Raw genomic sequence first — 121,896 nt, 5'->3', positions numbered from 1 at the left:
TCAGACTTTTTATTTCTTTTAATTTATTTATTTATTTAATACAAAAATCTTTTTCTTTATTTAGTTTTGACATTTTTGTTTGGACAGCTGATTTTGATACATAAATAATGGATACAAATTTGAGATGGCAGTCATTCGTTCGTAATTCATAAGGTAATTCAAACTGAATTACGTACGAACAAGGTAATTCGCACTTGAAGTTTTGTATGGCGAATAATGTAATTCAGTTCGTAATTGGGGGTTGAATGACGAATGAGAGCGTGAATGACGAATAATGCCGTCGTGTGAACATGGTATAATAGTTTCTTTATTTAATTATTTACACACAGCCTTAAAAGTTAGTTAACACCTGCGAATATTTTGATTTTTTTAAGATCATGAAAATCATTATAGTCCGACTTAAATCTTTTTTTTCACAACCGAATCTATTATTCAACCCAATCTCCAACAAACCCAAACTTAATAATTTTAATCGATGGATAAATTTTAGGATTTTCATTATCTTAAAAAAAACAAATAATTTTTGGTGTACACTCACTTTTGAGGCTCACTGCAGTTGTTAATTGTTGTAATACTTTTAAGTAAATCCTAACAACTCAATACAGAACAAGAGTAATAATGATCAACAATAAAAATAAAAAAAACTACAAAAATAAAAAAAATAATTAAAGATAGTCAACTATTGAACATAAAGTCCCGTTATTCTGCCGTCATTTTACGTCAAATTACGCGTGGTGACGGGGTTAAGAAATAATGGTGCCAGTGATTTATCAATCAATGCTCTTGGATTATCAAAAGCATGTGCTAATCCACATACAAATTTATCGGTACAGTTATGATTTGTATTAAAAAATACAATAGTAAGATGCATCGAATCTAGATTGGTGTAAAAGAGACGGACAAATCGCGTTCGAAGGCTTTTTTCTAAATTTGGCGTTGCCCAATTATTTGGTTTATAATGAACTATTTATTTCTATAGAATTATACGTAAATTAATCATAACTATTCCTGTTCTCACTTTCACGATTCACCCTATTTTTGAAAGCTTAATTACAACAATATAATATAAAATCAGATTTCGAAAATTATATAATTAAGGTTAAAAAATCACTTGTAAACATTTATAATTAGAAATGCTGAGAAAATTTCATACTATTGTTGTAATTATGCTTCCAAAAATTAGGTGAATGGTGAAAGTGAGAACAGGAATAACCCTGATTAATTCTTGAGGAATTTGTTTAATAATTATGTATATGGGGGATTTCATGTCATGTGAACTAACTTTTGAAATCGATTGCACCAAGATTATTAGTTCTATTGGGTAGTAATTCAGACACAATTTTTCAACAAGATCGGTGGAGAACTCTCATGCCGATCGGACGACATCGATTTCAAAAGTTGGTTTTCACTTCACATGAAATCCCCCATATATAAATTTATATACTACTACCACACACCTAAATATTGGTTGTGGTCCCTATTTAAAACTCAACTTCCATCTCTTGATTTTCATAATATATTTTTTGTTTAAATCTATTTAAAGGTTTTGGAAAGATAAAAGTGCAAATTTTATTCAATAAAATATAATTGTAGGAGTGTATATAAGAGGAAAAACCAGACAAATTTAGTTAAACGTGATGGTTTTTGAAAATTGGATTTTCAAAAACCACTAGTTTTCGTTTTAATGTAAAGTGCCTTTACATTACTTTGTAACCAATATTAAAATTGAATTATTTAACTTTTAAATTTGATTTTTTATGAATACACATATCTAAACATAGAGCAAATTTAATTAATATTTATTTTTGTCTATTTAATATGCCATGTCTGTGTTTAAATAGTAACGGTTCTTTGCATATGACATATCTTTTTCTTTTTTAAATATTATATTGACAACAATGGTCAATGTTGAAAAATAAAAATACGGCAACTACGTTTTTCTCTTTGTGCATTTTGTTTTACAAGATTTACAGTTTTATTGCAAATGTATGCGCTTTAACAAATTAATTTCAAAACTGTTTCCAAGTGAAGACTTGCAATTTTAAAATCTGTGAAATAATTCAATAGAACTTAGACAACATGTCTAAAGGACGCGGACAATTCTTAAATTTGTGTCTAGAGCAGACAATATCAACTGAATCGAATTCCAGTGAAGGAATTTCTACAAAAGATAGCGGCCTGGGTTCACGTAGTCCCGTATCAGGTGGTGAATTTAGACGCTTGGGACGTGGTAAAATAATCGAAGATTTGAGCTCATTCTCTAGTTTGTCAATTGGTGGGCGAGGACGATGTAATATAAGATTATCGGACGATGATGTATCTCAGAGTGCAATTCAAACTCCGGGCAGAGGCAGAGCGAGTTTATTTCAACGTTTTACTTCGGAGACTTCAACCACATCATTTTCTTCGGAAGAGCCACGGCGAGCATCATCGCCATTAAAGACACAGCCTGAAGTTCCTGCACAAGTAGAAAGTGTGGTAAGAGAAGAAGCGAGAGAGGAAAAATCCGATTTTTACAAATCATTGCAAAATACTCATGGTTCTAAGGGAGAACCAACAAAATTAGCCAGTAACTATATACGATTGGAGTCGGATCCCCAAAAAGGAGTATTCGTGTATGAGGTGAGATTTGTACCCAATGTAGATTCGACCAGTTTGCGCATGAAATACTTAAATGAGCATCGTGACAAATTTGGTGGAACAAAAACATTTGATGGCGTCACCTTGTACTTGCCCATTTTGCTAAAGGACAAATTAACTACATTTGTTTCACAAAACAAAGCAGACGGCTCGGACATAGAAATACGTATTTTGTATAAACGCAAAGAAAGCTTGAAAAATTGTATACATTTGTACAATGTTCTATTCGATCGCGTAATGAAGACTTTGAATTATGTGCGCTTTGATCGAAAACAATTTGATCCCACTTCTCCCAAGATTATACCACAACAGAAGCTTGAAGTTTGGCCCGGCTATGTTACAGCTGTCGATGAGTACGAGGGTGGTTTGATGTTATGTTGTGATGTCTCGCATCGCCTGTTGTGTCAGAAAACTGTGCTGGACATGTTGATTGACATACACAGAAGCAATTCTAGTTCATTTCAAGAGGCTGCTAAGAAATCTCTACTGGGAGCTGTCATTATAACACGCTACAATAACCGTACCTACCGTATAGATGATATATGTTTTGATAAAAATCCCATGTCGACTTTTCCCACCAAAGATGGCCCCATCTCGTATAATGATTACTACCTCAAAAGCCACAACATTGTTATTAAGGATAAATCCCAGCCTTTGCTTATAAGCATTAAGAAACAAAAATTGGCCAATAACGTAGAAACTGAGGATATAGTCTTTTGTTTGATACCTGAAACTTGTCACTTGACTGGCCTGCGCGATGACATGCGTTCCGATTTTAAGCTAATGCGTGAAATAGCCACCTTTACACGCATTTCTCCCAATCAACGCCTGCAGGCATTAGAGAAATTCTACACCAACATAAATAAGAGTCCAGAAGCTAAACAAATTTTAAATGATTGGGGTTTGACCTTGAAGCAGTCTTATGAGCATATAAATGGCCGCTGTTTTGAAGAGGAGAAAATCTACTTCAATCAAAAAGTCTTTTCGGCTGGACCTAATGCAGACTTTTCACGTTACGCTTGCAGTAATGAGTTAATTGAGGTTGTGCACATTCATGACTGGCTGTTGATACATGTGAAAAATGACTCGAAAACAGCCCAATCGTTTTGTGAGCACGTCGAAAGAAACACCCGAGCTTTTGGCATGAAAGTACAAAAACCAAAGATGATTGTGTTGCCAAACGATCGTGTAGACACTTATGTTAAAGCCATCAGGGAGAATATTACCAAAGAAACTCAAATAGTAGTGTGTATTTCGCCAACTGCCCGTGATGACAGATACTCGGCCATAAAGAAAATCTGCTGCGTTGAAATGCCAATACCTTCGCAGGTGATAAATTCTCGCACTCTCTCCAATGATTCCAAAAATCGTTCTATTGTTCAGAAGATACTGCTGCAAATGAACTGCAAGCTGGGTGGATCGCTGTGGTCGGTAAAGATTCCCTTCAAGAGTGTTATGATATGTGGCATCGACTCGTATCATGATGCGGCCCAAAAGGGTAACTCCGTGGCTGCCTTTGTGGCCTCCATTAATCAGACTTACACCAAATGGTACAGCAAGGCTGTCATCCAAACCAAACGCGAGGAAATTGTGGGCGGTTTATGCTCCAGTTTCATATCCGCCTTGTTGGCATTTCGCAAGGAAAATGGCAAATATCCTGATAGCGTTATAATCTATCGCGATGGTGTGGGCGATGGTCAACTTTCGCTATGTGAATCATATGAAATTCCACAATTTGAATCCGCTTGCAACCGAATGCTTAATCACACTCTGAAAATCACTTTCATTGTGGTACAAAAACGCATTAACACGCGATATTTTTCTGTAAGTGGAAACAATGCAAATAATCCTCAGCCCGGCACTGTGGTCGACAATAACATAACACGCTCCAACTACTATGATTTCTTTTTGGTATCGCAAAGTGTTCGCCAAGGTACGGTTAGTCCCAGCCATTATATTGTGCTGCGTGACGACTCTCTCTACAGTCCAGACATCATTCAAAGATTGACCTATAAGTTGTGCTTCCTGTACTACAATTGGCCTGGCACTATACGCATTCCTGCCTGCTGTCAATATGCTCATAAGATGGCCTACTTAGTGGGCCAGAATATACGCCGTTCACCTTCGGAGGAATTGTGCGACAAATTATTTTACCTTTAAAACTTTATATTTCACTATTTTCACTACAATATTTTTTTTTTACTCCATGATTACTTTTTTTTACCGCAAAGTACAATATATAATTAATTATATGCATAGATATACATATACCTATATAGGTCTTTTTAGATACTATAAACCATAGGTAAAACCTGGAATATTGGTACATAGTACACAATATGTATATGAAATTGAATTCTGATCAAAATATGTAATAAATAAAAAGACTGCTAAATATAAATAATTAGTTATGATGTGTTTTAATGTATCATAATCACACATATTGTAATATCAATATGGTTCTATAAAACTATTTAGGCCTGTCACACATTTTGTTCTGAATGGTTTCAATTCCGTAGTTTTTATTCCGATCGATTTCGTTTTAGGTTCTTCAGAATCCGTGTAATTTATTAATTCAAAAAATATTTAATAATTCTGTATTTCTGATATTAATTTGACAGCGTTTTTTATGTTAAAACATAATTGAAGTTTTTGGTACAGAAATTGATAAACATTTTAGAAAATCAAAGAATTACATTGAAATATCAATTCTACTTTGAAAACTGAAAGTGATTTTATTCAGAAAGAAATTTTCGTTTTACTTTTTCTGAAGAAGCGAAATACGGAATTAATTCCACTTTCGATCGGAATTGAATTCTGTGACAGACCTGATAATACTATTCCACAGAACGGGTTCCAGAATTAGTTGCTGAAATTAGTTGCTATATTGGTTCCGATTACACTGCGTTACAAAGGATAAAAAATTGAGTACCCGCTTTGAAATGTAATGTATTCCTATTTATACCTAGAGTTTATTAAACGTGCATATAAATATTCTTTTCATCACATCTTTTTCTTCCTTATATTAAAAATTAAAAGGCCAAAACTTATTTCAAAGAAATGTAATAAAATCAACTAGAATTGTTTACATTATTAATCGAGTTTAATTTTATCATTTAGGTAAAAAAAAATCATCTTATAAAATTTTAACTAGCGTAGTTGTGTCCCAATGGCCTTAAAATCGTTTTTCAAGCTTCTTTACATCATGGTGGAACCTCTCATCCTGCTCTTCACTGACCACACCAAGATTAGTTGGAAAGAAAGATAAATTATAATGAAGAAAGGAATTTTCAATGACATTCTGTAACCCAATTTTTCGTAAGCTTTTAACATGTCGTTAACTAGCTGTTCTGCGTTGTCGGATCTGTGGTTCCCTAAAACCCCTTTTATAACTGCGTTCAGTGATAACCAGTCATTAAGTTCCTTTTTGGTAAGCTTTTTATCTAAAATTGTGTCTTTCAGCAATGTGCGTTTTTTAGGACCCACAAATATTCCTTCTTTGAGTTTGCCATCACTTAACTTTGAAAATACTGTGTTTAAATATAAAAAGCCATCTCCCTCTTTATTCATAGCCTTGACAAACCAAGTTTTATGTGGAGTGGTAGTAAAATGAAATTTTTAGGATCTATCAATGGTATATGTGCAACATTAGATTTTCCGAAAACAAAATCTGATCCTTCTGGCCATAGTTTTGTAGTATAGTGCTTTTATGTGGCTCTGCTGTCCCACATACAAATAAACCAAGTGAGCTGAACGAAATTAAGGTTTTGGACGGCTGCCTGAATACCATACCATCCCTTTCAGCTGTTTCTTTTAACCCTAAAGTGAGAGTAGTAACAATAATAAATGACATGTACCTCGAAAACTAGACGTGATGGATACCTCATATGTTTGGAACATTTAATCTATGACTCATTACCTATTCATTCCAGCTAACAGTTAAGAGGGTACCAAATTCGTGTAACGCAGTGTTATAGTCGTTCTGAACTCCAAAATGGAAATTTTATAGTCATTATAGCCATGTCCTTATGTCTGTTGAAATCAACTTTCCAAATCCCCCAAATAACTCCTGGTTATTTTTGATATCAAAAAACCGCAACTACTACCTCATTTTTTGATCTACTTGTGATCTATATCTGGATTACTAAATCATTAACATAGACAATATTAAATCCGAATATTTTTTCAGCAACATTTTTTTTCGCCAACAAATAATTTTTCACCCAATTTTTTTTTTTTACCAAGAATTGTTTTCAATTTGTATCTTAAAGTATACTTTGGTGAAGGGTATATAAGATTCCGCTAGACATCGAAATTAGCTTTTATTAAGTGTATATTTTTTGAATTATTTATCTTCACATTTGTGTTGTTTTAGTCCATTAAAGATGAATTTTAAATAAAACAAAACTTGCCAAAACAATACACCGCTGAAGTCCGTCTAATAACTATGCTTAAGTTTTAGGGGAACTTATAAAGAATTTGTATCTAAAAAAATCGCAACCAACCTAGTTCATACTTATATTTTATATAAAATTTGAATTTCACTGTAGATAACAATATTTTGTAAACTAGCTTTGTAGTATAGTGCTTTATGTGGCTCTGCTGTCCCACATACAAATAAACCAAGTGAGCTGAACGAAATTAAGGTTTTGGACGGCTGCCTGAATACCATACCATCCCTTTCAGCTGTTTCTTTTAACCCTAAAGTGAGGGTAGTAACAATAATAAATGACATGTACCTCGAAAACTAGACGTGATGGATACCTCATATGTTTGGAACATTTAATCTATGACTCATTACCTATTCATTCCAGCTAACAGTTAAGAGGGTACCAAATTCGTGTAACGCAGTGTTATAGTCGTTCTGAACTCCAAAATGGAAATTTTATAGTCATTATAGCCATGTCCTTATGTCTGTTGAAATCAACTTTCCAAATCCCCCAAATAACTCCTGGTTATTTTTGATATAATCAAAAAACCGCAACTACTACCTCATTTTTTGATCTACTTGTGATCTATATCTGGATTACTAAATCATTAACATAGACAATATTAAATCCGAATATTTTTTCAGCAACATTTTTTTTCGCCAACAAATAATTTTTCACCCAATTTTTTTTTTACCAAGAATTGTTTTCAATTTGTATCTTAAAGTATACTTTGGTGAAGGGTATATAAGATTCCACTAGACATCGAAATTAGCTTTTATTAAGAGTATATGTATTTTTTGAATTATTTATCTTCACATTTGTGTTGTTTTAGTCCATTAAAGATGAATTTTAAATAAAACAAAACTTGCCAAAACAATACACCGCTGAAGTCCGTCTAATAACTATGCTTAAGTTTTAGGGGAACTTATAAAGAATTTGTATCTAAAAAAATCGCAACCATCCTAGTTCATACTTATATTTTATATAAAATTTGAATTTCAATGAATTTCACTGTAGATAACAATATTTTGTAAACTAGTTTTGTGTAAACTTTTAATTTCAATCTTGTGTTCCAAGATTTTGTGAGTAAAAAGCTATATTTGGTTTTATTCGAAACTCGAATAATTTCATCCAGTTATTATATGTGAATTTGGATCCACAGTGCTGCATTGGTCTGAGCTGATTAAAATTTACATCTAAAAGTAATTCCCAGATAATAAAAGTTCATGTTATAATTTTATTAAAATTTCAGATGCAAAAAATAGATTTCATCATTTGAAAATATTTTTGTAGCGAAAGTCGTAGAAATGATAGGATTCATATTACAACAGTTTTTCAAGTATTTATTGTAAATGTTCTGAATTTGATAATCCAATATTTATAACTTTACACACTTTTTGCATAAATGCTTATTTTAAGACATCTTAGTTTTTACAGTAGCGAAAATATATGTTTATACACTCTGTAGATGTAATGGACAGCATTTATAATGTATAATAAAAACGTCAAACATGTTTTAATTATTTCCACTAGTTCGATTTAATCCTAGCGGATCTTTAACCTAAATTCGAAAATCAAAATTTCTACCAAATAAGAACAAAAATATTTTCTGTTTAAAAAAAAAAAATTGTTTAATAGATGAAACATTTTTATATGCGTTTTTTTTCAAATAAACATTTACGAGAAAAGAAGGAAGAAAAAAATCATTAAAATTTCTTTTTCACAATGAAAGGAGAATGGCTATGGAATTATGCAAAACTTAATATGACAGCTCCTAAATAAACTAACGGTCTTAAACCACACGTTTAACTTCAAAGAAACGTTTCAAATAATACACTTGGCCAATGGTCATTAAAACCAAAACTAAAGCTTCGAAGGTAGACCATAAAACGACGCGGGAGTTGGTGCTTTCGTTAATAGAACGATGAATTTTATCACGAACCTAAAATGGAAAACGCTACATTAATAAAACTCACAGTTTCACATTTGTATGTAACTTACATGCATGTATTCCTGTTCATGTTTAACACTGGTCAAAGTTCCCGACAATTCACGTATCATATCTTCTAATTTTGTGTGACCAATATCCTCCTCACCCGGTGCACCAGGGGCACGATGTGGTGACTCACCCACATCAATCGAAAACATCACCATTTTGGGAGTCATACTGCTCTTTTGATTATCAAAACATACCGTATACACGCCAGTGGTAACAGCTGCAAAAGTCAATCGGCTCGATGATTCTTTTTCACTTTGATGCATGATACCCTGATCAGGTCCAGTCACTTTGATATCAATATCCAAGAAGCCACCCTCGATCACCTCAAATGTAACACCTATAATTATGAAGGCATTTAATAAGAATTTCATTGAAACTATAATTTACTTACTAAATTTCGTTCCAGCCTCAATTTTCTCGAAAAAGCATTCCTCATTGTGGGCATCTACGTTGACAATGAAAGCTTGTGCAGTTTGCAATAATTGCATCAAGGCAAGTGTTAATATCGTTACTACAAGATTTCTTTTCATTTTCGTTATATATTTTTCTATATTATATCAATTAAACAACTAAATTTTTAGCAAATTAAATGAGAATTAAGTTTTACTTTTCCGTATTTTTTTCCGACAGCCACGTATCTTGTCACTCAAAATGCCACAAAACAATGTTGCCAGATTCAATAAGTTTACCACAAATGTCAACGGCAAAAAACAATAAACAATTTTATTTTGGTGTTACCATTTGCTTTAAAATCATGTTTGCTTTAAAATCTGATTCAAGTTGGTGTTTCAATTTTCAATCAAGAAAACAGCTGATTACGTTTTTCTCCACAATTTGTACTAAAATTATTTTCAAGTTGCGTGCAGCCTACATCACAGCTTTCAATTTTTATAAATTTTGACAAACATTATATGTTTAGACGATGAAATTGTATAATGATACATAAGTTTTTGATAAATATTAATAATCAGTATTGTTGTCTGTAAATACCTTAAAAGGTTAACGCTAATTATTAATTAATTATTACAATAACGATAATTGCTGATTGGCGTATTTTCTTCATAAATTGAAAATAAGTCCAATTGTCGACTATTAAATTTTTTATAATTTTATTATATTTTAAATCATGTAGATTTCAATAAACTCAATTTTTGGAATGAAAAATTATTATAGTAGTTGAGCTGAAAACATATTTTAGTTGTAACGGTAGCTTAGCGGTAACGATTTTAAAGTCTTAAATAAACATTAAATAACAAATTGAAATTCTCTCGATTTCCAATATTTCAATTCCTTTTTGATGAAACCCCTAAACAAACCCATCTTACATATCAGGCTTTTCACAATATTGAGCTTTTGTATATGATGAATAAAAGAAAATGTCAAAAGAGAAAAAAAACGTTCTAATATTTTTGAAATGCAAAATTTGCAGATGTATAAAAATTTAAATTGTGATACCTAAATATATATTATACAAAATCAATAAAAGTGACAATTTTTAATTAAAAAATATAAATTGTTGTGTATACGGTGTATAATACGTCTTGAATGTGTACATAAATGTATGTCTTATTGGTTAGCAAAACCAAAATTGTTTTTGTGCCCTGCAAGAAATGCCAATAGTGATATTGCAGTGATTTACAAGTGACATTGTCAGTAGTACTACTGACCAGATGTACCCCAGCCAATGAAATATTCTATTGATATTTAACATTAGCTTGCCCTTGAAAGTCCACCAGTATACTGTAGCACTACTGACTAGGTTAAAGTCTCTACCTATGCTGTTGGAGTGAAAATTTCCTTTAAAAAGGTGATAAACTTTTAATTAACTATACCCTTTTTTGTACTGTATAGATGCGAACTAATGCGTCGGTGGAAAATAAATTATGGAAAACTGGAACTGGATTTTGTTGTTTCCGCCGTTCAAATTACGTTGGCGATTGATTCCAAGTATAATATCTTGACATTTTGAAGTATAGCAGCGTTCGGCACACTTTTTAAAAAAAATCTGGTCAGTTCTTTTCCAGTTGAATCTTTCTTGAATGATATCTTTCATGAATGGCAAATGAAAAAATGCGCCATATTGTTTCGTTACTGCTAATATAGCGGCCCATTTGAAATTGAGTTACTTTATCGTTGGAATTTTCCGCACTAATTCCAATCGCAGCCATGTTACTGCCGTTGGTCACATATTTACAAATGTATTTGATAAGTGAGTTCTGCGATTTTAGATATATCGAAAAAAAGTGGGCTTAAAAGTGGGCGTGGTAAATTTTTCTTAAAACTTAAATTGGATTACTACGTAAGTGCATTTAAAAAAAAAATAACCAAATCGGTGCAGCCGTTTTCCGGGCGTGGTAAACTTTTGGACTATGACGAACATTATAAAAACAAAATTTTCCAAATGTGTATCAGTTCCTAACTATTAGGGTATTCAATTAACCGGGTTTCTGGTTTAATCGCTATATCGAGCAAATAATTAATCGGGGTTTAGATTTAATCGGTTAATTTTAAATTATTCGATTAACCGAATAATTTATATTTAAATGTTAAACTGAAACTAAATCACGAATTTTGTGTACTTATTGAAGTATTTTATTAATAAAATAAAGAACAAACACATAAAAAATAAACAAAACATAACAATTCAACCAAAAAGTAAATAATTTTCTTTAGTTTTAATAAAACTCGACTTGGAGAAAACTCTCGCGCTGATTGTAGATGTTGGAGAAATCGAAAGTAAGACAAGATAAAGAATATCCAATTTGTCAGTTATTTTTTTAGTTTTTTCTAAGCATACCTATAAAATCCTCCATTATACCATTGGAGTCCTTTTTGAACTTTTTAGATTTTAAATACTTTTAATAATTTCGATAAGTTGTGATAAAAACTCGTTTCAGTAGTGTCTCCAGTTTCGTCTATTATCATGTTCTCATCCGACAATTACATGTAAATTAAATAGGTATATCAGTTATTATACTCACTAAACATATTTCTTGAATGTTCGAAAAATATGTAATTTTACTTTGACATTTGTATTTGAATTAAAATGGAAAATTAAAAACAAAAAAATTATGTTAAAGTGCAAAAAAAAAGAAATTTCGGTTAATCGGTTGACCGACACAAATTAATCGGTTTATTCGTTATTTGAAAATGGGCAATTTTTAATTATTCGAACAGTTAACCGACCAAAATTAATCGGTTAACCGTTAACCGATTGAATACCCTACTAACTATATTATTTTTTGAGTAATATTTTTCCTAGTTTCCGCTCTATGTTTATTTCTCAATGATAAGAGTAGTCAAAAGAAAGCCTACGGCTACCGTTTTTGCAAGCTTTATAAAATTAATAAAATGTTCAACTCTTTGTTTTCAGACCCATCTTTAGAGGACTAAAACAGAACAAAGGTGAGCGCCAATAAAGTATGTATATATTTAATACAATTTAATATATATAATATAAGCTTTAAATTATGGGTTTCTATGTGCGGAAATAAATAAAATATATAGAAGTTATTTAGTTAAGCATTATTTTTTTCAGAAATTTTTGAACATAAATATGAGAGAATTTTGTTAAACTTCTAGCGCTTTGTTTTTCACAAAAAATGTGTTTTTGTTATAACATTTTATTCACAAATAAATTATTTTTTTTTATATTACATTGGCTGGGATTGGTTAGTAGCATAGAGAAAACACATAGAGCGGAAACTCTTCTGTCTCTATGGTTAGTAGTACTACTGAAAATGTCACTAGTAAATCTCTACAATTTCACTATTGGCATTCCCTGCAGGGAACATTTCAACCGATCTATCTTCGGATACGAGAAAGACACTGTAACCCAAGTACATAAATAAGACAGTCAAGAAGTTTGGCAGTGTCAATTATATTCATGACAAACACATTTCTGAAAAAAAAATTTTCTTTTTTTTTTGTATTATTTTTAAATTATTCATCATTATCGATCAAACATTTTATTTTGTTATTTTTCAAAGTCCTTTTTTTACAAAAAATACTTCCACCAAACAAATTATCACATATACTACTCTTGTGCATTTTATAAATCAAAATTCAAGTCTTAAATCTTATATATAAAAAGAAATGTACATTTTGATGTCACCACTAACTGCGAAAACGGGTCGACCGATTTCAGGGTACGTTGGGGATGGTCTGTAGATGGTTTATGTGAAGTTTGCACGAAATCGGCATAGTGGTTCCGGAGATATGGCTGGATCGATTTTTATAAAATTTTCAGTGAATCTTCAGATTTTTGATTTTTGGTCTGTGGAAGGAGGGTCGTGGTAAAATCAAAATTTTAAAAATGACACTATACCGCTAATGATTTCAAGGTCAGTAATTGTGGGCAAACTTTTGCAAATAAAAAAAAGTAAAAAAAAAAATACAAAAAAAAAATTGTCAAAAAATTATTTTTATTTTTTCGTTCGAGAAGTAAACGCTTTTTTCATTCCCAGCGATCAAACAATGCTAATTTTAATTTCGTAGCTTAACATCATTCTAAAAATTTTAATTCACAGTGGTGTACTCTGAAGCGAATGATTTGGTGTAACATGTCCGGTACATACCAAATTTTCATATCGTTCGATAAAACAAGTAGGCCGCTGTTAACATTGTACTATAAAAGTGCTTTTATATTATCAACCGATGATAAACAAAATTTCCGAAAGTACAACTAATAAGTAAACAACGTCGACAAATCAGATTTCGTTCTCGCCGAACTTCTGCGAAATGCAAATGAATATTCAATCCGTTGTCGACAAGGTATTCACAAGTCTTACAACCAACTACAAAAATTCGGATTGGCTGTGGGAACGTGCAATTTTGGTACCAAAAAATTATGATGTCACAAGCTCAATGAGCGAAACAATGAATATCAGGTCGGGGAGTCCGTGCTTTTTTTTGTCCGACACTGTATATTCAAATCGATATGCAATATAAAACAGAATTATTGTAAGAGCCAGCAACGCGGACCGGGTTCAGCTAGTATTTTTTACGAATATAGCATGAATTCAAATTCGGAAGCGGTGCAAAATTTCGTTTCGTGATTTCTTTTAACATATAACTTATTTTTGCTGTATTTTGTCTGGATTCTGGGATGAAATTTGTATGGGTACTATCAAAATAACAATGTGTGCAAAACAAAAGGAAATAGCAAACAATTTTTGAAAAATATCCATATTTTTTGAGGTTATCTCACATCTTGGTCCATTACTCTGGGCCCAATTATCGCATTCAATATCGAGTAAATTTTATAATAATTTTCATATTTTCAACCAGAAATTTCTGGTTGCCCTCTGGCAACGCAACATAGGGTACAAAAAGTTGATATATTGTAATTAAAACACATTTTTTTTTTATTTTTTATTTTTTTTTTTACAGATTTTGTTTATTGCACAAAATACAATATACAATTAATTATTGTTGGATTTTATTTATGTGTATATATTTTTATTTTTATGTATAAACTATAAATATGATTTGAGTAAATTGTTTAATTGAGGGATAATTATTCAACATTAGAAAACATATTTTTGTTTTGTTTATTTTGTTTGTATGTGTATGAAACTAAGAAGGATCTTCTGAATGCCGAAGATCCTTATATGAACATTTTATGACAAAATACAATATTATGCTTTTATTTCTATAATTTTCATTTACGTATAATGTTAAATAATTGGTAATTAAACATAAAACTTACATTTTAAAAGTTAAATTACATACATATATAACAAAAAGTATATTTTATTTTGTTTGCAATTACATATTACATACATTTCTATTTTTAAGAAGATTAAAAACTAAAATAACAAATTTACAAAAAAAGTAAATAATAATAATAGATTTTTTGTATTAAAGGAAAATGATATTTAGAAAACGGTATATAAAATTGTTGGTAAAATGATATTTTTGCGATTTACATGAAACAAGAGGAAGGAGAATATAAATAATAATAAAAAAGTATTATGAAAGAATGGTTTTTTAATTGTTTTTTTTATATTTTATGTTGTATGTAGTTACGATATAAAGTGGAAGCTCATCAAAAACGCAAGCTTATTTTTATTACTTTTTGTTAAAAAAAAGATTTAAAAAATTTTGAAAACGTTCTAGTTTAAAATACATAGTTTACTATTTGGGTGAGTTTTGGATTTTTGTGGGGGTGGGGAGGCGGATAGGTTTATATACAAAAAGGATTTTCTTATAACTAAAGTTACTAATTTTTTAGTTTTAAATAAATTACATTCGTATAGTGTTTCATAAAGTCTTAGGAATACAGATTTATTTTCAGTTTATTATATATTTTTTGTTTTGTTTGTTTAGTATTGAGTAAAAAATATGCACAGTTGGGAATTTTTTTTTAGGGGATTTTGTTTTATGTTTTTTTGCTGTTTTGTTTAAATTATTGCTAGTTTTAAAAATTTACAAAATTTTTATTATTATTTTTGTGGTTGTCTTAAATCTAAATATTTTTAATATAAGGCACAATTTGTTTGTTTCTTCAGTTTGAAAAAAAATTAAAGAAAAGAAAATGTAACAACTTTTTATATAAACTTTTTAAGGCGAAATAAATTATAAAAAAATTATACATTATAAAATATTGTTTAAAGACATTAAAGGTCTCAGTTATTAGTTATTAAAACTATTAGGAAATCAATGATTTTTTAAACCAAATTTCCAAACATAATCTTTTAATAGTTCTATTTCAAATTTACTCAGACAAAAGTAGTACATCATTAAGATTCAATTAAATGTCAACTACTTATTTGGGCTGACAAAAAAAAAAATAAATTGTTTTGAGCCTAATTATTCAAAGTTTCTATACAAAGTTGTTACTTTATTTCCTATTAAATTATATGTATATGTGGATTTTTCTTATAATTTACAAAATAAATTATATATATATGTATATGTATAAGTGTTTTTTAGTTTAAATTTACAAGTTGTAGCTTTAAGCTTATATAATAATCTCTGGCTTTTTTGTTTGTTTAATAATTTTACATAATTGATTTCATTTGATTTATTCTATACACTATCTATCTTCTTGATCTCTCTCTAAAAATTGCAATTAAGAAAAAATTTCCAAATTTCCTTTCATAAAAACATTTTCTAGTTCTGTACAAAAAAAAAAGTAAAGAAAAACTCGCTCAGACAAATGAATGAAGAGGTTGATCATTTTCTAAACTTCAACACCATAAGTGCGATCGATAACATAATCAAAGCGTTCTTTCTGATCGTCATCATCATCATCGTCGTCATCATTATTAACTTGTTGTTCTTTGGTGTTTTCTAAAGTTTTGACAATTTCGGTTTCTTCTGTTGTAATAGTGGTTGTAGTTGTGGTTGAGGTTGCGATTTTAGTTTTATTGGTGGCATTCTGAGTAGCCTGTTGTCTACGGCTACTTGCACTGCCACCGCTATGATTCTCATTGAGATTCTTGTTACGTATGCTACTGGCTACAAGCGCAGTATTAATGGCAATTGCTGTTTCGGCGGCATCATCATCGTCTTCTTCTAAGTCCTCCTCTTCCTCTTCGATAGGATCAGCTTCTGATAGCATAAAATCAGTTGGTAGTTCCGGTACTGACAAACCTTTGCGGGTGAAGAAGGAAATTTTTTCTCTGCAAAAAGAAAAAACAAAAATTTTGTTAGATTGTAGAAACAGCCAAGATTTATTTTTGATAATAATAATTTCGTTGTCTTTTCTAGCAAAAAAGTAAAATTTTGAATGGGTTTTGAATAATTTATCTAAAATCTGTCCATTCCATTATCAACACAGACAATTCCGAAAGAGTTTTTAGTCATAGAATACATACAGACGGGAAGTAGGGAGACATGTCAATCAGAAGAATTTAAATTAAATTGCTCTATTTTACAATAACAAAATACGTGGCGATACATTCATATCAAGTTGATGTCCTCCACGTTTTTTTGATTGTATCATTGGTCGATTTTCCAATTTTTAATAATAAACTATATGAGTGTCTATAGGTTATCTTCGAAGGACCCAAGGACATACTAACATCGCTTAATCGTTTACACTATCTATATGATTTATAATATAGTTTATACTATATCATAAGGATATAAAAACCTCCACACAAAAATAAGATTTTGTAAAAATGACCTCAATAAAAAATTTTGTTCAAATAAAGAAAAAGCTTCTTAGTTTCACGACTCTCAACAATTTACGAGCAATTCTGAAAAAAACTTACTTGAAAGACACTAAATCGGGACATCCCTTGGGGACTTTTGTTTTGCGTAGTTTGTAAATTTTCTTGGTAGTTTTCATTAAAAGCTTTTGTAACTGTTTCTCTTCGGGGCATTTGGCGGGATCGGCACGTTCTACCAAACGTTGGAATTCCTCGTTTTCAATAGCCCAGGCAGCAATTAAAGGATCCTTGTCATCGCGAGCCTTTTCCAAACTAAAATAACAAAAATGGTGTTAATTAATAAAACAAATCTTTTTTGGGCATTCTTTTATTATCTACTTACACATCTTTTAAATTTTGTAATTTAGAAATTTGATCATTGAGGAAATCTAATTTGCTATGTTGAGCTTGTAAATCCAATTCCAGATCCAAGCTAGTACGTGGTATATGAGTATGATTTAATTCTGCAAATAATAAACAAGAATAAGTAAAAAAAAACCTATTCGTTTATGTATAAAACAAGAAACCTACTTGTGGCAGTTTTAGGAGCTTTGGTGTGGAATCTTAACGAACGCCTTTCAATGGCTCCACGATGGAAGGGATGTGGTGTTACACCAAAATGCATGGCCGAATCTGAATCACTACGATTCAGGCGGCAAATATAGCGACTTTTACCGACCGCCGCTGAGGGCGTAAATGTTTGTGAGCGCTTAACGGGTCTGTCATCGGTTGACTGTTGACCTTGTTGTGAACGCGATTTTTCGGGAGGGAATGCACATTCTGTATTGGTTTCCTTATCAACATATTCCTGTTTCATATTGTCCATGTAGGCATCCAACATTTTCTTGGTGAAATCTGTTATAAATAATAAAAAACAAAAATAAGTCGTCTGCCAGTTAAACTAAAATTCTAGCAATTCTTACCACTGCCTATAGCGCCCTCAAGTTCCTCATCGTCTACTTCTTCTTCATCTTCATCCTCATCTTCCTCGTTGTCATCGACATCCAAGCCAAGATTTTCTCTTAAATCTTCGGCTATCTGTGCTTGCATTTCGAATGGTGGCACTTGGTTTCGTGTCAACGTAGAAGTTTGTGATGAGGTTATGGTCGATTCATCAGAAGATTCTTCTTTGCAAACAATGTGAGTAACTGCAGCATTAGTGTTAACATGCCCAGCTACAGATGCAGCGGCGGCTGCACTAGTTGATGGCATATCTAAGGGTTCAAATGTGGGCATAAATTTCGAACTCAAGACATTGTACCATTTCAAGGTGGAATCCTCGGGATTAAATTCAGCCATACTAATTTGTACTGTTCCCTATAATTATACACATAATTAGTTATTAGTTTTATTTGTATTTTTTCGTATGAAGTGAAAAAAAAACTTACAATAATTTCCTCTTTTTGTCCGGTCATGCTGATCACGGTCACATGTAAGCTCTTGGTTAAAAGTTTACTGAGAGAAATGGGCACAGCAAATGTATCATTGAATACAGGCTTTTGGAAATCTGGCATGGCTTTCGTGCGTATGGATGTTAGGGAATTGGGTAATAATGCGGCACGGAGATATCTGTAAAATTCAAATTAAATTGTAGACAAAAATTGCTTATTATACCAAAGTATTTGACTTACACTTGCGAATTTTCCGTTGACGTTGTCACTAGGGCGGATAAATTGTTTGCACGTTCCAAAGACACTACCAACACACCTTCCTTCTTTAGGTATTTCAAACCTATTTGCACTTGCGCCAATTCCTTGCGTGGCAAGTGTGCCCGTGAAGCCTCAAATACGCCTGAATCTCCCGCAACTGACTCATTGCTTACGGCTGCCGATACAGAGCGTGTATTCGATGTAGATGATGAACGACTCAACATTTCTTGGGGTAAATCTAGCAGTGAAGGTTTTTCCGATATGGGCGATAAGGGAGCTCCCAAATTGATTGGCGCCGACATATTGAGTTTTTGCAATTTAGCCTCCAACATCATACAATCCAATACTGTGGAATCTAAGTCATAAGGATTTGGTGCAGCTGCTCTGTTGCCCGCCGAGGCAGGTAATTGGTTGGATTGTTCATACAGTGTTTGTAAGACTGCACCAGCATTGGCGTATGTAGGTTCATCCTTCAGTAACTGCTGGGTAGAAGCACTTAATGGATTTTGTTCAGAGGCGAGGTTATATTTCATAGGAGAGGCGGGTGGGGTTTCTATTGATAGACTACTACGTGGTGATAAAGAGATTTCGGAAGATGGTTGTTGCTGCAGTGGAGGATGACCCAGAACCTGTTCGCCAACTGGATTTTGTTGCAGAAGTTGAGCTTGTTGTTGCAATTGCTGTGTCTGGAAAAGTCTTTGTGAGCGGCGGTGCAAATCAACCACATCTATTTGTGGATCCACCGCGAGTGGGTCTATGTATATGTCGGTGAAACTTAAAGCACTTTTACTGCTCGCTGTCGACAGAGAGCCCAAACTGGAACCACTGCTAATGGAGAAGGTACTTTCTGAAGAGAAGGATTTCAAACGTTCTTCTAACATTTTCGTTGACTTCAAAGCTTCTTGCAGCTTATCCAACAGCAATTGTTTCTCCTCATGAAAACGTAGGCGATTGTTAATTTGTTGATTTGTCGCTTCATAGGCTTCATTTAGATCTTCTTGTAATTTTCTGCGGGTTTCTTGTATGACATGTATTTCCTCGGTCGTGCGGGATTTCAATGAAATACTATTTAATTCGTTTAGGAGTTTTTCTTTCTCCTGAATCAATAGTATTCTATCTTTATCCGATTCCAACTGGCCGGGCTCGATGCGTTCCACATGATCCGCCAATTGCTGTTGCAGCCGTTTAATATGTTTACGCCATTCGGTATACTGTAGTTTGGTTTTGGCCATTTCAGCAAATCGGGCGCCACTGTTCAAATTGTCACCCGGACCACACAGATCGGTTTGAGAAGCCACACACACCCGATCGAATGGAGATGAGGCATTCATTAGTTCGGCATTCTCTTCGTTGATTTGCTGGCGACTGAGTTCATTTTTAATTTGCACTAAACTGCGTATCAGCTCTTCGCGTACTTTTTCACCGGAAACCAGGGACTTGTGTACCTTGAGCATTTCTTCGCGAATAGCCTGGACTTCGGCAATGTCGTAGCAACCATTTTCGCGAGCATTGATTTTCTCACCCACTGAGTAGAGAGTATTCATACCACGTTGTGTATAGGAAATATCATTTGTAATATGCTTGAGTTCCTGTTTCAGTTGATGTACTCGTTCTTTGGCCAATTTCAAATCGGCTCGCAATAATTCAGGATCATGGCGACTCATTGAAGAGGAGGAAGAGCATACTGAAATAAAGAGAACATGGTAAAGATTTAGAAATTTGAATGCTTGTGGGTTTTGTGAGTGTTAGGCAATACTTACAACTGCTTCTACTGGCCGCCAATTTATTGAGATGATTGTATTCCTCTTGAGCTATTAGTAATCTCTGTTGCTTAACATCAAACATTTCCCGTTTGTTTTCTAATTGATCCTGGGCCGCTGACAAATAGTCTCTTAACATTTGTTCCTGCACACTCTTCCATTCTTGGCGGGGATCTTCCAATTGTGTCGTCTGTGCTATGTGATTTATATAATAACGTCCAATATTGGGGTCATAAGCCTCTTCCCATCCCATGGGCAGTTCATCGCCCACACAATCTTCAAACGATTGGGGTTTCGTGTATCTAGAGAAAGAGGGAGGGTTTAACAAGAAATTAATACGTTTATTTCAAACAGTTTATTGAACATTAGAAATTTAGAAATGCAAATTTATGGAATATTTTTGAATATGGGTTTACAAAAAAAAAGCCATTTCCGGTTTTAATTTTTTTTTCTGGCGATTCGACTGTACCATTAACCATTTATTTTTGGATGTTATTTTTTGTTTTATCTAAAAATATTTTGCTTAAATTAATTTTAAAGAAAATATAAACTAGTTTCGCCTCATGAATAAGTCTGGTTGTGTTTTGTTATTCCTAAATTCTTTAACACTATTCAGGCCGCAAAGGGTAAGGGTTAAAAAAGATGTTTCTTTATCTGGATGATCAATCATAAATCATAGACTAAATAAAATAGGCTTGGAAAGAGGAATTTTCAACTACTGCTTTTAGAAATTCTAAATTGTCTCTGTTGAAAGAATCATCCATAAACGTAAAAAATAAAGTTCAAATAGCTAACTTTTAAATCAATTGTAATAAAGAGTGGATAGAAAGAAAGAAAGTTTTGCAAACTTCCTGTTCATTCAATATTAAGACTTTTCAATTTTGCAGTTTTAAATCACTTGAAGATAAATGTGGGTCTCAATTGTATTGATAAACAATTTCGGTGTATTTAGTGTTAATTATATTGTATTATACGAATACAATTTTTTCCAAACAAAACAACGATAAGATTAACAATTCAAATTAATGTTAGTCTCATAAAAATTCCTGGCATTTCCTCTACTAATCATACCACATGTGTTTGAAGACCGTAAATGGTGTTTTTTTTTTTGCCATCAAAGGTAAATACACCCGTTTTTGTTCAACATCTACTCTCTGTCTGAATTTGTTTTTCATTAAAATAATCTAAATATTTGCATTAAAACTCGTTAACGTTTTTCTAAGAATTTTGTACTATAAAATTTTGTTTTCTTTACTTGGCAAAAACTTCAAATAAAAAACAATTATAATTATTGTATTTAACAAAAAAAACGCTTATCGATGATTTTTTTATTTTGAAATTCAAGTGGTCAGTTATTTTAATTCAATTTTAAGTTTTTTTGTTTTCATTTTTAATCCAATAAAAATATTTAAACAATTTTTTATGGTAAACACGAGCTATTAGAGGAGAGGCATTACTAATAACTAGTTTGGTTTTGTTTTTATTTTATTTTTTCCAACTAATACAATTTATCGATACTTTCGGAAGTGTGTTGTTTTTATTTTATTTAATTTTGTTTTTATCTAGAAATCATTGAAATATTTTCGAAAATAAATAAAATATATCTAGACATTTTTGGGGGTTTGTTTAACATACAGGGCTATAGATAAAACAAAAATTTCATGTCACGTCGTCTCTTAATTGACAAATTCAAGTTGAGGGGAATTTTTAAAATGCTTTAAATTTGTATACTTCGTAAGAAATCAAACTGAAACAGAAACAGATACGAAAACGAAAATATTTTTAAATGTACATATTTCTATCAATTAATCATTTTTTAATGATTTGTTGTACAAAAAAAAACGTTGGTGGTTTGGGTGTTTAAAATATAAACAAATGAAATAATAAAATTAAATAAAAAAAAAACAGAGACAGAAACAATAACAATGTAGCTTCTTATAAACATATTTTATTTTATATACAAGATATTGATTAAAATGATATGACGATTCAATGACGACAATTCAAAATTAGACCTCATGACTACGAACAAACGAAACAAACAACTAAATAAATTCCGTCCTTCTGTCAGGGTTATTTAAGTTTTCGTAGAAAATTAAACCATTAGAATATTAAGCGAAATATTTTAAAATTAAATGGAACATATTTTTATTTAATTTTATGCTAAAATAGAATATGTATTTGTTTGGTAACAAATTAAATAAGTAGCTTATAAAATTAAATTTAAATATTTAAAATGTTTCAATGAAACACAATTTTTTGATAATATAATAATCTCCTTTGAAATATTTTGCCATTCCCTTATAACCTCATTTGATAAAGCTTTCTTCGTGATGTAATTTAGAGTCTGCATTTAGCGATGTACAATTTCCCGCCAAACTTCACTATCTTATTTGTATACTTGGGGTCTAGTCTCTTTCCAGAAGAATTCTATTTCTGTCTCGAACAGTTTAAATGTTCTTAGGAAAATTGTATACGAGCAGTACGGTTTTTTAGAAATAAGAGTTCGAGAACTAATTACCAATTCTAGGTTATGATAATATCCTTCCGTGCAGTAATTTTTGGGATAATCTTATACTCTGTTGCTCAAATCTTAATTTTTCAAAAAAAAATTTTTATAATTTTTGGAATTGTTGAATTATGAATTGAATATTTATCACAGCAAGTTTTTTGTTTCACCCAGCACTAAAACCATAGGGTAACATAGAGAGCGGTTGTATTTGTCAAAAACCTAACTCTCACAACAATAAAATACATGTTAGTCAATGTATATTGTTGTTTTATCAGACATATTATTTGTGTTATTTTTGTTTGATAAAACGAAGTGTCTCGTCTCTGTGTAATTCTCTATGACTAAAATTATTTTGGGTTTTAAATTTTCAGAAATCTTGACTCTAGGCTAACTATTTAAGAAAATTATTGTGCCAAAAAAAATAACGAATATAATTGATCAAAATATAATCACCCCTATCAAGAATAACATGTGAAATTTTGTTCCCATTTCCCTCGAAGGGAAAATTGCTATCGTGATATTCCCATGAACTTTTCATTCACAATAGTTAATTTTGTTCTTAACAGCTGTTTATTGTTTACAAAATTCCAACTAAAAATTTCACAACAAGCGGAATTTTTTCAAGTGAACAAAGTTGATGAACGAAAAAAGGAAAAGGGAAAATATTTCATGTGAAATATTGATTCGCGATAGGGGTGAATATATGTTGAAATAACAGTAAAATCATCTTTTTCTTACACATTCCTTTGGTTTTTGTCTTAGAATTGCCAAGTTTCCATTGTTTTGCCAATGCTAAGCAGTTTAACGTTGAAATTTACTATATTTGAATAGAAAATCCAATATGTTAGAAATAAATATACATTTGGTAAATTAGGGAATATAGTATTAAAAGTTTCCATTGTATTGTCACTCACTGTAGTATGTTACTGTAAAAATATTTAATAAACAAAATTTTTATTAATTTTTCCCTCTTAACTTTTAAGTTATTATTCATAATGCAATTTTTATTTATAAATTGTGTTTATAAAACTTTCATATAAAAAACATTTTATTATAAATATCCATTTTATTATAATATGTAATTATTATTTTAGATTTAATAATTCATACTTGTTTTATTTTAACTATAATTGTTCTCAATTTGCGTTTATTCTTTACCGCCATTTTGTTTCCTATTACTTATGTTTACATTCCTGATTTGTTTTTGTTTTTCATTCAACAAAGCTGCCACCTTGTTAATAACAGAAGTAATGCGTTAGTTTTAAAGTTACCCACTTGTAATATCATACGAAAACTTTTGGCGTTGAACAAAATCGCCAGTAGGTAGTTTTAATTTTTATTGAGGCAAGAAATTTAAAAGTAATTTACAATGTGTTATAGGGGAAGCTTTGAAAATGTTTTCTTTTTAACTCATTACCCTGTAAAACAAAAATTTTAATTATTTATTATTAAAATAAATAATCTTGCACGAATGCCAACATGTTCAACATATGCTCTATAATTATTTGATTTATTTTTAAGAATTTCGTAAATTTTCTTGTTAACAAAAAAATAAATATATCTACTATATATGTATATATTCTTGGAATCTAACGTCAGCAAATAACACAGGTGGACATTATTTTGCTTTAATTTTTATTAAATTCTTTATACTACTTATTCTTATACTTTCAATACAAAATATTCAAATGTCTGTATGTGTTAAATAAACAAGTTTATTTTTTTTTTTTTTAAAAATATTTATTCAAATATATTTTTATTTCAATTTATTTCAAATATGTATGTTAACATACATTTAAGAATTTATGAATTTTTAAATGTTTTTATTATTTGCGAAGGCGTAGCAAAGAATGATTTTTTTTTGTATATTTATTGCCCACCTTCGTTATTTTGTATTTGAGCATACTTTTGTACAAATGTCGATTTAATAAGAAACAATTCTTAGTTATATATTATTTAATTTGTTTTTATTTATGACAACATATTTTCCACTTTATTTGTTATAAATACCATAAAATTGTGCAAAAACAAAAAAAAAAATATGTGAAATAAAATTATTTGTGTATAAATTTTAACGGTCGTGCCCTCTAATTAATATTTGTTATATTGTTTAGATTTGTTATAGGAATGTGTTATTTTTAAAATGTAAAGTAGTTTATTGCAGAGGTTAGCTAATATTTATACGTTATAGATAGCGGAGTTGATATTGTGATCGTGAATTTTCCAAAGCCTTCAAATGGCTTATAAACTAGATTGATACATAAATATATCAGGTATAGTCTGGATTCGGTAAAGACCTTTCCAACGCATATAACACCTTAGAAATTCTAATCGACAATGTACCAATTTCGGGCGAAATATATTTTAACCCAAATTTTTTACCAAGAAATAGAGCTTTCTAAAAATCTTTATCGCTAGCATTTATATGTAGTATTTTATAGAACTAATGATAGCATATTAGACAATATAGATCTGTGCTCGGCACTCATAGCCAGAAGAGGACGAACGTGATCGTTAACAACACGAATGTTTACGAAGTTTATGAAAACTATCAAATAAGCCACAACAATCACAGAACAACAAACAAATAAAGAGAGTAACATGTTATTACAATTCATATTCTATATTCTCTTTATGACGACCACTGATTTAGATTGATTCTGGTTCTCATGAAAAACAGTTGTTGTATAACAAAATGAAGGAGATTTGACAACATATTTTAGAATAATTCAAGAACGATTTGGTTAAATAAAATACCAATAAATTCTAACATTATTATTTAATTTGCACAATACATTTGGCAATATTCATAAAGTTGTAGCAAATTTAAACGAACATGTTTAGTTGTTTTCGATTCTCTATGAATTTTTACATCGATATTTATGAATTAACATGTTTCCATTGTTATATTTAAAGAAATTTTTAAATATTTTTTTTTATAAAATATAAATCTTCTTTAACCAAAGATTCATTAACAAATTATTGCTATAAAAATCTATTAAATTTTAAATATTTTTTTAAAGTCTTAACGTTTTTATTTTATTTCGGTAAAAAGCCGCACCTTTGTATAAATTTATTTAAAATTTTTGTATTATAATGATTTGTTGTTGTAAAAAAACGAGTTTAATTAAATGAAAAATAAACAAAAATATTTATTAAAAAAAAACAAGCAGAAATATGTGCTTATCTCTAAAGAATGAACAAAATTAGATTGAATGAATGAAAAAATAAAATATGTTCAAGCTTAATCAAATTATGCGATAAAGGTCGTTTTTGTGAAATTCATAAGATAGACTAGAAGAAAACGTAACAAAAATATATAATCTTATCTAAGGAAAGTATGAGAAATATAAAGAAAAGTATTAAAAATATTACAAAAATATATTCTTATTTTAAAAAATAACACACTAAATAATGGCATTTCCTGTCTGTATATTATGGTATTTCTTTTTTGGAGGAAACTTAAATATAAAACAGTCATACTCATACTACATATTTTCTAAATCACCAATTTTTTTGTAGTTGTGGATTTTAAGTTACTTCCTACGCTTTTACTGTTGCACTTTGTAGCTGTTGACCGCTTGTGTAATCTTTTCGAAATAACAAAAAAAAAAACGGAAATAAAGCCGTTTTATTATGACAAAATATTCAAAATAAAAATGTACTTTGTCTACGACTGCATTAAAAAAATATTTTCACATTTTTTGTTTTCGTTTTTTATATAAACATTTTTTTGTTTAAAAGTCATTGAACTATCCGTCTGCTATTGAATTGATATTTAATATAAAAAAAAAAATAAAAAAATAATTTTATCACCAAACTAATGAGTTTGACAAAAGAAATTTGTAAGTTTTTTTTTTGTTTCAAAAGATAACATGTTTTTTATAATACCTATAGCTGAAATTTACCAAAAATATTTCAAATATTTTTTAGATATAATATTTCTAGGCTTTTCTTTCCTAAACTTAAGTAGTAATTATCAAAAACTTTTTGTCATAAAAACAATATTGTAATCAAAAGACCACCTTATTTAGACCTACAAAAAAACACATAATACTTTTATTTCCATATAAAATCATTCCATGTTCAAAACAATTCAATAACTAAAACTTAACTTTGAGTGTAGGTGTCAAATTGATGGTCAAAAGCCATTTAAACATTTGTTTGTCAATCCATCTAACTATTAAAATTTATGTTAACGATGACAATTTTTATTTAAAATTTACTAAATTGCTTTTTGGTTTGTTTTTTACTTTACTTTTTGGCTGTTTTCGATCACGAAATATTTAATTTAGTGTAATAAAATTTATAAACAAATCTTTAGAAACTTTCCAACAAGAGTTTAAAAAGTCAGATTTTCAATATTCTGCTTGGATTTATCAATATTGATTGCTATTTCACATTGTTTCATTAAGTTAAGTGATTTTAACACTGAAATTCCAAGATTTTTAACTCGTTAGAAACATTTAAAGGGGTTTTAAACAAGAGTTTAAAAAGTCTGATTTCAGTATTCTGTTCCGATTTATCAATATTGCACTTTCACATTGTTTCATAACTCTTCCAATACTAAAATTCCAAGATTTGTAACTGTCTGAACAGTGTTTTTCCCAATCGGTCACATTGGGCCGATCCGATCCGATTTCTACCAAATTTGGACTATCAATAACGGAATATGTATTGAAGGCCCTGATTTAGAAACACAACCAGAAAACAATTTTAAAATTTTTTTATAAAAAACACTGAAAAATTATTTGAAAACTTTGTGATTTTCATAAAAAAATTTAAATTTCATTTCTGTAAGTGTTTCCTTTAATTACAGCCTATTTTCAATACAGGCCGATATTAGATTTTAATTTCATCCGAATTATAATTAATTTCAATGATTTAATTACTTTTTATACTCTTCAACATGAGTAGGTGCAGGCGCCAGCTACACAGATATATTTCCAATACAAAATCCATATTTTATTAAAGTCTATACCTAAATAAATGTTGGTGATCAATGTTTGAATTTGTAAAATGTACAAAATGTGTAAATATCTTACTTCTTGACAACTTGTAAATGTCATGTATTTCAAGTATTTTGAATATTTTTTTTTGTATTTCCTTTTATACTTATCAGTATCATAAAAAATCAATAGTGATTAGAAATTGTTGAAACCTTACAAATGTTTTAACTGACCTGTCACAAAATTACTCGCCCATAAAAGTAACTTGGTTTAAATGTTTAAGAAATCATAAAACAACAATAAATAAAAACACTTTTAAAAACAAAAGAACATTTTAAAGGAAAATAATTAAATTAACAGAACAATTAACAAAAAACACTGAGAAAAAGTAACAAAATTTGGAAACTATTTACATAAAATATGTGTTTTTATTTTTGTAATATTTTCTTTTATTTTAAAAGAATATCTATATTTAAAGATGTGTTCAAATTATGTATGAAATTTTGAAAATTCTATTAAATAATTCCAGAATTTCAATGGCTGCCATTTAAACATGTGTTTGAATATTTTTTTTTACTTTTTTCAATTCTTAAAGAAATTATAATGTAAACATTTCAAATCAATTGTTTATGTTTAATTTGAAAAGCTTTGTAATAAATAAGGCAACAGAAATTTTACTAGAAATGTTTTCAACACTAAACTAAACATTTAAAAGAAAATCGTTTAAAATATTTCAAGTTAAGTTTGATCATTTCAATGTATACAATACAATATAAATAAAATTCTTTTAAATGAAAACAAAATATTGTGAAAATAATTAAGTCATTTTATGTAGTACATTTCAAAGAAATAAATAATTAATTTTATAGAAAATTAAACTTAAAACATTCCTAAGATTAATTATATTGATCGTCAGTGCAAAAAAGGCAAAAACAACATGACTATATTCAAAGTTGTACACTGCGAGACTTGTTGACGTGATCTTTAACACGATTATTGCACATATTGCCACTTGAATTGTTAGGTGACGTCAAAGGCGGACGTTAAGGGGGGGGTTACCATTAGAACGGTTTTGTTTTTAATTTGTTACGAATTTGATAAGAATGTCGTTAATTATGACAACTCGTACAAAAATGAAAAGAATTTTTAAATATGTATAATTAACTTGTGTTTTTATTGTTTTGTTATTTATAATTTTAATTGTTATTTATTTAGATTAATAAACAATATTTTAAGCTTCAAACTAAACATTACCAGTAATTTAATTAAGTTGACAACAACTACATATCTGTTTTCTTCAAGTGTTTTACGTTATTTAATTTTTTTTTTGTCTTTTAACAATTGTTTTTGTGTATCAATTAAGTTTGTGAAATTGGTTTTTAATTTCATTAATTCGTATGTTCTTTTAAATTGGCTTAAATACTTAAGATACAATTTGTGGGTTGATTTATTTCATTTTATTTCTTCTTTGTTGATTTGTGTTCTACACAGAGGTCAATTATTTCAATAGCGAATGAAACATTTAAATTTTAATAGAATTAAATTGAAAGAAAAAGGGTGAATTTTTCATTTAAATTATTATGAAAGAGCAGGGGAAATTATTTAGCACTGTAATCTTAGAAAATTTAAGCCTAATTTTAACTCAAAACTCCAAATTCAAACTGTTTAAAATTTTGTAAAAGGAATGCTAAAATTTTTAGAAAAGTTCTTCAGGATCATGTCAAAGACCTAACTCAATTGTCAAAAAGCTAAGTGGTGAGAATGTATTAGTAAAAAAATGATTATATTACTGATTATATTGAGTAATTTTTTTGTTTAAGTTTTTTTCTAGTTTCCGCTCTATGTTTCTATATGCAACTAACGTTAAGCCTTTCAACACTGGGGTAAAATTTCAAAATTTTTAAATATTTGGGATTTATTATTATGTTATGAGAGGTATAGACATAATTCTTTTGGATTTTATTTTTTTATTTCTTTTAATTGAAATCCTAAAGAAAAATTATTAAATTTTTGGAATTCGTTAAACAAAATTTTTAAAAGATTTTCTTTTTTTTGGCTCATATGAAAATTGATAAATTTTATAAAGTTTTTCACGGATCTTTGATAAATTTTTGGAAGGTAATAACAGTTTTGCATTATACAATTTTCCAAAACTGGTAAATATTTTTTATATTTTCCATTACATTGAATTTTAGGGGAATTTTCTAACCCATTAATGTAAAAGAAAAAAAAAACCTAATTGACCCTCCAAGCAAGTTAAAGGGTTAAACATTTAAACAAATTACACAAATATTTTATTTAATTAATAAAATTGATTTCAAAAAAATTTCGGACATGGACATGTCCATTTAAAAACAAACCAAAATTTTTTGATTTTTTTAAATATTTTTAAACAACTTTATTATATTCTTTTTGAACTGTCAGTCAGTCATTGAGACTTTTTTTTGTTGGTTTTTATTATTTATTAAGTAAATATTGTATATTTTATGAGCATATGAATATGAGAATGTGTTTAAAGTTTGAGTACGAGTATTAAATAAAATAAAGCATACAATCCATACACTGTCATTAACAAAACAACTGTTGCGACCTTCACATACCAGAGCAAACGAATTGTAAGTTTATTTATTATTATTTTTTTTTTTTCTTTCATTATTTTCATATTTACTTAGTTTTTTTTTTTATTCTTCTCTGTATGTACTATAGTTTGAGCTTGAATTGAGAATATACACTCACTCTACTGACTGTCTTGTGTGCTATTATCATCAATTGTCCAACATTTAAGATGGCAATAATGGAAAAACGAATGATTTAATAGAGTAGATAATAAAAACAACACTGCAATAAATTAATATAGAAAGAGAAATATGTAAAGATGCAAATTTATGAGAGTAATGCCATTGTTATTAACATCATTACGGTAATAATAATAATGATACACACGTACAAGAAGAGAGTTTATTATTAAATATGAGTGAGTGTGTTTATAAAGCAAGCAAAATCAACAATATAACGAAAATAAAACACAACAATAATAATAAAAACAAAAATTTACATTGTTTATTTATTAATGTCAATTTGACTTGAACATTAACAACAACTACAACAATAACAAAATGTACATAAAGAAAAACTCATACGAGTAAATGCATGCAACAATAAAGAAATATTTATTCAGACGAGTATGAACCGAGTATTGAAAAACACACAACAACAACAACAAAAAAGGTTTTCTTTGTACATATTGCAGTTTTGTTGCTGTTGTTGTTGTATTGTGGAAACAAATTTAGATCAATTGCAATAAATGAATGAGTAATATAATGTTATTTTGTATGTACTCATACTTGTGTATGCACTTTTTTGCTTCTTCTAAATTTACAGGGTGCTCTAAAATAATTCAGACCTAAATACAACTAATAAATGCTTTGAATATTGTTAGACTTTATTAAATTTGTATACGTTACATTTCTAATTAGTTTAACATTATTTTATCTTTTAATTTGTTGTATAGTTGTGTAGTAACTTATTTTATTTATTTTGACATGACATGTCAATTTTGTTTTTTTTTTCAAGCTAAAATCTCATCATACACAACAGCAACAACATGATTATCAAGCAAAAACATAACACCATTATGTTTTCTAACATCTTTTAAACTTCTTATTCTTGTTCTAGTTGCATGGTTTGTTTATTGAAGTTGTTGCCATTGTTGCTGGTGCTGTTGCTGTATTTGCTTCAGCTCATGTTGTTGCTGCAATTCTTGTGCACTTTTTTTATTAAGCCGGTTTATACTAGATGGTTGGTTCAAGTACATACTCTCTGAAACCATACATACAACATATTTACTATTTGGTATCTAAGTATTGACTATTCAATGCTATTTTCGTATACATATTTGAAGTTGTACGAGTATTAAAAAGTTTCTTTGATGTCATCTATAAAATCTTGTCATTTTATTTAGTAGTTAGCAAAAAACAAAACAAAAAAAATAAACTACAACCAGAAAAATAAAAATAAAAAAAAACATAAAAAGTTGAAGATGCAACAGTCAGAGTCTTGCAAAAACTAGCATATCATGACGTTGCCATTTTATTTTATTATATAGTTACAACTAATATATATTTTGTTGTTTTTGTTGTCATTATGGCCAGCATTAAGTATGAAGATCAATACAAAAGGTTTTTTTTGATTAGTTGTAATGTGTGCAAGATTAAACATTTGAGAATTTTGATACTTTTTCCAAATAGAACATAAAAACAAAGTAGTAGAGAAAACAGGGTTAGTCATTTGAATTTTTTGTAATGGCTTTTCAACCATTTGAAAGGGTTTGATATAAGATCATAGAGAAATACACATAGAGCGGGAACTTGAAGAAAAACTCAAAGAACAAAATTACACATACGAGTGTAGTTTTTTTTTACTAATACATTCTCACCACTTAGGTTTTGGACAACTGAGTTAGGTCTTTGATAGAGAAACAAATTACTCTAAAAAATCACACACGAGTGTAGTTTTAGTTTCTATATAGATTTTTTACTTATACAATCTCACCACTAAGGTTTTGGACAACTGAGTTAGGTCTTTGACAGGAGAGTTTCCGTACTAATTCGATTTAGCAAAAGTAAATACAAATAATTCTTGAAACTTAGGCCCTAATTTTGTAAATCACGTCACCAAAGTGATATTTATGTGGAAAGCAAAAACAAAATTTCAAAAATTTGTTTTTGTTTTATATACAACCCAGTATGCAAAATGATTCGAAGTTATGTCGAAAATGAATCATTTTTTCGTAAAATTTTATCGATATCGACTTCGATATAATGTCGAGAATGTGCGTGTTTTCCTAAGTAGAGTGCAGAGCGATAAAGAGTCGAAAATTATTTATTATTCTGATTCTAATTTTTATCGATATACTATACCTTTTTCGGTATTAAAAATGTTCTAAATTGATTCGATTTCGATTAAATATATGAACAATTTCGTATACTTTATACCATCGAGCAATTTCTTCTTGAAATAATGCATATTCAATACCTTTATTACTATCCAATAATGTTGCGTTAGATGTGTTTTCATTTTCAAATGCAATAAACTCTGCACATATTTCTGATGTTGGCTGATTATGAGATTCGAATTGTCAAAAACAACATCAATAATTGCCTGCGTTTTTCTTTTAAGACGTCTTTAATCAATTTTTCGTGTTAAACTATATTTTTATGAATATGTTGTTGATAGGATAAGAAATAAAATTTTATTTTCTCACAAATTGACAAAAGAATAATATGTATGTATGTATATGAATTTGTCAGTTTGTGCAAAAATAAAATTTGACATTAAAAAAAAACTCGAACATTATTCGCCATTTCTATAAAATATTAAAATACGATATTCTAAAAAATGTAGATTGGATAGAGCATCATAATAAATTCATATTTTCGATTTTAATTCGAAATAAGTTCGATAAAAAGAACTGACTCGAAATGTTGCATACTGGGAACATTTTCAAATTATGAAAGGAAATCAATGTTTGAATTTTGGTGCGTTGGTTCTATTCAGAATTTGTATATAAAACAAAAAGAAATTTTTTAAATAAATGTTAACCCAAATTTGTCGATAAGCAATAAAATTGAATGAAACAAATTAGATACTTTCGGATGTAACGTATTCAATTTGAATAATGTTTCCATGAACATATTGTATTATAATTCTGAAATATATTGAAATTAAACCAACTGTGCGTATGAGTGTTTTTATTTTTAAGATCACACCACCTAGACGTATGAGTGTTCGAAATCCTGCATTAAATGAAAGCTTTCAAATGACAATAAAATTAACATAAATGAATTAATAAAAACCCATTGATATATAGATTTATATTGTCAAATCAGAATAGACTCAAATATTTTTTGTCCTCAAGGCCTTATGAGAGCGTATTATTATATTCCGGATAATTTATTTATTAAGTCCTGTCTGTATTTATTTTACAAATACCCTACACTCACGCACTGACAGTAAAAATATTGCATGCTTGGCAAGCCAACAACAACTACAACAATACTTAAATGAATGCAATAAGAAATAGCAAAATAACCAATAAGAACAAGAAAAATGGGGAAAAATTGTATTTTTTGGCTCCATGCCATAACAATCTAAACCATACACAGTGTCTACATACTCTCACATAATTACGAGCTTATTAGGGCGGCCCCTATTTTGTAATTTTTCAATATTCGATGCTACCAAGATCCAATAGATTGCAGATATGTTAAAAAATTGATTAGGGAACGATTTGAAATACAAGTTATAATGGGTAAAGGTGGCTTTACTTTTACTTTACAAAGAGAAAATAAAATGAAAATTCATTTAAATGTCAAAAAAAAAAAAATTATAAAAAAGAAGGATGAAAGTCGTTTGCCTGAAGCTTTTTTGCTTTAACACTATCAGTATGAAGAAAGCTGTAAGAGTTTTTTATAGTTTTAGACATGCAACCCTGATCTAATACGACTAAATTTGCAATTGTATTTTTTTTTCAATGTCAAATGGTGTCACTACATATTACGTTTAGACGATCCCATTCGTACTCTTTTGTGGGATAATGTAAACGGAGCTTAAATGATGTCAGAAAATTTGTATATTAAAACATTTATGGATAAATGAATACATATATAAACATATAATTTTTGGAATTTTTTTTGATCGGGTTTGAACCCGAAATTTTAAATTTTAAATATTTTCCGGTTTTGCTCAAATTTTCTGCACTTGATGTTTAGATGACAAGGAATAGATTCAAACCCTGGCAGCATCGAAAATGGAGAAAGTATTAGGATCACCCTAATATATACAAACAAATGTGTAAAAGGAGTGCAAGAGAAACATAGTTCGCACACACAAACATGTGTGAGCCGGAGATCAGTGATGCCAACTATTTACAATCAAACTGGCTTCAAAACTAACAGATAGCATAACATTTTGTAAACTAAATTTAAGTTATTTAATTAAAATTTGAATTTATTTGTGAACTAGTTGATCGCCCCGGCTTCGCCCGGTAGCATTTACTAATGTTAGTTCTTCAAGTTTATCCAACCCACGCACACCAGCCTGTTCTTATTTATTTGCAAATAAAATATTTAAATTTGTACTGCATACTTTAGGGAGCTTGTTTATTACAGTTGACTGGACTCACAAAAAAAAGAATTTCCGAGTTTTACCCGGAATTTTTGAGTTTTTTTTCTTTACAAACCATCTCCTGAAAATTTCGAAATTCTGCAGCGATCGATACAAATAGTAGTGGGACGGGGCAAGGTCTGGACTATAAGGCGGGTGAGGCAAAACTTCCTAAACCAGTTCATTGGTAAATTGGTTTTAACAGGTATTGCAACATGTGGCCTAGTCACACGCTCGCTTCAAACGAATCAGTTGAGTGGTTCTCTGTGATGTTCTGTCCAGATTTCAGCAGCTCATAATGGATAGGACCCGTTTGGTTACGGGCTTTACGTATGATCTCGTACGATTCGGGTTATCGTATATGGATCCATTGTTCATTGTTTCTCGGCTTCAATTTGTATGGTATACAATTTCCCTGCTGCTCGCAAACGTTTTGAAGTTGCTAATTGAGCAATTCGCAATGATTTTGCAAGCTTTTGTTGAGTTTTACAATCTCTTCATGGAGTAATGCCACTAAATCTGGGTCTTTAAACTTTTTTGACTGGCCTGGGTAATCTTTGTATTCCGTGTCAAAAACACCACTTTTGATGGTGCACGATGGAACACATTCACCCTAAGCTTTGGTGAGCAATCAGTGTTCTTCAGCGGTACTTTTTATTTCAAATTAAATAAGTAAAGCAAAACATCCCGCATATGAAGCTTTGTTGGCACAAAATTCGACATTTTCGAAACAAAAAAACTTTGTTGTTTACACTACAATGTTCAATAACTAAGTGAGAATAAATGTCAAATATGTACCCTTCAAAATGACATATAAGTTATTAAAAACAAAAACCGCATTTAAAAGATACCCCATCTATGGTAAATCCCGCATTTTTAAATCATACACCCAATAGTTTTATGAAAACTGAGTTAAAAACTAAATGTATTACTTTTTATTTTATATCAGCAAATTAGTCAGGGATTAAGAGTCAATTAGTAAAAAATACAACATTCTCAGCAATATTTGTTCGAGCAATATTTTCTTTAAAGTACTAAATATTTCTTGAAAGTACTACTGGTTTACTATTTTCATATTTAGAAAAACTACAATAGTTCATAAATATTTATTTTATCCCTGCAACAACTACAACTACAACAACAACGGCGGCCAATAAGTCAGCAGCCTTTGGCTTTATAATAAATATCTCTTCTATAATATCTGCAAGTTTTACTTGATGTTTGCAAAAGGCAAAAAAAATAAAAAAATTGTAGAAACAAATTCTTTAAAAAAAGAAAATACTAAAGCAAAATGTTTGTGTAGATTTGTACTTGTACATATTTTAAGTAGCTACGTAAGTTGTTTCAAGTATTATGATTCTTAGGTTTGTTGTTGTTGTTGCTGTTGCTTTTGCATTGCGCTACAAAAACACCAAACACAATCGTATGATCGTTTTTATACTAGTGCAAATATACAAACATACGTACATAGTATGAGTGTACGTACAAGATAAATGTAAAATATGTATAAAATACTTACATACTATTAAACAAACACACATGGATACATACCCAGATACTTCTATTAAACCCAACAAACAAACAGAATTTGAAATTATTAAAAATTACTTAAATATTTGAGAATATTTTACTAATGATTTAAAAATATAAATAGCATTTTTCTTAATTATATTTTAAAGATTTGAAAAAAATTAAATTAAATATTTCAGATTAAAAATGTTTGCTGGGTATGCATTACATACATACATACATACATATGTGCGCTTTTGTTTGTGTGTGTATGCTGCTGTTAATACTCATAGCAGAAATAGCAAAGTTGCTCTATACAATTTTAGAAGAACTTGTCAAAACCACATTCCACTCTTGCTGTCGACGCAAACGATGTTGCTTTAGTAACAACAGCAACAACTAACTACAACAGCACTATAGTAATAATAATAACAACAACAACAACAACTACAACATCAGCAAGCAGCAACATCGTTAAACGTAATTACGCGCGAGCTCATTGTAAAAAAATGTTGCTTGCTAGTTTGTTCGATCGTTGAATTCGTTTGTATGGATTGGTTTGTTGCCAGTCTGTTGACTGCCTGCTTGACTATACTTGCTAAATTGTTGTTGTTGTAGTTGTTGATGTGCTTATAATATTGAATTGACTTAGATCAGTTTTTAAAAGTCTTGATTCTTATTTTATACAAAAAATATAAAAACAAGAGTGCAATTTGCAAATTAATTTTACTGTAAACGTTATGGATTTCATAATTTAATATTTTAAATTTTAAAAATAGCTCCTAAAATTTTTAATTATTCATATACAGGAAATGTGTTGTAATTGTTATCAACTTCTTAAATATAAATATGGCTTTTAAATAATATTGTATTGTAAAAGTTCTAATTAAAAGGAATTTGGGACAATTAATTGTAAAATTGTAGCTATTTAAAACGATAACAATTCTAAAATCTTTATTTATTTTAAATGTAATCAGCACTTAAATCAATTGTAAAATGTCAAAGTTGTAGTACTTTCTTCGAGTAGGTAAATGGAAAATTTTGTAATATTTTATTGATGAACACTGGGTAATATTTCTTAATTTTATTTCATTTTAAGAAATTTTCTTATAAATATTAAAAGCCCAACGTTTGATTAATTTTAGGGCTAGGTTAAAAGAAAAATCTTATTTATTTATATTTAGCCACGCCCACTTTGTATAATTTTGAAAGTGGGCGTGTTTTAAATGTTTAATTCTTATTGATTTTGTAATAGAATTTAATTCTAAATACAGGGTTTTTCAACAAGAACTTTGTTTTTCAATTGTGGCAACACCAACAACATGATAGTTTTGACATTTAGTTTTTTGACGTATTCGTAGTAGATGCATTGGAAATTGTTACAATGCATTCAATTTCGCTCAAAAATTCCATTTAAATAATTAAAATCCACTATGAAACCGTTAAAGTTACATTTCGCTGGTCTTTCTGAAAAAATAATTTTTTTAAACGAAACCCATTTTCACTTGTCAGGGTTTGTCAACAAGCTAAATTGCCGCATTTGGGCTTCTGAAAATCCCAGAGCGATAATTGAGAAGCATTTGCAGGCTCTATGTGGTCTGGAGGCGTGATTGTGCCGTTTTTTTTTCGAAGATAAGGCTGGAAATGCGTTAACGGTCAATGGATCACGTTATCGCGAGATGTTAATAACTCAATTTTGGCCTATTACACAGGTCAACAACAGGCTTGAATAACCACTATATAGATTTGATGCACCAAGGGCACAAAAATGGTAAATTTTTTTTTAAAATTTTTAAGTAAAATTGTAAATTTTGTTAGACGTTGCTCCACATAATTAAGGATAACTTAAAAATGGTTGACCGATGATATTGAAGCAAACTTAGAAAAGTTGAGATATACATAACATTTAATCCGTTTATATATTACGTTTCAATCGACTCAGTAGTTTCGGAGTTATAATATCGAATTGAAGCAAAAAATATATATTTTTCGTGAAAATAGCAATTTCTTTTTGTTTTAAAAAAATCATGAAAAATCGAAAACGGTAGAAATTGTTTAGATTTATTGCTTTATCGCAAAAACCACATGGAATAAGAACACAATGAGATTTCGATCATAAAAATCGATGGATTTTTTTGTTGAATTTATTCACAATTAAGTGAATTCGCTCATTTTCACAAAAAAATACCTAATATTTCTTTTGAGCAAAAAAAAAAATCAAAAAAGTTTTTGATTTTTATTCACTTTTTCCGGAAATACTCCCATTAAAGATTTTATAGTTGTTTCCGTTTTGTTTTGGGACGATGTTTAGGACAGTTGTGTGGATTTGCCTCCCGTGGTACAAAATTCACATTATGTATTGTTTGAAAACCACTTAAGATCTTTTTGATCGAAATAACAGTTGTAAATTAATGATTTAAAAAAGATAATATCTGACATATTTTTTTAAATTTATTTCCAAGCCAAAATAATTCTTTTGCAATATGTTTTAAAAAATGTTAAATCGATTTAGAAATGACTCTATTAGGGTTTTTTAATCATGAAAGTGGGCGTGGCAAAATATTTTCAAAATCTAGTCTAAATATTTCTATATTAAAAAACACACTTTATTTTTAATTTTTTTTTTTAAACAAAAACAAATTCCTTTACACTACTGTTAATAGCTACAAAATAATTCAATTAAATCATTATGATCGTATGTACAAACACAAATAACTCAAAAAAAAAAGATTACTATTTAGTCAGGTAAAAGTGTTGAAAATATTTTATTTAAAATTAGAAAAAAAAAACAAATTGTTTTTATTAATACTTATAATAAATTTAATTTTTATTTATTGAAATAAATATTTTAACAAAAAAAAAAAAGAAGGTGAACAAAAAATGTGAATTTTTAAACACATTTTTAGTTATAATTTTATACAAATATTTGCTGTTTATATTTAAATTCTTTCTTTCTTTCATTTATAATATGTTTGTTATTGTTGTTGCTGTGGTTTTTTTTACATAATATATTTTTTAAAATATGTTAATTGGTTTTTTGCTGCCGCCGCTGTTTAGGAATGCGACATGTGGCATTTTAATTTCAATGAAGCATAAACATTTTTTATACAATATAAAATATTATATTTTTTTTTCTCTCATCTTTCTTTCGGTGGATGATGATTTAAAGAATTTTTGTGTGTGATTGTTATTTTGTTAATTTCTTTCAAATGAAACAAAGAAATTTTAAATGTTTTGAGAAGGGGAGGGGAGTAAAACAGAAATCAAAGGGAATGTTTTTGAAACAAATTAAAGAAAAAATTGGAATTAAAATCTTGGAAATTTTTGGTTTTTTTGGGGGGGGGGGAGGATGATAAATAATAAATTTAAGATATAAAGCTTGAGTTAGCAAAGCAGGGTGTTTGAAATTGAAAAGTAGTAGATCATTATTATATAAGTATTTGGTTTAAAGCTTTAAGCTAAGATTCCAAGCTTTAAAGCTGTCATTTAATAATTAATCTGTACTTAGCAAAAAATATTGGAAATTAAAAAGTTTTCAGCTTTGGTTCTTGAAATATTAAGCGACATTTTCAGAAAATCAGGCAAGAAATAACTTAAATACATTTTTAACAGCTTTTAGTATAGATTCCAGGGCTTAAAACTTTGAGTTAAAGCTTGCAGCAAGCTTTAGTAGCTAAATGATTTAAACTACTTTCAAAACATTAAAACATTTTTCAATTTCAATAATATTGATTTTTACTACAAAAATTTCAAGAATGCAGTTTAAATCAGTTACCAAAAAAAAAAGAGTGGGGGCTTAAGAGTGACAATAAACAACCTAAATTCCATATACTACCACATTATTAACAAAATAAAAAAGAGGCTTATCGCATTTTTCATTTGGCCATAAATTTAAGAAGACAACAGAAAAAAAGGCCCACAACTCTTTTTTTTTCTTCTTTCTTTAAATAACGTCAATTTTACGTATTAAACTTAATGTTTATGTTAAACTTTAAATATCTGTTGAAATTATCAAATGAAGTAGAAATAAACAAAGACAACAACAAGCAGCACAGAGAAGAAAAAAAAATTGTATTTCAAGTTAAGCCTTTGGCTTAAAGAATGTTGAAAACCAAGAAAATATAAATACATACAATCTACAATATAGAATTATAAGTAGCCATAAATATGGCAAAAACAACAAAGACAAAAAAAATATATTTAAAAAAAAACCAAACCAAACCAAAATTATGCTTAAAGCATAAATTTTTAAATTTTTAAGGCCACATAACACCCAAAGCTATGAAATTAAAACAACAGCAACAATAACAATAACATAATACACATAAAACTTAAGTAAATAAGCTCAGACCAAAAATACATTTTTTTTCTTAAATTAAAAAAAGAGGCTTAATGTGCTACTGAAAAAAAAGCCAACACACTTGGAACAATTTGGTTGTTGTGCCAGCCAAAAACATTGGTATGTGACGTAAATGTTTATTCATTCCTTATCTTAAGTTTTATTATACTAAATCCAAAGATGAAGTTGGTGTAGCAAAAAAAGGAAATTCTTTTGTATTTAACTCATACTCTCAGGCATAGTGGGACAAAAGCAAGATATGATAAAAAAATAACAAATCTTATTAGGTATTTCATTTCAAATATTTATTTTACTTAAGTTCCAATGAAATAATCATTGTGTTTCTAGCTGAAATCTTAAATATTTAATAGTTTGACCTTTGACCTTTGTCTGTGAATTTTTTTAACAATGTGCTCTATTTGTAGTGAAAATCAAAATTATTGAAAATAATGTTTAGAAAAATATTTTTATGTTTTGAAAGTAGTTTAAATCATTTACAGCTATTGAAAGCTTTAACTCGAAGCTCTATATCTGGAATCTAGACTAAAAACTGTTAAAAATGTATTTATGTTATTTCTTTCCTGATTTTCTGAAAAATTCGGTTAATATATAAAGAACCAAAGCTGAAAACTTTCTAATTTCCATTATTTTTTTTCACAATTTTAAAGCCTGGAATCAAAGTTTTTATAATGCTGTTCTACTACTTTTAAATTTTAATCACTCTGTTTTGCTAACTCAAGCTTTATTTCTCAAATTTATTATTTATTATTGAAAGAGTTTTAAGTAAAATATTTGTTGTATTAAAAAATGTAGCGATTGAAATCTGTTTAAATCATTTGATAACATTTTACAGCTACTAAAGTTGCCTGAAAGCTTTAATTCAAAGCTTCAAATTCTGGAATCTCAACCAAAAGCGATTAAAAACTAACTTAACTTAATCACTAATATAAACCTTTCTTAAACGTTTTAAAATTTTTACAAGAGTGTTGTATTCGGCTGTACCGAATCTTGTATACCCGCTATCAATATGTGATAATAAAATATTTTTCTGATATAGGGGTTATATGCTGGGTAGGGTCAATTATAGACCGATCCTCAAAAAAGTTGGTAGAAAGATTTGGGTTCATATAAAACTTGTTTATGTCCAATTTCATCACGATGTTAATAATTATTATTAGAAAATTTAATTGTTTATTTCAAAAACCAGTCAACAACAAATTATTGATTATGAGTTAATAAATGAAAATTTCCTAGCAACCTAAAAATTACTTTTACAAAATTTATATTTTTTTTCCTATGAAAGTTATCCATTTAAAATATAATATAAAGTTTGCACTTGTCTGGTTTCTGAAACAAACAAACAAACAAACAAACAAACAAACAAACAAACAAACAAACAAACAAACAAACAAACAAACAAACAAACAAACAAACAAACAAACAAACAAACAAACAAACAAACAAACAAACAAACAAACAAACAAACAAACAAACAAACAAACAAACAAACAAACAAACAAACAAACAAACAAACAAACAAACAAACAAACATCACTATTGTAAATTTCATATGAAATATTCTAATTTTATTAGGAACTTCAAAAGTAAAATGATATTTTTAAAGAGTTTAGCATCATATTCATATATAGTACTTATTTGTTCTGAAATAACTATTCGTCATTATACACTCGTTCTACATTTAATACATCTAATATTCCCATAAAACTCTTCATATCCAACCAATTAGGGTTTTAGAGCTTTTAAATCTTCTATTTTTCACATTTATTGAGACCTACAACATTTATAAAAAAAAGTCAAGTGACAGTCAAGTGCTGTCACTTGATGCACTAACCACCAATAAAACGATGCATTTATAACAAAACAGTTATCGCCCAATAAATAAATTTTGGATTTTTTGTTGCTTGACTGGTTTTTGAAATAAACGATTCAATTATGAATGTTCAAATAATTTTCTGAGAAGGACCATGTATAGGGACTAAGGACCGATTTTCATCATACCTTACAGTATAATTTCAGAGTACTTGAAACTAATTTGTGCAAAATTTGATCAGTATTGTCGCATAAACAACATATTAATGACTGCTGAAACAGTATTCGGATGGGAAACTTGTATGGAGGCTAGCTGAAATCATGGATTGATATTGCCCATTTTCAATACCAAACAAACTTTATTAACAGAGAGTATTTGTGGAAAATTTCAGCCAGCTGGCTGCTTTCCCATTAACCCTACCGTGTTTTCAACAGACATACGGACGGACATAGCTAGATCTCCACAAGAACCCAGAATATATATACTTTTGTGGGTCTGCGATGAATATTTTGATGTGTTACAAACGGAATGACAAAATAACCATCTTTTCAATTTAAAAATCAAAAGAAATTTTATCTCATAAACATTTCAATAATGAATTCATAGGTTTAATTCTTTAGTGCTTCAAACTCATTCAAACAATAAAATTTATTGAATGATTAAATTTTTCTTCAATTCAAATTCATTTTGTAAATGATTAAAAACAAAGCAATTTGGTATTTTCAAAAAACGGGGAGTTTATTTATTTCCTGAATAATTCTGAACCAAGTTCACTGATTTCAAATTTCAGTTCTCAAATAATAGAACCGTTTGCGAAATAAATGGAAGTATACATGATTACATCGAATTCTTTCTGAAAATTTGTCTGTTGGTAACTATACAACGTCAAAATTGAATACTACTGGAGAAAAAGTTTGAATTTTGAAAATAATTGAGTTAATTTTCATTTTGTAAATACATTTTTGAAAAAGTTTGATTTTATTTTTATATTAATTTCAATATTTTAGATTTAAATTCTATGTTGATGTCTTTCTCTTTTACTCTGTGTTTTGCCCACTGTACAAATATGTCTGAGAGAAATGATTAAACATCATTTACAAACAGTAACAAGCAACCACAACAATAACAAACGATATAATCTCAAAAATATGCTGCAGGTTTTAAGGTATTTCTTCTTTTTTTCCTCCTTTTGTTTCGTTAATTTCTGTTTTTCTTGCTCCGGTCGTCCTTACATCTGTCCGTGTATGAATGTCTTGCAGTCAGACTTCAGCAAGGAAAATAGTCATGATGCCATGAGTTAGTTTATGCAGTTGTTTTTAGTGTTGTTGTTGTTGTTGCTCTGATCATACAGTATAATCAAAATAAAGTGTACACGCAACATTTAAAAATGTCCGTACTACACTCAATAATTTTTTTTTTTTAGTTTTAGTTTTCGTATGCAGCAAAATAACTAAAACGAATGAAAATTATTGCACATCTGCGTGTTGTATCTTAAAGTAATTTATCAAACCACAACATAAGAAATAATACGAACAAAAAAAAATCGGAATAATAAACGCACTAAATGCCAAATAGTCAGCCAAAAGGTCTTTTAGTGCAGCAGCGAACAGAAAACACTGAATGACTCTGAACAGAATGCAAAAACTTGGACGGACGGGCATGTAGACGGGCAGATGGAGTTGCATTTGCCAGCCACTCAGCCAGCCTACCAGCAGTTAGTTATTCAAGGCAACACAGAACAGCAAGAACTGTAACTGCTAGGCATGCTATGAATTCATGTTCATAATACAAGGATGTGGAATTTTTATTTTTTATTTTTTGTTTTGAGTTTGATTTGGTTTCGTTTTTTTTGTTTGTGTTGTTTGATTTTTGTATAAAAGAAATATGGAAAATTGCTACCTTTTGTTGTTAAACCATAACATAACAGCATATATCACGATCAACAACAACAAATTTGCTGTTGTTGTTAAATATTTATTTGTAACTGATAAATAATTTACTCTCTTCAATTCTGCTTTTTGGCTAACAATGTGACTGGTTTGCAATCGGTTTTATGTGCAAATGTTATATGGATAAGCCCGAAATTCCGGATTTTGAGAATTGTGGGATCTAAAAACTCCTGATCCCACCATCAAAAACAATGAGTTTGTCATTCCGTTTGAAAAGTATATATATTCTGGGTCGTTATGAAATTCTAAGACGATCTAGCTATGTCCGTCCGTCTGTTTGTTGAAAACACGATAGGGCGCAAACGAGGAGCTACCTGTCTGAAATACACTCTGTTGATAAGTTTTGTTTGGTATTGAAAATGGGCAATATCGTTCCATGATTTCACCTAGCCTCCATACAAAATGTCCACTTGGAATACTGTTTGAGAAGTCATAAATATGTTGATTATGCGGCAATCGTTATAAAATTTTGCACAAATTAGTTCTAAGTACTCTAAAATTATACTGTAAAGTATGTGAGAATCGCAACTAGTTGGATTTGCCTGATAGTTGGTGTTATTCTTTTAAATAATCGTAATTTTAATCATAAATATGCCAACACACCGTTAGGAAAACAGTATGATTAGCTCAGTACTCGGACTATTTGGTACGAAAAGTTAAAGCAGGTTTAAAAACATACAAGGCTCAAAAAGTTCTTGACTGGAACCCTGCTAAAAATTTAGAGGACAAAAACACAGCACGAAAATTTATGTCAAATTTTATAAACAAATATATTTGCTGCATAATGGATGACGAAACGTTTGTTTTAAAAAAATTTTTTCTCGAAATTTTCCCAAAAAATTCTTGGTATGGCCGAATTTTTACACCAAGTAATGTTTACAAAAGAGGATGCTTCATAAGACTTCTTAATGCGTCCACTTATTTTCAGCCTGATTTGGCATCCTGGTACTATGGTAAGCAAGGTCTTGAGGTCTTGCCTGGTGCTAAGGCAAGTTGAGATATGTTGGGATCTTGTTAAAAGAGAATTGAAGAGCACAAAAAAGGTGTCCAAAAGTGTGGTAGGTTTTAAACGGAGATGGAAAAATAAAAACCTTATGGAAGGCTTTCCGGAAAAGGTTCATAAATTCATCACTCTTGATTAGAACTATATATTTGTAAGTTGTAATAATAATTTCAAACAAATAAAAATTAAAAACTGGATCTAAAACTCACTCTTTAATAAGGCATTGATTCAAAATTCATTCTTAATATCGATCAAAATTCATTACAGCATTTCAAATCACACGATTTGAATTCATTATTAAAGATATTACTTTACACATTCCAAATAATCTAGCGTAGATGAAATTGCCACTTTACTGTCCCGAAGTAATCTAGAGTGTAGTCTGTTTAATTGTTTACTTTTTTATATAACTTCAAGAAGTTATTATTTTACTAACCAGAAGTAGTCTGTTGCAGAGTAAAAGTCCACTAAATTTCTTATTGGTAATCCTCAATTTAATCTATATAAGGTAAATTTATTTCCTTCTAGGATGATCCTAAATGTTAGGTAAAATCACTAGTTCGGGGACAATTACCGGGACTTTACATTATTCACCTCTATTTTTGTTTTAAAATCTAAAACTATGTAATTGTTTGTTTGTATGTGTGATCATTGATCAGCATACAACAACAAAACATTGCATTACAACAAAAATTATTATAAAAATTCCTTAGTGTACACAATATGTATGTATGTATGTGTGATTGTATCTTCTGGCCATGATGAACGAGTAACGAAAAAGAAGACAAAAAAAACTTAATTTTCTACTCACGTTTACTAAACTTAAACAAAATATAAAAAACAACAACAAAAAACCGCAAAACAAAACTACAAAAATTCCTTAACTGCAACAACAACATGCAACTAACAACACCCTGCAGTTCTAGGAGACAGTCTCGAACTAAATTTTATCCATGATGCAAGGGCTATAATTTGGGTTATAGCCCTAATCAGTATACTTAAGCAAAAATAAAAATAAACTGTATGAGAATTATATCAAAAGAATTTGTATAAAACCAGTTTGTGCAAATTACTCATAAAACGTTTAAGGTGACTACACTCCAGATTACTTAGAGACACTTAAGTGACAATTATCTTCACGCTAGATTACCTGGGATGTATAAAATAATCAATTGACTTATATCTGCACTACAAAGACCACATACATGTCAAATGACCCAAAATATATAAATTGGAGTCAGCCAAGTGATAGGACATTAGCAATAAAGTTACTGTCTATAAGGGATACATTGACTAATTGCTTAACTGCTGGGCATTGCTGCTGCTACTACAACTACTATGATCATGAAGTGCTGTTGTTGTTCTTGATTTTATTATTGTTTTAGTTTTTTTTTTTCTTTGAAGAGAATGACAGCTGAATTATTACAAATCGATATTTGAATTATATTTATTTTGGACACATATTCATACATATATATTTACGGTTTAATGTTGTTATAAATATTTGTGTTTTATTTTATTTTTTACTCTTTTTTGAACTTCTATATTATTATTATTTTTAATATTGTGCGGTTGGTGTAGTTGTTTTTCTTTTCAAACCAATTACATACCATAGAAAGGCTTGTGCTGGCTGGCTGGCTGCATTGGAGTTGAGTTAATAAGCACCTTTTGTTATAAATATGACAATGAAAAATTGAGTTGTAAATTATGAAAAATATGCACTATGTGTGTGGAAAATATTTGGAAAAGGATTTGAAATTTGTAAAGGTATGGAAAGGCGCACCATTTCCCAGTTTTTTATTAAAAAACAACTTTGAACATAAATTTAAAGTTCAAATATTCCCTAGCAAAAACTTTCATTGCCAAGTAATGAGTTAAAATGCTAAATTGAACTCCATTACTTCTTACACAATAAAATATTTATTCATAATTTCAACACAGTGATGTCATTTTAGGCAAGTACTTACCCAGCAGTTAAGCAAGTAGTCAATATATCCCTTATAAACAGTAATTATATTTTGGGTATGTGCTCTTTTTATAGCAGAGAGAATTCAATTGGTTACTTTATACATCCCAGGTAATCTATATTGAATCCAATTGTCGCTTTAGTGTCTTTAAGTAATCTAGAGTGTAGTCACTTTCAACATTTATTTTGTATTGCACTCTAGATCAACAAAATTTGTATAAAACCAGTTTAATCGAATTACTCACAAAAGAGTGCATTACATAATAAACATTTAAAGTGACTACACTCTAGATTACTTAGAGACACTTAAGTGTTTATTGACTTCACACTAGATTACCTGGGATGTATAAAGTTTTTGTTAATTTGTTGTAGAACTTCTACTTTTACTATTAACATTTTTTTAATTTATGAAATGTATTTTTTTTATATCTTTGCAAAATATAAACTTTTTTGTTTATTTTCTCATTCCCTGATAAGTTGTGCATTTTTCTCTATGCATTTTTATATAATTTTTGTATGAGTTATACATACATTTTTGTATCTTATAGTTTGTAGTGGCTATTGTATAATTACGCGTTTATAAATTAAGACCGGGATTGTAAAATTCACACACATTATATATGTATAGATATGCATTTATCATTACAAAAAGGAAATACATAACACGAATAAGAATGAAACTGAAACACCACTTGCATTATATACAAATGCATATATTTACATCTATACTTACTTATATACTTATACAGACAAGCTAAATAAATAAACATATAAACACTTGCAATGCGAAATAAAAAGATTGTAATATTGCATTAACCCTTTAAATGCTAGGCGGACAATAAAGGATTGGACAAATTTTAGAAATTTTCATTGTTAAATTCATTATACAGATTACTGTTAATTTATTAACAAAATATTACAGTATTTTTAAATTTATTTGAAAATTTTAAACTAAATTTGTATGTCCTAGGCATATGGGTAATTCAATGTCATAGTACGTGACATTTGTACGCTTATAGAGTGGAATACATTTTGCGAATATAAGAGTATCTGAAAAATAAGTTGGTCTTTATGTTCCATTCAGAGGATACTATATTTTTAAAAAAATAATAAGTTCTTTTGAAACATTGTTGTCTAAAATATCGAGCGAAATAAGGGTATATCGTACGTGACAAAAAACGGAAGTAATTTTGCGAATCGAGAGAGAAGTTATGTTTTCTTTTAATTGCATACACTAAATCAAATATTTTTCCTTTCCATCCGTCATATTTAAATAAAAAAATCTTTGGATGATTTTATAATACATAAAATTTAATATAGTACGTGACAAAATGGAAATTAGAACTTTTGTGAAAATACATATGAAAGAATTAACTGAAACAAATCTTTTGCTAAAATTCTTATACCAAAGGGTTAATTCGTTTAAAAAATCCATAATAAATTTTTTTATGTTAATTTTCTAAATTTTTCCAATCAGATAATGTTTTTTAGCATAACAAAAATGTGGGCCTATTGTGTCATAGTGTGTCATGATAGTAAATTTATGGAAATATTATGAAAATGGACTGAAAAAAATCAATGGTTTGCATGATTTGTATACTAAACTCTTAAAGGGTTAATTTCCAATGTTCTTTTAAAAATCTATAATGAAACTTTTTTATGTTAATTTTGTAAGTTAGTAACCCAAAGAAACAATACGATAGTAAATACACTCAGGTCTCGTTTTATGCGATAGATACGTTCCAAAAAATATCGCTTTAATTGAATTCGCATAAACCGATACTCTAGCTTCATATAAAAACTAAACTAAAACTAAAGTTCCAAAATTCTGAAAAAACCGCATAAATTCAAATTTTAATTAAAAAATCAAAACAAAATCGCATAAAAAAATCAATAAAAATATATTTATTTCATTTATATAAAAAATAAAAACAAAACACGTCTAAATAAATAAACAAAAATATAATATTAATTCATTAATTTTTAGAGAAGACAGAAAATTATCTAAAAAATAAGCTAAAACTTTTTTTAAGGAAATTCTGTAAATATGTATGATTAATCTGAATCACTGAATAATTGTCAGCATCGTTCAACTTCAGTTTCATCACTAGATGATATAATCATATTGTCATCATATGGTAAAATATCATTTTCATCACTAGAATTTAGCTCGTGACTAGGGGAAGAGATCAAAGAATTTTTTTTACTTCAATTGTTTATTTTCTTGTAAAATAATTTGTCATCTAACTTTGCGATTGAACTCTTGATATCCGGAAAACAGATCAGTCAGTCCGCGATGCATCTTTAATGCTCTTTCCGTATATGGATCCACATTAAGAATTTGATTTTGTAAAAAACAAACTATAACGATTATTTATATCAGTTTTAATTAAAAACGCTAAAAAAGCTTTTAAAAAAACATCTAAAATTTCAAAATCGTTTAAAATTCTAAAAAAAATGAATTTAAAAATAGCATAAATTTAAATCCGCATAAAACGAGACTTGAGTGTAAGGAGTGAGATCGAAAAATTCTTAACACACGTTTTTCATTACATTTTTTAACCCAAGTATTATTTGAATTTTTTTTTGATCAAGTTACCTTTGAAAAACATGTCAGTTATTATGTGTAATGTCAATTATATTAATTTTTTTGTTAATCTGATTAAAATGAGTGACCAGAAAAAAGTGCGTACTGAAATTATTAAATATTTTCAACAAAACCCAACTTGGTCTTACAAAAAGTTGGCCAAGCATACAAAGGTCTGCCGTCAAACTGTTTCCAATGTTATTAAACAGTACCGGGAGAACTTGTCAGTTGATAGAAAACCTGGTTCAGGTAGAAGGAATGGTCCACATGATGTTTCTAAAGCCAAAAAAATAGAACGCATTTTCAAAAGAGCTCCCAACACATCCGGTAGGAAAGCAGCCCGGTTAGCTCAGTGCTCGGACTATTTGGTACGAAAAGTTAAAGCTAATGCAGGTTTAAAAACATACAAGGCTCAAAAAGTTCCTGACAGGAACGCTACTAAAAATTTAGAGGCCAAAAACAGAGCACGGAAATTGAAGTCAAGTTTTATAAAAAAATATTCTTGCTGCATAATGGATGACGAAACGTATGTTCTGGCAGATTTTTCGCAACTTCCAGGTCAAAAATTTTATGTTGCTGATGCTCGAGGGAATGTTGAAGAAAAGTTTAGGACCCAAAAGCAGACAAAATTTCCCAGAAAGTTCTTGGTATGGCAAGCAATATGCAGTTGCGGCAAAAGAAGCCACTCATTTGTTACAACGGGCTCTATAAATACCGAAATTTACATCAAGGAATGTTTACAAAAAAGGCTGCTTCCATTCATAAGACTTCATAATGTGTCCACTTATTTTTGGCCTGACTTGGCATCCTGTCACTATGGCAAACAAGCCCTTGAGTGGTACAAGAACAATAATGTGGTATTTGTACCAAGAGAGGCAAATCCTCCAAACTGCCCGGAGCTAAGGCCAGTGGAGAGATATTGGGCTCTTGTTAAAAGAGAATTGAAGAGTACAAAAAAGGTGTCCAAAAGTGTGGTAGATTTTAAACGGAGATGGACTACATGTTCGAGCAAAGTGACAGAAAGCACTATAAAAACGTTAATGGAAGGGTTTCCGAAAAAGGTTCAAAATTTCATCACTAGTGATTAAAACTATAAAAATAATTTTTTTTGTAAATTGTAATAATAATTTCAATCAAATAAAAAAAAATTAAAGCTGTAAGTTTAGTGGTTTCTTTTTTATAAACATATATGTATGTTAAGAATTTTTCGATCTCACTCCTTATTAGAAAATAGGCTACAAAATACAATTGGTCAATTCAAAAGGTCTCCTATCATGTCATATTGTCATAATGTCCTAATTTTTCACGACTCGGCGGCTCTGCTTAACCAACTCTGAGACGTTCGGCGCAGAGTAGTATTTTCTAAGGACATTTTTTGCTTGAAAGGCATTTTGACAATATGACAAATATATTTTTAACAAATTTGTAAACAAAAACGAAATTTCCTCGAAACCCGCCATTTTCAAATCGATCCCAAAGATTACCCATTAACATTTAATTGAAAACTGTATTGAAAATATTGCTAAATATTGACAAGGTTGGCTGCCGATTCGAAACGGTAACGTTAACGTTAACGCTAACGCTAATTAGGATTATTTCGGTAACAAATACCGGTAATGGTATTTTGATGACAACTGTAATATCATCATGAATTATATTATTAAATTTAAAAAAATTATAAAAATGTTTTATATATAAACTTAATATAACTTAATTATTGCAACACAAAATAGTATTTATACCCTACACCACCTTATACCGATTGCCTTAGAATCACTTTCTGAGTCGATTAAGCGATGTACGTCCGTACGTCTGGCTGGCTGACCATGTAAACATTGTGCGCAAAGTAAAGGTCGCAAAGATATTTCGATAAAATTTGGCACATGCAACTTTTTCGGCCCAAGGACGAAGCCTATTGAAACTGGCTGAAGTCGGTCCATTATTTCACCTAGACCCCATACAAATGTCCTCCCAAAATTGGACTTTATCCGTCATAAATGTTTAATTTATATAGGTATCTACACAAAATTCCTTTCCAAATAATTTTTATGTATACCAAATTCATGTCACCCAATTTTATGATGATCGGTCTATAATTAGTCATAGCTCCCATATAAGCCCTGCTTCCGAAAATCATTTTAACGAGCATAAATCTCTTTAAAATTTTGGTATACACATAAAATTCAACAGAAATAATTTTAATATATACATAAATCTCACGACCTAATTTCATGGCGATCGGTCCATAATTAGTCATAGCTTCCATATAAGGGCCTCTTCAGAAAATCATTCACGGAAATAAATTATTGAATTTTTCTTACTTGTTTTCTATTCAATTTAAATTATTTGTATTGTAGAATATCGGTAACGGTATTTTCGATTATATCGGAAACGGCAATTGTAGTTATTTCGGTAACGGTTGCTTAACGGTAACGGTAGCCAACCTTGCCAAAAACTCGAAACTTCAAATAAAATTTACAACCTTTAAACCGATTTTGCTAAAATTTTCAACATTTAGTTTTTAGATGACGGAGAACTATTTTAGACCATAAGAGGTTTTAAGGCGTTTTTATCATGAATTTGAAAATCCTTTTAAGATAATGATAATAAAACTGTAATTGTGTAACCAAAATTGTCTGCAAAAACTTCATTTCCTTAATATTTTCCCAGCAAAAAAAAAAAAAAAAGAAACTCAGCAAGTAGGTAGTTATCAAAACCTTATAAATTCACATTGCAACCATATTCAACTAACTGGGAGTGTGTGTGCCTGAGTATCTCTGTACGAACTACGTACATACATATATGTATATAGTTTATATATCACTTAATATAGACAAAACTATTCCTTTAATATATAATTTTTTTTTCTACTCGGGATTGATGATGATAGTATGTAGTTGTTTATATTTATTTAGTTTTTTTTGTTCGATTTTATTTTTTTTCGTTTGTTTGTATGTATAATAAAGTGGAAATACTTGTTGCAAACTGTTGCATTGCATGCTGCTTGCTGTTGTTGCAATAGCATACCATTTATGTATCCATAGCATTCCATTGTGGATGTCTGTATCTATGTATGCATAACCAACCATCCACATACTAAAGTATATGTACTGAACTCAAACATATATAAAATGTAAAAAAAAAAAATATTTACAATATTTTTTTTTTTCTTCTATATATACAAGAGTAGAGTTTTGCGAGTGAAAAAAAAGAAGGAATGCCGTTGTACTGCATTTCATTTTAACGCTTTTGTAAATATATGTATAAAATTGTATAGTTACTGTAAGTACTCGCTAGTCGTTGTTGTAGTTACATACATTTAGAAACCAAATTCATAGTTAATTGAAAATTTTGCAATATTGTAAATAAAGTTTAACTCAAAAGCTAAAAACATAAAACTTAATATTGGCCTGGGAACTTTTATCATTTGTTTTAGTTATACATACATATGTTGTGCATGTATTTGAAAAATCTGTTCTCTTTTTAATGAAAATTTTTGTTGGGTCATTTTAAACTAGTTCTGTAGAATATTATATATTGTTAGTTCTAATTGGTTTTCCAATAAACTACACTAGCTGGCAAGTATTACAGAACATAAAAACTGACAAATATTGTACTACACCATTTTCAAATACATATTACAGAAGTTTCAAATTGAATTTTAGAACAAAAGGTAATATTTCTTTCTAACGTTAAACCAATTAATATGTAAAATCTTTATAAAATAGTACTTTGTAAAGAGTGAGTCAGAAAAAACTTATGTAGACTATTCCAGACAAAACTTATGTTTGGTCGGACAAATTATTATTGTTTAATCATGTTAGCTTTTACAAATATATCACATATTATCTTTTCTAAGTTATCCAATATGGACTTTCAAAAGAATAGCAAAAGATCTGAAGATTCATCGTCACACTGTTTCAAAAGCCATTAAACAGTATAAGGAAGACTTGAACATTGAAAAAAAACCTGGATTAGGATGGAAAAAAGGTCTATCAAATATTGGTAAGGCAAAAGAAGTGGAACAACTCATTCGAAGAGCACAGAAAATCAGCTTGTAAAGTTAAATGCTTTGATTCTTTCGTGCGCAGAGCTGGGTTGAAGTCGTATCAAGTTCAGAAAGTTCCAGATCTCAATAAGGTAAAGAACTTGGAAGCAAAAGAAGGAGCGAAAAAAAATTTAGGTAAAATTTTATAAAAACAAGAGAGCTATATTCGGCTGTGGCGAATCTTATATACCCTTCACCAAATTATACTTCAAAATACAAATTTTAAATATTTTTAGGTACAAAATTTTGTCCAAAGTTTTTTTTAAATTTTTTGTAAAATAATTTTTTCGAATTTTTAAAATTTAATTTTTTTTAATTTTAAAAAAAATTTGTTGTTTTTTAAATGTAAAAAATTGTTTTATTTTTTTTTTAAATTTTTTGGAAAATTTCTTTTTCGAATTTTTAAAATTAATTTTTAATTTTAAAAAAAAATTTGTTGCAAATTTTTTTTTTTCTAATTTTTAAAATAATTTTTTTTTTAATTTAAAATAAATAATTTTATTTTTTAAAATTAAAAAAAAAAATTTTTTGTTTTTTTAAATTTTTTTTGGTGAAAAAAAAATTCGGGTTAAAAAATATTTTTTCTGATTTTGACCCATTGTAGGTCCAACTTACTATGTCTTATATACGTCGTTGCAAAGATCTTTGAAATATCTATCATTAGATATCCATATTGTCTATATTAATGACTTAGTAATCCAGATATAGGTCAAAAATCGAGGTTGTCCTGGTTTTTTCCTCATATCTCAGCCATTTGTGCACCGATTTGCTGATTTTAAATAGCGAACTTATCGAAAGCATGTCTGACAGAATTATTGAAGATTTGGATCCCGAAGATATCTGGGGTCTTCAGAAAATTGATTTCAATAGACGGACATGGCTTAATCGACTCCGCTATCTATAAGGATCCAGAATATATATACTTTATAGGGTCGGAAATGAAAAATGTAGAAATTACAAACGGAATGACAAACTTATATATACCCTGATGGATGATGGAACTTATGCACTGGCAGATTTTGGTCAACTTCCGGGTCAAAATTTGTATGTGACAGATGGACGTGGTAATGTTCAAGAACTACATATATCGGACATAAAAACAAACATAATTCCCCAAGAAGTTTCTTGTGTGGCAAGCCATTTGCAGTTGTGACAAAAGAAGCCAATTATTTGTGAAATCAGGTATGATAACCACAGAAATATATATTAAGGAGTGACTACAAAAACGATTTTTACCTTCCTTAAAACAGTACAGAGTGCCTTCATATTTCTGGTACAATTTGGCATAATGCCACTATGGAAAACAGACTCACCCAACTGTAAAGAACTTCGGCCTGTGGAAAAGTATTGGGATCTTGTACAAAAATAATTAAAAAACACAGGAAAGGTATCCCAGGACATGTTCGCTTTTAATCGTAAGTGGACCATCTCGTCCAAAAAGGTAACAGAACCAACTAAAAAATCTTTTAAGGGAGGATATCCGGAAAAAGTCGATAAATTTATAAATACCCAGTAATATGCCAATATTTTAATGTATAATGAAAGCCCCAAAAATTCAAGCTCTTGAACATTTTGTTGGAATTTGACTTGAATGCAAATGTAATTATGTTTTAAAAATTAAATATTTTTCAAACAAAAACCATATGGCTTGAATTTATGTTTCCTTGAATATAATTCAAGGCTTGAATTATATAATTCAAGGCTTGAATTACACTTGCTTTCAACTGGAATTCCAGTAAAAATGCTTAATGGGATATTTTTTAAGTTTTATTTAACTTAATCTCAATAAGCATTTTTACTGGAATTCAAGTGTAATTCAAGCCTTGAATTATAGTCAAGCAATTGGTGCTTAATGGGATAAAGGTATAATTTTTTTTCAAGTATAATTTCTTATTTGATAATTTTTACGAATTTCCTTGAGATTCATATTGTTAATCATGTTCGGCTGCTGGTGGCTATGAATGCCAACCACTGCTGAAGATATCAAATTAAACTAAGATATTCTAAATTTATGAAACTTAGTTCAGTTGAGCAAAACATTTAATTATTTTTAACTAAGATTAAATGTTGAATTTTGTCTTTTTGCTAAAGACTAAACACCCTGTATCTATGTTGAATCTCTTAACTATTATTGTACTTAGAGTTTTTCTATTTGTTGTTGCTACAAATTGCACCTGTTGCTCTTGTTACCAGGTTTTTTCTTGTGTAAGTATATGTGATCAGTGTTGAGTGTATTTATTATATATTTATGTATGTATTTATATATAAATATATTTTTTTTTATTTTCTAAGTTAAGCATACACACATGCATTTTATTACTAGTTTATATGATTCTACTCCTCATAAAATCGACTACTAAATACAATCAACTTTAAGTTGTATCTTGTATCTGGTAGTTAGTAATAAGACATAGTATTAGTTGTTTTTTGCTATTGCAGTTAACGCTATTATTTTACATTGTACTCTACATATTTTATTGACTACCATTTCTGTATTTTTCAGTTTGTAGTTATTTTTTTGTTTATTTATATTTTCCTACATCTATCTATACATAGTCTTAGCTGCATATGTATCTATGTATGTAAGTATGTTTGTATATTCTGCTATATTTATTCTATAATATTCTTTAGATTTTTTCTATGTTTTCTTTAGCTACTTTATGTTTTCTTTCTGTAATTTTTTTTGCTCTCTAAGATATATATATTTTTTTACTTTAGAATAAAATGGTTCAGGTTTCTAGTTTTGTTTCTTAAGTTAATTTTATATACATAGTATTTAGAGACAAGCTGCAGTCTAAGCTGTTATTATGGTTAGGAAAATGTATTAAAATAATGATGATAAAGAGGGAAAAAAGGTAACCTAATGTAGGTACAGAGACGCGCCCACACTTTTCTTAACAACAAAATGGGAATTGGTTATGTGTTCTTTTTTTTTTTTGTCTAAATAGCAATAAGCCCTGTTCATTGAGGTAAAAGTAGTGTGTGGAATTTGAAGTTTTTACATAATTCATAAAAAAAATTTACAGTGACAAGCAAATTGAAGGTAAATAAATTTAACAATATATTAATATATTGCTACTTTTCAAAATTCCTTTAACTTAGCCAACAACTTCACTTACCAATTAATCTAGAGCATAATGCTGGCTGGGAACCAGGAGGTGAAAACCCGAAAAGTTTTAATATAAACAAGTAAGAAAGTATAGTCGGTCAAGCCCGACCATATGATACCCTACACCAATATAATTATGGACCCAACGCAATAAAATTAGATGGTATGACTTCTGTGTTGAATTTTATTTGAATACCAACATTTTTAAGAAATCTACACTCATTAAAATGATTTTCGGAAGTGGGCATTATATGGGAGCTATGACTTATTATGGACCGATCGTTATAAAATTTAGTAACATGACTTTTGTATATATATATATTATTTGTGCTGAGTTTTATTAGGATACCAATATTTTTAAGAGATTTATGCTAGTTAAAGCGATTTTCGGAAGTGGGCCTATATAGTAGCTATGACTAATTGTGGGCCGATCATCACAAAATTTGGAATATAAAACTCATTTTTGCAGAATTTGGTTTGGATATCTATATAACTAAGGTATTTATGAGAGCTTAACTATTTCCAAATAGGCCAATTGTATGGGGGCTAGGAGAAATAATGGATCGATTCTAACCAAATTCAATAGGCTTCGTCCTTGAGACATCAAAGAAGCTTGTAGCAAATTTTATCGAATTATCTTTGAAATTGCGACCTGTAGTTTGATTACAAGGTTTATATGGACGGACAGACGGACATTGATATATAAATTGAACCTACTAGAATTTACCAGCTTAGTTTACATCCTTTTTGGTAACAAATTGTCTTATCTACAAAACAAGAGAAATGTCATTGAAATACCTAATTCCCAATAAGCATTTTTACAGGAATTCAAATTGAAAGAAAGTGTAAGTCAAGCCTTGTATTATAGTCAAGCAAAAAGGAAACATAAATTCAAGCCATATGTTTTTTGTTTGAAAAATATTTAATTTTTCAAATATATTTCATGTTTAAAACATAATTACATTTTCATTCAAGTCAAATTCCAACAAAATGTTCAAGTGCTTGAATTTTTGGGACTTGGTAGCCCTGAATTTTTACTTTTGGCTCCGCGGCAGTTGTTACACAGAATTACAAATCTAAGGATTATTAATCTACAATAAGTTCCCATGGACCGAACTTGATCGTTTTTATACCCTACACCACCATAGTGGGGACGGTATTATGCGTTTGTGCAGATGTTTGTAACGCCCAAAAATATTGGTCTAACACCCACCTTAAAGCATACCGATCGACTTAGAATCACTTTCTGAGTCGATTAAACGATGTCCGTCCGTCCGTCTGGTCGGCTGGCTGGCTGTCCATGTAAACCTTGTGCGCAGAGTACAGGTCGCAATTTTGAAGATATTTCGATCAAATTTGGTACATGTTATTTTTTCGGCCCAGGGACCAAGCCTATTGAAACTGCCTGAAATCGGTCCATTATTTCACCTAGCCCCTATACAAATGTCCTTCCGAAATTGGACTTTATCGGTCATAAATGTTTAATTTATAAATGTATCTCCACAAATTGCGCTCCAAATAAGTTTTATATATACAAAATTCATGTCATCAAATTTTGTTACGATCGGTCAATAATTAGTCATAGCTCCCATATAGACCCGCTTCCGAAAATCACTTTAACGTGCACAAATCGCTTAAAAATGTTGGTATACTCAAAAAATTCAACATAGTAAACTTTCATAGAGACATAAATCACACGACCTAATTTCATTGTGATCGGTCCATAATTGGTCATAGCCATCTTCCGAAAATCACTCAAAAATATAAATTATTGAAATTTTAAAAGAAAAATGTTTTTGCTCTTTTACTTAGTGTAGGGTATTATATGGTCGAGCTTGACCGACCATACTTTCTTACTTGTTTTTTTCTGTAGACTAAACGAATGTTAACGAACTTTATAATAATTATCTAAAATTAAATCCTCTATTACCTCTTTATATTAGGCTGGTATTTAACTAAATTTCTCAATTCATTTTATTGCTGGAAAGTACGTAGCATGTTATTATAACCCTTGTTTCAAGTTCTCTTTATGTCAACAACTGACTTATAAAAATAGAATTCAACTTGCTTTAAAAAATTCTGCTAAGATGTGAATATTATTAAGGTTTAAAGTCACATAATGATGGAAAATTGTAAATTTGAATACAAAAAAAACAAAACAAACTTTTTAACACCCTGTATATTTGTGTACACCATTCGTAATAATTGTTTACAAATACGATGTCTTAATTTAAAAGCCATTTTTCTAAGAATTATTTGCTTAAACAAATTGTTTTTCTTTAAAAATCTCCAGATGTTCTGAAAGAAATGTGCTGGTGTTATTTAAACAACAAAAAAAAAATACAAAAAAAAGAAAGAAAATCTTTTGAATAATATAAACATTCCCATAGAATTAAACATCATTAGAGATACATTAAATAGATCTGAAAGTAAAATCTCAAGAATTATTTTTCTATAATTAAACAAAATTGCTTCTAATACTTAACGAAGTAACAACATTATTTTATGTTTTTTCTTTCTCTATCACTCTCTCAATTAGGCTGGTATTCAACTAATTTTCTCAATTAATTGTATTATTTTTCCCCGGGTACTGAAATGTGTTCTTAGACATCATGTTACATTTAATTTTCTTAGGAGTTTTTCCATTCCTTTAAGCTGGCGATAACTATCAAATAATTACTTCCTTCCGTTTTTTAGTTTAAGTGGAAAAATGTATGGAAAGGCGTGGAAAATCTACATTTAATAGGAGTTAAGAAATGTCGAGATTGAGTTGTTGTCTTTGTTGTAGGAAATTATTTGTAATATTTAAAAAATATCTCATGTTACTATCTAACATAAAGTAGAGATTTTCTTATACATAAGTATGTACATATATTTGCAGGGTTTAGTTGAGTTAACCTATTTTGTTGCTAAATATAAAATCTTACACTTTGAATTTAAGATTTGCAAATGTAAATACATATATTTCATATTAAGTACAGTGAGAAAGAGAATGAAATTTCATTGGGAGAAAAAAATTTTATTTTCGGTTTCGAAATTGTTGTGTTACAACAACTTTTGCTCTCATTTTCATAAAAACTCAGACCTAATTAAGGGCTAGAATAGAGATTTTCATATATAATCGTATTTAGGGTAAAAGATTAGGTCAGGAAATTCCTCCGAAACCGAAAAATTTTAATATAAAACAGTAAAAAAGAATAATTTATAATAAATTTTACTTTATTTTTCCCCCAAATGATCCGAGTCTGCAGTCTATGTTGTGCCTATCACATATGTAGCCAATTGTATTTGAGGCTACAAATTATTATCTCATACTTTGAGTTTAATGGTTTATTTTAGGTACAGAGAGAGGTTGAAAAAGACATACGTTTTGTTGAATGAATCAATTGGATAATAAGTTTTCTCGAAATCAATAACTTTTCACTCATTACCCTGTATATTTTATGTATATGTTTATTACACACATACACCATTACAAATACATTAAAAAAAAAACAAAAAAAAAAAAATACTTGGTTAATTTTATACGAAACACATTTTGAATTTTTTCGTTAAATATTTTTCATAATTTTCACATTTACAAAGAGGCAACGAAAAACGTAACGCATACCAGCACGAGGCTAATGCTGACGTTAATTTAAAATAATTTTCATTTTTGTTGTTGTTGTTGCTGTTGAAATTAAATAAAATTCAAAATTGTGGCTATTTATTTATTAAATATTTTTTTATCTCAAAATTGTATTTTTTTTGCGATTTTTTTTTGTAAAGGCTCATTTAATTTCACTTATTTGGCTGGTGAATGCCAAAATTTTATTAATAAATTTAGTGTTTTTTTGTTGTTGTCGTTTTCTTCTTCATTTTTGTATTAATAAAAAGCCGGCTTTTCAACAAGAAAAATAACATGTGAAATATGAAATAAATTCACCTTAATTTAATAAAAATTTATGGCGTTTTATTTATATTTTTTTTTTCTCGCCTGTTAAATTAAATAATGTGCAGTTAAATTGAAAATCTTAACGTATGCTTAAATTAAACGTAGCTGTCATAATAGTTGAATTGATGTTTATTTTATTAATATTTGTGCAAAGAAAAAGAAAAAGAGAAATAAAATATAAAAATTCCTTAAGTTTAAACATTTATTTAAAATATTCATTATTATTTGTCTATTTCTGTGTATCTCCTCCATGCGGAAACTTGTTTTGTGGCATTTTTTCTGCAGCTACTTTTCCAAGTTGGTTTTATTAATAAAAATATCTTAAAGTTGGTATTTTTTTAGCCAAAACGCGCCACAAAAACAAGTTGTTTTGTTAACATAATTTGTTTTCTTTTTTTTTCTTATTGATAATATTTTTTGTTTTTAATATATTAATATTTATTATGCGGCCACCCAATAAACATTTCAGTTGCATTGATAAGTTTTAAGATTAGTCATGACATAATAAGTCCTTACAAAATCATTTAAATAAAAGGCTCAAGGCTTTCTAATGAATAAATTCATGCAAACAATGAAAGCATTTGAATTGTTGGTTTTAAAATTTATTATTTAAAAAGCTGTAGGTCAGTGTTCGGCACTTATAAAAAATCACAATCATTAGCTGTTCAGATTACAACAGATAAAGAAAATGCATAAAATGATATAATCCTAGTTCCTTGTTATCGTTATGCCGACCACTGAAAAACTGCCAATTAAAATTTCTAATTTATTTAAATTTGCAAAAATATCAGCATTTTTCAAAACCATATCATTTATTTAATTTGTAAAAAAAATCCCTTCATTTTTCTTAACCACATGTACGTTACAAAAACTGAGAAAAATTCAAAATAATTCCAATTTGTTTACTTTCAAAATTTGTATTTTTTTGTTGCTTACAATTCTGCACACATACAGCTACAATTATAATTTGTTGGTTGTTTTTTTTTTGTTGCACTCATACTTGTACTCTCTTGTAATTGTAAATTTTGTTAGTTCATTTTTGATTGCCAATGCAGCCCATAGGGGAAAGAGTTGAAGTTAAGAGGCCTTCTAGAAGGGCCTAGTTTGTAAATACAAGGCCTATGAATTTCAGTAATAATTGCATTAGATTTTTACACAACCTAGGCCTGCACTAATCGAAGAGATTCTAGACTGTATGGCTGAATGTCGTAATTCGTAAGGCCACTTTACCATTTTACATCTAAATTCATTACATTATTCCTATGGCCTTTGGTACTTGTTTCCTCTTGCAGGACTTCTAGAAGACCTGTAAGAGGTAAAAATTTGTGTATAACAGTATTTTCCATAGACAATTTTGTGTATACCAGTATTTTCTATAGAAATTTGTGTGTATAACAGAATTTTTTATAAAAGAAATTTGTGTATAACAGTATTTTCTATAGAAATTTGTGTGTATAACAGAATTTTTTATAAAAGAAATTTGTGTATAACAGTATTTTCTATAGAAATTTGTGTGTATAACAGAATTTTCTATAAAAACATTTCTGTATAACAGTATTTTCTACAAACAAAATTTGTATATAACTGTAATAGAAAAATTTGTGTATAACAGTTTTCCAAATGGAAAATTTTTTGTATACCAGTATTTTCTATAAAATTGTATGTGTATAATAGTATTTTCTATAAAAAATTTTATGTATAACAGTATTTTTCATAGTAAAATTTGTGTATAACATTATTTTTCATAGAAAATTGTGTGTATTTCTTTAGAAAATTTTGTGTATAACAGCATATTCTATAGTAAAAATGTTTATATAACTGTTGTAAATTTTGTGTATAACAATATTTTCTACAATAAAATTTTTTATATAACTGTTATAAATTTTGTGTATAACAGTCTTTTTAATAGAAAAATGTGTGTATAACAGTTTTCTCCATAGAAAATTTTATGTATACCAGTATTTTCTATAGAAAATGTTGTGTATAGCTGTCTTTTCTATAGAAATTTTTGTGTATAACAGTATTTTCTATAACAAATTGTGTGTATAACAGTATTATCTATAGAAAATCTTGCATATAACAGTATTTTTCATATAAAAATTTCTGTATAACAGTATTTGCCATAGAAAATTGTGTGTATACCAGTATTTTCTATAACAAATTTTGTGTATAACAGTATTTTATATAGAAATTTTTGTCTATTTTTAAAGAAATTTGTGTATAATGTATAATACAGTATTTTCTATAAAAGTTTGAATTTTGAGAGCTGTTTCTTGATCTCGAAATTTAGGGAAGAGTGTGATTTTAATGAAAAGAATTTCGTATGAAATTAATGCCCTTGATTACGAACCAAATTGGATTCGGACATATCGGCTTACAGAATAAGGGTAGAAATACAAGTTAAGAGGTTTTGAAAAGCAGTAGGAAATCAGAATTAAATATTTTAGAACTTAAAGCAAGGGCCTGCCGACAATAGGCCCTCGAATTTCCCCTGGTAGGATGTACTACTGTATGTACATTTGTTTTAAGTTTGAGAGTTTAATTTTTTTTTTGCAAGTTTTATTTAGTTTTTCGTTTTGTTTTTATGCTGTTTAATTTTAGCTCTATTTTAGTCTTAATCATCACATTGGAATGTTTTCGCTTTAAAGTTGTTTTATTTTATTTTATTTATTTTGTTTGTTTATTTTTTATTTCCATTTTCAGTTTTTTTTTGGTTGGTTGTTGTTTGTAGTTGTCTTCATACTTCGTCGATTGGTGTGCGAGTATTTGCTAAAATATTTATTTATTTATTTTTCGTTGTTTGTTTGTTGTTGTTGCTTAGTGCTCAATTATATGATTGTGTATGACAGTATTTGTGAGAGCTTGAAGCGAAAAAATTCCGCAATATGTACATGGTTTTGTTGTTGTTGTTGCAATTTTAACTGTCAGCCTATTTTGGCTGTTAGATTTGGACATGTTGCAAAAAAAATATTGAAAAAAAAATCGAAATTTTTAATTAAAATTTATTTTCATGATAAATAAATTGAAAAAAATGTATATTAGATGGGAAATATTTTCAAAGCGATTTAAATCACACAATAAATATTTTCTAGAGTGTGTTTATACTGGCAGTAAAATATTTTTTGTGGGTTTATGGAACATTTTTAAACAAAATAATTGCAATTTATAAGAAAGTTGTTTATTTGAACGGTTAATTGGAATGCTTAAAGTTTGTTTGTATTTATATTGCATAATCCAAACAATAGATGGTGTTTAAATGCAGCCCTAAATTGAAAATCATAAGTTTAATTCATAATCATGACAACCAAAAAGCGAAAGTTTAAACCACAGTTTAAATTTGAAAACAAATATCTATTAAAATATGCTAATACCCTACACCACCATAGTGGGTAGGGCATTAAGGGTTTGTAACGCCAATGAATAAATGACTCAACTCCTACTTTAAGCCGCTCGACTCACTTTCTTGATGTTAGTCCATCCGTCTGGCCATTTAAACCTTGTAATCAAGCTATAGGTCGCAACTTTGAGATAATTTTTAAATTTTTTATACAAAAAAATCGAGTATAACAGTATCTTCTATATAAAATTTATTGTATAACAGTATATTCTATAGAACATTTTGTGTATATCTTTATTTTCTACAGCAAATTTCTTGTATGACTGCATTCTGTAAAGAAATGTTCGTATATATGTATTTTTATGTATATTAACAGTATTTTCTATAGACAATTTTGTGTATAACTGTCTGTTCTATAGAAAAGTTCTTGTATAACTTTCTATAGAAAATTTCTTGTATAACAGTATTTTCTATAGAATATGTATTTTGTAGCAGTATTTTCTATAGAAAATCTCTTTTGTATTGCATAGCAGTATGGAAAATTTCGAGTATAACAGTATTCTATAAAGAAATGTTCATGTATTACAGTATTTTCTATAGAAATGTCCGTGTATAACAATAGTTTATATACAAAACTTCTTGTATATCTATGTTCTTATTTCATAGTCTGTTCTATAACAAATTCCTGTTTAACAGTCTGTTCTATAGAAAAGTTCTTGTATATCAGTCTGTTCTATAGAAAATTTCTTGTATAACAGTCTATTCTATTGAAAATTTCTTTTATAACTGTATTTTCTATAGAAAGTTTCGTGTAGAAGAGGTTTTTGTATAACAGTCAATTCTACAGCTAATTTTTTGTATAACAGTATTTTATATAGAAAATTTCGAGTATAACAGTATTCTCTGAAGAAATGTTCGAGCATAACAGTATTTTCTATAGAAATGTTGGTGTATAACAGTGTTTTATATAGAAATATTCCTGTATAAATGTACTTTCTATAGAAAATTTATTTTATAACTCTGTTCTATAGATATAATTTAATATTTAATTTAGTATATAACAGTCAGTTCTATAGAAAATTTCTTATATTAATTCAATTATTCTTTTTCCATAAATTTCTATTTCTCACATCAAATTATTTCATATGTTAATATGTACTTACTGGTCTCTGGGATCCAGCCATGTTGTCTTTTTCGTATTATGATCTATATAATAGATTTTACCATCGAAATCCTTGGCAATATCCCAGCCCTCGGGCAGCGGAAATTCACCATGATGCAAAAGTTGCGATTGATGTTGACTCTGTTGCTGATAGTTGTGTTGGTGATAATGTTGCGGTGGCTGTTGGTAGGGGTGCGGCGAAATGTGCTGTATTGATGAGGAGGATGTGGAGAGCAGGGTGTTGGGGGTTGTGGCAGATGTTGTGGGATTTGTAACGGCTACATTAGTTAAGGAGCTCTGATGATGCGGCTGGTTGTTGTGATGTTGTTGGTATTGTTGCTGCTGCTGATAATGTTGCTGGTAGTGATTTTGATTTTGTGGCTGATGTTGCTGGTGTGGTAGTTGTTGTTGTTGCTGTAATTTTGGCATAATTTCAATTTGAAATATTTGCACGTGTTGGTAATTAAATTGAGTGGTGGTTATTGCGTTAACAACAATATTATTGTTGTTATGATTGGTGTTTGAGGTGTTGTAGCTGTTGATAATAAACAAATGATAAATGAAATCATAAACCTCTTTCTGTGTTCATATGCAGGATTTCAATTTCTAATGTTGTGTTTTTGTTTTCCTTTAACAAACAAAAAAATTTGGCTAATAATGACGTTAATGACGGTATTTGGTGTTTTTTCTTTATTCTCCTCTCTTCTTCACCTTTTAACCAAATATCCAATGGTTGTTGTTGGTGGTGTTGTTGTTTTGGTTTTGAAAAAACGTGTTTAAAATTGTCAAAAAATCGTTAGTTTTTTGCTGTTGCTGTTTTTTTTTATTTACAACCACATTTTTGTCCACTTGTTGGTTATTTTATTTTGTTTTGTTGTTATTGTTATTGTTATTTTTTGGTGTTGGCAATTTTTTTTGTTTGTTGTTGTTTTAGACCGTTCAAAACGTTATTTGAATTTTGAAATATTTTTTTTTTGTTGTTATCTGCCGTTTTTTGGCCGTTTACATGTGTGGATGTGTGTGTATATATTGAGGTTATTTTTGTAAAATTTTTCATATATTTTTCGTTGTTTGTTTTTAGTTGTTGTTATATTAATTTCTCCATTTAAAGATTAATGGGTTTAAAAACATCATAATCTTACTTAATTTTTAAATATTTTAAATAATTTCTTTAAATATTTTATTTCACTTTAAAATTTTCACACATTTATTTTTTTTCAACACTCTTTTTCTTTAACTTTTTGTGTTGTTTTAAGATTTTTTCATTTTCTTATAAACATTTCTATTTTCTTGTTGTATTAAGCTTGTGGGTAGTTAGATTCTTTTAATTATATCTTTAAGATTCATTCTTTCATTTTGTATCTATTTCTTCGTACACTTGGAGAAATACACCACCAATCACTTGTTACACAAATGGATAAATATTAATTTTTTTCTATATATTATTTTTCATTTTCAGACACTGAAATCCATGTTTTGTTTTCTTTCAATTGGATTTTTTTTTGCATATTATGTTAAATTTTTAAACACTTCTTATTTCTTTGATAATCTCCCTAATATACACTATTTAGGCTGATTACGTAGAGTGTATCTCAACATTTACTTTAACGTACAAAAATTTTTTTTATAGAAAATATAAAAAAAAAACGGGCGACGACTTGTATGTTGTGTGCTCTTAATCAATGTGAGGAGATATTTTGTATAATAAAATTTCTATCTGCCTCTCTTTCTGGCATATGGCGTGTTAACACAATTAAAACGGCGGCGTTCAACGCTCGCTATCTCTTTTGCTGCATTCCATTCCATAAAAAATGTTTAATTTTTTTTTATTTCCACAAAGAGCTTGTTTGAATGATTTTTTATTCATATGGGTTGTATGTATAATTTTAACGTAAAAATGTGTATGCCATATACAATTTTTGCTTTTAAAATATTTTTTTTTTATATTTTTTTCAATTTAGCATTTTTTCACAAACATTTTTTAGCTTTTTCACTTTTTTTTCTGTTAAAACACTATTTTCAATTGCCTCAACAGCTTAATTCTTTTTTAGTTATTTATTTAAATGAATTTAAAATCTTATTTTTATAATATTTCCAATTTGGTTTTAATGAAAAAATTAATTTTATTTAATTATTTATTTTGCTGAAATTTACACGTTTTGTTGTTTTTACATTAATCCGTCGTCCATTACGTTTAGTCGTGTAGCCGTTTACTAAATGAACTGTTGAGTTAAGCGAGCAAACCCACAAAATGTTTCTGTTCAATTAACAAACTGTAGAAAAATGTATCTACAGATCTTGTTTTTTGTTTTTGCTTAGCTCTCTCGTTTAATTGCTCTCACTTTTAAATTATTTCTCTCACTCACCACAAATTACAATTTTCTTGTTCTCTCTCTTTTTAAAATAGTCATTGGTATGGGGTGTTGGTACAATCGTACTTTTGGTGCTGTTATTGAATGCAAATTGTACCAAAATATAAATATAAATTTATGGTTAAAAGTACGATGTTGCAAATAGGCATCAACAATTAATCGTTTGGTCAGCTGTATAGAATGTCATCCAATTATATTCATAATTACAACAAGTTATATCATTTCAAAAATTCTTGAGAGTTGTCTGAGCACTGAAATCACAATGTTGAAGCCAAGAGATCACCATTCAAGTCTGCAGAAGACCGATTGCGGAACTTCTGAAAGAACGAACCAACGCACTCTCGACCATTTTCTCAGTTTACAACATTTAAGTAGAAATTAGATGTTCATACAAATATAATTGGAAAACTGTACTATTACTGTCTTCATTTCGCTGACCGAACTTCGCAACGTTTCACAAATAGCTAAAAATTTTGCAACTTTTATCTAAGAAAAGGCTCTAGAAAGAAAAGGTTTGCTCTCGGAATTTTGGACAATAAAGTTAATGCCATGGTAAAATGGTTCGAGAAAATAATCATGCTGGGGCTACAAATAGCATTTTCGTACTACGAATTTTTCAATGTTTCACGAACAGCTGCGGAATGTATAACTTTTATCTGCGAAAAGGCTCCTTGGATTGAGGTCCATGATTTCTTTCGGCATTTGAAGTAAAGTCAATGGCATGGGAAAATGGATTTAAATCTTCGATTAAACCCAGGCGAAAATCTTGAATTAATCTGTCGTGCAAAAATACCATCAGATTGAAAGAGTATCCATTCAGAACTTGACATAATAATGTACTCAAAGAACCAAGGCACGCAAAATCTCTATGCGAGCAGCGTCATCATGCTAAAGTTCTTAATTTTGCCGCGGCATTCATTTGCTAAACGAGTTCTGCAGTGATCATCAAATTTTCACTGGTTCAGATCTTTATCAGCTCGTTAATTAGCTAACTTTTTCAGAAATGGAAGAAGGTTACTGTAACGCCAATTCTTTAAACAGTTAATGCCCAATTGCAACTGTGTCTACACTCTCTAAAGTTATGGAGTTATAGAGAGTATGTGAAACTACCACCTCATTAAATATTTGGAGTCTAACAATTTACTCAGATAGTGCCAATATGGCTTTCGTAGGGAACACTATAGCAGATTTGGTGACCTAAAGTGGTGCTTCTAAATATTTCCAAAGTAATTTTGATAGAGTGTCGCATGGTGCCTTTTTATCAAAACTAATTGCTCTTGGTGCTGGTAAAGACTTTTCTCCATTGCTTTTGGTGTCGGTAACGACTTCTCTCGATTTGTATCGAGCTTTCTCAGAGATCGTCGTACTATACGAGTTGTTGTAGATGGGATCTCATCAAATGAGTTCAAAATTAATTCAGGGATACCGCAAGGCTCCGTTCTTTCTCCTACTCTATTCCTTATTTTTCTAAATGACCTTCTAAGTCAAACTTCCAACCAGATGACAGTCACATTTACCATTCATATTCATTCAACTATAGGCCAAGCCTTTCGGAGATTGGGGCAATGATGCAAAACATGAATGACTTAACCAAGATCTTGTGACAATCTCAGAATGGGGTTATGCGAACGGAAGACTCAATGTTGTATGTTAACAACAAACGCATGACAGATCATGTTGCTTCATCTGTTTTTATGGGTGGTGTAAATATTAAGGAATCGGAAGCTCTCGATGTTCTAGACATGAGAATTCAGTGTGATGTTCGCTGGTCAAAACACATTTTTCAAGTGTCGAAAGAAGCATTCAAGTATTTACACCACTTATATCTGACCCAAATGGAATACAACTCTCATGTATGGGCCGGTGCTTCGAAGTCTATTTTGGAGTTACTCGATCACGTAAAGGAGAGAGCAAGGTGCTTATCGGCGACAGTAGGGTATCCAGCTATATGGATTCTCTGGAGCATCGTCGCAATGTGGGTTGTGTTTAACTGTTCTATCGATACTACAATGGAATGTGTTCTGATGAAATTAGGGAACTTGTTTCCGATACCCGTAGTTTCTTCGCACAACACACTACAGAGAAAATTCGTTTTTTAGCCGTACCGTCCGTATCTGGAATAAGCTTCCTGCCGAAGTATTTCCTGTCCCTTTTAATGTAGGAAAATTCAAATCAAATGTCCACAAACACTACTCCCTCTATCCTCCTTCCCATAACCTATTTTCCTAGTTCCAACACAATGCATTGCATGAGTAGGAATCATCCCCTGAGTGCTGGTCCAAGCAAAACAGTAATAGTTCCGAGAGGTATTTCCTGAATTAAATAAATTTTCTTTTGATTATTTGTGTCTGGATCAGTGGATGGTGCCGTTAGCTAAAGAAATAGTAACATCTAAGTCGATCTTAATCATAGGTCAATAGTGCACATGCGGTTCTAGAAACAATTCGTTCGTGGTAGCAGTTGAAGAAGCTGCACAACTCGGCTCCTAATTGTACAAGCGCCAGTCTTGGGTACCTGGGAAAAAACTTCTACTCTGCGATATCATCAGTATTCATGGGTGGTGCAAATATTAAGGAATCTAAAGCTCTTGATGTTTTGCGCTGGAGAATAAAGAGATATGCAAAACACATTTCTCAAGTGTCGAAAGAAGCATTCATTAATATTACACCATATAGGTGGTGACCAAAATGGAATAAATCTATCATGTATGATCCGGCGCTTCAAAGTATATTTTGGAGATTCTGGACCGCGTCAGCAGAAGGCGAAGGTGCATCTCGGTAACAGTTGGGTATCCAACTCTATTGATTTGCTGGATCACCAACGCAAGTGCAACACTACAATAGAATCTATTCTGCTGAATCAGGGGAACTTGTATCCGATACCAATAGATTTTTACGTAATAAGCTTCTTTAAACAAGGACTCATCCATTAGTGATCGATTGACTGAATCAACACACAATGAAGAAAATTCGTTCTTTACTCAAAAAATGTGTGGACAGCTTAAAAAGTATAACTGTGTCTAAAAGTAAAGACTTCCAACGATATACATTGGTATTTTGGACAACAGGTTTGTAATAATTTAGCTCTCTTAATTATAAGAACAGACAATTTTTGTCCGCTATCTCTTAGTTAAAATCATTATATAATTAATATATTATCTGAATAATATGGTCATTGCATACCTTTCTTCTCATATAAATCTATTATTATTTGTTTACAATCATAAACTGCGAAGAATTTTGCTTGTCTGCAGATACACTAAAACATACAGATACAGAATACTCTGGCGGGAATCAAATCCGCAACCGGAAAAGTATTCGATATTCCCCAGAGTAGAAATTCCCTGTGTCCGTCCGAAGGCCGTTATATGAATATTAACAGAAAGGCAATTTTGAAAATATAAAGTGTTACAGGAATCTTGATTTGATCCGTGTTGTAAATACAAACATAATAAATTGTTTTGGATGGAGTAGAAGTTTAAGTGAGTAAGATTATAGAGATTCATTTTCTCTTAAGAATATTTTTTTACTATAAAGCTACATAAAAATGAAGGGTCGTATGACATTAGTTCATGCCACTTCGGAATAGAAGTTCGTAAATTCATTTACATAAACAAAATTACATTTCTCAATTGAAAAAGTGGACTAAATTTGTATAAATCTTCGATGAATGTTAGGAAATATTTTATTAGTTCCATTATAATTAGTTCATATATAATACAAGGAACAATTTAAGGTATGTTTAAGTAAGAGTTTCCAAAAAACCGAAGAATTTCAAAACCTCGGTTTCGGTTTTAAAAACTTGAAAACCGATCGGTTTCGGTTTTGTGATAATTTGTTAAATATTAATGTTATAGAAACAAAATCAGTTAATAATATAGAAAATGCTATAAAAATATAAAATTCAAGACGATAAAGGAAAATTGGTACCCTTTATTTTAATGGTACTTTTTTAATATTAATTTTAAATTAGATAGCTTATATATATTTACGTTGGCTAATATGCTTCTCAGTAATGTAATAATCAAGAATTGGGGGCTCAATGATATTATGATACCAAAAAAGGAGAACTAAACCAAACTAAGGAGTACTTTTTCGTTTTAAAAGTGATACTTTTTGAATGTTCTATAACATTGAACCTAGAATCAGGAAATTATTAAGATTTCAAACTTGACGGGGATTCAAGTAAAATTGTTAGGCACACATGATTCTGAATGCGTTAAAATTCACCAAATGTGACTTTAGTGGTACCTTTCTTTAGCATTATCTATAATAGTGGACCCTGAATCTGATGCTGAGTGGGAATACAAAATGTTGGTATTTATGGTACTTTATTTATTCTAATAATACGTTTCAAATGAGATTGAATCAATTAACATGGAACGAGAGACATGTTTTCTTGAATTAGTATTAATTCACAAATTGGGGTAGCGAAGACCACTGGGCCAGCTAGTCTTCCATACTTGAAAATAACTAAGTTTTTGTAACAAAAATTTTGCATTATTGTTTTTAAATTAAATAATTAAATAGTCATTTGAAGTTTAATTGTCAGGAAATATTCGTATGATCAATATTTTTAAATGAGTTTGTGTCATTCTTTACTAACAGGTTTCCTTGCCTACGAAAGATAGAAAAGAAGCAATTATTGTAATACAATTTAAAAAATTTAATGAAATCTTAAGATATTTTAACTGATTTGTTTTTAGAGAAATTAGATGAATCATTGAATGAAAAAGTTTGTTTTTCATTTCTAAATTTTTAATTTTTTTACTGAAAATAAATTAAAAGTGAAAACCTAAGAATAATTGTCGGTTTCGGTTTCGGTTTTAGGTTAAAACCGTAAACGAAACTCTAATGTCAAGGTAGTTTCTCTTTCTGTTTAACTCTGCGGTTTAGTGGTCACTTTACTAACCACCTTTTCTATAGTCTTTAAAAAATAGTTTATTGACATCTATTGGTATTTTGTTAAACAATTGTATTTTTTGAAGTCATCTTTTATGTTTTTTTGCAAAACTTTACCTTCAGGATGCTCTGGTTTGATAAAAAAAATATTGTAAACCGCAGTTTTTTTAAGAGACTTTCACGCATTCATTAAAAAAAGCACAGCGAATTTAGTGTTACGAAATGGTTGGTTTGGTCAGAAAATTTAGTCCAAATTATTCGATTTCCAAAAAATGTATACGTTACGAACATTTTTATCATAATTATTTTTAATGCCAACCGCTACGGTGGTTAGTAATCTGGGTGTCCACAAAAAACGTTGGAATGGGGTGGGTTTTTTATGTTCTGATTTATTTTTTCTTAATTAAAGTAAAATATTTTTTTTTTGATTCTAAACTTATAGAAAAAAAGCGTGACTGAATGAGTTAATCAAGTCAGAGGTACATTATTCACAAAATTCACAACAGATTCATGGAGCTTGACCAGAAGTTTAATCAGCAAGCTTATGCAATTCGACTATAGTCACACATGGAAAATATTTGACGAAAAAGACGTAACCGCTAAATAAAATATATTTTAATTTGTTTATTTATTTATTTATTTATTTCAAAAATTGCATTTACTTTGGATAATTCAAAACAAATATTTTGTATTTTTATTTGATGCTGTTTGATCTTACAAATCACTTGTAAGAGTAAACAACGTCAAACAAATTTGTGCTAAAAACAAATGTGGTTACGCTTTTTTGAGTAAATATTTCCAAAAACTGAAGATGTCATTGTAAACAGCTTCCGAATCGATTGTATTTCTTATAATTTAATCCTTAAAGTAATAGTTAACAAACCATCAAAAATATTGTACAATTTTTATGGTACATTTACAATCAATTAAAGGTAAAATTGTACCTGTTCATTTAGTACAAAAGTCAAGTTTTCGTTGTGCCTCAACGATTGGAAATGTCTGTTTTTGTTTTAAACTAATTGTGTAAAAGATAAATATTTTTTTTTGTTTCTATGTACGTAAGAGTATTTTATCGTCATATTTATTTTGTGTTTTTTTCTTTTCTTCTTAAAGATACATTTTTTCGTAGTTGTTTTTAATTTTGTAACTAAATTGTGTGTTATATTTGCATTGAATACCTGTAGTATGTCTGTCTGTATGGGATGTACTACTAGTAAGTATAGTTAGTGTATTTTATGATTACCAAAGCATCTGCTGGGTATGTACGCACCATCAACACCATTTGTTGGTTGGGTTCATCCACAGGTATTTTATGAAAAACAACACAAACAAAAAAAAAATTAAATAAAATTAAAACACGAACTCACAACCAAAGGGGGAAAATTTGTTTATAAATGGTTTTAAATCTGATTGGAAATTTTATGGTGAGTGAGTGTATCATCAATACCAATCTGACATGCCAAATATTTTTCTTGAAAAAATAAAATATTTTTTCTTTTTTTTTTTTTGCGATTTTGTAATGTGCTCTTAGGGTATTTACGTACATGAATGGACTAATGATATATGTAGTTGTGTATAGTAGGTCAGGGACATGTTACCAAAGAATTTTTGGTCACTTTGTGTGTTTTTAGTTCTTTAATTATATCTGAAGCAAATCATTGATAAGATTCTTGAATAAAATTGTTAATATTAATTTGTATGGAATAAGACATCAATAACTCAAGGTGTAGGAAGACTACTAGAATTGTTAATAACATTCTTAGCGTTATCAACTATTAGTATAGTTAATACTGATATATAAAGGTCAAAAGGCAACTGTTCGGACAGGTAGTCCATCTTCGTTTAAAATCTACAATACTTTTGGACTTTTTCATACTTTTTCACTCCACTGGCCTTAGCTCCAGGCAGTTTGAAGTATTTGTACCTCTTGGTACAAATAACACATTATTGTTGTTGTACCACTCAAAACCTTGCTTACCAATAGTGACAGTATGCCAAATCAGACCAAAAATAAGTGGAAGCGTCCTCTTTTGTAAACATTTCTTGTAGTAAATTTCGATATTTATAGAGCCTTTTGTAACAAATGTTTGGTTTCTTTTGCCGCAACTGCATATTGCTTGCTATGCCAAGAACTTTTTGGGAAAACTTTCTGCTTTTGGGTCCTAAACTTTTCTACAACATTTCCTCGAGCATCAACAACATAAAAATATTGACCCGGAAGCTGCGAAAAATTTTCCATACGTACATTTCGTCATTCATTATACAGCAGGTATAAAATTTGACATCAATTTCCGTGCTCTGTCTTGTGCCTCTAAATTTTAGCAGAGTTCCTGTCAGGAACTTTTTGAGTCTTGTATGTTTTTAAATCTGCATTATCTTTAACTTTTTGTACCAAATAGTCCGAGTACTGAGCTAACCGGTCTGCTTTCCTACCAGATGTGTTGGGAGCTCTTTTGAAAATGCTTTCTATTTATTGGCTTTAGAAACATCATGTGGACCATTCCTTCTATCTGAATCAGGTTTTCTAGCAACGGACAAGTTCTCCCGATATTGTTTAATAACATTGGAATCAGTTTGACGGCAGACCTTTGATGGTTTGGCAAACTTTTTGTAGGATCAAGTTGGGTTTTGTTGAAAATATTTAATAATTTTAGTACGCACTTTTTTCTCGTCACTCATTTTAATCAGATTAACATCAAATAAACATAATTGACATTAAACATAATAACTGACATGCTTTACAAATGTAACTTGATCCAAAAAAAAAATCAAATAATACTTGGGTTAAAAGTTTTAAGGGAAAACGTGTGTTAAGGTTTTTTCGATCTTAGACCTTAAATAGGTATTTGAATTCCTTTCTAACGAGGCTTCCGGATATTTAGAGCGACTGGCCATTCATATGTATTAAACATAATTCTTTGAAAATCAGGCTGGTCAGGAAGTGATGGCGCGATGATAGTCATTCTTAGAGCGAATTTTCAGCAATAGGTATCATTAGACATTTCTTTGAAAACGAGGTTGATCATGGTGATCGGCTGTTACTGGTGATCGATAAACGACATAACAATAGGATTCTTTCTGGCTAAATTTCATTAATGTGGATGACATGTGATATCAACAAGACGATTACATACAGCCAGTGAAACAATTAAATTACTGCATGAGTTATGTACTGGTTGTATACTTGCTCTTGTTGGTGAATCGAAATTGAACATCTAGATCGTGTGATTAAACATCACTGGTTTTATTTTTATGGGATTGTTTGAAGTCAATGTTCTGTGCCAACAAGTCCACAATTCCTCGTGGCTTGAAGCGATATTGTTGAGTTCTCTAGGAAGAAATAGGATATGTTGAGTATTCACACTGTATTTCCGAAGGATGAAAGCACACTTGGTTTAAAATCCCACAATATACCTGAATAATTACTCGAAATACACAGCAATCTGTATACTTAACAGATCAGATTGTTTGGAAAGAGAACGAGAAGTAAAATTCAAAGCTCTACAAAGTTTTACACACCAGATGTGGTCAACTTTGACACCCTGTATCTCACATTGTATTTTAATCACAAATTTGATTTTCTGCTTATGTCCAGCAATACAATTCGTTCGTACATTATTTTGCTATCGGTCCAGTAGTTTAGAAGATAAAAATTTATTACCACTTGGCTATGAATCAACAGAAATTGAGATCCCAGTATATCCCTCTTTTCGATATTCATTCTCTAAACAATTTATAGAATGTTAATGTAAGTACATAATCACCCCTATCGTGAAAAACATGTGAAATTTATGTTCCCATGAAATATCCATTTCCCTCGAAGGGAAAATTGCTATCGTGATATTCCCCTGAACTTTTCATTCACAATAGTTGATTTTGTTCGTAACAGCTGTTTATTGTTTACAAAATTCCATCTAAAAATTTCCCATGTTGGGGATTTTTTTCACGTGAATAAAGTTTATGAACGAAAAATGGGAAAAGGGAACACATTTCATGTGAAATGTTGTTGCGCGATAGGGGTGAATATATAATCCGTTCGTGCGATCGTGCTTTAGTCGTACTGACTCTTTGAGTCTAAGAGACGATTTAGAAATATATTTGATGCTGAATATATACTCGAACTACTTCTAGTTCGAAAACAATGGATTTTTCGAAAAAAAATGGATTTAATAGCCACTTTCATTTTAAAAATTCGTCAAAATATTGGAAAAAATCAAAAAACATTTTATCGTAAAAATTCGACTTAATCAGTATATGAAATATTGTGAAAGGAGTTCAAGTTTAGACCAGGGCTACGACAATTTTAATAACAAATAAATACTGTTTTGAAGATAACATTTGTCAATCGTATTCAATCAGGCGCAGATCCCGACTTTAAGAGGATTGGGTCCTGATGGATAAGGCGAAACATTAATGATAATCCAAAATGCAATCTTGTTTATTTCAATGCTACGCGGCGAATTTAAAATCAGTTGAAAGGATGAATGAGATGAGGACTAAAAGTTCCATAGTTTTTATCACGACAAACACTTACAAAAATATGAAAATTGTGGCCAGTTTGTTCAACATCAGTCTTCTGGGTTGATTTATTGTTTGCCAAATCAAATTGAAATAAATTCAAAACAATTTCAAAAATTTAAGAAACATGTTTGTTCCTCAAATTTTTAATGATGATCTTCTCTTGGCAATGCCTTAAGTTTTTTCAATCTAACAAATACAGAAACACACTCATGTACATACTCATGTGCCTTGATAATTTCCAAATGATCTCTTTTAGCCTAGAGAGTTTAAATAACAAGATACATATTTGCAAAAATTCATAGTGTTTTATTATGAATTTTTGTATTATTTTTTCGTATTTGGTATTTTATTATTATGATGATGTATCAACACCTGCAAAATAATACATTTTTGCCATTAAAACAGCACGCGAAGAATATAAATGAGTAGTAGAGATATTGAGCGAATAATTCAATTCACCAGCAAAAAAAAAAAAATGTTGGAAAGAAATATGAAAAAAAAATAATAAAAACTAAAACTAAAAAATAACACATTCATAATAATATTAAGTTTTTGAATACCCATGTACGACGAGTAAGTATAAATATACTCGCATTCGTACGAAAAATAATAATAAAATATAAATAAAAAGCAATACCAAAAAATACGAGAACAACAAAAAAAAAAAAACTAAAAAATCATACAGTAGACAGACAAATAAGCACAAGATTCTTTTGTTTTGTCATGAATCTCTGGTACCCCTTTCAACACCCGCCTACTGACGTCTTGAGTCCACTGCGTAAATTGAAATACAAATAAACAGTCATAAAAAATATTATTATAACAAGCGCATTAACTCACTTCAGCATTCCGCTAATAATTCGCAATGTGGCCGTTATAAAATGAGGGCGCTGGTGCAGCCGATTTTGTTCACTGAAAATATAAACACACGCACACTCGTTTACAGCCACAAAAAGAGTGAAAGAGAGCATGTCACTTGGGAAGGGAGAGTAAACGAGAGCGAAATATAAAAATGGAAAAAATGTATCTAATAGATACAACAAGCAGGTCGTTTACTTGTTCGCCCACCAAAAATTCTCCCATTCTGAATATATTCCAAAAATTCTCTCATATCTTTACAAATTTGCTCTCATTTAGCAATTTCTCCCTCCTCTCTGTATCTGTTGGTGTGTGTCTATTGCTCAGTATCTTGTTTTAATATTTCACCGATACTTATTGTATTTAATTTATTTTAAATTCCTTTGGACAACAACAAAATATTCACTTTAATGAGTATAATGTTTGTTATGGCCGTATCTTATTTGTTTGCTTGTTTATTTGTATTTCAGTTTTGGAACTGTGAGCGCAGCATTGGTACATTTTTTGAAATTTTAAAAGTACTTTCTTATTCTTTTAATACTCTTTGCTAATACAATTGATCTGCAGAGTGAATTAAATGCGTTGATATTTACTAATTCACTAAAATCTTAATTCATAATTAAAAATGTTAGCAATTCATTTCATATAACCATTCCCAACATAACCAAATCATTAGCTCCATTCAAAGCCTTTTAAAGAGTGAGATCGAAAAAATCTTAATATACATAAATGTTAAACCACTAAACTTCCAGTTTTTATTTGTATAGTTCTAATCAATAGTGATGAATTTATGATTCTTTTCCGGAAACCCCTCCATACAATTTTTTAATCCATCTCCATTTAAAATCTTCTACAATTTTGGACACATTTTTGTGCTCTTCAATTCTCTTTTTAACAAGAGCACTGGCCTTAGCTCCAGGCAGTTTGGAGGATTTGCCTCTCTTGGTACAAATACCACATTACTGTTCTTGTACCGCTCAAGACCTAGTAACAGGATGCAAAATCAGGTCAAAAATAAGTGGACACATTAAGAAGCATCATTTTTTGTAAACATTCCTTGATGTAAATTTCGGTATTTATAGAGCCCTTTGTAACAAATGTTTGGCTTCTTTTATCACAGCTGCATATTGCATGCTTCTGGTTTTGGATCCTTTTCTCGAGCATCAGCAACATCAAAATATTGACCCGGAAGCTGCGGCAAAATTTGCCAGAACATACGTTTCGTCATTATGCAGTAGGTATATTTTTTTTGTTTTATATAACTTGTCTTCAATTTCCGTGGTCTGTCTTTGGCCTCTAAATTTTTAGCGGCGATCCTGTCAGGAAGTTTTTGAGCCTTGTATGTGTTTAAACCTGCATTGGCTTAAAATTTTCGTAGCAAATAGTCACCAAAAAAGTACTTGAATAAATAATTAAAACTTTTCAAAAAAATCAAATATGAACTTTTTAAAAAAATAGCAAAAGATTTGAAGTTTCATCGCCACACTGTTTCAAACATAGAGAATATACATAGAGCGGAAATTCTCCTGTCAAAGACCTAAATCAGTTGTCAAAAACCTAAGTGGCCAGAATGTATTAGTAAAAAAAACTATGGGAAAACAAAAACAACACTCGTATGTGTAACTTTTTTGAGTAATTTTTTTGTTTGAGTTTTTTTCTAGTTTCCGCTCTATGTTTCTCTCTGGTTTCAAAAGCCATTAAACAGTTTAAGGAAGATTTGAGCATTGAAAGAAAATCTGGATCAGGAAGAAAAAAAATTCAAAAAAATTTTGGTAAGGCAAAAGAAGTCGAACAACTATTTCGAATAGCACTGAACACTTCTATCAGAAACTCCGATCGTAAAGTTAAATATTTCAATTGTGTTGTGCGCAGAGCCTAAGGTAATGCTTGCTTGGTTGATGTCGTATAAAGTTCAGAGAGTTCAAGATCGCAAAGAACTTAGAAGAAAAAGAAGTCTACAAAAATGCCCCGATTTGGCATCATGCCACTATGTAAATTTTGTACCACGGGAGGCAAATCTACCCAACTGTCCAGAACGTCTACCTGTGTTTCTTAAGGCACTTATAAAACTTTATATTTTTTGAAAGTTGTTGTTGTTTAAAATATACAATATCTAAAATAATAATATATTACTCTCTCACATATACGGGTACGGTGTGAATTCAACACCCTTGTGAGAGAATTAAACACTTCAAAAAACTACAAATTTTAACTTTGATTTTCCGACTAAATATATACCGAACCACTTTATTAAACTTCTACACAATATTTGGCGAATTTTTTAATTACTTTGCAGGACACTTTTATTTCCGAAACACGCTAATTTTGCTCAAATGAAAAAAAATATTTTTTATTAATTTTTGACACACAATTTTATTTGTGGTAGAATTTAATTTATAGAACAGAGTTTCAATTTTTTGTATTGAAAATAGAACAAAATTTAAATAAATTAAAATTAAAAATTTGTTTATAGAACTCTGTGTGTCTGGTGAAAATTAAAAAGGCACCAACACATGTCCATTTTTGTTACTAACACATGTTTAGAGTTAGGTACTTTTTCACCTAACTCTAAACATAGTTAGGTACTGCTGTCAAAGAGTGGGATAACGTGGTATACTTTGCTAGATATCCTAATGAAATTCCAAGGAAAGGTCTAATCACTCATTGAAAGATCCTAATATTCAGACCCCTTTTTACACTTAGTACTACTCGGTTGATCATCTCTGTTGTCTTATTGTACTCATTTCTTTTGGTTTCATTTACTATTTCTCTGTACAAATCTAGCATGTCAATTACATTTTTTTTTTTGTATAATATGTGTGTGTAATATACAATTTGAAAAAAAGCCTCATAGAGAGAAATGTTATTACTAGCAAGTCAACACTGGCTAGTACGTCAGTCAGACCATAAACCGTACCGTACCGAAAACATTAAAACAAAAAGAAACAGAAGCGCAAAAAGTATCTTTTGTGTAAACAAACCAATCAACATTAACAACAGAAAGAACAAATGAATCGAATGAAGAATACTTACTGGGCAACAATAACAAAAATCTATCTGACATTTATGTGGCCCCGCATTCTTTAGATAAATTCTGATTGATTTTGCTTTGGTATTTGTAATTGTGTAATGAACACACTGAAATACAGCAACACAACACAATAAAACACTGTTTCCAAATGTGATAAGTTAAATTAAGATGTGTTTAAATTTTAATTGATGCATGTGGGTAATTCATATTCAAAATCGGAAGATCCAATTTTCTGACCGTTTTGGAATGGATGCTCTGTTAGTATATTAATACATTTTTTCCCAAATAACTTTTTGGAAAAACATATGGGTATTTTGGAGTGTATAAATTTTGTGTATCTTTTGAATATATACTATGCATTTTCTTAATTCATCTTGCATTAAACAATTTTTGTTTATTTCTTTGTGAACATCCAGTGTAAATTGTATTCACTCAATAAACCAAACGATATTATAACGACATCTCAACGATATCGTTATAATATGATATAAACTATCATAAATGCTATCGTTTGCGTATCACAAACGATAGTATTTACGGACTAATTTTTACCGTTCCTTATAATATCGTTTTTTAAAGGCAATTATGATATCGATTTCACTATCTCTTCGCTATGTCCGCGTTGCTGGCCCTTAGAAAACATCTGTTTTATATTTCATCTCGATTTCAATATACAGTGTAGGGAAAAACTAAAGAACGGACTTCCCCGACCTGTCTTCGCTACCGAAACACTTATTATCTGTAGCCAGATGACGGCGGATGAGATGGTGACATGCTATGCCCTTAAAAGAATGTATTTATGAATTCATAGTTTTATAACTATTTAGTGAAGCTTTCAAAATGTTAAGACGTTAGTTTTTGTTCGACGATAGTGAAGTCGCGGTTATAAAAATAAATTATAGAGACCGAATTAATTTTTCGGGACTACAACACTTTATTTTTAAAGTGTGCTTTCGTTTAAATCAAATACAAGTTGTAATTCCATCAGTTGAGAAATGCCGGATCGATTTAGAAATTATTTTTTTTTAAAGTTAGGTTTTTACGAAATGAAAAATTGAAAAGTGGGCGAAAAGTTGGCGTACGCCTACTTTTTTCGATTTATCTAAAATCGGAAAACGGCTACACCGATTTGGATAATTTTTTGTTTAAATGTTCGTAGTTATCCAATTTAAGTTTTTACTGAAGGAAACATTGACCACGCCCACTTTTTTCGATTTATCTAAAATCGGAAAACGGCTGCACCTATTTGGCTAATTTGTTTTTAAATTTTCGTATAAAATTGCAATTTTTAAATCGGTATAAAAATGTGTGAATTAGAGGTACTAAAGTACTACGACCTACCCTAAAACAATTTTGAGGGTGTTTCAAAATCTTATGTCGCTTTTCAAGCTCTGCCAAAAAGTGTTATTTTGTAGTGTTAGTGTTATTAATTAAAATTCGAAAATGATATCACTAGAAAATATCTATTGAAATAAAATTACATAACAAATAAAATTACTTATTCGTTGTCATACAAAAACATTAATTTAGAGGATGCAAACACATTTTTTATAGAAGGGCATTCCCTAAACTTTAAAAATCTATATAAAAACTCAATATATCTAAATTCGCTACTAACTTTGCCAATAAGCGTTTAATTAATAAAAGGAACTCGATCTGTGATCACTCGTATTTTTGACCAAAAATCGATTTTTTATAAAAAAACTCAAAATATCTAAATTCGCTAATAACTTGGCCAATAAGCGTTTCATGAAGAAAAGGAGTTCGATCTGTTATCACTCATATTTCTGGCTAAAAATCGATTTTTTATATAAAAACTCAAAATATCTAAATTCGCTAATAACTTGGCCAATATTCGTTTAATCAAGAAAAGGAGCTCGATCTGTGATCACTCGTATTTTTGACCAAAATCGATATTTTTATATAAAAACACAAAATATCTAAATTCGCTAATAACTTGGCCAATAAGCGTTTAATCAAGCAAAGGAGCTCGATCTGTGATCAATCGTATTTCTGACCAAAAATCGATTTTTTTTATAAAAACTCAAAATATCTGAATTTTCTAATAACATAAGCTTTTAATCAAGAAAAGGAGCTCGATCTGTGATCACTCATATTTCTGACCAAAAATCGATTTTATATATAAGAACTCAAAATATCTAAATTCGCTAATAACATGGCCAATAAGCGTTTAATCAAGAAAAGGAGCTCGATCGGTGATCACTCATATTTCTGACCAAAAATCGATTTTTTTTATAAAAACTCAAAATATCTAAATTCGCTAATAACTTGGCCAATATTCGTTTAATCAAGAAAAGGAGCTCGATCTGTGATCACTCGTATTTTTGACCAAAATCGATATTTTTATATAAAAACACAAAATATCTAAATTCGCTAATAACTTGGCCAATAAGCGTTTAATCAAGCAAAGGAGCTCGATCTGTGATCAATCGTATTTCTGACCAAAAATCGATTTTTTTTATAAAAACTCAAAATATCTGAATTTTCTAATAACATAAGCTTTTAATCAAGAAAAGGAGCTCGATCTGTGATCACTCATATTTCTGACCAAAAATCGATTTTATATATAAGAACTCAAAATATCTAAATTCGCTAATAACATGGCCAATAAGCGTTTAATCAAGAAAAGGAGCTCGATCGGTGATCACTCATATTTCTGACCAAAAATCGATTTTTTTTATAAAAACTCAAAATATATAAATTCGCTAATAACTTGGCCACTAAGCGTGTAATCAAGAAAAGGAGCTCGATCTGTGATCACTCATATTCCTGGCGAAAAATCGATTTTTTATATAAAAACTCAAAATATATAAATTCGTTAATAACTTGGGCAATAAGCGTTTAATTAAGAAAAGGAGCTCGATCACTCATATTTTTGATCAAAATCGATATTTTTATATAAAAACACAAAATATCTAAATTCGCTAATAACTTTGCCAATAAGCGTTTAATCAAGACAAGGAGCACGAGCTGTGATCACTCATATTTTTATTTATAAAAACTCACAATAATAACTTGGCCAATAAGCGTTTAATCCAGAAAAGGAGCTCGATCTGTGATCACTCATATTTCTGACCAAAAATCGATTTTATATCTAAATTCGCTAATAACTTGGCCAATAAGCGTTTAATCAAGACAAGGAGCTCGAGCTGTGATCACTCATATTTTTATTTATAAAAACTCACAATAATAACTTGGCCAATAAGCGTTTAATCAAGAAAAGGAGTTCGATCTGTTATCACTCATATTTCTGACCAAAAATCGATTTTATATCTAAATTCGCTAATAACTTGGCCAATAAGCGTTTAATCAAGAAAAGGAGTTCGATCTGTGATCACTCATATTTCTGACCAAAAATCGATTTTATATCTAAATTCGCTAATAACTTGGCCAATAAGCGTTTAATCAAGGCAAGGAGCTCGAGCTGTGATCACTCATATTTTTATTTATAAAAACTCACAATAATAACTTGGCCAATAAGCATTTAATCAAGAAAAGGAGCTCGATCTGTGATCACTCATATTCCTGACTAAAAATCGATTTTTTATATAAAAACTCAAAATATCGAAATTCGTTAATAACTTGGCCAATAAGCGTTTAATCAAGAAAAGGAGCTCGATCTGTGATCACTCATATTTCTGACCAAAAATCGATTTTTTATATAAACACTCAAAATATCTAAATTCGCTAATAACTTGGCCAATAAGCATTTAATCAAGAAAAGGAGCTCGATCTGTGATCACTCATATTCCTGGCTAAAAATCGATTTTTATATAAAAACTCAAAATATCTAAATTCGTTAATAACTTGGCCAATAAGAGTTTAATCAAGAAAAGGAGCTCGATCTGTGATCACTCATATTTCTGACCAAAAATCGATTTTTTATATAAAAACTCAAAATATCTAAATTCGCTGATAACTTGGCCAATAAGCGTTTAATCAAGAAAATGAGCTCGATCTGTGATCACTGGTATTTTTTGACCAAAATCGATATTTTTATATAAAAACACAAAATATCTAAATTCGCTACTAACTTTACCAATAAGCTTTTAATCAAGAAAAGGAGCTGGATCTGTGATCACTCGTATTTTTGACCAAAATCGATATTTTTATATAAAAACACAAAATATCTAAATTCGTTGCAACTAATTTTACCAATAAGCTTTTAATCAAGAAAAGGAGCTCGATCTGTGGTCACTCATATTTGTTATCAAAAATCGATTTTTTATATAAAAACCCAAAATATCTAAATTCGCTAATAACTTGGCCAATAAGCGTTAAATCAAGAAAAGGAGCTCGATCTGTGATCACTCTTATTTCTAACCAAAAATCGAATTTTTTTTATAAAAACTCAAAATATCTAAATTCGCTAATAACTTGGCCAATAAGCGTTTAATCAAGAAATGGAGCTCGATCTGTGATCACTCGTATTTTTGACCAAAATCGATATTTTTATATAAAAACACAAAATATCTAAATTCGTTGCAACTAACTTTACCAATAAGCTTTTAATCAAGAAAAGGAGCTCGATCTGTGGTCACTCATATTTGTTATCAAAAATCGATTTTTTATATAAAAACCCAAAATATCTAAATTCGCTAATAACTTGGCCAATATGCGATTAATCAAGAAAAGGGGCTCGATCTGTGATTAGTCATATTTCTGACCAAAAATCGATTTTTTTATATAAAAACCCAAAATATCTAAATTCGCTAATACTTGGCGTTTAATCAAGAAATGAGCTCGATCTGTGATCACTCATATTTCTAACCAAAAATCGATTTTTTTTTATAAAAACCCAAAATATCTAAATTCGCTAATAACTTGGCCAATAAGCGTTTAATCAAGAAAAGGAGATCGATCTGTGATCACTCATATTTCTGACCAAAAATATATTTTTTATATAAAAACTCAAAATATCTAAATTCGCTGATAACTTGGCCAATAAGCGTTTAATCAAGAAAAGGAGCTCGATCTGTGATCACTGGAATTTTTTGACCAAAATCTATATTTTTATATAAAAACACAAAATATCTAAATTCACTGCTACTTACTTTACCAATAAGCTTTTAATCAAGAAAAGGAGCTGGATCTGTGATCACTCATATTTCTTATCAAAAATCTATTTTTTATATATAGAAACCCAAAATATCTAAATTCGCCAATAACTTGGCCAATAAGCGATTAATCAAGAAAAGGGGCTCGATCTGTGATCACTCATATTTCTGACCAAAAATCGATTTTTTTATAAAAATTCAAAATATCTCACAAATTCACAAATCGAGCACAAGCATTTTTTAATTTGAACAGGACAACGTCTGTCGGGTCAGCTAGTTTTAAATAAAATTAGAGCATAATAAACAGAGCAGTAATGTATTGGCTCGGAAATGGTTGCCATTACCATGGAGTCCAAACAAACTGTCTCTAGCATAGGTCCATGTTTTTTGGGCCAACGCCATTTGCAAGGATTGGGTTTTTTTCAAAACATCCTCCTAATTTATTAACCTTCAAAATGAAATGTAAACTAAATAAGGACTGAGATCGAAAAATTCTTAACACATGGTTTCCATGAAAACTTTTAATCTTTGTAGAGCATGTCATGACATGTCAGTTATTATGTTTAATGCCAATTATATTTATTTGTTGTTAATCTGATTAAAATTAGTGACGAGAAAAAAGTGCATACTAAAATTATTAAATATTTTCAACAAAACCCATCTTGGTCCTACAAAAAGTTGGCCAAACAATCAAAGGTCTGCCGTCAAACTGATTCCAATGTTATTAAACAGTATGGGGAGAACTTGTCTGTTGATAGAAAACCTGGTTCAGGTAGAAGGAATGGTCCACATGATGTTTCTAAAGCAAATAAATAGAAAGCATTTTCAAAAGAGCTCCCAACACTTCAACAATATTTTACGAGAACGGGTCAATACATAATATATTTTCAATCTTTGAATGAAACACAGGTTTTTGGATAAAAATTTTTTTTTTTTTTTCAACATAGTCTCCTTTGAGCTCTTTGTACTTTGTCCAATGTTTCTCCAATTATTTTATCCCTTCCAAAAATTAAGATTTGTCGAGTTCATAAAAATAGGTATTTGGGGCTAAATCCGGTGATTAGGGCGGACAAGGGAGCTATTCGTACCTAATTCATGGATTTTTGCCATGGAAACTGCACATGTGTTCACCATTTTTTGCACTATATAGTTAGTGAATTCTTTCAATTCTTTCGTGTGCAGAGTCCTCAACTGAGCGTACTTGTCACATAGCGTACAATAACAGATGACTGTTGACAGTAGCAGTAGCCCTAAGAGGCGTGAAATTCATTAAACGGAAATTTCAGCATACATAAAATATTTTCAATCTTTATCTTAAAGTATACTTTGGTGAAGGGTATATAAGATTCGGTATTTGTTGTTTTATGAATTATTTTTACAAATACGAAACCCAATTGTTTATAAAATCAAAGTTTAAAACCAACTAAAGCTTTATTTGTTGAAAAAAAAGTAATAAGTTTGAAAACGATGCATAGAGAAAGAGTATTTATTGAACCAATGTTGGTTTGTTTATGATGCATGGTGCAAATTACAGATGTCTGACTGTCTGACAGACTGAGTGACTGACTGATGTACATTCAATACGTAAAAACAAAGTGCGCTGTTTGAATATTAAAATGATTCTGAAACAACTGAGAAAAAGAATGCAGAAGGGGGTGTCTACTGTCTACTTAGTTATAAACAAATGACCATATTCTAGTTACCATTCATTGATTTAGTCAGTCATTGAGTCCGGCAGGCAGGCTGGCAGTCAATCAGTCATTCCCTCATACGCATGCAATGAATCCACATGAGTTTGAAAATGTTTGTAATAATTTTATATGTAGCGTTAGTATGTGTTCAGTCAGTTCAGTTTCATTTTTTTTTTTGTTTTTGATTTGGTAATTTTTACTTTAGTTTATTTAAATTAAAATTAAGAACGTTGTTTTAATGAAGAAATATGTGGCATTTTGTTTTTTTTCTTTCTTTTTCATAAACAAATGTTTGTTTAAAGTACCGAAAGTGAAGGAATTTTTATGTTTGAATAATTTTAAGATTTTTTTTTTGTTCTTCAGTTTTTATTTTTTGCTGTGTTCATGGTCAAATTAATCATTTCGAAATCAAAAGACGGAATGAGATGATAATTATGTAAATGGGCATTAAAGTTTTTCAGCTACCCATTTAAGATTATAGAATTTGTTTGTAGTCATCATTAGAATATGTCTCAGAAAATAAATAAGATGTTTTGTTTTTCTTTTTTTTGTTTTATTATTATTAAGTGGCGATTAGGAATGTCGAAAGTAAAGATTGCACATTGACAAATAAATTAAGTTGTTATTCTTATATAGATGTCGTGATATTCCATTATTAGTAAATTTTTTAGAGAGGAATTTTTTTTAGGAATAGAGATTTGACAGCAAGTAACTCGGCGGCTTTGCTTTAATATAATAAAGAATTTTTACAGCTAAATTAAATATTTTGTTTAAGTCAATTCATTATGAAAAAAAGAATTTTTTATATGTCGCATATTCGAAATTCTTTTAGTCACAATAGGTTAATTATAGTTCTGCTCTATGGTGAATGTGCTAGAATATAAATTATACTCCTGAAAACCACTTTAATGTTAATAAAATTCTTACAAATATTGCCAACGAGATAAAATATATTATTTACAAAAATATGCTTAAGAAATTTGTATTTTTTTAGTATTTCAATTATTTAATTATATTATCAATAAACAAGACTGATTCGATTGTGCCGAATCTTATTATATAGAGATATATAAATCGTTGGAAAGGTCTATCATTATATATTCATATTGTCGATGCTAATGACTTAGTAATCCAGATATACATATTGTTACGAAATTGTACTTTAATTCAAATACAACGATTTTAAGGGCTGATTTAAAAGTAGCATAATGAGTTCAAATAACAGTGCTGTAATAGCAAACTGTAACATATCTGTGGGCATTATTAAATAAAAGCTTTCAGTTGACCATTGATCGTAAGTTGGCAACGCTGTATATTCGAATTCGAATATTCAGTTAAAGAACATTGTAGAAAGTACACTACAGATGGCGTATGTATTAGTAAGATCTAGAATATTCGAACTTTGACAGTTAAAGAGCAATCTAGAGTGCAGATGACAGTGTTATAAATAGTGGCAGAGGTTGTAGTCGTGAGTGAGTTTATCAGAGACGCTATTCGAACAAACATCAACTGAGTGCCTTAAAGAGTGTTGTGCTTTTCAAGTAAATTCGTGTACATTATAAATTGTGTCTGTATTTCTGCGAATTTACAAACGTGTATAAAAAACATTGAGTGACTATTTAATTCTGTTGTTGTTGTACATTTGAATAAATAAATAGTTGTTACCTTTTTCAAACTACCGGTTTATTTAAAGGAAATAAACCAAACGTTTTGAAAAGGTTAAAACGTAACAATATTTTTAGCTTTAGCTTATATCTCAGCCTCTAGTGGGCCGATTTTCCTGAATTGATGATGTAAGTCATTTTGGGCGCTTCGGAAAGTGAATTTTAACAGAGAGACGGAAATGGCTATATCGAATCCGCTATCATTTATTACCACTTATGGTGAAGAGTATAATAACAACATAATTAATTAGATTCTGCAAATAGAAAACAAAGTAAAAAGTATTTATTTACAAAAATTGTCTAGTCCTGGTTGTTTATTACTGCTTCACAGTGACGATGTGTTGAACCAATAACAGATTCAATCGTCTCTTTAGAAATATTTTGTTATTCCCCTTACTCAAAATTATACCCACTTACTCAAAATTATACCTCGTGGTATAATTTTGAGTAAGTTTTTTGCGATCTACATGTATCTCATTGGATTGTAACTACACGGCTGCAACCCTAGAGGTTGGGTACATTGTCGTGCTAGAATCTCCTAACTAGGGGTATATTTTTCTCAGCTTATGGTGTGAAAAACAAAAGTACATAGAGAATTATACATAGAGACGAGACACTCCGATTTGACAAATAAAAATACAACAAAAACAAAATACATTGACTAGCATGTATTTTGTTGTTGCAAGAGTTAGGTTTTTGACAACAGATTTAGGTTTTTGACAATTACGTCTCGTCTCTATGTTACCCTATGCAAAAGTATGTAATTTGTTTTCATTTCAAATTAACTGTAATTGTAATTCTTTGTAAGTTAAACATATTCTGTCAAGTTAATAACATTTTTATATTAAATACACCTCATTTTGGTGAGTAATTAACAGTGATATGGTGAATTTATGAAATTCACCTACTTAACGAAAGTAATAACATTGTGGTGCTAATTCTTACTCAACGAGACCATGGTGAATTAAATCCAATGCTTCTTAAACTATTGTTATCTGATCCCAACACCATATATACTTAACGAATTCACAATAACAACTTGACGAATAAATTGCTACCATTATTGTGAATAAGGTTTGAGAAATGGCTAATGATTTAAGGCGACATCTGTTGATCATATTAAGCAAATAATACACTGTTAAAAAAGTTGAAGTTTATATTTTTTTGTATGCTATAAATGTTTTAACGAAGACTAATTTAACATTGTTTTCCAAAAAATACCGTTTATTTAGCATACAAATAAATGTACATGCTGTAAACCCACAAGTTTTGTAACAGTACATATAAAGAATTATGCTAAACGAGGATACTACATGTTGTTACAAATAAAATGCTTGTTTTTACACAATCTGCAAAATAAAAGTTTAAAGAAATTAATAACACATTTAATGCCATTATTACAACTTGCCGTTATAGTTAAAGGTAACTTTAAGCAATAGAAAAAGATACCCTTAAAGGTAACTTTAACTATAACGGCAAGTTGTAATAATGGCCCTTAGAGTGGTTAAATGTATATGAACATTTTCACAGAAAAGTCCAGCGAGAATTAAAATGTTAGTAAGCAAATAAACAAACAAATGAGGGAAACAACAATGCGGTACTTGGGAATAATTAAAACAGATCAACTAAAATATAAATAATATTTCTATAAAGCAGTTGATAAGACGCCGTAAAGCTTAATCGATATTGCCAAAAACAAAGCTGCAAGCTGCTGAATGGAAAAATATTGTATGTGGGGATTTACACGATGACTTTTCAATCACATATTCACAATTATCTTATGAATTAGATTTTTACTCCACCCTACAAACCATAAAGACATTACTTAAAATCACGAAAAAACTCAACGAGAAAATACCGAGAAAAACGATTTTTAATATCTTTCAAATTGTCTTTGTTAGATAATTTTTTAGCATTAATGTTTAATGACTTGCGGTATGTTGCCGCCGCGTAGACCTGGTACTTACACACAGATAAAATAATAATAATAAAACTAATGACATCAAATCACATGAACGAGGTGGCCAATTACCAGGTCCATTTCTTGAAATTCTTCGTTCGCAAATGTTTCTGTCATTAAATTGATTGTATCGCGCGCTTTGTGACATGTGTCACCGTCCATCTGAAAGCACATTTCAACAATACTAATGCCTTCCAACTGAGGCACGAAAAAGTTAGTAAGCATATCTCTATAACGCTCACCCTTGACTGTAATGTCCTGAACATCGTTATTTGTGAAGACATACGCCTATATGGCTTGAGGATTATAATCGCTCCAGATGAGGCAATTCTATATATAGCCATTGTGTGCTTCATAAATGAACAAAATTTGAAAATGAATTAATGCCAGAATCATAACGGAATCAGATGTTTTAGGGAGATTTAAAATTATTTTAATATGTACGAGGGTAGTCAATAAGTTCGCGACTTTTTTCAATTTCCCGGCTTTATACTGAAAGGGCAATACTGCTCCTGTCAATAGGCATCTATAAGTTGACTCCTGTCAAAATTTGAACAAGCTGCGTCATTTAGTTTGTGTTTAACAGCCATACATATATAGCAGACCACCTCGTGACTTGAGGAGAAATTTTCGTCTGCTCATTAATAGGGAGGTCAGACGGCATGTATTGCTTGTGTATTGGGACATGTATTCGATACATATGGAATTCCATGTGTATGTCAAAATTCACGTTATACATACGATTCATAATTTCACGTTCAAACGTACATATGTAATTGCATGTGACATAACCTCTATTAGTTTATATGTTTGTTATTTTTAACAATATAACATTTTCGAACATGCTCTAATTTCAAAAATGTCACGAGTAATACACATGTATTTTACATACACAAAGTTTCATATGGATCACACGGTATGTATATGTTTACATGTGGAAAAATGTCCCAATACGTGGCACAAAACAGAAGCAATACATGCCGTCTGACCCCCCTTTAAGCATTATTTTTTGCGCGGAAAAAACAATCACTCGAATTAAGGCTAAGCTTGATTGGATCTCTGTTTATTGAATTTCATTGTAGCCGTACAAGCACGGAAGATGCCGAACGTTCAGGACGCCCAGTTGAGGTCTCTACACCAGAAACAATTAAAAATAAATAAGAGAGCTATATTCGGCAGTGCAGAATCTTATATACCATTCACCAAATTATACTTTAAAATACATTTTTTTTTAATATTTTTAGGTAAACAAAATTTCAAATTTTTTTTCTAAATTGTTTTTTACTTTTTTTTTAAGTTTTTTCAAATTTTTTTTTTTTTTTTTTTTATTAATTTTTTTTGGAAAAAGAATTTATGACAAAAAATTTCTTTGATGAAAAAAAAAAAAAATCGGGTTAAAAAATATTTTTCCCGATTTTGACCCATTATAGGTCCAACTTAATATAGCCTTATATACATACATCTTTGCAATGGACTTTGAAATATCTATCAATATATATCCATATTGTCTATATTAATGACTTAGTAATCCAGATATAGTTCAAAAATAGGCCAAAAATCGAGGATGTCCCTGTTTTTTCGATTTTGTCGATTTTATATAGCAACCGAACCGGTAGAATTCACGATATATTGATTTATGAATCATACAAAAATTGATACAAAAAAGCGCAAAGAGCGCAAAGGAGACTATGTTGAAAAATAATATAATTTTTTATCTAAAAACCTGTGCTACATTCAAAAAGGCACGGACTTGTTGACTCACCCTCGTTCAATCCTGTTGATACATGCATATGTCTGTTTTTCACGGTCTGACTTTGTTATGAAAATACGATTTCCATTTGACGATTCCCTATATAGTACATATTTCAAAAATGCGACTTTGGAGATATTATCGATTATAAAGATTGCTTATTTTTAAAAATTCTCTAATATTCACATTTCAAGATATTATCGGGAATTATTCATTAATATTTACATTTATATTTAATACACGTAATATAATTTACATGTCTGCTCTTCATCAGCAATTATTTTTTAACTTGTCACATTGACAAGTTGCAATTAAAACTATTCGTATAAGTTTGTTAACAACAAGGATTAATCAACAAAACCACCTCTTTGTCATCCATTTAAATGATGTTGTTGATCGCTAGAATGCTAAAAATATACTTTTATTTTTATTAACAACTCTTCCTTGTTCATAATTGTTAGTACAAGTCTATTAAATAAAAAAAGCAATAACAACAATGGCGTTGAAACAAAAGTTAATGTAACTCATACATACTGCAGTTCGCTGTTCAGTTAAAAGAGAAATTAAAAAGTTTGTTCCGTTTAAAAATGTAGATATTTTTACAACCTACACCATCACAGGTGGGGAAGAGTGTTATGTGTTTGTGCTAATGTTTGCAACATTGAAAACGATGATCGCACAGTCACTTCTAAAACAACTTAGGAGTCGTTTAAACCAATCAATGGTTCTCAAGTGTAATAACGTAATAACATTTTTGAAAGAATTTAAAAGACCTTTAAGAATTTTTTAACGCTGCACAATGGTATGAGAATAAAAAAAGAGGAAAATAAATCTGTTACTTCTAAACCCTTACGCCGATCGGAACACAAACGAAGAAATACGATCATTTTAAAAATTGAACATACCCGAGGTGTCCTACTTTGGGAACCTCTGGTCCCGCTCCTGGTTTGGTCATGAGGTCCAAATTCAAAACTTAAACTCAACTATACTTCCTCTTTGCGCATGTGAAATTTCATTCAAATCGGCGTAAGGGTTTATTGTTTTGCGTTGAAAAATTTGGAAAGAAATGTGGTAAAAATATAAAAATTATAGGTAGAGTTGGAAATTGTCCATTCAGAATGACATGGAAATTTATTTATTGCTTTCAATTAAACAGTGAACTGAAAAATATGCAGCACACAGAGAAAAAATATATTTGTGCATATTTACTGTAACCATTTCAACATTGTTATAAGTTTTTTAACAATATTATAGACACAGAAACTATTTACATGATTGTGGTAACCATAACACGATTGTATCAACCATATATATGATTACAGTACACAAGTAAATGTTTGTGACAAACAAGTGCAGAGTTCTCATGTAGCAATTGTAGTCCATAGATTATAGAAATACTTATATTTTTTCTCGATCACTTCGATTTAGTAATATAATGGTATTGTTAAAGTTACAACTTCAAATCATCATAAATACGTACTTTTGAAACTAATTTTCAAATTGTTTCTTTTGTTTTAAAGACATAAGTTTTAACCCTTAAAGAGAAAAATATTTGTAAAAATCGGTAAGAAATTGGCAGAGTTATGGTAGTCTAATGTCAGCTATTTTGTTTTTTAAAGAACACACAAGCACTTGTATGAAAAACCTTACGTGTTTTGAAATGCTACTTTAGTATGTTTTTTCACTAAAATAAGAACAAAATATTAATACTGCCTGTCGATCTACTAGTGACTTTTTTAATGAAACGCACGTTTTTTGGATAAACAATTATTTTATTTTAATTTTTAACTTTGTTTCCTTTGAGCTCTATACATATTGTCCAACGTTTCTCCAATTTGTTTGTCACTTCCAAAATAAAAGATTTGTGTTGTTTTGTGAGATGATTTCATCGTTGGAGTCCGGGTCATTTCTTCAGGTTTGGAAACAAGAAATAGTCACTCGGGGCTAAATCTAGAGAATAATGCGGATTAGTGAATAATTCGTTGCTAATTCATGGATTTTAGCCATGGAAACTGCAGATGTGTGCACGAAAGAGTTCATTCAAAATTGAAACCATTCAGTCATGTAAAATCCCTATGGTTTACACAATCTCTCGCATTTTCAATCACCGATCGGCCGATACCATATTGTGAATTTGTTCAATTGTCGAGTGTAGATACCTCAACTGAGCGCCAGAACGTTCAGAATCTTCCGTGCTTGTACAACAAAATTAAACCACTTTTTTTACCATTGAAATTGACAGTGCAGAGTTCCTATAGTATTTACCAAGCGTAGTCTCGGTTTGAGTGATGGTTTTTTTTCTGCAAAAAATAATGCTTACTGAGAACACGAAATTCCCTTTTTTCCATTTTCTCCACAAATCACGCGGAAATCTACTAACAATGGCTGTCAAACACAAACTAAATGACAAAGCTTGATCAAATTTTGACAGGAGTCAACTGGCAGATGCCTGTTGCCGGGAGAAGAGGTGGGAAATTCAAAAAGGCATGGATTTATTGACACGCCCTCGTGAAGAGCAGTCGTGAAGAAATTTTAAATTTGTTGAAAAAATTTTGTTTTTTTGGAACTTACACTAACACGGCAATATTCCAAAAGCCTCATCCGTTTGAAATTTAGAACTTGTATCTTTTAAATAAAAGGAACAATTCTAAAATCAAATTTAAAACAACATACTTATTATTTCACTATTTTTGATAATCAAAAAAGTACTTAACGAAATTATCGAGAAAAAAAGTATTTCCGAACTCTATGGACACTAATAAAATTGAATGGCTATATTAGACACTGCATATTTTTGGAGTATCAGGATAAAATGGAAAAAATTACTCTCTTTTCACAAAATACAATAAAAAAATACATGCAACTCATTCTCATGAATTTTGGTTGTCAAAACTGTTAGAAAATTATTGAGAATTTTTGAAAAATATGAATGTTCACAATATCGAATAATTCTCGATAATTGTTCGAAAGGTTTTGTCGAGAATGTTTAAAATAACATATTTCTGCAATATTATCAAAAAATTATGATTGATATTGCTAATGATTCGTTATTGATATCGTTCTCGAACCTTCGATAATGCTGGCATTTTTCGAATCGTTTGTGATAGTTGTTTGTAAGAGAAACGTTTGCATAAAGTGTAATGGTAATAAAATTGTTAAATGATCTGGTCACCCACAATTGAAAATTTATGAATGTTCTCAAAATCGAATAACTCTCGATAATTGTAGAAATTTTTTTAAATAACTAAACTTTTTAGTAGTAAACATATCTTGATCGATATTGATAATGATTTGTTACTGATATTGTTCTTAAACATTCGAGAACGATGGTTTTGCTGCCACAAACTTTGCGAGAGAAACGTTCTGGAATGTTTGTAAGAGAAACGTTATATGGTGATAACATTTCCGAATGTCATATATATTAATATATGAGATTACCACTTACAACAACTCTCACAGTGTTTTATGTTTTTTATTTATCTCGAAATAGCGATTTTTTGGGATAACTTTATAAACATATAGTCACTGAAGAATATCATAAACTAGTACATAACTCTTTAAGCCGTATATTGCCCATGTTTTTATATATAATAATAACTATTTACATATGTATGTCTAAGGATGTATATGTACCAAATCATCTCATTTGTTTTTGGCGGATGTTACTTACTACATTTTACGGTTATTGTTCTATACTACAATAACAATGTTTCATTCTTTAGTACTTTTGCTATAAATTTTTAATTAGTTTCTGCAAGTTTTCTCTATCTTTCTCTTTCCCTTATGCTTTAAATAAAATATGAAGGTAAGAGTATGAATGTATGAACATTAGGGAGGCTTTATTTTGCACTTTTTTCGATTTTAGAATGACCAAAGGTCTAACATTGATCTTCATAATCTAAAAACCAAATTCTGAACATTTGAGCGAAAGCGCACAACTTTCTGAAGTTTCGAGTATTGGGTCAAAGTAGTAATATTTTCAAAAAAAAAAAATTAAAACTTTACCCCCTAATTGAGAAATACAAACGGAAAACAATTTTAAACATTTTCTATGAAATTCACTCAAAATTTATTTGAAAACTGAGTGAGTTTTAAATAAATTTTTAAAATAAATTAACTGATATAGGGGTGTTATGGAACGATGCTCACAAAAGTTGGTAGAACGATTTCGGTTCCTATTAAACTTGTTTATGTCCAATTTCATAACGATATTAATTATTATAAGACAATTATGAATGTTCAAGTCATTTTCTGAGGGGAACCTTGTCGCTGAAGCACACCAATTGCTCACCAAAGCTTACGGTGAATGTGTTTCAGTATGCGGGAGATGGTTTGTGCAGTTCAGAAGTGGTGATATTGACACGGAAGACAAATATATTGACACGGAAGACAAAGATTGCGATTCATCTTAAACAGTGGTGCTCAAAAACATACCATTAAAGCTTTGGTTGTGTTGGTAAAACAGCGGAGAATAAAAACAACAACAACACCGCAACTGATTTGATTTTGTTCTCTGAGATGAAAACAAAGCAACAGACACATGATCATTATAAGACAACACACAAGTAAGCTTATAGTGTATGTGTATCAAAGTAACGTCAGCAGAATTTGCTTGCCCTATCACGCGTGCTAGGGAATTGTGATATTGAGTGACACTGATCTAAAAGCAGGGAAATTGAAGCCGAAAGACGTTGAAATACGATTTTGCATATCCGAAATGATCCTTGAACGCTATAAAAGATAATAACTTTTACACCGAATCTTGGAATGAAAAATCGTATGAGAAGTCCGGCCAACCAGCCGAATCGACACCAAAACCATGGCACTAAGGTAATTCTCTGTATTTGGTGGTAGCAAAAGTGTCCTATCTATTGTGAGCTGCTGAAATCTGACCTGACCATCATAAGGAGATGAAGAGAGCATTGACCGAAAAACACCTAGAATATACGGCCAGACATAAAACCGAAATATTCCATCATGTGGCCGAGCACATTATGCAATACCTGTTAAAAACTATTTAGAATGAAGTGGTTGGGAAGTTTTTCCTCACTATTAGCTTCGATCGATGTTAAAAACTATTTAGAATGAAGTGGTTGGGAAGTTTTGCCTCACTATTTGCGATGCAGAATGCATTATAATGCAAGCTAAACATTTGAAAATATCTCGCATTTTTAAACCATAGACAAATGCAAAGGAAAATATCAAGATATTAATGGATAAACGTTTCAAGAAATTTCAAGGAAAATTGAATTTCATTTGCAAATTTAAAGCACTTTTAAAGCAAAAAACACGAGATGAATAACTGAAAATGGGGTATGAAGTGAATAGCTTCAAATGTTCATGGTCTGTAGGATATTAAAAAATATGTCAACTTTATAATTCTCATTTAGTGTTTATTAAAATCGAAAACAAATCACTTAATTTTTTGAAAATTTGGTATTTGAGATATACAAGAAAAGTGTTATCAGACAAATTTTATATAAGATCAAAATTCTATGGGTAAATAAAATACAAAAACTATTTTTTATTAAATTTTTTGATTATATTGCTACATTCAATAAAATGTGCAACCTCTAAACGCTATCCGATTTAGCTGATTTTAGAAGACTTTGGGAGATTCAAAAATTGAAAAAGTGAAAATAAGGACCAGCCTAGTGTGCATCTCGTACTTCCTCCTATTATTAGGAACACTGCAGTACATAAAACTGATTTCGTTTGGAAAAATATGTGAAGAACTACAACGAATTTAATATGGAGATGTCATATTCTGCACTACCATTCCCTAGTTACTTAGCTAGAATTTACTGTCAAACGGCTTTTTGGTAACTGGAATCATGTAATAGTTACGCCAATCTAATGTTCTGTTTGAAATTGCCATATTTTAAGTTGCAGGGTACTTGTGTGTACTTACTATTGTAGTACTATTGTAAGCATATGATTACAAACATCCGGCAAAACTAACAAACCGCCCTCACCAACAAAACTATACAAAGTAGGTAAGATTAAAAAGAAGTGATAAAATTTTTTCCATACTTTTTTTTTTTGAAATACTATATTCAATGTTTATACCCTACACCACCATAGTGGGGAGAGTATTATGCGTTTATGCAGATGTTTGTAACGCCCAAAAATATTAGTCTAGCATCCACCTTAAAGTATACCGATCGTTTTAGAATCTCTTTCTGAGTCCATTAAACGATGTCCGTCCCCCTGGCTGGCTGGCTGTCCATGTAAATCTTGTGCGCAGAGTACAGGTCGCAATTTTGAAGATACATATAAGTTTTTCGGCCCAAGCACGGAGCCAATTGAAATCGGTCCATTATTTCACCTAGCCCCCATACAAATGTCCTCTCGAAGTTGAACTTTATCGGTCATAAATATTTAAATTATACATGTAAATTTTATATATGCAAAATTCATGTCACCAAATTTTATTGCGATCGGTCCATAATTAGTCATAGCTCCCATATAAGACCCGCTTCCGAAAATCACTTTAACGTGCATAAATCTCTAAAAAATCTTTTGTTTATATAATCAAAAGTTGTGGACAGATTTTAATTATTAAGAGCTGGTTTTGTTTGGAACGCTTAGAAAAAATTGGCAGCGCACAGTGGTATGAGAAAAAAAGAGGGAAATAAATCTGTAACTTCTAAACCCTTAGTTTCACATGCGCAAAGGGGTAGTGTTGTTGAGTTTAAGTTTTGAATCTGGACCTCAGGAGCCCACCAGGAACTTCTTCTCATCGAGCCTATATAAAACCTCGTCGTAGCTATTAATTATTTCTTATAGCTTAGGAGATATCCGTATTTTAAAATTAAATTTTCAACATTTTTACCCACCCTACTCCAGTTTTTTGATGACCACGTTTCCAAATATTTCCCGATTTTCTGAATTTTTCTTTTATAGGATTAACAACATATGTATTATCAAATAAAGGGAGAAAAAAGTACTTTTATTCTTTTTAACTCATTAATTACCGGAAATTTAAACGTTGGAATTTTTTGATGAAAATTTCAGGAACGTTTTATGATATCATTTTTAATATTTTTGAAAAAAAAACATTTTTTTTGACGCTTAGTTTTTCTGAAAATTGCCGTGTGTTTGACCACACCTTGGTACTGTTAAGTGTTTGGAAATCTTTTGTTCGGTACATTTTTTTTTAGTTATTTATATTGTTTATGGTATGTATTTTGGAAAGTATATTAGCAATTACTGTTAAATTAACGTAAACCAAGGTTATCATTAGATCGATTGTGTCGTAATTACAAAAATTTTCAATTCAATTTCATCAAAATCGGACTAAGGGTTTAGAAGTTACAGATTTATTTCCATCTTTTTTTTTTTTTCTTATACCACTGTGCAGCGTATCTTCATTTTCCAATTTTCCATGCCGTTTTAAAAAACAAAAATTTCGAAATTTTGCTAAAAAATAATTTTTTGTTTGCCAAAGAAAAAAATTATATTTCTAAAATGACTGCAAATATTAAAAACTTGTTAAACCTTTCTTAAAGGTAATTTTATTGCGGAATTTTGTTTTTTCAGTTAAGAAACTAAACCGTTTTTGAGTTACGCGAATATATGTTGTGCAACCTCCTCCATTTTTGAAATAACGGTATATATCGAAAATACGATCTAACCTAAAAAAACGGTTAGCACCACTGAATTCAACGTACCCGAATTAGTTTAACCAACCGGGTGACCCGCTTGGTTAAACTAATGGTCATAACTCCCATATAAGGCCCATTTCGAAAATCACTCATGACTATAAATAATTGAAATTTTAAAAGAAATTTTTTTTGCTATCTTACTTAGTGTAGGGTATTATATGGTTGGGCTTGACCGACCATAATTTCTTACTTGTTTAATGTTGAAATCTACCATAAAACTCCCAATTGTCTAACTACTGTAGCTAACAAAAGTAGAACTTGTACTCGTTTTATATGCAAGCATGAAGTTAAAACTAGGGGAATAGTACTTGTAGTTTTGAAGAGTCCGTACATACATACATATTGTAAGTTGTACGTATTATCTATTTATATTGCATTACATTTGTTGCTGTTGTTCATCGCTCTCATAAAGCTGTCATCATAGTTTTAAAACAATGCATTCAAAGTTTTTTGCTGCTAATATATGTATATATTTTTTTCTGTTTGTATGTTCGTTCTCCAACACACAATTGGGATTAACAAAGTTTTCCATGGCATTTAAGTGAAATAATAATAAATTTTATAATAATACAAATATTTAATGTATTTTCACACTTTTCTATCTGTGACATTTATTGTATGAGTGAATGAATGAAGTTTATTATTATGATTCGTATGATGAAGAAATACTTATGAGTTGTTTACACATTTTAATGTAAATTATGGAATTCCAGAAGCATTACAACTTCATTATAATTATTCATAAATTATATTCAAAGGGGTAAAGAAAGTACTTAGTAAAATAATACGGAAATAAGTAAGATTATTTAATTTCCTTATGTTTTATTGATTAGATTGAAACGGAGGCTTAATAATTGGAAATTAGATGAGTGTATGTGTAAATCGAGAAAATAAGGTTCACCTCTGATCTCATTACAGACCAAAGGACTGAGAATGTTGAATCTTTTAACAGGGTGACAAGTGTAAACCAAACCAAAATCGTAGCAACTTTTCATAGTCTATCATTGCTTGGTTAATTTACACGTATCATAAACATATCGCACACCCAGTTCAAAAGTGACACAACTCAAAATTAATTTTTTCGGTTTATATGCTTAAATTATGCACAATACACTTGTTTATCTATAAAAAAATATCAGTGAATTTCGTTGTTGTTAACTGTTGCTGAAAAAAAAGTTATGTCTAATTTTTGGCGATTTCTGAAAAATTCAAATTTTGAGTTGTGTCACTTTTGAACTGGTTGTGCGATATGATCTGTAACATGATTTCATATAATTTGTATTACGTGCAGGAAATCGTAAAGTTTATATCATGCAGCTGATCATGAATATTTTGTGTTTAATTAGTTGTGAAAAATAATATACAAATGTATACAGATTAATGTAGATAAATTATTTAATTAAATCAAATTTTATTAAATAGAAATTTAAATCACTTAAATAAATATTTCGTTAATTCACAAGGTCTCCTATCATGTCATATTGTCCTAATATTTCACAATTGTTTTAAATGCATTTCAATCAAAAAATGTCCTAAAATAATACAACTCTGTGTTCTATGTTTATTGTGTTTTCGTAACCAGCAGAGACCTGCGCCGAACGCCTAAGAGTCGGTTAAGCCGAGCCGCCGAGTCGTGAAATATTAGGACATTATGACAATTGTGTGGCGGCATGCTGTAGTGGTTAAAGTGCTTGCCTACAAAAGCAAGCACCCCAGGTTCAATCCCTGGCAGAGAACAAACTAATTAAAATCATGGTTTTCGATTTTTTAAAATTAACCTCCCTCTAAACAATCCATCCAAGAAGCCCCCTGACCACTCCTCCACTTGGAAAAGAGGATAACATCATGGAAAAGGTCCTGGGAGAAGAAACAGGTAGGAATCAAAGATCAGCAAGGTTCCTCACCACTACGACAGATGGCAGCCCCATTATCCTAGACCACTTACAGCAGACCAATCATCTACTTAGCTTGAATAATAACCGATTAACGAAACTGACACAAGACAATAATAACAATAGATTGGATCCTTATGGCAACATCATACATGTATCCGACGACCCGCTACAGCAGACCGATCATCTACTTAGCTGGAACAGTTTAAACTCATACAAAAAAAAATAACAATGAATCTAATGGCAACATCGTATATGGAGACGCACGATACTCCAATAACTAGGACAGTGCAATCTACATGCGAAATACGCGAAAAACAACTGCAACAATCCGTATAAGATGGAGATGCTTTGTGGAAGCCAAATGCCCCCAAGTGGGGTAATGGAGAAAAAAAATGACAATATAACTGATAGGAGACCTTGTGAATTGACCAATTGTATGTAGAGTCCAGGCGCGGATCCTGGAGTTTTGTATACGATGTCTTCCCAAACCAAGGTATGACATCCATAGGATTGAAGATCACAGGGTTCCGAATGAGCTAGGGCATAATCTACTAACTTTTAAGGATTAAACTATTCAGGGCCCACTTCAGACTCTTCCCACAATTGGGAACATTTACGTCATAGTGTATTTGCATGTCAGCCCTCTTTGTGTGAAGTACCTGAGAAATGTATAAATGTTGCCCAATAGACACAAGGTTTTTATATGTAATTTTGTACAGTTGGTTTAATTGATACGCGTTTTAGTTAAATACTGATTTCAGCAGAACCTTCCACGCCGCTACAGAAGAGTATCTAAGACCGGGGTTGTGCCTTTCTTATCAAATTCTTAAGAAGTTCGCCATAATAACAAGAAAAATAAGAAAACTTTAAAATTCGCCAATCGCTACTATTTATTAAGATATATCGATAAAAATAAGTTGATTTATATGCAAAACATTTCTATTTATTCATATCCGTGCCAATTATGTATGTATGATACTTTAACCCACTTTTTTGGATGACAAATTCCACTTAGTTCTGAACTCTTCTTTAGTTGACACTGTTATTTATATTTTTATATCCTACACCACCATATTGCGTTTGTGCAATCAACTCAGAATCACTTTATTAGTCGATTTAAGGATGTCCCTCCCTTTGTCTGGCTGAATGTACGCAAGGTAAAAATTGCAATTTTGAAGATATTTCGATAAAATTTCGATGCATACATTTTTTTTGGCCAAAGGACGAAGCCAATTGAAACTGGTTGAAATCGGTCCATTATTTCACCTAGCCCCCATACAATTCTTCCGAAATTGAACTCTTTTGCCATAAATGTCTGATTTATATATATATCTACACAAATCATTCATCATCATGTCATTCCGATAATCACTTTAAAGAGCATAAATATGTTAAAAAATTTGGTAACTATATAAAATTCAAGAGAAATAAGTTTTATATAGAAATAAGTCTTGCGACCTAATATCATGGCGATCGGTCCATAATTGGTCATAGCTCCCTTATAAGACTCATTTCCACTCTATCAGCCACAATTTTATGTGTATAAGTTTATAATCAAAATAAATGCATTTTTACTATAATTAGGGTGGCACCACATGAGATTGTCAAAAAACAAATGCATCGATAACGTGTCACTACTGTTTGGAGAGAATTTTGGGTTGGAGACACCATACTTCCTAAAAATGAGACTGCTAGAGCAATGACTGCTATTGGTGATTGATATGATAATAGAGTTGTTTCTGCCTAAACACAGCCATCAAGGTGAAAATGTGATTTGTAGCTTAGGATACTTACTATAAATATTTTTCAATTCTTCTTCGACAATGAAAACGTTGTTTACTTACTTCTGTTTATATACTTCTGATTTGACTGTGTGAAATTCCCTGCCTCTCAAACCAACTTGAATAAAATTAAAGATTTACTTCCAAAATATTTTGACTTCACCACATTGTTTTAGAAAAATATCTACAGTTATTAAATTAATTATACACTACTGTTTATTTAATTTTCTTTTATGATTTCTAATCTCATTTTACTCCAATAAACTTCAACATAAATGTCAATAAAAAAATCAATAAACAAAAGAAACATATAAAAGTACTTTTTAATCTACATTTCACACCAAGTTTATTATAGTACGATTTCTTTGTTGTTGCTACTATAACAACGCCTCACTTATAAAAAAGTACAAATGTAATTTAACGTTACACATAAAATCTTCTATGCAGTTTTTTTTTTATTTCTCATTTGAAAATCTATAGGTGTGTTAAACTAATAAATTTTAAATCTTTTGTAAATAAACACATTCTTTTTTTATTCTAGATACTTGTTTATGTACTTTATAGGAGGTAATGGTAGCTATGTACGTGTGTATAAATGTATAGTATTACAGGGGAAGGTTCATTGTAAGCACTTGTGAATGTATGTAAGTTTTTGGGTACTATACTGTATCTAGTATATGCAGGAAATAAAAGTTAGGGCTTGTTTACTTTACAAACTTAAAAAATGTATACATATATACTAGGCTGGCACTTATTTTGCAATATTTAGAATTTCGTTGATTCCGAGACAACGTACACAGAGGGATGGCTTCAAAAGCACGCATGCTAAGTTTTATTAAAATCAGCCATGCCCACCGCATACCGCCCATGCAATCCAAATGCAATACATTTTTGTGCAAAAATTATAAGGAGTGGTCGTAGATCATTGAAATTTGGCACGGAGAATTATATGAATTAAATTAAGAAAAAAATAAAATTTCATCAAAATCGTCCACGCCCAACTGCTCATACAATCCAAATCGATTTTTTCGCATAAAATGTTCCGAAAACTTCCGAGAACTATTTTTTTTTAAATCGAAACAAGACACTCCCACCTTTCATTTTATTAATACAACAGCTTGGGGAAAGTGGGGCTACATTATTTTTTTCCATGAGAAATCAAAAATAAAATAATTTTTAGATGCTTATAGATATGACCGACTTGCGTGAAAATACACTGGTGGCCAAAACTAAAGCAACCTGCTAAAGCAACTTGCTCAGTTTTAGCGCTTAAAAATTTACATTTTTGAAGAAACCAGTATTTTCTTCTTCATAATATGATAGATAGAGTAATTTATACATTAATTATAAAAATGGCTAGAAACAAGTATTCTACTTATCTTAAAGAACAAATTATAAACGATTATCAAAAGGGTTTTTCACAAATGTCAAGGAATGGTTGTGTGAATCAAAAGTAAGAGTCCTGGGTGGCCAGCTCAATCGCCTGACCTTAACCCTATTGAAAATCTTTGGAGCATCGTAGATCGCAAGATAAAAAGGGATTCTAAGACGAACAAACACACCATTTTTATTCGTATCCAGGACGCATGGGACAACATTTCAATAGACCAACTTGAGCAACTTACGCTTTGTAATGTAAGTTGCTTTAGTTTTGGCCACCAGTGTATAACTAAATTTTTGCTTAACACCCTTGCATGGACTTTACTTCAATTTTATAAAAATAAAATACAATTTTTCTTAAAACTATAAATGCACATTTCATCTTTAAACATTTCTCTACAAAACTGCATCAATTGTTTTTTGAAATTGGGTGGTCTAAAAATAGGGGTTTTGACACAAAAATCCCTCTGTGCAACGCTCGGCCACAAGTTGCAATACGTGTTAAAAAGTATTTAAAATGCGGTTGGGTGGTTACTTTACTAACCACATTTTCTATAGTCTTTAAAACAGTTTATAATTTTTTGCAAAACTTTGCCGTCAGGGTGCTCTGTTAGATAAATATATTAATTTGAAAATATTGTAAAAATCTGTTTTTTAAGAGACTTTCACGCATTCAATAAAAAAAAGCACAGAGTGTTTATTGTTCATCGAATTCAGTGTTACTTTGCTATTTTGGATGTTTGGTCAGAAAATTTAGTCAAAAATATTCGATTTCAAAAAAATGTATACGAAACAAAAATTGTTATTATAGTTATTTTAATGCCAACCGTCACGGTGGTTAGTAAACTAACCACTTCACACCACAAAAATCCTCGGAATGCACTATAGGTTAAATGACTACTTTTTCTGTGCTAAATTAATAACGACTACAAAATCATGGTATTCAAACCAAAACCTTAAAGAATTTCGAAATTAAGAATAATTCTATTAAAAAAATGGAATTTAACCAGGGTTTACAATTGCTACTATATTAGCCGTCAATTGCAGTAAATATACATTTTTATCAATCTGCATACTAAAAATATAGTTACTATTATAATTTTGTATAACTCTGCAAATATAAATTTGCTGTTACTATTCATATATTACTATACAAATTGCAATGTTAGTTTGCAATTTCTAGTAGCAGATACAACCAGTTGTCAACTCGTTATTGTAGCACAACAACCAAAATATATATTCGTGCTATAGCAGCATACACACTTTTTTGCCGAACTAATATTGCGCGTCAGAATTCGTTTTTGTTTTGTTGTGCTAGCAATTTTCTCTGGCAGCAATTTACATTTATTTGGTTGCTCTGCTATGGTTGCTTGATATTTCTTGTTTTTTGGCTATTTGGATGCTGCTAGTTATTTTATTGTCAAGTATGTAATACGAAATAACGATTATTCATTAGTGTAAATATTTTTGAATCTAATTGAGATATTGACTTGCATTTTGTTTGTAAGACCAAAAATTAAAATATCTAAACAAGAAAAAAAATGTTCGAAATAAATGTGGATCAAATTGTTCCTAATATGTATTTGCAATCCTATTAAAATTTTGATAAAAATTTTAGTTTTAGAAACTCAATAAATATGTAATATGTAATAAAATCTTTATTTATTAGCAAAACTCAATGAAATTTTCAACGTTTTTTAAATTTGTCATTCCAAATTACAAAGTGTAAAAAAACTTTTCAAAAGGTCAAAAGGAATCCCACAATTCCTAAAAATTTAAGCGAAAATCCCGAAAATGGTATTTTTTACAATTTTAACCATAGGGTCTACATTTCCTTCGGGGCTGGAAAAATACTTTGGGGATAAATAGGGAACACATCAAGGTTTCTAAAGCTGCTTTCCGTTTTTTTATCCCAACTTTGGGATTTTAGAACATGTGGCCCAAAGTTGAAATTTTAATCAAAAAATAGGTCAAATTCCGCAGGACGAAAGGGCAACATGTTCAAAAAATAGGACATGTTTTTTATACCAAAATGTTCTCTGTAAAGCTACCTTACAGAAAAACATAAAATTGTTATATGTTCTTAAAGAAAGTTTTTTTTTAATAAAAAAGAGTTAAGTCACATTTTCATCCAAAAAAACAGCAAAAATCTACTATTTTTTGAATTCTTAAATTGAAAATCGTTTATTTTTGGATCTATAATCGATATTACTCTGAAATATTTTGTATATTACTGATAATTTAGTTGTCTAACTAACAAAAAAAATCGAGCCCGTTCGGTACAAAAGTACGACCTATATTTTTAAAAAAGCGGACCAAGGTATGGCAAAATTTTAAAATTTCAATTTTGAAATGCCTATAACTCGAAAAGTATAAGAGATAAATAGCACACGCAAGCATATTTTTTCAAGACATAGGCGAGCGCTTTCTAAACATATAAAACTCTTTGAAATCGAATGGGAAACAAAAAAATAGGACGTGTTTAAAAATTTTGCATGTCGAAGGTACCCTATTCTGAGCCCCCATAGCGCCGCCCCTGGGGCATTTGTAGGGCCCATTTCAATAATTTAAACTCGAATACTCCTTGGCTACGCCCGCGTCAAATTTTATCCTGATCAGATCAGCCGTTTAGAAATGCCAGATTTATTTCAAAAAAATTTTGATTCTGCCCAACTGTACATTGGGTGTGTTTACTGATATGTTGTTACGCACTTATCAAGAACAGCAACTGATAGCATCAATTGCAGAAATGTCAATTGTGCTATAGCACAACTACAGAAGTGTGTATTTTTGCTAGAAAAGTTTGCCAGCACAACAAAATAAAACGAATGGAGTGCAATATTAGCACGACAAAAAAACTGTGTGTGCTACTAAAGCACGAACATATATTTTGGTGGATATGCAATGGATTGTGTTTGCTACTAAAAATTACAGACTAGCATTGCAATTTTAATAGTAATACGAACGAACAGTATGAATATTTATATTAGCTGATTGTGATGAAATGAGATAATTTCATATTTATTGCATAGTCAAATTTAAGAAATATGTTGCTAGAGCTGAATATCGAAACCCTGAATTTAACCCACTAACGACCAAAAATTAACCCATTTACAATCATTAATGCAAACTTAATACATTAATTTATTTTAATTATACTAAAACTTTTAGTAATTGCTTAAATCTAATTCATTTTGTAAATTTTAATCAAAAAGGTCCTCTTCGCTTTCATTAATTTCATTGTCTATCTAAAACAGGGAAAGGCAACCTATACTATTGCATTTTACGATTGTATTAGTTATACACTCTCTCCACTCTCACCACGAAACGGTGTTGCCAGTAAACTTTCGTCGCTTTTCCCCAATTAAAAATGTAAAATCTCATATTGTTCATCATACATCTTTAAATGTTGGGACATATTTTTTTTCACTGGCAACGCTGATTCTTAAATTGTGCGATAAAAAACGATACACAACCTGCTTGTTTGAGTTCTCAAGCTAGACTGATTAAAAGTTGTTTATTTCTCTACAATGCGTGTGCACACGTACGTAAGAGAAGAGTAAATGAAAAACGCGGCGCCCATGTTTTGCCTTTCCCTGATCTAAAAATAAATTGGAAATTAATGGATCTGAGGTAGAGCTTAATATTAATTCGGAGCTTAAAAAACATATCTTCTCCGCTTCCATTACAGTCTTTTTGAATCTCAACAAATTTTCAGGAATATGAAGTAAAATAGATTGCAATGAAACTTTGGCAAGAGTCTCATTTGCTTTTAAAATTTAAATAATTTATATTCGTGAGTGATTTTCGGAAGTGTGTTATATGGTTGCTATGACCAATTATGGACCGATCGTCATGAAATTAGGTCGTGTTGAATTTTATGTGTATACCAAAATTTTTAAGAAATTTATGCACTTTAAAGTTATATTCGGAAGCGGGTATTATATGGGAGCTATGACTAATTTAGGACCGATCATCATAAAATTAGCTGACATGAATTCCGTATATATAAAATTTATTTGGAGCAAAATTTGTGTAGATACCTGTATAAATTAAACATTTATGACCGATAAAGTCCAATTACGGGCGGAAATTTGTACGGGGACTAGGTGGTATAATGGACCGATTTCACCCAATTTAAATAGGCTTCGTAATTGGGCCGAACAAATTATATGTACCATATTAAGGTGGGTGTTAGACTAATATTCTTGGACATTACAAACAACTGCACAAACGCATTATACCCTCCCCACTATGATGGTGTAGGGTAGAACAAATTTATTGTTTTCGTTATATGCTTCTCCACTTCATCTGAAAATATGTTTACTTAAATTTTGTCAACTACATGTTTGAAAACGGCATAAAATTTTTCTTTTTTTGAATTTTCGTTAAGCCAAATTTCAAACAATAATCTAAAAAGATAGTATTATTCGAAAACGGCTAAAAATGGCTATTATATGTAAATGAAAATTGGTTTATAACATTTCAATATATTCATTTCTGATTGCATTTAATCTACCGAACTTTGCCGAAATTTTAATATCTTCCACGAAGTTACATTTTGAAAACAGTCGCATCACTTTTAAGGTTATGCTAAAAAAGTGGCTTTATTTCAAGCAAGTTAAACAATTTTATCACATTGTTTAACAAAAAACTTTACTTACTTACTTACTTAATTTATTGTTCCCTGTTAACTCGCGAAATTATTTAAACATGCAATTGAAAGTTTGAAAGCAATACAGGCTTTTCAACAAAATTTATTAAGTGATTACAATGAAATGTCTTTGACTGCGTGTTGTCAAATGGAATTTAATATTTACCAAAAACAAAAAACTGACTTAGTTAATTTGGAGTATTGGTTACAAAATGGCATTAAAAAAAGTGCAATATTTGCATTTGAAAAATTGGACTTTAGCACAGTTTTGGTAGCCGTTTAACCTATAGTGGAATGGCTTGGTTTTTATATGTTTTGATTAGTATTTTTCTTACTTTTTATAATAAACTAACCTTGATTAAAGTAAAAATGCGATTGTTTTGATTTTAAACTTGCACACAAAAAAGCGTGGCTGAAAGAGTTAATCATCATTCAGCATTTATTTTTTTTTTTTTTAATTATTTTGGAAAATTGGTTTAAACTAATTTTTAAAAATTAAAATATGGGATTTGAAATTTACTTATTTGAAATTAGATGATTTTTTTGGTATCATGTTATAATGTGTTATCGATGTCAGACAATATTTATATTTGATATGAAAATGGTATCCGATTTGCTGAAATTTTTATTAATTTACTTGGATAACGATTTTAGGCCTTGGGTGCATCGAAAATCCAAAAGAACTAAATAAGTGTCACCCTAATATATACATATAAACACATGCATATATCCATCTATCAAACAAGTATTTGTTGGTATGTATTGTATCTATCTGTACACAAAAGAGATACAAACACATGTATGTAAAACTTATAAGGTCTTCTTCATACATAAATTGTACAATTTACCCTACATGTGTAAATAAACAGATATTACGGTTTACATCATACATTCATTTCTACGTATGTATTTGTATATTGCATAGTGGAATAAAACACATAAATAATCGAGATGAGTGGACAAAATGGAATTTCCTAGTATCAAAATTATATTTATATGTATATGCATAATTTTGTTAAAATTTTCCTTTTTTTGGGATAAATTTTGTTAAAAGCTTACTATTGCATTCAGTTTTGAAAACTTTCACGAAGGATCTTGGATGTGCCTCAGCAAAATGTGTTGGGATAAAATTATGTATCTCGTTTTCGGCTTACAAAAATTTATTTAAATCATTTTTAAACTCTATCACTTCAGTAAGGTGCCATAACTCTTCCACCTTTTTTTTGCTAATAAAAATTGGTGGGACAAAAGTTGTAAATTTTGAGAAATTTTCAATTGGTCGTTAAGATTTTTGCATTTCTCTGTCAATACAATTTGATGGATAAAAGCCTGTGGATGTACCTCGAAATAAACCTGGGGCCGAATTACAGCATTCGATATCGAGTAAATTCGATCGTATTTTCTTATTTGAGATAACGGCATTCGATATCGAGCATGAAATTTAGTACATTTGATCACGAATGCGGTAATTTGGCCCCTGTATTAAAAAACAGACTAATTCTTTTAGCTTTTAAAGCGATTATACTCTATTGTTAACGAGATCACATCATTTACATAACTATTAATCGAAGCATAATTATATACATTAGGATCGCCTGGTGGCAGAAATTCGACCACTTTTAAAATGCTTTTTCCCACTCTAATGGAAAGAAATTGGAAATATGTTTTATGTTGTGCATATCTAGAGAAAATAAAATTTTAAACCATATATGTTTCATCAATATTGGCGGACAATAACATACTTAAAAGTGTACCACAAAAAAAGGTGTGGCCTATTTATATATAAGACTAGGATCGCCTGGTGGTCAAAATTCGACCACTAATAACGATGTTATACAGTTACTTTTGAGTACATATATGCAAAAATATTTTTCACGTGTGTGTACAAATGCACGTGTATGTATTTAGATGTGCATAAACATTTTGTTGTTTTTCAAGCTAATTTATCTAGAGAAAATAACCTTTTAAACCATATAAGTTTCATCAGAATTGGTGGACAATAACATACTTAAAAGTGTACCACAAAAAAACGTGTGGCCTATTTATATATAAGATTTATAACAGTTGGTTTTGCATCTAACATTGTTAAGGGGCCCACATACACTGGTCAAAAAACTAAATAAATATTGAAAATCTCCAAAATGTTGGCTTCAAAATTTAGCATATTATATTTTTGTACTGGATGGTGATTGATATAACCCCAGCAAAAATGTTTTGAATTTTGGTAAGTTACCAAAAAGTGGCGACTTGAAAGATTTCAACAACTGGAGAAGAATTACTCTGCTTAACACCATACAATATACTAGCAGTCATAATACAGGGAAGGCTTCAAATTAAAATGGAGAACATTCTACGTGATGAACAGGCAGGTTTCTGGTCAAACAGTTCAGGCCAACACACTACGCATTATAATAGAACAATCTCTAGAATGGCGTACTCCCCCGTACCTACAGTTCGTAGATTTCAAGAAAGCCTGTTTCAGCGCCGCCATCAATAAAGCCAGAGCGGCATTAGGAAGACTACAACCAGTATGGAGAAACTCACAAATATCCAGACGAACCAAGCTTAGAATATTCAACGCATGTGAAAAGTTACTATGTTGTATGGAAGTGAAACTTTGTTTGTTCAAAATATTAAGGCCTAACAACACCAGCAACACGGATCTCTGGAATCTTACTAGAATGGAACCCTCAAGAAACCCTGGTCGACAAAATAATACATGGAGACGCACTATACTCCAAGATCTAGGACAGTGCAATCCTACATGGGAAGACGCGAAAATAACTGCAACAAATCGTGTAAGATAGAGATGCTTTGTGGAAGCCATATGCTCCCATTGAATATACATTATTTTGTAATGAGTGGTCGTTATCCAGCACGTTATTTTGCATTCCGCACATCTTTGTGTGTTTGACTGAAAAACGAGACGAAAGTCGAAGCCATTAATTTGTATGTTCATATTACATGGCCGGTGAGTAAACAGCTAGACTTTCAAACACAAAAAAACAATCAGCATGTTGGTTCGATTCCCACACAAGGCAAATTTGTTTTGTTTTTTTTAGCTACATATTCTTTTGGTGAATGTAAGTACATTTGTAAGCGAGACGCATGATTTTTTTCAAATTGCGAACAAAAATAACTAGTGTTTCAGTGAAAAATGTAGTAGTAGTTTTTGCTGGGAAAATATTGCTTCTACATATCTGATGAATAGTACGTTTATACAATTCTAAATCCAAATGTTAAAATTTTTGGTAAAAAAAAATAAAAATATTCAGCCTAACTACAAAAGCCAAATGAAAAAAAAATGTTTAATTAATTTTTGACTCCTAATTTTATTTGTGGTAGAATTTCAATTATAGAACAGAGTTTTAATTTTTGGTATTGAAAATCAAACAAATTTAATTAAAACGGCACCAACTCATATACATTTTTGTTACTAATACTTGGGTACTTTTTCACTAACACATGTTTAGAGTTAGGTACTGCTGTCAAAGAGTCGGACTACTTGTTATACTTTGTTTCGTACCATAAAACAAATTTCAAATATACATAATTTAAAATGTTGTTTTATTTACATTCATTGACAAATATTTTCATTTATTTGAATGTACTATGTGTTGGTAAAAGTTTTGAAAGCTTTTTTTTATAATAAATAAATTTATTGCACTTATAATAGAAGGTGACACTTATCACCCTAACACAAATATCATTGCTCCACTGTTTATCGGTAGTTCTATAAAGAGTTTAATTTTTTTTAATAGCTCCTTGTTTACTTATGTTATCTTTTTACCACTACTATTATCTACTAGTTTCTTTACCCGTTTTCCCCCTCTTCAATTTTCTCTATGAATACAGATTGTTGTAGTAAAGAATAATTTATATTTAACGAGTTAAAAATAGTTAAGACTTGTTAGTTCTGTTTTATACTTTCGTTTTGGGGAAAATGTGCTTTATAAAACAGTAGTTAAGTTTATAAAAATATTTATTATGCAAATGGCCTAACACTTTCAGTATATACTCTCTTTATACCATGTACCAACAACGGTGTATATAAAATTTTGAAATTTTTTTTTTGGAAAAATATGAGAACACTTAAAAGTTTGTTAATTTGTTTAGATATAAACGAACATTATTATTATTTAAATATTATCATAACTAAAATGTGTACATAACAACATTTTCTTTTTATAAAAGTTTGTTGGGGCTAAATTAGTTGTTGAATGGATTAGAGAATGAGAGATAATAGGGGATAGGAAATTTAAAAAAAAGAACAAAAAACAAACATATTAGTTTACAATTATGTTTTATTGATGCTGATATATGGATATGTCAGAAGCTAAAAGGCCTAACTCCACAAAATAAAAATTAGAGTAAATTAATGATGTATGAAATATTGATTTCCAGAATTTATGAAAATGATAAAATGAAAGGAATGGTTGTAAATCATAGGAGGAAAGCCAGTGATCACTCTGATTTTATACCAAAAATCGATTAAATCTAAGATCGCTCTTATTTCATATCAAAATTATTTTTATACCCTTCACGACCAAAATCGGTGAATGTGGGTATACAAGTTTGTAACACTGATAAACATCCAATACCCAACACAATATATATTTTCCTGATTCTTCGTCCGTCTGTGTATCGGTGTAAAACAATGTTACGTTCACAATAGACAAACAAGGATTTCAATCCGTGCTTCACATACGATCTCTTACGTTTCGGGTTATTGTAATGGATCCATTTTTCATCGCAAATAATGATTCGGTGCAAAAATGATTTTCTTTTATAACGTTCAAGCATCATTTCTGACATGCAAAATCGTACTTCAATTCGTATGGTACCCGATTTCTCAGCTGTTGGATGAATACTGCTGCTCGCAAACGTTTCGAAATTGCTGCTTAAGGGGCTCCCAATGATTTTGCAAGCTCTTGTTGAGTTTATCATTAATATTCATGGAGTAATGCCTCCAGTTCTTGGTCTTCCGGCGATCTGTGTCTTCCGTGTCAAAATCACTCACTATTCTAGTTTATTATACCGTTCATCATAAGTGGCAGGGTATATATAAGTACCATTTGTTATTTCCTCATTATACCCTACACCACTATAGTGGAGGGTATTATGCGTTTGTACACCCACCTTAGAGTATACCGATCGACTTAGAATCACTTTCTGAGTCGATCAAATTTGGTACATATTATTTTTTTTGGCCCAAGGACCAAGCCTATTGAAACTGGCTGAAATCGGTCCATTATTTCACCTAGCCCCCATACAAATGTCCTTCCGAAATTGGACATTGTCGGTCATAAATGTATCTCCACAAATTGCGCTCCAAATACAAAATTCATGTCACCACATTTTGTTACGATTGGTCCATAATTAGTCATAGCTCCCATATAGACCCGCTTCCGAAAATCACTTTAACGTGCATAAATCGGTATACTCACAAAATTCAACATAGTAAACTTTAATATAGACATAAAGCACACAACCTAATTTAATGGTGATCGGTCCATAATTGGTCATAGCCCCCATATAAGGCCCACTTCCGAAAATCACTCAAAAATATAAATTACTAGCTGAACCCGGTCCGCGTTGCTGGCCTTTAGAAAACATCTGTTTTATATTGCATATCGATCTCAATTTTAATATACAGTGTCGGACAAAGTCGGTGAATCAACCTTCAATATTAATACATGTAGTGGCATTTCGGCTGGTTCCAATGAATTCAAAAATTCAGTATGGAAATATCTTATTCATGACCCTATAAGCATACCAAATTGTTTATTATAGTCAGAAAATTAAAATCTGACTTTACACTGTTACCTAAAAGGCTGTTCTGAAGACACCGTGAAAATATCATCAAAATAGGTCCAGCCATTTTTGAGTCCATACGGAACATATATACACACATCCATTTTTATGAAATATAGGGCACAGCCTCTCCGCCCACACACCTAATATCAAAAATCTGTCTGTACAGTGTTAACCGCTGGGCTTTTCTGAAGATTCCCTGAAAATTGCATCAAAATCGGTCCAGCCGTTCTTTATATATATAGATGGCATTAGCGGTAAAATGTCCGCCCACAGACCGAAAATCAAAAATCTGACCTTACAGTGTTACCCGCTAGACTATTCTGAAGATTCCCTGAAAATTTCATCAAAATCGGTCCAGCCGTTTTTGAGTTCATTCGGAACATACATACATACATACATACCCACATACAAACATCCATTTTTATTTTATTTATATACATATATAGATTGAAATTTTAAAAGAAAAATGTTTTTTTGCTCTTTTACTTAGTGTAGGGTATTATCGGTCAAGCCCGACCATACTTTCTTACTTGTTTTTCATTTGCGACTCTATAAATAGCCATTTCCGCCCACATAGTCATGTCCGTCTGTATGTTGAAATTTACTTTCCGAAGCCACAAAATAACTTACATACATTATTTATTAGACCAACATAGATTGCTGTTTAAAATCGATAAAATCGCCCAAAAATGGCTGGGATATAAGCAAAAAAACGCGACTACCGCAATTTTTTTCACCCAATTTTTTTTTTTACAAAAATGTTTTTTCACCAAATTTTTTTTAAAAATTTTCCAACAAAATTTTTGCTTTGCCAATTTTTTTTCACCAAAAATTAGTTTTAATGCTTTTCTTAAAGTATATTTCGGCACAGTCGAATATAGCACTCTTACTTGTCTGAATATAGTTTCGTTCCCCATCTGTTTTTAATATTTTATTTCTTTTTTCTATTCTCATCTTAGTTGTACTTAAAATTATGAAAGTAATCAATAATTTGTAGATTACTGAAAGTCTTTAGTGTTTCCACTTCTAAGTTCATACCTTTTGTTGCATTATTTTCTTGCTCAGTTAAGCATTTCATTCTCTTAGTTACAAGTTACATCTTTTATGATTTTAAAAGTATTTAACTTAATTTTCTATTAAAAATGCAAAATTCACCTTAGTCACTTCCACCCAAAACGGTAAAATGTGTAAAAGAAAAATTATAATCATTACTAGCAGCGCTAAATACTTTTAGGTTTCAATAATCAATCAAATACTACACCTTCCCTAAGTAGGAGATGATGATGATGTTAAAGCCCTTCTGTTAAACGACGACAAACCAAAACCAATTTCCACGCCAATGACGAAGAAGTGCTGAAAGAAAATGAACAAAATTATAAGGAAAATTTGTCAACATCGTTGGCTGCCACATGCAACAAAGACCATTAAATGTAGCATAAAGTAGACGGAGTAATCAAAATTGAAAGTAAACGCCTGGGAGATTATTATATTATGAAGAGGAAGTTAAAAAGGAAAAATGCACACAATAATGGTGATGATGGAGGTGGTGGTCTAAATTAGAGTTTGTGTAAATGGGTTTTAGTTGCATTTTTTTTTTGTTTAGAAGTATAGTGTTTGAACTATTTGGTATGAAATAAGTGTAATCACATATTTACTAAGCTATTAAAGATTTATGATTCTTTGATTTTTCATATTAAAATTGCGTTTGGCCACGAAATACAAATATGATCACAGATTGACCTTATTTTTCCGAAAAACCGATTACTTACAAAGCTATTACCGAATTAAAATTTTTTTGAGTTCTCATACTTTAAATTACACAAGTTAATTACACAAGGTAGCCATGTACCTAAGTACAAAAATGTTAAAATTCTATGGATAGATTTTTTTTTAAAAAAATTGTTAATTAAAATTATAAATTTTGTTAGACGTTTCTCCACATAATTAATGATATCTCAAAAAGGGTCAGTCCGATATTATTAAAATAAACTTAGAAAAGTTGAGATTTACATAATCTTTAATTCAATCAATCGAAAGAAGAACACTAACTACTCAATTTTATGTATATCAAACAAAAAACTAAAATTTTATGAAATTGAGCGAATTCACTTAATTATGAATAAATCTCATATTAATGCGGCTTTGCGATAAAGCCATAAATCTGAACAAATTCTGCCGTTTTCGTTTTTTCATGATTTTATGTATTTTCACGTAAAAAATATATTTTTTGCTTCAATTTGTTATTATAACTCGGAAACTTTTGAGCCGATTGACACGCAATATATATGTATGTACAAATTTGTACACAGCATTCGGAAAATGTTTTCAAAATCCAATCTATCGAAAGAAGAACATTAACTACTCAATTTTATGTATATCAAACAAAAATGTAAAATTTTGTGAAATTGAGCGAATTCATTTAATTGTGAATAAATTCGAAAACAATCCATCAATATTTATGATCGATATCTCATTTTGTTGCTATTATATGTGGCTTTGCGATAAAGGAATAAACCTGAACAATTTCTGCCGTTTTAGATTTTTCATGAGTTTTTTAAAACCAAAAAATTAGCTATTTCCACGTCAAAAATATATTTTTTGCTTCAATTTGTTATTATAACTCCGAATCTACCGAGCCGATTGAAACGCAATATATATGTAAAAATTTGTATATAGCATTGGGAAAATGTTTTCAAAATCCAATCTATCGAAAGAAGAACATTAACTACTCAATTTTATGTATATCAAACAAAAATGTAAAATTTTGTGAAATTGAGCGAATTAATTTAATTGTGAATAAATTCGAAAACAATCCATCGATATCTCATTTTGTTGCTATTATATGTGGCTTTGCGATAAAGGAATAAACCTGAACAATTTCTGCCGTTTTAGATTTTTCATGAGTTTTTTAAAACAAAAAAAATTTGCTATTTTCACGTAAAAAATATATTTTTTGCTTCAATTTGTTATTATAACTCCGAAACTACTGAGCCGATTACATAAACGGATTAAAGGTTATGCAAATTTTACTATGTTTATATTAATAATGTCAGACTAACCGTTTTTAAGTTATCAATAATGTGTATTGTCACCGAGACCCCAAATCTTTGGGGGTCCAGGTGACATTTTTGCAAAAAAGTGATCATTTTCTCAGGCTCATATCTTGCAAACAGTTCGAAATTTTGTTTTACTCTCTGAGGCAAAGTTGTGACCCTTGTCATAATGAACAAAAATTGAGAACATATAAAATCAAAAAAACTTAAATTTTAAAGTTTTTATCTTTTTTCCCCTGTTCAGGGTCATACCGTTCAAAATTCAGGTCTTTTATCACGTAGTGGTGTCCGTATATGGTTATTTTTTTCGTGTTGCTCTGTGCTATGTGGAGAAACGTCTATAAAAATTCACAATTTTACTTGAAAATTTTTTTAAAAAAACCTCTCTACAGAATTTATAATTTGGACCATATCTGTACTACTGGAATCACAATATATAAAAATTGTGTAGTGGTTTAAAAAGCATCTAAAATTATTTCGATTTTGTTATTTGAGTTTTCATACAAAAAATAGACTTTGGTAAGAAATAATAGTAATCAAATATTGAGCATATTTTCTGGAAAAATGTAGTAATTACTCAGTTGTTAACTATTTATGATTTTTTTTATAAAATAAAAGTAATTACAGATTAAGCTTATTTTGTCGCAAAAAGGGAATATCTATGAGGCTCTTTACGACTTTTTCATATTAGAATTAAATTTTTGAGAGAGAGACTGTCATATATGAACAAAAATGTATATATCTGTTAAACTTATTAAATTCAAAAATATTTCAATCATAATTTTGTTGCACAAGCAATTATCTTTTAAACCTCTTTTTGTAACACTATCGGTAGCACTTCAAACATGCGTTCCAACTCAACCACGCACTCATACATTATCACGCAGTAATGACCATAAACCATTACACTGAATGCAGAAAATTCTGAAAACTTATTTAGAGTGAGTGGGTGGTAGGTAGTATGCTGGACAACAACTTATAATTTGATGTGAAATTAACTGAAAACTTTAGTTTTTGTTCTAACCATTGCACTATCTCTCACAAAAGTTTTGCATTTTTAACATCCGTTTTGCTCTAATGGATTTGGAGCAATACACATGACTTCATGAGTTCACAGCATCATCATCATTATCACCATCAGCAGCGACTAAAGTGCAATACTAACATCATCATAAAGTTCATTAGTAGCAACATCTAAGTTGTCTGCATATTTAGTGGGAATAAGAATTGCAATTTGAGAGGCTATTTTAACCTTTCAGGGAATGGTATTTAATGGGAAATTTCATTTCAAGTGTTATATTGTGATTTTAGGGATAATTAACAACATTTATTACTGAGATATAAGGAGTTACTCCTTTTGGTCTGTTTTTATAACTTTTTTTTATTTTCATATAATTTTTACTTTTAAAAATGTGCTAACGAAATAAAAAACGTTTTTTTAGCAAAAACTTTCCATAGCGTTGATAAAGAAAAGCACTACAGAAATTATATTAAATGAACAATATTATTAAGACGCATGTTCACGAATTTCCGTTTAAAATTTAATTAACACAATTTTATTCAATTTATGTACCAAAAAAAAAAAATAACTTTTTTTACAACAAATTTTAATTTTTTTTAACGTCTCCCTAACTGCCCTGTTAATATGGCCAATCCCTTTAAAATTGTAAAAATAACTGTCTTCTAGTAGTAGTTTTTGTAAATGAAGACGATATTTTTCCAGCACAGCATTGCTTAGCAAATTTTGTATTTTAAGCACATCATCAACGCAGTTAAAGGATTCTGTT

The 121,896-nt window shown here is 30.0% G+C and overlaps 3 protein-coding genes across 3 annotated transcripts; 1 reads left to right on the top strand and 2 right to left on the bottom strand.

Annotated features, from left to right (window-relative positions):
* The first annotated feature begins 1,984 nt into the window (after positions 1–1,984).
* On the top strand, positions 1,985–5,044 carry AGO3 (Argonaute 3). Its single transcript, XM_065516004.1, has one exon. The coding sequence runs from the start codon at positions 2,080–2,082 to the stop codon at positions 4,798–4,800; it is 2,721 nt and encodes a 906-aa protein (XP_065372076.1). The 5' UTR covers positions 1,985–2,079; the 3' UTR covers positions 4,801–5,044.
* Positions 5,045–8,392: 3,348 nt separating this feature from the next.
* CHOp24 lies at positions 8,393–9,733 on the bottom strand. The gene is made up of 3 exons (XM_065516003.1): positions 9,461–9,733; positions 9,072–9,406; positions 8,393–9,012 (listed from the first exon to the last, which is right to left on the bottom strand). Exons 1-3 carry the CDS (start codon positions 9,597–9,599, stop codon positions 8,863–8,865), a joined length of 624 nt encoding a protein of 207 aa, XP_065372075.1. The 5' UTR covers positions 9,600–9,733; the 3' UTR covers positions 8,393–8,862.
* Positions 9,734–15,863: 6,130 nt separating this feature from the next.
* Positions 15,864–68,314, bottom strand: kibra. The gene is made up of 9 exons (XM_065516002.1): positions 66,038–68,314; positions 20,638–20,939; positions 18,860–20,561; positions 18,617–18,797; positions 18,152–18,545; positions 17,760–18,083; positions 17,572–17,692; positions 17,292–17,501; positions 15,864–16,697 (listed from the first exon to the last, which is right to left on the bottom strand). Exons 1-9 carry the CDS (start codon positions 66,463–66,465, stop codon positions 16,256–16,258), a joined length of 4,104 nt encoding a protein of 1,367 aa, XP_065372074.1. The 5' UTR covers positions 66,466–68,314; the 3' UTR covers positions 15,864–16,255.
* Between the last annotated feature and the right edge of the window lie 53,582 nt (positions 68,315–121,896).

The sequence above is a fragment of the Calliphora vicina genome, chromosome 1 (genome assembly GCF_958450345.1).
Source record: "Calliphora vicina chromosome 1, idCalVici1.1, whole genome shotgun sequence".
Classification (NCBI taxonomy): domain Eukaryota; kingdom Metazoa; phylum Arthropoda; class Insecta; order Diptera; family Calliphoridae; genus Calliphora; species Calliphora vicina.
This window is presented reverse-complemented; position numbering and strand designations above follow the sequence as displayed.

What these genes read in the sequence shown, in the direction of transcription:
- AGO3 (XM_065516004.1), top strand. Translation starts at nt 2,080, where the DNA reads ATGTCTAAAGGACGCGGACAATTCTTAAATTTGTGTCTAGAGCAGACA.
- CHOp24 (XM_065516003.1), bottom strand. Translation starts at nt 9,599, where the DNA reads ATGAAAAGAAATCTTGTAGTAACGATATTAACACTTGCCTTGATGCAA. An exon ending in TGAGGCTGGAACGAAATTTA is followed by an intron (nt 9,407 to 9,460) that starts GTAAGTAAATTA and finishes TCATAATTATAG; the next exon opens with GTGTTACATTTGAGGTGATC. An exon ending in ATGAACAGGAATACATGCAT is followed by an intron (nt 9,013 to 9,071) that starts GTAAGTTACATA and finishes TTTCCATTTTAG; the next exon opens with GTTCGTGATAAAATTCATCG.
- kibra (XM_065516002.1), bottom strand. Translation starts at nt 66,465, where the DNA reads ATGCCAAAATTACAGCAACAACAACAACTACCACACCAGCAACATCAG. An exon ending in GACAAAAAGAGGAAATTATT is followed by an intron (nt 18,546 to 18,616) that starts GTAAGTTTTTTT and finishes GTATAATTATAG; the next exon opens with GGAACAGTACAAATTAGTAT. An exon ending in CCCGATTTAGTGTCTTTCAA is followed by an intron (nt 16,698 to 17,291) that starts GTAAGTTTTTTT and finishes TTCTTTTTGCAG; the next exon opens with AGAAAAAATTTCCTTCTTCA.